Source organism: Coturnix japonica, chromosome 27, assembly GCF_001577835.2.
Source record: "Coturnix japonica isolate 7356 chromosome 27, Coturnix japonica 2.1, whole genome shotgun sequence".
NCBI lineage: Eukaryota > Metazoa > Chordata > Aves > Galliformes > Phasianidae > Coturnix > Coturnix japonica.
The window spans coordinates 2,991,025-3,128,328 of record NC_029542.1 but is presented as its reverse complement, the minus strand read 5'-3'; the positions used below and the strand labels follow the sequence as shown (position 1 = coordinate 3,128,328).

At 47.4% G+C, this 137,304-nt stretch overlaps 10 protein-coding genes and 1 non-coding gene across 16 annotated transcripts; 5 read left to right on the top strand and 6 right to left on the bottom strand.

The window, feature by feature from the left end:
* Positions 1-22,135: 22,135 nt before the first annotated feature.
* HOXB13 (homeobox B13) lies at positions 22,136-24,644 on the bottom strand. Its single transcript, XM_015885566.2, has 2 exons — positions 24,062-24,644; positions 22,136-23,342 (listed from the first exon to the last, which is right to left on the bottom strand). Exons 1-2 carry the CDS (start codon positions 24,642-24,644, stop codon positions 23,083-23,085), a joined length of 843 nt encoding a protein of 280 aa, XP_015741052.1. The 3' UTR covers positions 22,136-23,082.
* Positions 24,645-46,033: 21,389 nt separating this feature from the next.
* On the bottom strand, positions 46,034-54,695 carry CALCOCO2 (calcium binding and coiled-coil domain 2). The gene is made up of 13 exons (XM_015885582.1): positions 54,562-54,695; positions 53,323-53,511; positions 52,720-52,822; positions 52,215-52,348; positions 51,892-52,017; positions 51,291-51,418; positions 51,087-51,177; positions 50,808-50,930; positions 50,481-50,567; positions 49,894-49,989; positions 49,380-49,515; positions 48,939-48,976; positions 46,034-48,478 (listed from the first exon to the last, which is right to left on the bottom strand). The coding sequence occupies exons 2-13, from the start codon at positions 53,500-53,502 to the stop codon at positions 48,296-48,298; spliced, it is 1,425 nt and encodes a 474-aa protein (XP_015741068.1). The 5' UTR covers positions 53,503-53,511; positions 54,562-54,695; the 3' UTR covers positions 46,034-48,295.
* A 467-nt stretch (positions 54,696-55,162) lies between these two features.
* ATP5MC1 (ATP synthase membrane subunit c locus 1) lies at positions 55,163-57,431 on the top strand. Of its 3 annotated transcripts, none has more exons than XM_015885624.2 (5): positions 55,163-55,297; positions 55,528-55,585; positions 56,086-56,163; positions 56,430-56,605; positions 57,193-57,431. In XM_015885624.2, exons 2-5 carry the CDS (start codon positions 55,544-55,546, stop codon positions 57,305-57,307), a joined length of 411 nt encoding a protein of 136 aa, XP_015741110.1. In that variant the 5' UTR covers positions 55,163-55,297; positions 55,528-55,543; the 3' UTR covers positions 57,308-57,431. The 3 variants fall into 3 exon arrangements, with proteins under 3 accessions (XP_015741110.1, XP_015741112.1, XP_015741111.1); XM_015885626.2 differs by having other exon boundaries at positions 55,177-55,297; positions 55,534-55,585; XM_015885625.2 differs by having other exon boundaries at positions 55,181-55,227.
* A 1,674-nt stretch (positions 57,432-59,105) lies between these two features.
* UBE2Z (ubiquitin conjugating enzyme E2 Z) lies at positions 59,106-68,721 on the top strand. Its single transcript, XM_015885592.2, has 7 exons — positions 59,106-59,479; positions 61,363-61,435; positions 63,416-63,603; positions 65,408-65,519; positions 66,096-66,208; positions 66,737-66,827; positions 68,213-68,721. The coding sequence occupies exons 1-7, from the start codon at positions 59,148-59,150 to the stop codon at positions 68,381-68,383; spliced, it is 1,080 nt and encodes a 359-aa protein (XP_015741078.1). The 5' UTR covers positions 59,106-59,147; the 3' UTR covers positions 68,384-68,721.
* Positions 68,722-70,648: 1,927 nt separating this feature from the next.
* Positions 70,649-74,017, bottom strand: SNF8 (SNF8 subunit of ESCRT-II). The gene is made up of 8 exons (XM_015885606.2): positions 73,905-74,017; positions 73,448-73,498; positions 73,025-73,163; positions 72,638-72,742; positions 72,339-72,411; positions 71,729-71,870; positions 71,435-71,509; positions 70,649-71,265 (listed from the first exon to the last, which is right to left on the bottom strand). Exons 1-8 carry the CDS (start codon positions 73,956-73,958, stop codon positions 71,128-71,130), a joined length of 777 nt encoding a protein of 258 aa, XP_015741092.1. The 5' UTR covers positions 73,959-74,017; the 3' UTR covers positions 70,649-71,127.
* A 237-nt stretch (positions 74,018-74,254) lies between these two features.
* GIP (gastric inhibitory polypeptide) lies at positions 74,255-79,958 on the bottom strand. Its single transcript, XM_015885621.2, has 6 exons — positions 79,883-79,958; positions 77,874-77,999; positions 76,734-76,880; positions 76,261-76,392; positions 74,503-74,595; positions 74,255-74,380 (listed from the first exon to the last, which is right to left on the bottom strand). Exons 2-6 carry the CDS (start codon positions 77,945-77,947, stop codon positions 74,371-74,373), a joined length of 456 nt encoding a protein of 151 aa, XP_015741107.1. The 5' UTR covers positions 77,948-77,999; positions 79,883-79,958; the 3' UTR covers positions 74,255-74,370.
* Positions 79,959-88,406: 8,448 nt separating this feature from the next.
* Positions 88,407-114,720, top strand: IGF2BP1 (insulin like growth factor 2 mRNA binding protein 1). Its single transcript, XM_015885580.2, has 15 exons — positions 88,407-89,068; positions 90,065-90,125; positions 105,054-105,102; positions 105,609-105,660; positions 105,935-105,998; positions 106,657-106,938; positions 107,028-107,162; positions 107,389-107,511; positions 107,850-107,985; positions 108,112-108,234; positions 108,433-108,549; positions 108,688-108,762; positions 109,036-109,167; positions 109,264-109,377; positions 109,962-114,720. The coding sequence occupies exons 1-15, from the start codon at positions 88,894-88,896 to the stop codon at positions 110,052-110,054; spliced, it is 1,731 nt and encodes a 576-aa protein (XP_015741066.1). The 5' UTR covers positions 88,407-88,893; the 3' UTR covers positions 110,055-114,720.
* A 3,068-nt stretch (positions 114,721-117,788) lies between these two features.
* Positions 117,789-117,860, top strand: TRNAQ-CUG. The gene has a single exon. It is a non-coding gene; the product is annotated as a tRNA-Gln (tRNA).
* Positions 117,861-119,161: 1,301 nt separating this feature from the next.
* Positions 119,162-120,791, bottom strand: GNGT2 (G protein subunit gamma transducin 2). 2 transcript variants are annotated; one of them, XM_015885627.2, is made up of 3 exons: positions 120,374-120,791; positions 119,712-119,801; positions 119,162-119,509 (listed from the first exon to the last, which is right to left on the bottom strand). In XM_015885627.2, exons 2-3 carry the CDS (start codon positions 119,793-119,795, stop codon positions 119,384-119,386), a joined length of 210 nt encoding a protein of 69 aa, XP_015741113.1. In that variant the 5' UTR covers positions 119,796-119,801; positions 120,374-120,791; the 3' UTR covers positions 119,162-119,383. The 2 variants fall into 2 exon arrangements, with proteins under 2 accessions (XP_015741113.1, XP_015741114.1); XM_015885628.2 differs by lacking the exon at positions 120,374-120,791 and adding an exon at positions 119,964-120,334.
* Positions 120,792-121,519: 728 nt separating this feature from the next.
* ABI3 (ABI family member 3) lies at positions 121,520-126,896 on the top strand. The gene is made up of 8 exons (XM_015885591.2): positions 121,520-121,779; positions 122,691-122,858; positions 123,273-123,449; positions 124,026-124,108; positions 124,250-124,345; positions 124,715-124,899; positions 124,998-125,126; positions 125,308-126,896. Exons 1-8 carry the CDS (start codon positions 121,669-121,671, stop codon positions 125,466-125,468), a joined length of 1,110 nt encoding a protein of 369 aa, XP_015741077.1. The 5' UTR covers positions 121,520-121,668; the 3' UTR covers positions 125,469-126,896.
* PHOSPHO1 (phosphoethanolamine/phosphocholine phosphatase 1) lies at positions 126,178-134,297 on the bottom strand. Of its 3 annotated transcripts, none has more exons than XM_015885597.1 (4): positions 134,216-134,297; positions 133,735-133,849; positions 130,318-130,435; positions 126,178-128,220 (listed from the first exon to the last, which is right to left on the bottom strand). In XM_015885597.1, the coding sequence occupies exons 1-4, from the start codon at positions 134,280-134,282 to the stop codon at positions 127,459-127,461; spliced, it is 1,062 nt and encodes a 353-aa protein (XP_015741083.1). In that variant the 5' UTR covers positions 134,283-134,297; the 3' UTR covers positions 126,178-127,458. The 3 variants fall into 3 exon arrangements, with proteins under 3 accessions (XP_015741083.1, XP_015741084.1, XP_015741085.1); XM_015885598.1 differs by lacking the exons at positions 133,735-133,849; positions 134,216-134,297 and adding exons at positions 128,966-129,082; positions 131,688-131,821; XM_015885599.2 differs by lacking the exons at positions 133,735-133,849; positions 134,216-134,297 and adding exons at positions 128,966-129,082; positions 131,544-131,670.
* Positions 134,298-137,304: the final 3,007 nt, after the last annotated feature.

Genomic DNA, 137,304 nt, shown 5'->3' with positions numbered 1-137,304 from the left:
CGTTTAAGCCGCTCTCAGAAGTCTTCTTTTCTTTCTTTCCCCCCAATTAATCTCTTAATTATTTTTAGCTTCTACATTTCGGGTTATTTGGGATTCGGTTTAAATCTCTTAGGTATCGGTTAAGAATAAATAAATTGATGAGTAATATTGATAATAATTCTATGGAAAGACTCAACAGAAATACATCTTTTTCTGGGTGTCCCCTTAAAAGAAATACCGCATTTCTTCCTATCCTACCAATTTGCTGGAAAACTTAATTAAGCTCGGCTACCTTCCATTATTTATGTAAACCCTCCGTCCGGGAGACTTGAAGAGGTTTCTTCTCCGGTTTCCAACATAGTTATTAGGAATCCATGAAGCAGAGGAGGGACAGGAAATTAAATTTAAAGGGTACCTCATTACGGCACAACTGCTTTCCTATGGCAGCGGACGGAGACAACACATGGCGGCATAAAAGGCTGAGTCCCCCCCAGCATGTAGACTTGGCAATCCTTTCGAAATGACCTTTTAATTCCAAGCCTAGCAAGCTTCCGTCCACACAGCGGGCTCTAAGAGTCGGTGGAGAGAGGAGAAAATGAACTAAGATAGAAGAGAAGACACCGATGCGAATGGAAGAGCCACGAGGATGGAAAGCGTGGGGCGGATGGTTGTTAATAGTGGGTTTGGCTGGGTGGGCATCAAGAAAGGTAACCGCTATTTGGGGGGATTTGTTCCAGAAGTTCCCAGCTTTGCTCCAAGCGGGATTTCCCTGATATGTGTCTGCATTCTCCTGATCGTTTCCCGCTGGATGATGCAGATTAAGTGGGTTTCAGCCCAAAGCAGAAACAAAGAAACGATGCTAACCATGAAGAGTCGGAACCGAGAATAGACAGAACTCCCAACAGACGGTACGGAGAAGTGGAGGTGCGAACAAAGACATTTTGAGCCCGATCTTTGCTTTAAAAGAGAGCTTGAACTTTGAGAAGACAGAGGAAGAAATGATCATAGAAGCTAAAGAAGGGGGAAGAGGAACAGCTCTGCTCGCCCGTCGGCAGAAGCAGCCAACAGCTGAAATATCGGAATGGCTGCAGCTGATGAGAAGCATTAAGTATTCTCGGTGAACTACGAAAAGACCAACCCGATACGAACACCACCTCCCTCCCCAGCACCCGGCGAGGCCGAATTCAGCACCGACTTACCCATCCTCGCCTTCATTCCGCTCCATCTCTTTTGAATTAATATTACTTTTTAAGCAAACTCTCCCACTCGGAAGAAAGAAAATAAATTGTAAAAATAATAAGAAGGAATAATAGTAAAAATAATAGGAAGAAAAGCCAAGGAAATGTATAAAAAAGAGGATGCTCCGCTCGTTGGCAGAGCATCCTCCCACCACTTGTTAGAGCGAACCTTCCCCAGCTCCGGCCGATTTGGCGTTATTTCATTTTTCTCACTCCTTTCCTAGACTGGCGAGAGAGCAAAGGTGCCGTAAATTAATTTTTAACTAAAAGCCCTTTGTGTTAACGAAGGGGGAAAAAAAAAAACAAACCCAACAAACCAACAACCCACCTTCCCTCCTCCCCCTGTTTAGCAGTCTAGACAAAACCACTCTATTTTGACGGCGGATTGCGAGCTTTTCCTGCCCGCCGCCCATTCCTGATTGTTTGCATTCGACCCCTGTAAAGCCTGGGGAGGGGACTTCGGTTTTTGTTTGTTTGCTTTACCCACCTTCCATTTCTGGTGCCGTTTTAGCATCTTTAGACCCTTCTTTAAAGACGGCATTTCGTGCCGAGAAAAAATAAAAAAGGCTTATCTTCTCTTTTTTTTTTATTTCCCCCTGGTCCATAAGGAGCCTCCAGCAGAACGGACACCTCGAAATCCCCAATTGCGGTGGGTGCGAAGCCGCATCATCCCGGAGCCGGTTGAGGACAGAGATTATGAGGCACCGCGGAGCTGCGGGTCCGGAGGGTCGGGTCGGGTGCGGGACCCCCGGTGCCGGCTGCTGCCGATCCTTTTGCACCCCCAAAGGAGGTGCAAAGGGGGGATATATCCCCTCACCCCCCTCTTTTAGCGTTGAAGAGCCGAGGGTGGGTGGTGAATAGGGGAGTGCTGGGAGCTGCCGGGTGTCTGGTGGGCTCCGGCTTTGCGAAAACGGTATTTTGGGATAAGGTTGGGGGGGGGGAAAGGGGGGCAAGTCTCTGCCGATTGACTTATCTGTTAGAAAATGCGTTTGCAGGCGGCTTCCGGCGGGGCTCACCAATCCGGGGCGGACGAGGCTGCTAAGACCATCCCCTGGTGTCAATTTTAATGGGAAACTTCACCACTTTGCGAGAGGGGGGGGGTGCGCGGCTGAGTATTTTTTAATACGAGGACGCGCCGCTGCGGCTCACGTCGACTTTCCCGTCGTCCCTCCCCGCTCCCTCCACTCCGACGCGTTTATTCACACCGTTATTTTCAGCCTCCCCATTTTTGGTATGGGGGCTATTTTGAGAAAACCCTTTCGGAGGTGAAACAAAACCCCGCGGTTATATCGAGGCACGAAAACCCATCCCAAAATATAACTCCCAATCCCCAGCCCAACTGCATGAGCTCAACCCGAAGCTTTTGCCGTTGTGGAGGGCTCAGTTCTGTCCCCGCAACCCCATGGGACAAATCCTCACGTCCCCGCAGTCCATTTGCCCTCGGGCTGTACAAATCTACGTGCAGGGGAAGGAAATCCTGTATGTTACATGCAATAAGGCTGCGGTGCTTTTGGGAACGGAAAAACCACTTGTCGCGTCGGGACACACGAGGAGACGGGAGGTGACACGCAGGACCCCATTGTGGGGATTGTTCTGAGGCTTGCCCAGCTCAGGAAGCGGCATCCAGCCTGCTCCGAATAGGATTTATACACTGGAATAGCTGCCTGGCCTCGAGCTGTAATTTAACAATTACCAGGGATTCATTTCGTGTGTGTCTTTAAGATAAAAGTGAGCTTTGTGGCTCAATGCTGTATAATTGCCAAAGGAAAACAACAAACAAACAACGCAACAGCAACACAACCAAACATAAAAACCCCAAATCCCAACAGAACTCAGAGGTTTCTCCAACCGGGGGTTGGAAACACCGTTTCCAAGATGGCTCGAGCTGAGAGCGAAAAGAAAAAGGGGAAAATTGGTTCTTCTTTAGATCCTCTTTAATCCAATCTCTTCGTTTGTAACCCACATCTCCTTCTGGAATTAAGCCTGAGGGAAAGGAGTGCTGGAAACCTGTTAAAGCTCATGATGGGAGGAGATGGTTTATAGCCGCAACTCGTTCTGCATTCGCGACACATACTCAAAAAATAAAACGGAGCGGATTTTAATAGCTCCTAATGAGCAATTATTTTAGAAAGGGTAAAAGAAGGGATTTAAAAGATGTTGGAAATTAGAGCTATAAACCGAAAGTTCATACATATGGAGAGGGGAGACTTTTTTCGAAGCCCTCAGAGACCCGGAGGGGTCTTTGCCCCCTTTTCTGTGGTCTCCTTCCTCGATGCTCCCAGGACTGAGCGCAGCACCCGGACTGCAGCAGCTGGGAGCTACAAAGTCGTTTCCCACCTTCCCCCACCCATCCCATTTCAGCGCCTTTCTGCCTCCCTTCTCCTCTTCCAACCTCTTTCCCATTTGCTCTTTCAGCAGCCTTTTGTACAGCAATGGGAAACGTAGCCAAAAATCCTTCTCTAATAAAGAATATCAGTTCTCCTTCAGGATCTGATCCTGAACTGCGGTCCCACGGGGAGGCAGGGGGCTTTTCCATGTAGACTCGTCCCTGTCCTTTCCCCGATGGACCAAAGTCCAGGCTCGCTTTGCACTGCGGCAGCTCGCTGTGCCTTCAGCCCAGCCAAAGGCAGACAGCGGCCCCGGCCCTTCTCCTTGCACTTGTCTTCCAGAACCGAGAGCCGTCGGGGAACGTGGAAAGAAGAAAATGATGGAGAAATAGGCATAGAAGCTTAAAGGGGAAAATCGAGGATTAAGGCGCAGGAAATCTCGGCTAGAAAGAGCGAAGATTTGCTCCCAAGGTGTTGTTTTATTTTTTAACAAAATAAAATCGGTGGTTGGTCGGAAAAGAGTAACCAAAAAGACCCCGACAAACAACAGCCCTTTGCAACCACACACGAAACAGCCTCAAACCACTGAGGTTCATTGCCAGCACGAACTACCGAGCTGTGCCGTCGGGGTACCCCGCTCCAGTCCGACCCTCTGCCGCGTCCCCCACGGCCCTCATGCCTTCAAACAGAACCCTTCCTTGTAAAAGTCACTTTATAGCTCCTGAGCCTTAAAAACTACCATTTTTTTTTACAGCCCGACTCCCAGGATACGGTTTCATTTCTTTCCTTAACCCTCTTTCCATCTCTCTCTCTGGGTTTCATTTCCCAACGAGAGATCCCTTCGGAATTAGAGAGAATTAAAACATTCAAACCTTGCAATGGGAGCTGGTTCACGACCCGCCCTTAAGCTGAAGGATTTTCAGACTGTCTGGAGTTGAATTCTGATTCCACCCAGAGGCATTTTCGGCAACTGAAATATCCATGAAGGTGAGGAGAGCCCCTTATCCGGCAGCAGAGAGAGAGAGAAACTCCATAGATACGTCGGTTTGCTGTTCTTGCTGCTTTTCCTTCTGATTAATGACTGTTATTTTGGAGCTTGGTAGGGGAAAAAAAAAGGTGAAATTAATTGGAAAGAATTATCAGAAATCCAGGCTGGGAAAAAAAGCACGAGAGCAAATTCTGCTTCACTTCCATTGGAAGAGGATGGCTGTAAGCACTCCTCTCCCTCTGCCCCTGGCCCTTGTCCGGGGACCTTTGCCTTTGGTTTATGGCTCTCTTTTGAGCAGTGTCTGTGTCTCGCGCCCTTGACAACAGCCTCCTCCATTTGCTCTGAAGGTTTGGAACTCATATAGAGAAAATAAAAATAAAAACAAAAATAAAAGAAATTACTTGTCCATCTCTCCGATTGTCCCCGGTGCTTGGACATTGTTCTGCCTCTTCATTTGCCAGCTTTTCTTTTGAAGAAGTGTCTTAAAAGGCCCCAGAATCACGAGATAAGTCACAAGAGCAAAGTGAGACTTTGGGTCCCAGCAGCGGAGCTCAGTGTCTTTTCCCTCCGACAGAGCAAAGGAAAGTTGCAGCCCCATCCTGAAACTATTTAGCTCTCATCCATGGGAGATGGGGGCCTTTAAAGGTCTCTTCTCCACCCCCAGAGCCACTACCCCTCATATATTATTTTTACCAATGTGATGGGATTTTTTTTCTTTCTCCCTTTCTTGGAGGAGGAGGGATTTGTGCAGCCAGATTCTAGGAATTTGGGGAGGGGGGGAATGGGGAGGGTGGGAGAGAGACATCCCCCTGTTGACTTGAGAGATGTTGTTCTTGGGATTAGAGATGTCTGACCTTGAAGGTCACAGGTCACCATCCTCGAATAAGGAGCAGGAGCGCAAGGTTAGGATTGAAACTTGAGGTGTGTCTGTTGGAGATCACAGGGAAAAACCTTCCAAACAAAGAGGAATGCCTCGGTCAGGGTGAGAAAGGACAAATTCCCTAAGAATTATGAGCTCCTTCCGGATGATCGCATACCTGCAGACCCCCCAAAGGATGCGCTGTGGCTGAGAGAGGGGAGAAAGGAGGGGGGAAAGAGGAGAGGGGGGATGGTTGGAGCCAGCAGACCATGTTATTTATTGTTATTTGCATTCTGGGCAGGCCCAGAGGCCCTGATGCTGGCAGTTTTATGGAGATAGCAACAGAAAGAACATCCCATCATCACAGCAGCTTGGAGGTGGAGCACTGGAAGAAAGGAGGCTGCTCAGAAGTATCTTTGCAGGAAGGGAAGAAAGGAAGAGATTCCCCCAAAGGTGAGGAAGTAACAGAGGCTGCAGGAGGAAATTGCACTTCTAATCTGTGTCTAACATAACTATGACAGCTTCCCACTGTGAGATCTTGAAGAGCTCTGGGGAGTAGGTCCCAGCTGTGTGCCTCAGTTTCCTTGCAGAAATAGCTATGAAGGAGGCAAAGAGCATCTCAAGCCTTGTTTCAGGGTTTCAAGGACTGAACCGAGTAAAGAAACCTCATTTCTCTAATGTGATTCTCATCTAAATGAGGAAAGAAACACATTCACTAGCTCAGGGCTGCCTGGCTCATGCCTATGTATCCTGCAGAAGGAGTCTGTGCTTTCTGCCCCTGGGTACCTATGCATGAGCAGTGCCTCCACTCTCCATAGAATAAGGTTGCATTGATGGTGTGAGCATGATCATGGCATGGCCCTGTGACAGATCCCCTCAGCTCTTACACTCAGAGTTCAAGTCTAGGCTCTAAGGTATCCTCGTGAAATTCTCTGGGGCTGAGAGGATTTAAGGATACAGGAAGGTGTTTGAGCATCTGGAAACCTCAACCCACTGTGCTGAAGCCCCACAATTTAACCTGACTCCACTCCAGACCCTTCTCTGATGTCAATATAGTCTAAAGGACCTCATGATCTGAACGACCTCACTGTATTTTGGTACATTTTGAAGATGGCAGCCAAGACCTCTTTGTGTCATTCATGCAAACAATGCACACAGAGATGTGCAGGAAAACTGCAGGGGACAAGGCTGGCTGTGATGCTTAAACACGAGGGTATTTTCCCTCTTGGGAAGGGAAGGATGGGGCCGGGAGCAGTCCCCCACCCATAGAACAGCCCCGAGCAACGCTAGAGGGAGCCCGGGGCTCAACTAATTAACGGGATAAAATTAGTCGAGGGGGAGAAACATTGGAGCCGGGAGGGAAAGTGAGAATGGGGTTAGTTGCATTTTCAAAGGGTTTTCAAGCTGCATTTCTGTCAAGTTACACCAAAAAGCGACACTCATGGCAGTGTAAAATGCAGCAGGGAAATGGCTCTGTGCTCTGAGTGCAATGGGAAGAGGTCACAGCCACATGACTGTGGGAGAGGGTCCCAGAGAATGAGATCAGCTCTTGGGTGCTGGATGTATGGCTGCAGAGGGGTCCTCTATTTTAGGGATGCTTGCAGGGAGCTGCCTTCATGAAGAAGGGTCTGCAGGTTCATCCAGGATTGTCACAGCCTTAGTTTCCCCTTCTGTGTCCTTTCCCACAAGGCACAGAGCTTTGCTGGATGTCCAAAGCCATCCTGAAGGCAAATGGGGGTTTTTCTATATGTTTCCTTTGGTGCAGACCTTACTAGAGCTTCTGTGGATAGGGGAAGGGGAGGTTGGCCCCCAACAGGACCCCATGACATGGTGGATGGGATGGAACCATGTGGGTGATCAGCTCAGGACTCAGTATTAGCAAAACTGAACCAAAAAGGGAGCTCAGCAGAAGCCAGCCCTTAAAAGCTGTCGCTGGGCTCATTTATTATCATTTTAATCTTATTAACATCCCAACCGGTGGCTCTTTGGAGAATAAAACATTGATATTATGAATTTCTCTTGGCAGAAACCAACCAACCTTAGAAAAAAAATGAAGCACTCAGTAAAGGAAAAAAATAAAAGGGAATCAAGTTTTATATTGTCTTTTTAATTAACCAATCCAATATTGCCTGAGTATGCAGGAGCAGAGAAATGAGGAAGTAGCAGAGATTATGTTAAGGGTTTGCTGTATCCCATGTCCTAAGTGTAAATAATGTTCCTGTTAATTTAAAACCAAGGCTGACTGTCTTTACGACTTCATTGCACTCACATTAGCTCTACCTTTAGGCAGTGTCATGGGTGCAAATAGATTGGGTTGAAAACTTCCCTAGAGCCACTTTAAAGTGACATCTAATCTTTCCCTTTAGTGGTGTTAATTCAACTTCACAAGAGCGTTTGAAGCACCATTAGGCAGAGAAATGGACCTTCTCTCCTGCTGGTGCCCTTATCCAAATCACAGCATTTCTCCCCCAAAATCTGTTTCATATCAGGCCAATTCTCAGTGGCTCCAGAGAGCAGCTGAAGGAGACGTGGGCTTCCTCTTTACGGGAGTTAAATACATAAAGGATTTATGTTTTGCATTTCTTACTGCCTGGTGGAAGTCTTTAAGCATCTTGGGAACCTCCTGGCTCACACAGTGCAGTGGGAATGGGGACAGAGAAAGACTTGGGGATGGAATCATGGAAGAGTTGGTGATGGAACCATGGAAGAATTGGGGATAGAGCCATGGAGACAGAGGATTTCCCATAAAGCAGAAGGCCTGCCAGGGCACGGTGGCAGGCTGTTGGGATGAATTTTAACTGAGGAAGAGTAGGAAATGAAGTGCTGGGAAGGAAGCCCCATGAGATTTGTGGTAAGCCACAGGCATGTCCTTAAGTCTGTCCGGCATCCCACAAATGGGCAGAGAGGTTGAATGAAGGCCACAGAGTTACTGGTCACCAGTGGGGATGGAGTTGGACATTAGCTAGAAATGTGTTACAAAAGCTGTGCAGCCATCCTTCCAGGATGGGACGGGCCTCTGTCACCTTCTACCTTGGCCATCTCTTGGTTCTGTCCAGTTTAGTCCCAAGAGGATGGGATGATCACATGTATTTTTGGTGGAGAAGGGATTATATTAGAGGACAGGCTGCCCAAGGAGAGGCAAAGCATCCCCAAGGTCTGGCAGGTGCAGGAGTTAAGAGCATGGAGGGAAGGACTGCAAGGCTGTGGGATGCGACTTTCCCCTCTCATCCAGGAGGGGGCAATCCGTGGCAGGAACTGAAGTGAAAGGAGCACCGGATAAAGAGTTTTTTCTTCTTTCACTGCTCCTTCCAAGGAAAAGCTCAAATTACTGTGATGGAGGAAGGCTGTAAAATAGAAACACAGATGGAGGAGTTTAAAGGGACTTTGGGTTTGGGGTAGCCCGTTTTTCTTTACATGGTGGCATTAATTCTTACAGACTATCCCAATTAAAAAGAAAAAAGAGAGTTAAACTGGATTTTCTTTTGAATCACTTGGAGCTTTATGCTGGCTGATACAATCATCAGCATATCCCACTATTCATTTTCATTAGGCTTGAGTTTAATTCATTTTCTTTGGCTTTCCTTCCTCCCAAAACCCCAGGCAGAAGATGCAGCTGTATGTTGGGTACAACAAGCAGACCCAGACATGCAGCCATTCCCTCAGCCTAAAGCGTCTTTGATTTCTGCCTCACACACTTTTATTTATACAATGCATTCTCATACAGCAAACACACTCTTGACTCCTCGACCTTTGGAGATGGGCTGGTGAGCAGCACATGGGCAAAGGTTTGTTCCAAGGTATATCCTGTATCATTGGGTGAGATAGGCCAAATAGCTCAGCCTCCTCTCTGCCTTAGTTTCTCCATCTGAAGATAAAAGTGAGAAGAAATGAAACTGCAAGGTCTGGCAAAACTGCACGTTCACAAACCATGAATTAAAAAGGATGGGGAAAGGGTTTCAGGGTGCTTCTGAGTAAAAGAAGTCACCCAGTAGAGGACTGTTGGACATTTGAGGGGCTTCTCAGCTGTGTTATGGGGGAAGGTTTGGAAAACCTAATGTACAGTATTGGAACAGGAGAGGGCATCCCACTGGGCTACTTCATCCTGGTGAGGGAATACAGCCAGGAAAGCAGTGAGAGCTCAGGGAAAGAATATCTGGAAAATAAATGAGCACAACCGTGTTCTGTCTCTTGCTAACTGTTAACTATACAAAGAAAGAAGGAATGGGGGGGAGGAGGGGTGACGGAAAGCAACATGAACCACTCAAGTCTGGGAGAAATGGAATGCGGAGCTTTTTTGGCACAAACCAGGCAGGAGAAGTTTCCAGAAGAAACAACATGAGTGAGAGGATTATTGCAAAAGGCCAGAGTGTCAAATCTGTGCTGGGAGTTAAAAGGAGCCCATAAAATCCACTCAGCAGAAATGGAGCCAGAGCAAGGTCTGGAGTTAACTCCTTAAAGTCTACAAAGCAGTGATAACCATCAGGAGTGACTTCCTTTCTATGAGGTGCAGAGTCTGGGCAAAGTCCCCTCTCAGCCACCACTCAGAGAGCTATAAAGAGGGAAAAGGCAAATCAAACAGGTTGAGGATCATTTTATGCAATGCAATAAATCCAATGTCCAGATCAGCTCTTTAATTTCAACTCCCTTTTTCAAAGCCACTTGTCACAATTCTTTCAAAACCAATCATAGAAGTAGAATAAAGTTATAACAATATAATCCATACACATCCAGTTTTGCCATCATTGTTACTGAAAATTACTGCACTAAATGATCTGTGTGAAGGCAAACTCCATCATGGACTTTCAATCAGAAAACAAGGAGTGTTAATAATCCAGTAGCTTCATGACTTTTTTTCCTCCTCTCGTTGTATGGCCCAGTAGCAGAAGATCCATAGGCTGCAGTTCAACCTTGTCCTGCCCTCACTGCCCCTCCTGTTTCTGCCCCTTGAATCCCAGCTCTGCTCTCCAAATGTATGAGATGTGAACTGTTTGAAGGCAATGGGAGGCAAGACCCCATTGCACAAGTCCTGCCCCCCGTGCAGTCTTTGTTCACCTGTACAGATAGATCATGGAAGCTGACCTCGGTGATAGTGAAATGTTGATGTGAAGCTTATGATAATTCTGTTCTGTTTGGATCACTGGTGCTTATAGAACTTGGGGGGGGGGGTAAGATAGAAGGATATAGCAAAATTCTACAATGATTTTGTGCGCTCCCCCCAAATGGCAGGTGCTCAGAAGATCCTGAAAAGCAATTTACTTTATGTCAACGTCTAAACCAGAAAGTAAAGTTAAATGAAGCCAACTACTATTACTTTCTGCTAGTAGTAACAGAAATGACTGCTATTTAACACACACCAAAGCAAATATCACATCATCATCTCAGGCTGAGCTTAAAGGGGCAATGATGAGATGCACTGGAAAGGAAGAAAGAAGTGTAACACAGAAGTAAAAGCAAACAAATGAAAGTCAGAATGAATTTATGAGGCGCCTTAACGAAACACGTGGATGTGCTAAAGATGAATCCATGGCGTTTACACTTTTAAGTCTGTGTTTAGTATGGAACTCATACAATTGGAAAGGCAATAAATTTCATGGCAAATGGACGCGATTGTGTTTGCACAGGCAAAGCCTTTGCCCAAGGAAAGCATGTGTGGTTTGTGATTCAATTAGGCTGCACAACAGTTACAGTTGCACAACTGCTTTGTTCAAAGGCTTGTACTATGTTCTGTCAAAGGTTGCACCCCTTAAATGGGAACATATCTGGATTCAAGTCGAGCAGCTTTGCTCTGCCCAGCAGATGGGTCTTATCCCTTTGATGAGGGAGATCACAGAGACAATTATAAGCAAATCATGTCCGATTCCATACGCGCAGTGACAGAACATACAGAACAAATGTTACTTTTGACTTAATCACCCAGAAAATGCTCCGACAATACACAGCCTCAAAACACGACATGGAACCGCTGAGCAATGTTCAGAGGTTGTTAGCATTTATTAGCCGTCCTACAGGAACACCCGTGCCCAGATGCTGCTCAGAAACCCCACCTCACTGTTAGGCAGACACGAAACTCAACTCCACCCCGGTGTCAGCAGGAATTTACAGCCCTGGCATCGAGGGGAGCCTTCCAAAGGAGCAGCGAGGCTCATGCAGAGCCCAACGCAGCTCTTGAACCCGAGGCTGCAGCACCGCGGAGAGCTCCGCATCCCAACTCAATGCTTCCAACCAAGGAAGGAGGGGAACCCACAAAGAGTTTGACCCTCATTATCCTTGGCAGGAGATGAACAGATGACAACAGCAATAAAAACCCGTTCCACCCAACCTAAGGGTTATTTTGAGGTGCAGAATGTAGGGATTTTCAAATTCTTCCTCTACAATATAAGGTGGTAAAAGGTGAAGCAATGCTGCTGGATTTGTGCTTTCTAGATGCTGGCCACATTCATCTGCAAATAGACAGAACGGGGGAGCTCTTGCATAGGAAGACTGTGCAGGAGGGTTGTAAGCAGCTCTGCTGCCCCATACTGTGTTTAAAGTAGTTTCTTGCAGCCAAGGGCTGAATGATTGCAGTGTCTTGGTTTGCAAGCCAAACACATGCACGAGGGAAATTACAAAAGAAACTGGTTTTACATGGAAAAGAAATGATTTCATTTGTTTTATGTTGTTTTCCAGAGAATCACAGAATCACAGAATGACCCGGGTTGGAAGGGACCTCAAGGATCATGTCTCATGAGTGTCTCATGCTCACACAGCAACTTCTCAGTCTTTATATAAAAGCTGTTGGCAGCCAAGGCTGGAAGACCTCCCAGGTTTGCCAGAATTCGCATTGATTCTGACCTGCTGCTATCAGAGACACCAGGCAGAATGAGGAGGATCTCTTTGCAGCTATAAATGACACTGGCCCCTATACAGCCAAGTTCCATGGAGATCTCTGAGCATTTAATGGCTGTAAGAAGGGGAAATAGATGTAGAGCTGATGGCAAAGCCACAAGTACAGCTGAAACCTCTCCAGTACCCAGGGCAGTACCCCAGCTAATGGGACTTCTGAAATACATTAATTCCTTTACAGCAAAAGCCGTAAACCAAAATGCAAAACAAATCTTGGGATGTATGTTTTGAGATCACTCAGCTTTGGGGTTTGAATTCATGCTGAGAACAGAGAAAACCAACATTTTTTTTGCTGTCTTTGAGGCATCCCGGTCTCTTTCCATTTAAAACTTAAGGGGAGAAGGGGAACAAACAGACTTGATTTGGGGAAATATTTTTACAAGGAGTTATAGAGCCCCATAGAGCCCCATAGACACCCCATAGAGACCCATAGACACCTCATAGAGCCCCATAGAGCCCCATAGACACCCCATAGAGCCCCATAGACACCCCATAGAACCCCATAGACACCCATAGAGACCCATAGGCCACCATTAAACCCCATTGCACCCCATAGGGACCCATAGACACAGCATACTGCTCCATAGAGCCCCATAGACACCCCATAGTTCCCCATAGTGCCTGTAGACACCCCATAGACATCCCATCATTTCATGCATTAGTGTAACTCTTAGTCTTAATGGAATGTGTCTGAATGATGGCTGAGCACAGATGTAGGAATAGACTGCCAAAAACACTCCAAGAAAGGACATGGGGCTGGCAATGAATAGAGCCACATCAGCAGGAACAGAGCCACGAGCCCTGCAATCTCACTCCAGATTTCATCTCCTCTATGGACTGATAGTGGGGAGTTTGGGAGAGGGACAGGAAATGGGGCAGCCAATTCCCAATCCCAACAACAGCATCTCAGCATTAGATTTGGCAGCAAAAAACAGACCAAATGGGAAAACAGACGTGAGGCAATGGAGGATGAGTCAATAACCATCTCCACTCATTTACATCACTGAGGGCTTCGCTAGTGCCATACAGATGCTTTAGGATCTCTGTGCTCCCCTCATGCCAGTTGCTTGAAGCACCGCTGAATTCAGAAGGGGTTTAAAACAGAACAAACATAAGAATGGGGTGAAGCGCTCTCACATTTTACCCACTTCCAGACTGACAGGGTGTGGAGAAGGGTTTATTAAGCACAGTTCTCCCTCTAAACCAGGACTGTGCAATGGCTGTAGGAATGAGCTTTGTCCTTTTTTCATTTGCACTGAGCTGAGTCATTGCGGGGGAAAAGCTCAGAACAAGACGATAAAGCTGAGATTAGAATCTTTTTGATTGCCATCGAAGCAAAGCACTCATTTCCATCAGGTTCTTCTACAAACCCCAACCAGGATTCCCAGCCCTGGGGTGTCTCCTCAAACCCCCCCTCACCTGCTAATCACAGAATGACCCGGGTTGGAAGGGACCTCAAGGATCATGTAGTTCCAACCCCCCTGCCTAGCAGGGCCACCAAACATACACATTTACTAGATCAGGTTGCCCAGGAGACCCCATAGATCTCCATAGAAACCCCATAGATCCCCATAGAGACCCCATAGAGACCCCATAGACCCCATAGATCCCCATAGAGACCCCATAGACCCCATAGATCCCCATAGAGACCCCATAGATCAGGTTGCCCATGGCCCCGTCCAACCTGGCCTTGAACACCTCCAAGGATGGGGCATCCACAAACTCCCTGGGCAGCCTGTTCCAGGGCCTAACCACTCTCCTAGTGAAGAACTTCCCCCTAACATCCAACCTAAATCTCCCCTCTTTTAACTTAAAACCGTTTCCCCGTGTCCTGCTACTGTCGGTCCTTTCCAAAAGTTTACTCCCCTCCTGAGAGTAAGTTCCCTTCAGGTATTGAAAGGCTGCAATGAGGTCACCCCGCAACCTTCTCTTCTCCAGGCTGAACAAACCCAACTCCCTCAGCCTGTCCACATAGGGGAGGTGCTCCAGCCCCCTGATCATCTTCCTGTCCCTCCTCTGGACCCTTAACAAAACCTCCATGTCTTTCTTGTACTGATGGCTCCACAACTGGACACGGTACAACAGATGGGGCCTCACAAGAGCTGAGTAGAGAGGGACAATCACCTCCCTAAAGGTGCTAATGGAACAGAGGGAAGTGCTGTGCTCAGATCCAGCCCTGCTGAATAGACAGACATACAGACAGACAGACAAAGACCTCTCTGCTCAGGGGCTGGGCTCTTGCTCCCCCTGGAAGTGCAATGGGTTGTGCATGAGTGCAGGGTACACACAAACACCACTGGCCTTGGATCACCTGGGCAGACTGTAGACAGAGCCATAAGGTGCCATAAAGCCTAAGGTGTGTGATTTTTGTGTCAACATTTATTTTGATCCTGGTTCTGAAGTCTGCTCAGGAGATTCCATACCTGGGGCATCTTGGTGCTGTGTACAAACCTTCCTTGAGAACCATCCTAAGATATGGGGCACTCGGGACTAAGGAGAGAGGGAGTTCATGCAAATAGGAACAGAAAAATAAGAGGTTTTATCAGAGATAGCAATGTACATTAACTAAGGATGCCCATAAAAATACCACTGGGCTTCCTTTGCTTGCAAAAACCTGATGTCTGAGAGCTGCAGCACCATTGTTTGTTTCCCTGTCGACATGAAGGCACTTTCTCTTTTAAGTGTCTATAGGGAGGAAGGGGACGAGGTTGGCAAACACTGCTGTGAAATGCAGGAGATTGGAGATTTCCTCCTGCTGGATGTGGAAAATTATGCTGAGGCCACCTCAGTACTGAATTCTGGTGCTTGATTTCTTCGAGAGAGAAATAACTTTTCTGAGCCGTCTACATAAGAAACACATCTTCAAGTTGAGGTATGGGGTAAGATGGTAAATTCAAGAAGAGAAATGGTAGCATTTGGAATTATGTTTAAGATACGGAGATGTTAAACAGTGTTTTAAATTCCACTGTTTTAAAGTGGAGATGGATGAATCCTCCAAAGGACGGGAACTCACCCCAACCTGCCATGCACTGCAAAGGAATTTTAACAAGAAGCACCTGCCTGGCTCTTCTAACTCAGCTCTGGCCTTTATGGCTTTACACACGCTGTTAAATCTCATCAAGCACATCAGTTTACATATTATTTCTAATGATTAAACTCTCTGTGGTTGTTGTGCTGTTTGTTGTTGCTTTGTTTTAATTTATAGGTGAATGTACTGCTATTGAATTTGGGAAATATCCATCAGCCAAAACTCTGTAGGCTGTTTGCATGTCACAGTCTGAACCAATCCCTTGTTTACTCTCAGCATGAACAACTGAGGTTTCATTCGGACTCTTGACAAAGTCTATAGGACAGATATAATGTGAGTGTAAATGATTTTGACTAAATGACTGGTCTGCACATTGGGTTTAATTGACAATAGTGGAAGCAATAGCCGCTAAATGGACCCAAAGGTGAAACCTGCTTGACTGTGTGTGCCATGGGGGATCAGTACCCAATGGATTGCCATTGTTTTGCCACAGTGCCCTTCAAGTTCAGAGATTAGGAAATATTTTGCACTAGCAAACATCTTCCTAAGTTAAAAAATGGGCACAAAGAAGGGAGGGGAGGGAAGGAGGAAGGGAAGGACAAGGAAAGGAAAGGACAGGAAGCAAGGACAGGAAAGGAAGAAGGAAGAAGGAGGAAAGAGAAGGAAAGGAAGGAAGGAAGGAATTTGACGGAAGAAGGAAGGAAGGAAGGAAGGAAGCGGAAGGAAGGAAGGAGGCAAGATGGAAGGAAGGAAGGAAGGAAGGAAGGAGAAGGAAGGAAGGAAGGGAAGGAAGGAAGGAGGAAGGAAGGAAGGAAGGAAGAAGGAAGGAAGGAAGGAAAGGAAGGAAGGAAGGAAGGACAGGAAGGAAAGACAGGAAGGAAGGAAAGGAAGGAAGGAAGGAAGGAAGGAAGGCAAGAAGAAAGGAGGAAGGACGGCAAGAAGGAAGGAAGCGAAGGAAGGAAGGAAGGAAGAAGGAAAGAAGGCAAGTGAAGGAAGGAAGGAAGGAAGGAAGGAAGAAGGGAAGAAGGAAGGAAGAAGGAAGGAAGGAAGGAGGAAGGAGGAAGGAAGGAAGGAAGGAAGGAAGGAAGGAAGAGCAGGAAGGAAGGAAGGAAAGTGAAGGAAGGAAGGAAGGAAGGAAGGAAGGAAGGAAGGAAGGAAGGTCCCAGCTGTGTCAGACTCACAGAGCTCCATGGAGTTAATCTCATTCCTTTGTTCTGTATTTCTGACCATCCCAAAGCCATCGTCTTCTATCAAGAGAAAGTGGCATGTTGGATAAAGAAAACAAGTTTTGAAGCCATGAATTCCCACTTCTTTCACAACTGCCTGGCTCAGCCTCGTCTTTACAGGCTCACAGGGACCGTTTCTGGGTGCACATATGGAAGAACACACAGAAACATGCTCCTTTAGCTACTGCAGGTCGCTAATCTCTTGTCCATCTGAAAGCCATTGCTTTATGGGGCCGCTGCCTGCACAGGACAGAGGAAAAGAGGATACATGGAAATCAGCTGTGGGGGAAAATCTCTGTTGTCACTGGAATAAGCACTAAATCCATCCCCAGAGGAGCTGAAGCATTGGGTCAGCACCTCATCAACACTGATCAGAGGATATTATGGACTGACAAATAGGAGAAGCCATCACGGGGTTCATTCTGCAGAAAGGCTTCGATTCTTTGCTTGCAAATGTGCACGAAATGATGCTCCCACATTAAATCTAGGGAGGCTGCTCTGAAGTGAAACCAATGGAAGGGACAGCACAATTTTCCTGATGAACTCAAGCAAAGTATTGTTTCATATCAATGTAAGCCCAGGAGCTTAAAGAGAGACCTGTGGGGAGGTGCTGAACTCAGAGCCACTCAGAAAGAAAGATTCAGCCTTGTCCCCTCCAAAGCTGAATGAGGTGGACCTATTACAGCTCCTGGCTTTTTGGGTGCAAGTATTTTTTAGTACAGGAAAAATAGTATTGAACATAATTTAATTACGTTCCACATCCCATCTCTTCTGTTTCATGTCATGAAATGCTGGGGGGCGAGGGGGAGGGAAGAAAAATCATCCGTAATTATATATATGCTTATTGCTAGGAAATAAATGCAGTGCTTATATTTACAGCCTGCCAGGCTCTGTGTGTGGATATGAATGTGTATGCAGGCACACGACCCAGAGGCTGCTAAAATGAAAGGAGATTTATATCACTTCACCATCCTTTGGTTGGGGGGTGGGGAAGGGGCAAGCTGAAAGCTACGCTAAGAAATTAAATACAACATTTCTCACTAATAGATTTCCTCTGTGTAGCCTTTTCCTACTGGAATTTTTCAAGCCAGAAGCGCTTTCCTTCTCTGTCTTATCTGCCAACAGGTGAGTGCTGACTGTCTCAGCAAACCCGTCTATTTACCACTCTGCTCTTATGGTAGCGGCTGAATGATGTCTTATAATTCAGCTGTTTAGTGTTGCTGAAATGTATTAGTGGAAACGCAGCCCTGCCTCTGCTTCCATCCCGTTCTCTCCCTCCGCACATCGGTGCCTTTCGGTGGGAAGCAGATCTAAAGTCTCCGTGCTCCCATAAGCTCTGTATCCGACCCCTGTGTCCGTGCTCGTGTCCGTCTGTCCCTGCCGTTTCCTCACCTCATTCCCTTTCACTTTTGATATTCTCACCCGGTTTTGAGACCGCAGCCCCCGGGTGGGACCCAGCGATGGTTCAAGGGCTGCGTGAAAGCAAACTGAGGTTGGAGATGAATTTTAGTAAAACAAATGGACCCCATTGGAGCCTCCGATAAAAAGTCCCTTCAAGTGGTCCAGGTGGGATCTGGGTTTCTTCTGGCCACAGCAGCACCCCAAATCCCCTCACTGCCACCGTATTAATGGGCTGACAATGCAGTAGATCCTTTCGTTTGGATGCTTTTGTTTCTTTAGGAGACTGAAGGGAGACACCACCGAGATTTTCTTCCCCTTCCCTGCCAAAAAACATCCGAACCAAAATGAAACAAAACACCGCAGTCTCAGCATTGCAGCAGCACCGATTGCCACCTATTTTTCTCCAACAAGAGGTGCCTTTCCTTATAGAACAAAGCAGTCGGGCATATCGTCAATGAAAGGAAATGGAAAAATGAAGTGAAAGGGAATGGGATGGGATGGGATGGGATGAGATGAAGAAATGAAATAGAATGAAATGAAATGGAATGAAACGAAATCAAACGAAAAGAAATCAAATTAAAATAATAAAACAAAATGAAATAATCGGATAAAATAAAATCTCCCCCAGCCTTGGAAATGAATAATGAAAAAATAAAAACTGAAACCCAGAGAGAGCCCTACAGGTGCTGCAAATCGTTCGGAGGGTCGGGAGACGCTGACAAGGTGGGCTCAGACTCAGCCAGGGCTCTGCCCACATCAGATTGAGCTTCGGAAGGATTTTTGCCATCCTCTTCCCGTAGCCATAGCCAGGTTCGGTGGCCGGTATTCTGTCTGGATGTGGGCTTCTCCCCCCCGGTTCCGTTCCCAACCCGGTTTTGTCTCTGCTTCTGCCGACCCTCGGAACGCATCCGGAGCCGAACCGCAGGACGGAGCAGAGCTCTAGGAACGGCGGCGGCCCCGGCGGAAAGCAGCCAGGCGATCCCGAGCTCCGTTTCTCCGTTGTTTTACAGCAACGACAAAAAAGAATACGCTGAAATAAAGGCGGTGCTGCGAAGAGGCTGAAAAGATCCCCCCCCGTTCTCCGCCGTTTTGTTACACAGAATCGGACGTTGGTCCTTAACTCGTCGGTGTCCCAGCTCGAAGAGCGCATTAACATGCAGCACACGGAGCGCTTCGGTGGGATTGAGGTGGTTCGGAGCGTTGTTTGAACAACAACAAAAAAGCCATTCGAAAGCGATGGCTCTGTTACATTTCAGCTCGGGAAATTGCGATCTTCCCCTTTGAAGCCGCTCCCTTACGTCGAAGAAAAGTCATCATGAGAAGGGCATATTAGTGACAGCTTAGGGACGCGTGTTATCCCTGTGGCTCCTTCACACTCCGTGAGATGCATCAATAGGAGCCCGTGTGTAAAGAATAAACCTGTTCCATCATCTTTTCTTCCATTTATTTGTTAATCAGAAGGCGGTTAAGCCATCTAAAGGGGAAAGAATAAAGCTGATTCCAGTAGAAAATTGATTCTATCTTGCTTTTCGGTGGAGTGCAGCACTGTAACACCGCACAAAAGGCTTTTTTTGTGACACTGCCTCAGGGTAACGAAATGTATCTGATTTTTATTGGGTATAACTAGGATGAAAATGGTTCCTGCTTTGTGAACGGGTCTAAAGCTGCGTACAGCAACGCACACACACCCTCATGGTGTTTGAAAGAATAACAGGAGAAAAAAAAAAGAAGGTGGTTTAAAATAAAAGAAAGAGAGAGGAAGAAAAAGCCTCAGAGGTCTCTTTGATATCGTGTTTTATTTTTGGATTCGGATTAGGAAATCAATAGAGTCGGGGCGTAGAAAAGGCACCTTTGATTCAGCTGCTCGGATTTGGATGGGATTCTGCTCTGAGCTGCATAAAGGAGAGAATCAGAGCAGTCTGAGGTCCCCGTTAATGACATCCCGTCACGATGCTGTAAGACCCAAGAATGTTTACAACGTGGGCTCAAGTTCAATGACAAAATGCTTTGAAGAAAAAGGGCGGGGGTGGAAAAGCCCAGACACTTTGTGCAGTGGGAATGAACTTGAACAAAAGAAAGGAGTCAAAGGCGGGGGGAAAGGGAAGGAGACTGGAGGGAAGGACTTGGGAGTGTTTTTCCCCACAATTTCTGCCTTTTGGTCGTTCATAGGTGTATCTGTGGTGCATCTTAATGTAAGTGAGGGGAAACAAATAAGAAAAGAGGAAAAGAAAGAGGAGAGGAGAGGAGAGGAGAGGAGAGGAGAGGAGAGGGAGGAGAGGAGAGGAGAGGAGAGGAGAGAAGAGAGGAGAGAGAGAGAAGAGGAGAGGAGAGGAGAGGAGAGGAGAGGAGAGGAGAGGAGAGGAGAGGAGAGGGGAGAGGAGAGAGAGGAGAGGAGAGGAGAGGAGAGGAGAGGAGAGGAGAGGAGAGGAGAGGAGAGGAGAGAGAGAGAGAGAGGGAGAGAAGAGAAGAGAGAAGAGAAGAGAAGAGAAGAGAAAGAGAAGAGAAGAGAAGAGAAGAGAAGAGAAGAGAGAGGAAGAAGAGAAGAAGAAGAGAAGAGAAGAGAAGAGAAGAGAAGAGAAGAGAAGAGAAGAGAAGAGAAGAGAAGAGAAGAGAAGAGAAGAGAAGAGAAGAGAAGAGAAGAGGGCAGCTCACCTCTGTGTGGGAGCTGTTGGATGAAGGCACATTTTCAGTACCCCTGGTTTAAACCCAATCTGAAACCATACTGGAGCCCCAATCCCCCCACCTCCCTCTTCAGCCCACCCAGAACCTCCCAGGGCTGCTCTGCCCGGGATGTGGGTCTATTCTGCCCCAGGTTTGCTGAGTTTCAAGTTCAATGGCAAAAGGAGGGGGCCGGGATCCTTCACCTGGCCCTGTGCCCCCCGGCAGCGACTCCTTCCCGGCGTTTTACGAGGATGTCGGAGCTTTCTCGCCTTTTGCTGAGGCCGCCGTGTAAAGGTTTTACAGCTCTACCCGAGACTTCCCTCCTCCCCTTCCCATCCTCATTTTCCACCTCGGATTCGGGGCCGGAACTGAGGACAGGCACTGGGGGGGCACGAATCCCCCAGTCTCTCCCAGTTTCCCTCTTGGGAGGGGGGGGGGGGGTCAAGCAGTCCTGACCAGTGTAGGGGGGGGGGGGGGGGATCTGGTTGTCACCCACTCCACATCGGTGAAAGAGCCCAGCTGTGGGGAGAGGATGGGAAAAAGGAAGATGTCACTAAAAGGATTAACCCTTAACGTGTCATAGAAGAGAGCATCCATTTCCAAACCTATAAACCGACCTGGTTTCCTCTTAGGCAAAGCTGCCTCTGCTCTACGGCCTCTGTAGGCATAGAGATGAGGGCTGGTGGATTCATTATAGGTAATGTAGGGATAAAGGATTTTGAGAGAATTTGAGACACTTTGAGATTCTCGTTCCCCATCATGTTTAGGAAAGCAGCAAAACATTTCCAGGCATTTTCCTGCACAGAAGGGATGGAGGCTGTAGATGTGAGGCAGAAATGGGACCTTTTGAGCCACCCTTAAAGCCAGAAACTGCAAAACACGAGCAAGTAAGCAAGCAAACAAAATGGTTCAATATAGTGAGTAATTCATATCGGGATACAGATGGGGAAGAGCAAAGTTTAACGGATCCCTGCAGCTGCCAGAAGGCAGAGGAACGTTTCTGCCCTTCCACCACCCATATTGCCCATTTTCCCTCTTTTATATCAATTTATTTTGGCTTTCCGTAGCCCCAGCATCCACCCAAAGGGATTCACTGAGCTCTTCCCCCCCTCATTGCGTCATCACTCGCAAAGCTCAGCTCGGAGCCATTGGTCACACCAGGCTAGGAAATACGTGTGGGAAAACGAGCAGAAAAATGAAGGCAGCCTATGCCTGAAATACTTAAGAAATGACTTAAAAAAAGAAGCAAAATCGCTGCTTGAAAGGATCACGAGTCAGGGCACGCTGCGGTTCAACGCATTGCATTTACAATAGAAAAGGCAGTAAGAAAAAGGAAACCAAGGCGGGTGGTGGTAGTGGTAGCTGTCCTGGAGTTTATTCGCCCTCCAGAAGCTGTTTAGGGTTTATAGGAGCTTTCTGTCCCTAAAAAGCAAGCAGTGAATGTGAACGTGGTCGGGTTCATGCACCGAATGCTTCCCTTACACCATAAAATACACCTAAAGGAGCAGAGGAGAGCAGGTTCCGGTACTCACACCCTATTTATTCTGATGTAAAGGATCACAGCGTTTCTTAATATTCACCAGTTTCATTTTGTATGACGAAGGGTTTATCTGAGCTCATGCTATGAAACATATCGCTATAATTCAGTATTATTAGGAGGAGGTGGGTACAATATTAGTACAAACGAAATCGTGTATGGAATTATACAAATTGCATTTACTCGTATCAAAATATAGTCACGAACATACATGGATTGTATGTATGCATACAAACACGTGCATATATATTTATATCCACACAGCTGGTACCATACTGCATGTGTACATGCATACATCTACACATCAGGGTATATATATCGACACACAAACACAAAGATAGCAGGTGAGGAAAGGGAAAATAAGGCGCAATCCTAACTGTGCACACCTATGTGCATCTCTGATATATCGCAGCAATGCAGCGGGTGCCTGCAGCAATGTGTGTGCATATGCATCCACACAAGCAAGAAATGGGCACGAGATTCCATACAGCACACATGGACTGCACGAATTTCCCCCTTAAATGAGCATTTTTGGTGCTCATGTCTGTAATGAAGGCGATGCCGTTTGCTGTTTTTGCTGTGCAGACCAAATCCGTGTGCAGTTCCCCCCCCCCTCCCCCCGCACGCAGACTAGACAGGAGTTGCGTTCGGGGTTAATTAATGCAATTAGGCTTTTTTTTTCTTCTTCTTCTTTTTCTTTAAAGCGCTCTGCTGATGCAGTTCGAACAAAAGCAAAGGGAGACGGGGAGAAAACGACGAGGTAAGGCAGGAAGAGCAAACTGTACATAGTCCAAGGTGGGAACGTTGCCCTTTCCAACTCGCGATGCCCCCCATTTGCTGATGGGTTTTGCCCCTCGGGACCAGGATGCCCTTCACTGCTCGATGGGGACGGTGTTTCACCCCAATCCCGGTGCCTTTGGGATCCTTTGGGGCTGCGATGTGGGGTGGCCGCGTCCTCACTGAGCGCTGCTGCTGTTGCTTTTGATTTTGGCGACGACTTTTTTCTCTTTCACCCTCCTGTTCTGGAACCAAATGGTGACCTGTCTCTCCGTAAGGTTGGTGGCGGCCGAGATCTTCCTCCTCTTGTCTCGGGTGATGAATTTGCTGCTGGCGTATTCCTTCTCCAGCTCCTTCAGTTGCCCTTTGCTGTATGGGACCCTCTTCTTACGACCCCGGCGGAAGGCGCAGCCGTCGGGGGGCAGCGGAGCGGCGGCGTCTGAGAGAGATGGGGCTGAACGGGGCCGGGTTGGGGAGGCACAAAGCACCCGAGACCCCCAACTCCTACAGCAGCACCTTCCCCTCTGCCACCCCAATCCTTCCCTTCAGTCTCCCTATCTACTTCCACTGTATTCCTTAGCGTAATATAAAAGTTATTTTTCCTCTCTGTATTTATCCATATACGGTTTTCCTCTTTATATACATTCAAATCTTGCTTCTCCCCCCCCCCCAATTTTATTCAAAGATTATTCTTTCTTCTCTGCATTTATTCATATCGTCTTTCCCTTTTAAAGTTATTTATTTATATATATATATATATCTAAACTTATTTATATATAGTTTTTTTCTTCTCTGAACCTATTTATACATTTATTTTCGTCTCAAGGTTATCTATCATTATTTTTTGGGGAAGGGGTCCAGGTAACGACCACCAACGTGAGGCAGCCCGGCAGTAACACGTTCTCTTTCCCATTCCCATTCCTGCTCCAGGGTTGTGCCACCGACCGCCTCAACGACTGAGCTGCAAAGGGCATCGTTCATCTTAATTCTTATCTTTGCAGCCTGGCCACCTACTCGCTCACAGGGAAGAGCTCCTGGTCGACAGAAGTATTTTTTGCCAGTAGGTTATTATAAGCTTGATTCAAGCAGACTATGTTAAGCCTTCCTCCCAACCACCCCTCTCACATCCCCTCCTCAGCTCCAGCCCAGGGACTTTACCTGCAAAAGCTGATTTCAGGAGGTAGCCGGCCTGGCCCTGCTCCTTAGGACAGCACATCTGGCCGCTCCAGCTGCCGCCCAGAGCCCAGGGTTGGTGGTAACCATCCACGGGCAGCAACGCTTCGTGTCTCGGCTCCCCAGGACCACCCAGCCCCGGCACCACCGACACATCCAGGTACCCGGCCATCGGTTGGTACGGGGCCCCATAACCGGGATAGAAAGCCAACTCTGCAGGACGGCTCTGGAAGTCCTCGCTGCCCGTGGGGGGGTCCAGATACTTCTCAGGGGGAAAGGGCCCCTGTGCCGGGCCGGCTTTGAGGGCGCTGCGGGCGACACGGCACGAGTAATAACCCCCGCCCAGGTACCCGTAGGGCAGCGGAGCGGAGGCGGTGGGGCCCGGTGGGGCGGCGGGGCCCGGTGGGGCCGTAAGGCACGGCTTGGCCGCTTCCTCCGTCGGGTAACCGGGGTTCATCCCGGGGGGAGGCGAAGAGCAGCCGAGGGCCGAGGGGGGCGGCAGGACCCTGCCTTGGCCGCCTGCGAAGCCGCCGGCAGCCAGGAGCCCCTCGAGGCCAGGGGGCTGCATGCGGGGCGGCTCGGGGGCCGGGGCATGGGGAGAAGCTGCTCGACTTCACCCGGGTACTGCCCGAGGGGGGGTCCCCGGATCTTTTTAAAAGGCTGAGAGCTGCCGAGAGCTGCCTTGCCCCGCCGGGCTGCCCTGACGCAATGGATAGGGCCGGCCTCATTGGTTGCTGGGAGGGGGAAAAAAAAAGGGACGGAGAAGGAGGGGAAAAAAAAAACCAACACCACACAAACCCACAGAAAGAAAAAAAAACACATATCTCCAGCCCAGCCCTAATAAAGTATGGCTGCAGAAATTGCGAAAATACTTTTATTGCAGTCTCAGGAGGAGGGAGGAAACCTTCCCAGCACGTGACAGGAGGGTACAAAGCTGTGAATGATACAAAAATAATAAATAAAAGAAGAAGAGGGGGGAGAAGGGATAGAGGGAGGGACGGGGGATGATGGAGGGAGAAGGGGAGGGAGGATGGAGAGCAGCGTGGAGGAGTAATTCGTGGTGGAAAAACACAGGCTCAGATTCAAACCATCACATCGTGATGTGTCCACATCTTCCTCACAGTCTAAGAGCAGAAAAACTTCTCCTCCTTTCACCCTGGCCTTGCTTATAGGTTGTGGCCCATGCGCCTTCCTACAGCCACCCACCACAGTGTACACCAGCGTGGCACAAAGATAAAACCTATATTCTATATAACCTCTAACCTCTGTATTAGGTACAGCTCTGTACATAAAGCCATCTATAATCTACACACAGGGTGCAGGGAAGGCCAAGGCATGGCCCTGACATGCAAGGAATGAGAAGAGAAGAAAAATAACTGCAAAGGGTGGGGAAAAAAATGTCACTTTGCACTCAGCTTTGCCTCCTCACACAGTGCTGATGGGGCTTCGGGATGGGGGTCCAAGTCAGCAGCTCCAAGGGGAAGTGTGGAAACGGAGGGGGATCATAGAGAGAGACTTTGGGTGCAGGAGGAGTGGGCATACAGAAGGGTATGGATGTGGAAACGGTGGGTTACTTCAGTGTGGAGATATTTGGAGTTAATACACAGAGACCCGTGTGTGTGTACGTGTTCAGAAATGACTGGGGTATGCACATTATTAGTTGCCTGTACCCGTGGTGCAAACACACAACTGCCTTTCTCCCTCCTGTTCCTCTTCACTTTCCCCCCAAGATCCTTTGTCTGGTGGAAACCTTTCCCACCGTCACCCAAAGGGCACAGGAGTTCAGGCTTTTTCCTTCTTGCAAAGAGATCAGCTTAAGAAATCCCCAAGAAAACGAGAGTTCCTCTTTTCTCGTTGCTAAAAGTCAGCACCGCTGCTGCTCCTTCTGCCGCGTCTTCGGTCACCAAAGCTCTGAGACCCCCAACCCCAAACTGACGGGGGTGGGGGAGGCAAAGACCATGTAGGGGAAACATCGCAAAGCGGCCCGGGGGGTGGGGGGGTGGGATTGGTTTGGAGCCTCATCCCCACCTGTGGATGCATCTGTGGCTGGGTGGGCTGCGGCCATGGTGGGGAGTGGGACAGAGCTGCCTCGGCAGCTTCAATTCCTAAGGAAAAGCCCTTAGAGACTTTCCCCCCACCCCGCAGACATCGCTCCTTTCAGTTCAGGAGATCTGTGGGGTCTCTATGGGATCCTGCCCCGTTGTGTCCCACAGCAAAAAGGGGTAAAAATCAACGAGAAGAAGGAGGTCAAGCCTCGGCTTTTCTCGTTCGCTGCTGCTGAAAATCTTGGGGTGAACGAGGTGGTTTTTATTTCTGTTTTTTGTCTTTTTTTGTTCGGAAGAAAAGCGTGAGAAAAAGGGGGAAAAAGAGTCTGAAAAAGCAGAAAGAAAAAAAATATATATTTCCTTTATATATATATATATATAAAGGAAAAAGAGAATGATTAAAAGGAAATAAGGAAGAAAGAAATGAGAAAAAAATATGGAAAGGGAGAAAAAGTGAAAAATAAGAAAAATAGCGAAAGGAAAGGAAAAAAAGGAAAAACAGAGAAAAAGAAAAAGAAATGAGGTAAAAGATAAAGAAGGAGAAGAAAAGGAAAAGAAAAGGAAAAACAAAGAAAGAAAAGGGAGAGAAGAAGAGAGAAAGAAAAAAAGAGGAAAAGGGGAGAAAGGAAGGAGAAAAATGAAAGGAGAAAAAAGAAAGGAGAAAAAAGAAAAGAGAAAAAGGAAAAGAAACTAGAAAGAAAAGGGAGAATTCCAAAATAGGGGGAAAAAGACAAAAAAGGAAGAAAAAACTAATTAAAAATCAAAGTCCCGTATTTTTAGCCTCCACCTTTCCTATTTCAGAGCCCTTTTTTTTCCCTTTCCACAGTTTAACGACCGCTCTCCTTTGATGCCCTCCGTGTCCCCCCCCCTGTCCCTGCCCACCCCCGTCCCGGCTCCCATTTGCTCCGCTCCCGGCTCTGCTCTCGGCTCCGCGTTTGCCGCAGCTCCGGGCCGAGCTGGGCTCCGTCCGGGGTCAAGGCCAAGGTGAACGCCGAGAGAGGCTCTGAGCGGCCGCCGTCGGGTCCAGGAGATGCGGGGGGTCGGAACGGGGCATCTCGGAGCGAGAAAACCCGAAAGGATCCGGGCTGGAGAGGAGCTGTGGACTCAGAGGAGCGACTGCCCGCGGGTTGGGTTGGTGGCTGGTGCCATTTTTTGGCCTTTTTTTCCTTTATATCCCATTCAAGGAAGAAGTGGGATCCGGCAGCAGAGAGCCCAGCGCGCATGGAAGGAAGGAAAAGCGTTGCTGGGTGGAAATCGGATTTTAGCCCTTTTCAAGGAACCCTCGGGCAGGCACAGCCCTGCTGCGAGCTCCAGGAGCAGCGCCGGCTCAGCTTCAGCTTTCTGCCCGTTTTCACCCCAAACTTCCCATTCGGGTTCGCTTATTTCGAGGTCGGAAGGGACTTTTTCACCTGGTTTCTCCCAAATATTTGCACGTGGAAGGATTTATTGGAGGCATCGGCGATCTTTTGAGGTCTCTTTCCCCTTTGGTTTCTCTTTACAGCACGGTGGGAACGTTTCGAGCACAATTTGCAGTGGAAATGGTCATAATTGAGGCTTCCGAAGTGATACTAAGATTTCTATTCTTTGTCAATGTTAGGCATAAAATTCGGTGTGATATTTTATATTACAAGAAAGCAAGGGGAACGGTGTTATTTTAAAGGAAAAGATCGATTTATTTACCAGCTCCTCTCTGCTCTCAGAGTATTTTAAATTATTAAATACAATTATTAGTTTGCAGCTATTCTGATATTATATTCTTGATGGGATCCATTTAATATTTGTGCCATCTGGAATATGAAAAAGCTTTGGAATAGATCTTAAACGTCTGTAATGTTTTTAAAGAGATTGAATTTGAGGTCATCCTCACAAAATAGAGGGGGAAAAAAAGAAAGGCAACCTCAAAACCAACGCAAACCCCAAAGCAGTTTGAAGGGGAAAAATTGGAACTACTTAAAGACGTAACATTTGGAAATAATCAATTGTTGAAAAATTGAGTTCTGGCTCTGGAAGGGAGCCCAGCCCTTTGGTGTCTGATTTTGGTAATATTTCTGGGAAGAAAAATCAAATAAAGGTGATTATTTCGACCTTTTCTTTCTCCCTTCACCGATGGATGCTCCTTTCCTACCCCACAGGCAGTCCCAGAAACTCGGGGGGACATAAGGGAGAATATTTCTCTCCTTGGTGCTTGGAGGGCCAGAATCTGGACTTCATAGCACGTTGCTCTTGGATCCTTTGAACAAATCAGCTGGCATGGGAACAGACAGCACGGCCTGGCTCCTCTTCACTCCTTTTATCCTTGTCTATTGCTCCTGGCTGAGCCCCCGTGCCGCAATCACTGCAGCATATTTTTGACCCCCCTCTCCAGGCTGCAATGTGAAGCAACCTCAAACTTGAAGCACTTTATTGGACCCGGTTCTCTTTATCCCTGCACTTCACGTCTCCCCTCTTTGGGTTTGTTTGGCCAGAGGCTTCTTCCTTACCTTTCAATTTCCCTTTGAGGACCTAGGAAGGCTGAGCACCCTGGACAGACAAACCCAAAACCTCCACTTCGTGGCTCTCATTGAAACTCCACGAGGTTCCCCAAAGGCTGCAGCTCCTTTGGAATATGCCCCTCTTTAAGCCCCTTCTCTGCTCATTGGGCAGAGGAGGTCTGAAACTCCAGAAGGGGCCCATTCTGCCCACACTTCTCCCTCCAGGAAAGGAAGAAGTGTGGTTGGAGTCCGTATGGCTTTGCCTGCAGAGCAGAAGCCCGAGGAAATTGGAGGTAATGTGGCCTGGGTGCAGCTTATGAAGCAAACGATCGTGTCCTGGAGCAGAGAGAGAAAATATAAGCGTTCATCTGCTACTGCAAATAGAGACATTTGCACATCCTCAACCTGGAAACAGCCCCATAAATACTGCTGGGCGTCCATGTTTGTGTTGTCTCTGTGTACGGCCCAGCTCTTTGAGTGCTCTTCCTTTAAATATGGCACAATGTGCATCTCTGCATGTCCCCATATGTGTGTATCCATCCTGCACTGAGTCCCACCCTCCTGGAGCAGCACTTTTACCTGAGCACATAATCCTTTTTAGCAGCAAGCGCCCATCACTGCACACCCCAAGGATTAATTCAGTGTCACCCAGGTTCCTGCTCACCTAAAGCGAATCATTTCAGCTGATGTGGGATAAGAGAGAATAAAAATTGCTCTGTGCGCAGCTTGCTGTAGTTCTGATGTTTCATTCGTTAAGAACCGTTCTGTTCCTCTGAACTTTCCCACTTGGACCTGGCTGTGGGTCCTGCAGGCAGCATGAAAAGGGCACAGTCACATGGAGGGTGGGGATAAGCCAGATTTTAGGTGGAATCAGGAATATCCTGATATATTTTTTGTGTAGGGGTGTCCTCAAAAACGTGCCTGGGAATTGGATCCCCCTGAGGAAGGTGAATCCAGGTGGGAACTCAGCAAGACCGGGAGCAGCTCTCCCATACCATGCAGCTGCCAGGGCACTTGGGCACAGGGCAGCCTATAGGTGGGAACCTCACACCATAAACCTACAGATGAGGCTGTTCAGATGCTGAGGATCCCTATGAGGCAGCACTAAGGCTCTGGCCATCCTCACTGCAGCTGGAGAAGCCCTTCCTGCCTCTTCTCCACTGAACACAATATCAATATCGATTATCATCAATATGATCATCTCTGCAGTGTTGGGTGTTATTCATACCTTACATACAGAAAAGTTTCCCTTGAGCTCAATAGGATGGAGCATAAATCACAGTGAGGTGAGTGGTGGCTCCTCTAGGACCAAGCTGGGCACAGAGGTGTGTAAAGAAGCAGGATGGTGGCTGAGACCCTCAGCCCCTGCAGTGCCAATTGCAGTGGGAATTATGTTTCCTAATATTCGTGGCATCTTGGTGCTCCAGGGGGGTTTTCAAAGGTCACCTCTCCCCTCACTCCATCCCATTCCTCATTCCCAACCCCTGCCTTTAAGCCGAGAAGATGCTGAGGGTGTGGACACGGACTCTGCCTCGCCGAGGGACCTGAGCAGTTTTAGGGCTTAATGGATGCCCAAGCCCCGATCCAGGTAGAACTCAGCCCTTCTAGAGACCAATTCACGGCTTCACACGGTTTGATTTAAACACTGCTGGGACTGTCCAGCTGAGGTCGAGTTCATTTGAGCTGGGAAATAAATGCGAGGCTGTGAATCAAATAAAAACCCAAATAGCGTTTGTCAGAATGGGGAAAGATAAAAAGCCGACTATCAACCGATGGGTCGGGGAACCGTTTGCTTACAGGAAGTGCCAGACTGCATTAAATTCCGTGCATGAATACAATGGAGGGATTGTCGGTTTACGAGCTGCACACGGTCGGATGCTGATATTCTGCACTGCAAAATTCTAACTCCATCCTTTTCCAAAGGGCGAAAACATTGGGAGACGGCATTACTCGAATCCTTCATTCGAAATCGCTTTTCTTCCCCCCGTTTCTATCTCAGTGGAGAAGACCAGGGTCCCCCCCGCTTCTCCCCCTGCTCCTTCCCCTTTCCCGGTGGAGGATCCCTATTTAGAGCCCTACAGGTGTCGGCACACGGGGAGGAAAGCCGGGTCCGGACGGCAGAAGTAATTCTCATCAATTAGGAAATAATTGCTTTGGGATTGGAGATACCGCGGCTGGAAAGATCCCTTCAGCAACAGTTAAAACAAAAGTTAATTGCTTCTTTCAAAGCTTCTTTTCTAAAGAAATGCGGTCACTGAATTAGAGCTCAGTATCGGCAGAGAAGCGCATTTCTCCGTTAGTTTTGATATTCGCTGCTCTTTCAAGCCCTCCCCATAAATGTGAGAGGTGGCAAAACAGCGCAGAGCCGACCCAGCTCACATCTGTACCACAAGCAGAAATGCCCCCAAATCTCTTTGCTTCGTTTTTCCCAATAAGCGAAGAAATCTCTCACATTTCCCCTCGGCCGTTTCAATGCACAATCAAACCCACGGCGGAAGGTTTCTGCTGCAAAATATGCAGAGCAAGGATCACCACGATCGACTTTTTCATCGGATTCCACTTTCTCAGTGCTGCAGAACGATGGGACGCCGACCCCGAGAACCGTGAGCCCATTCCCTCTTGATTTCCCCCCCTCCCAGCTCGCTGCCTTTGCCGACGTCGCTAAGAAAGCGAATTATCCAACCCACAAAAAACGTATTATCGGATAGGAAAGGTTTCTTTCCCCTTACCCCTTCTTTAATTAAATAGTACAGAAAAAACCCCAACCCAAACGACACCACAAAAATCAAACAAACCGTGAGAAGAACTGACAACACAATTCCGGCATAACACGGCAAAGTGGAGAAATAATTCCAGTATTGTTTAATAATTTTATTAATTTTTTTAATTACTCATTTCTAATCTTCATTCCCCCCCCGCTTGCTCCCCGTGCTGCCCGAATTACACCGCTGCCCCCGAATGGGAGGGAAGCTTCCCTTCATTCTCTTTCTATGTAACCTCTCAACGTTACCTGTTTGCAAGTTATCCGAGGAAAACGGATGGTTTTTCTTCCCCTTTTTTTGTGGCATCTCCGGCTCTGGGGATCCCTAAGCTCCTGGAATCCCCTCTGCCCCTTCTGACCTCCCCCCTTGGATCCAGGAGATGCTCGTAGCACACATCGCCCCGCCGCTATTACAACCCCTCCTGATCAGGGGACGGATTTCCCCTCCTCAAAGGCAGCTGCTTCGATTTACCTCCCTTAACCGGATTATGAAAAGTGAGCCCAAAGTGAAGACGCCCCTTTATGGTGGGGAGGGGTCCCGCTGCAGTGCGAGCTTACCTGTTTTGCTATTGCTGCTCAAGGAGATCCGATAAACAGACTTGATGCCAACGCTCAGTAACCTCTTCCCTCCCCCCCTCCCGAAGAAATCGCGGCTTTCCTCTGAGATCGCTGACGGAACAGGACCTGAGAAGGATTTTGGTGTCTTTAGGGTGGATTTGGAGCGTGGACTTCACCAGGAGAAGCAGAACAGGTAAAGCTGCCCCTCATCTCCGGGCACCTCTGAGGCTCGGGAGTTCCCACAAAGTGCCATTAATTCAAGGAGAGGTTTGTTTGCAAACGACTCAGACGAGGGTACTTCAGTGTCTCACCTTATTTTGCTTTCACTTCCTCTCCCATAGCCGGTAATGTTAGCCTGGAGAAACCTATGGGGTTCAGATCCTCGAGACCCTGGAGGTGAAAGGAGGGGAGAGACCTGGTGGGAGAAACCCCAAACTTTCCCCATTGAATCGTTCACACTCTCAAGAAACCTTACAAGAAATGAAATAACGCATTTCCCAGCAACATTTCCCAACCTGACATATACCCTTTTACCTTTTAATTTAGAGGAAATCTCTCCAGCTTCTTGTCTCCCAGCAAAGAGAATCCATTTTCTTTCCCTAATAACCAAGCAGCCAGGATGTAAAAAGAAAGAAAAAAAGAAAGAAAGAAAGAAAAAAAAGCAAATTACAACATTATCAACAATTAAAATAATAATAAATGACAACAGCTGCATGATTAAAATTAAAATGATCTTTCCTTGCTCTCAAAGTCCAGCTCACCCAGAAGCACTTCTCAGTGCCTCCCTGCTTGGTGTCAGTGCAGCGTTTGGAGCTATCAATACACCATGATTCCCACTCAAACATTCCTCGTTTTCACATATCTGATTATTTTTGGTATTCTTGAAAGCCTGGACATTGAAATACTCAGACCCCAAGTCCCCCAAGGTGCTGCAGTTTTGCTTTGCTGGGCTCTAAGCACAGAGCTATACCCATCTCAGCTCCCCACCTCTCCTTGAGGAACATCTCCTGGGGCATTTTGGTGCTCTCCAGCTGTGCTCTTCCTTCATTAGTTTTAGTTAATCCCCACCAGCTCTCGTTGATGCTTAGCAAAGCAGCCAGGGTTAGCTTTGACTTCTGAAGCAGAGCATAGGAAAAACAGAGTCACAAATCCAGACTTATTCACTGCCGCAGAAGAGAGTTCATCAAAAAACATTTTCATTCATTCCCTTTAACAAATTTCCTCCCAACGTTTCCTAGACCCATTTCTATACAGCAAAAGAGGCAGAGAATGTGCACTTGCATTTACTACCTCAGACTTGACTTAGCCATTCATTTTCTTCTCATTTCCAGGATATCACCAATACCTGTGCCCAAATCATTTTGTGTTCACCATCTGGACAGGCAGACCTGGCTTCTCCCTCCTTGTGTAGTGGATATACTACACCAGGCGGAGCACACTCATCTGGCAGATGGCTGCCAATTAATTGTGCTTTCCCACCATCATTACGTACAACTTCTGCTGACAAATCATGTACGGCGATGCACCAGGCAGTGCAGGCTCATTGCATGGATGCCAGAGCCTATAAATGCTTCTTGGTACTCAGTGGTTGTCAGCAATGTCACCACTTGTGTGACTTAATGTAATAACATATTGCTGCATCCAGTTCCCAGCAATTACTGTGCCAGTGGTGGCTTCATAGTTTCCATTCATTATCAGATGGGTCAGAAGCACTACGGATTGTTCCTTAAGAAATGAAGAAGCAAACACTGTATCCTCCTGTGTCCCATCTTCTGGGGTTTTATTTTGCTGTTTGTAGGTGACACCTTTTCCTCGTGCAGTAACATTTGGTATCCAGATAAAGGATTTTAACCCTGAACTGGGTCTCTCTATCCCCTATTCTTCTTAGGTGTAAAATCGTGGGCATTTTGGACCAAGGATGCTATTGTGCCTCTCCGTGCTGTGCTGTAGGGAAGGAAATCTACAACAGTATCAGCAGAAAGGAGTCAGAGCATGGGCCACATCCCTCCCTGTCTCTACTAGGACATAAATCTTCAGTTATGCACCGTAATGAAAGAATCCGTGCCATATGTGCTGGAACTAATTAAATCTGAATCTTGTTCCCAACACAGGGGATGTGCCCTGGGAGAAGTGCAGCTCCTCCATGCACACAAGAGGAGGGGAACATCTTCCTTCGGGCTGCCAGCTGGAGTGACACAGGCCTGAAAAACGCTGAGCAAATGTTCTGGCTTCTGGGCTGTGTTCAGCCTCGTATTTTGCTTTTGTTCCCACCGCTGCTTGTTTAAGGAGATCTCCAAACTAAATGTGAAAGAGCCCAAATGCCCCCCACTGTACCACTGCCTTCAGGGAAGCAGGAAAAATGGATGTTAGGGCTTGTTATGCAGATAGCTCCTGAATCAAGGCTACCAGAGGACAAATATTATCTGAAAAGCAATATCTGTGGAAACTGATGCAATTTTCACATGCCGATAATCACTTCAATCTCATTTTGTGTGATTATATTATTGCAGAGGGATTATGTGCTATTGAAACTCAAGATATCCTCCAGCCTAGATCATTTCTCAGAGCCTTCAGCTGACAGTATTGCTGTCCATAATAATTATAGCTCATGAGCGTCTTGCTTTGCCCAGCTGTTATTGATATAACTCATCAGCCAGGCGACGTTCTAAGATCGCACCGATAAACTGAAAGCTGCGTGCATACAAAATATGATGGAGTGAAAAATAATAAACCCACTACAGTGAATGATCATAACAAAGCAATAGTGCCATGCAGTGAGACATGAAAGCTTTCAAGGAAAGGAAATTTATTAGAATTGTTTCCAAAATACACAGTACAAACACACAGGGCAGAAGAGCAGAAGCTGGGATTGTCTCAGCGAGGAGCCAATAAAGGCTAGAGAAATGGAAGAGATGCTATTTGAGGTTCTTCCATGATGGCATATCCCAACCATATTAACCATTCACATCTCACCTCCTGAGGATCCCTTTGTGCTTTATAGCTCATGGATGGAGCTGTGTTCTGTGTGCTCACAGAAGGACTTTCCTGCAGAAAAACCCCTTTTCCTAGATTTCCTCTAGCTCCTATTTCTCAACAATTAGATCACAAAATGGCATTCGCTTCCTTCCTCTGCCCATTTGACTTCCAAGTGGGAAGCACTCCCAAGACAGCCCCATCCTCCCCCCTTCAAATAGCAGCACGTGCATCAGTGCAGGAGCTGTAAAGCACTTCACAGGCAGACCACGCAGTGAAGGCAGCTGAACCTGTGCTTGCCCTTAGCTGAAGGGCAGCGTTGAAACTTCATTTTCTTTTTGATTAACCTTCGGATTAAGTAATTTAAAAGGAAGGAAAGTGGTTCTGCTGAGTGACACTAATTTCAGTCTGATTCATTTTACAATGTTGTAAAAACAATTATGTGCCTGGCACCCTCCAGAACATTGAACACTGCTCAGTAACCATCAGATCTACTGAGATGAAACTCATGCAGCTTGTTAGAGCAGAAACTTATTGAAAATGTGCTTTGAAGGCAGAGCAAGCGGACAGTGGCTTATGTTTGGTAGTACGACCTCAGCTGGTTTTCCTCCACTGAATTAAAGAGGTTCAGTTCCCAAGGATCTGTTATCCTGGTTAAACTCACTGATCAGCACCTTGATGGACTCCTGAAATTCCAGTTCTGGATTGAATTGCTTTGATTTGATGCTTTCTGACTATGATTACAATCCTGGCCATATAAATCCCTACTGATTGGTCTGATTGGTCTGAACAAGGCTGTAGAGATGAATGTTATGGGATCTCTCACTGTCTAAGAGTCAGTAGGAGTTGACATTGCTGGAGAGGCATCTTTGCTGTCTGATCCAGCCCTGTGCCATTGATTGTTGGAGCAGGAACCAAGACCAGGCTGAAGCTATCAAAATTGTCTACACCTCAGTGGAGAGAATAAACAATTTGGTTCTGTTCCTCACTCTGTGGGTCACAGAAGAAGTTAGTGAGAGGTCTAGTCACAGAGGTGGTCTTCTCCCAACTAACACCACATTCTGTGCCTCAGTTTCCCTACCCACCATACTGATGGATTCTCCCAATCCATCAATGGTGCTTTGTACATATGGTGTTTCTAATATTCATTGCTCTAGTTCTGCCTGGACATTCAGTTCCAGAACCTAAGGGCAAAAGGAAGAGATACTAATTACCTTGATAACTGAACCCCAAGTTTTCTTTACACAGCTGTTAATGAGCATGCATTTAGTTATTATGCTGAAATGATTCTTCTCCATTTTCCTTCACACTCAAATGTTCTTTCAGTCTTTTGCACTGTATTTCTATATAGGAAACAGAGCATCATTGATGTGAGTAGCCTCATTTGTAACCAAGCTTCTATTAAAATATATTAAAAGATTAATATTTTATGGATACCTTGCATTGAATGGCCTTCTGTGAAACACACTCATTTATCTCCCAGGGTGAAACAGCTTGTATCACTATCTGCTTCAGAATGGGATTGATGGTATAGACTCAATCCATTCTTGATTAAATGAAGATCATCCACTCAGTCTAAGTTACAGAGCTAAGCAGTGCTAAACATTAAGTAAAAAATAAAGTGAGGATGATTATTGTTTCATGTTGCTGCTCTGCAGAGCTAATACAAAGCAGTAAGCTCTGGACAATAAATGAAGATCAAGCTGAATGGGACACTGAGTGAGATGCTGAATGAGGTAGCATTGGTTCACGTGCTGGTAGAAGAAACTTGAAGCCATAGCCTTAAACCCATCTTTTTATTATGGCAGGTGTTGTAAGCCCTTTGGACAAGGACAGTACCTTCTTATCTGTCTGCAAAGCTTGCATAAATAAAATTATTAATGAGTAAAACAGATTTCCTTGTTCTTGACAGGTTACAGACATTCGAAACTTTTCAATGACAGATCTAGGCATAACTCCAACAGACCCATGTGTTATATCTCTTATCTTTGAGCCCTGCTCCATCACTCACCCATTCATCTTAGGAAAGTTCTCAGGATAACCAGAGGAGCTATAGTGAGTATTAATAAGAATAATGAACACTTTTGTTAATACACAGTAAATAAATGTCAGCATACTGAAATCACTCTATAAGAAGAGATCACCCTATGAAATGAAGCAATTTGTCAGACACAAGAGGTCTTTTTGCCTCTAATCAGATGAAAACTAGGCCAAGGAAGGGCATGTGTTTGGAGCTGAGTGCTCTCTTAACAGAGTTAAGTGCAAAATGAATGACCCTCAATGGAGCAATATAAACAACCAGCCTTGCCAAGCCCCCCAGACTTCCAGGATCACAGTTGAGATTCCTCATTTTGGCCTCTTCCATCATTTCATCTCCGTGAGCCTGAAAAGTGAAACCCTGGCATATTGCATTAATGTATTTGTATTCATATCAATCACAGTATCAATGAAGACTAATAGATGTGGTGCTGGAGATGTCTGATTTTGGCACTCCTGCAGCTCAGCAGAGTGGAGGTTTGCTGGGAAGGAAATACTGTGATAGTATTAATAGTGTACCTACACTACAGAACAAAGCTTTAAACAACCCAGCTTCAGTTCTAGAAGTATGGTCATGTCCAAGCATGTGCACCATCAGTTCTCAATGAAATAAAGTGAAGATAGCTCAGCAATCACTACACAAGGGTGTCATTGAATTAAACTGCTGCTCCATGTTATAAAGCTGCATGGAGAGAGTGCACCATTGCTCATAAAGGTGTTACAGTTTGAGAATGACTACTGCATTTTACAACTGTAGGACTGCAGAATGGATGCATGCCTTCAAAGTGGACTGATTTCAATTTACTGCCATAGTCAAAGTTGGATATTCCATAGTTCTGCTGGTGCATAGTTCACCAAGGATTTCTTAACAGCCACATCAGCTGAAAAAGATGCCTTCATATCCTATCTTATCCTTTTCCTATCCTCATGAACTTCATCCTTGGTGAAACCAACAGCAACAAAAAGCAGCAACACCAGCTGTTTTTCCTTTTTTAATGTGGCAAAGAGAAAACTAATCATTGACATGCTCAGTCTGAAGCCTGAGATTGAATGTAGAATTGATGCCAATTTAGTACCCACTAGAAGGGGAAGAACTGCCATTAACTTGCTGTCCTCTGAGGGCCACAGGCTGCACTCTCCATTACCAAGTACATTCCACAGAGGGCAATGAGTCTGAAATAGTTCTGCATGCAAAGAACTTGAAAGAAGCCGTCCACAAAGATGGGGACTCCTGGAGGCAGGGGATGCTCCCTGCATGCTCCTAGAGCTGTTTTCCCATCGATTCAGTGTAGTCTATCCCCCTCTGCCGGCCACCCAGGAGCCATCCATTATCTGGGAGCTGCAGGAAATCCGAAGCCACAACAATTAGAAATCGATGTTTAAAAAAGAGACGGGTGGCAGCAAGCAACAGGCTGAAGAAGTTAATAAGATAAGTTAATACAGAGTCACGTTTCAGGATCAAGTAGACATCTTCATATGGCTGAAGAGGTAAATACAACCCTCTCTGAGAGTAGTTCTGAAGTGTTGACTTCTTTTTACTTCTTACCACCAGCGACTTCTTCTCTGCAGAATTAACACTGTTCTGGTTAATGGAATAATTTGTCAGATGCATGCATACATTATCTGTAAATGAATGAACAAGATGCAGGGTTAGAAAGGTATTAGCAGCCTTTCTTCTTCTCTACATGATCCTGGTCACACTGCATAATGTACAGAGCATCTTAATTAAGCACAGAAGATTTAATGGCACTGAATATGATCAGCTCTATACTGATCCCATTACTCTAAAGAACCCAATAAATGAGGCTCAACAGCTTCAATTTCACTTCACCGCAATCTCATCAGCATTCCAATTCCATCACTTCTGAGAAATCAGCAGTTTCAATTGAATATAGCCCTCTTTCTCAGTCAGGTCCCATTCTACAACTACTTATTAGCAGAGCTAATTCCGTGTTTGAATGATCCAGAACTACACAGCAGAACCTTTTCCAGCCATCAGCTAAGCCAGGATTTCTTTTCATTTAGAAGCAGAAAAAAATATATATCTTATATAAGGTTCCAGTGTTTCTTTTTCTTATAACTACCTTAAATAGTACCAGAATTATGCTGAAAATCAATTAGATACATATTTATGGCAATATTATCACACCTACAACTTGTTTTCAGCTTACATACAAAAAATATAACTACCTACTACAAAAAGAGCTAAAGGTACTCGTTACAAAGGTAACTCATTAAACTATAGAGCAAAGGTTATAAGCCCAGTTAATGTCTCGACTGAACCCTACAGTAGATATTTATCCAGATTAGTCTAGCCTAGCTAATACAGTGCTAGGAAAGATACAGTAAATGTCTATTGCTGAGGTGCATGACCCAAACACTGATTATATGGAGCCTATAGCATGGGAGGTGGTGTAAGGTGATGTTTAGGGTCCCTTCTGACCTATACCATTCTCTTATCTTATGATTCTATGACTCCCTACCTACTTTTCCAACAAGACAGAGTCTGCATGTGCCCTCCCCTCCATCTCTTACTGCTTTGACTTTCATTCTATCCTTTATTTATCCCTAAGAAATAACGATGAGGTCAATGCAAAGTCAAATTTATTCCCCCCAAATTAAACATATCCAAATGTCCACAACAAAAGCAGAGTAAATTATGGTTCAAAGATTATCAGAAATTCACAAAACTAGACCTTTATTGGGGTTTGTATATTAGACTTCATGAGGAAGATGTCTCCAAATGTCAATCAGAAACACCTGGATAAGAGACTTGCAAGAAGCTGAACAACAGGGTTTCACTGGACTCATGAAAAATGAGTGTTGTTTAAGGCCTCATTCACTCATGAGAGAGAAAGTTTTCCTTGTCCAATGAGTCCGAACGGCCTGAATTCTTATCAAGGTGATTCCATCTCAAAATGTTAGAAGTTATTCCTGCAGGAGAGTTTACGTGGCGACATGTAAAGTAGATATTTTTTCTTTTGACAGCAATGAATTCTTTTGATAGTGATGAATCTGAAGAAAATGACCAGTGAATGCTATTTATGGCTGACTGACCACATCAAAGCAAGGCTAAACCTGATATTAAAACAGTAGCTCAGTGACAGAACAGCAATCTTGAAACATGGAATGGAGGGGTTACCCTTGAGATGTATTACTGGCTGATTCTACCCTGTCCAGGTTTTATGTCCTCAGATTTGGAGATGAAGATGCCTCTTCCCTGACAGTCACAGTCCACTTTACAGATATAAGTCCTGTGTTTCCTTGATATGATATCAGGCTGCAAATCATCACCACTACAGGGAAGGAAACAGAATAGTGGGACTCTTTAGAAGTTATCAAATGCTTGCACTAAAGCTGCTTTCTAAGGTAGACTTTCTAGATGTAATCTATCAATCTTTAGCAATAATTCTGCAATAAAAACAAGATAACTAATTGTAATAAGTAATTGTAACATCTGGCTAATTTTCCAGGTCTTTAAGAAAAAATAAAGAAGTGATATTTTGATCTTCATCTCTTTAATTGCAAAAAAGAATGAGACCATCATATACATACAGGTTAAGCAGCTCATGCTTCTAAGGGCTTGATCATCACTTCCATTCATCAACCTGTTGTTGGTGTCCTATACGCTGTCCTCTCCTCATCATCTCTCACTGCCCAAAAGGAGAACATAGAGTTGTAACATCAAACTTGATATTGCATCTCCTTTCAGTCAGCCCTCAGCAATAAAGCAAGGTGGGTTGTTTCTGCTTGCTGCAGATGCATCATCTACAAACTGCCTGTTTCAGGTCTTTCAATCTGGGCAATCAGTCATAAAGGACCACCAAACAGGCCAACAATTTCTTGCTCCTTCAGAAGCCACCAACAACTGCCCGAACAAACAGACCCATTGATATTTCCGATGAGTGGTGAAAAACAGATTCCTGGAACACAAGCCTGAATAATGCTTTGTTTCAATTGGGAACAGAGCCATTTGTAGTGCTTCTTCGTGTTCTGCACTCGAGGCACAGATCCAGAAAGTACTGGCAAAGAGCTTGCTGACATATTAAGTTTTGACTTCTTGCCTAACTTCAGTCATTAAGAGAGAAATATGTATCGTGATCACAAGCAAGTCCTTTACAGAGATTAAACATTAGGGATAGTGAACGCTTGCAAAGAGCAAAGTGTTAGAACAACAGGAGACACTCCGGGGCAATAAACAAATACTTTTGCCTAATGACTGGTAGCATATGTCTGAACAAACTACATCAATGGGAGAATTCCAGCACGGCCTGCCAAGCTCTGCACAACCACACACGGCTTTGAAATGATATTTTGAGATCGTGTCGTGACCTTGGTGCAAATGTTAATAGACTCAGCCTTTAGGGATGGGTTACACCATAGTTATTTGGGCTCCTCTGAGCGGGGCGTCGGGATGTTGGAGGCTGTGGTGATTCCTTAGGGCTCTGTTATTATGAAGGGGAACTAAAGTGCTTCAGTTGGGTAGGCTGAGGGAAGCCAGAGGGGAATGAAAGGCTTTGAGGCCTAGAGCATCATGTTGGCCTGGATGGGATTTAAGGGCTGGGCTTTAAATAGCCTTAAGTTTGAAGATGGATCTGCACAGTGCTGGGTAATGGCATTGAGTGGGCCTGAGAGCTGCTGTATCTCAGCTATTAATATCAAAAAGCACCCAAATCGTCCTCGATAAGTAATAATAACCAAAGCAAATGAGCAGCCTTAGGGAGATGAAATGAGGTGCTGAGGTCGGCTGGTGCTGCTGACACAATGGGCCGGCACCATTTACATCCAGCATTCGAAGTTAGTGTATTAATTCAGCTCCTTCTGCCATAGAAACAGATGGAGCTGGTAGAAAACAAGAGCAGGTTGTGCTGAGCTAATTGAAACACACACACACATAAACCTGGATACCCTCTTCTTTTTGTGATATTCTTTAAACTAACTTGCTCCATTTCCACATCAAAGTTCATTTTCAGTTTGACAATCCTGATACGTTTCACAAGGTTAAGAGTTTCCCAACACTTAAAGATCCAGGGAGCATCTTAGATTCATTTCAACAATCTGTGATGCACTCAATAAGGTGCACCCAAGTGATACATGGGTCTATTGCTGCTCCATTAAATCAGTGTGGTTTTTTTGTTGCTTTTAAACACAGATGTGGGAGCCTGGGACCAGAGAAAAGATGATTCAGGATCTTACAGTGATGCAGCAGGTCTGTATGCTGTCTCTTATTGGGATTATTTAGGATAAAAGGCAAGAATCTCATGTTTCTAAGTTAATCTTCCCCCCCCCCCTCCCCCAGTATATCTTAGGGTTATAACTATATGTATTTCTATAAGAATTATTGCTTTGAGAACAGAGAGGTGCTCTCGTAGGTAGCTAGCATGATAATTTGAGTGCCCCCATTTTAATTGGTTCATTGAGAACAACAAAACAGGTCATTAAAGTTATAATAACAGAGAAGGTATCTGTGGAAGGTGTGAAAAACCTAAAAGATACTGATGTTCTGATAGTCTCTGGATCATCTAGTGAAGAGCCCTTCCTTTCTAACATTCTGGATCAGCTCTATGCTCAGTTCTATGCTGGCAATCACCCTCTTTAAGGAAGAACTGTCAAGTTCAGCGCCTCCACTAAGACAAGTGTGGGTTCATAAACTGCTACCATCAGGTAATAACTCGTAGAGATTAGAATTCCATATGGCTCTCTCAGCTGCACTACATAACATGCAGGACCTGCTCTCAAAAATATAACTGCTAATAAAAAGGAATTAACCACGCTGTGTGGCTGAGGAAACTGCAACATACCATTAAACACAAACAGCTGTAGTGTAAAAAATATTCGGGATCTTAAGATTCCCCATCTTTTTTTGTCTTTTTTTGTTGTCGTTATTTGTTCCTGGTTGCATTTAGATGCTATAATCATGACCGAGGCCCCACAGGAATACACATTATGAAAGCACATGTAATATTCTAGTCTCATCCTGTTACTGGAGAAGGGAGGCAGGCAGGGTATGAGACATACAGATGTAAGTGCCTCAGGGCTTGAGTTATCAACTCACTCTCAAAGCAGCTGCTCCCACTGGCAAATCTCTTATGGATCAGCAGAGGAGCAGTACAGGCTGATGAACCCCACCAGGTTTTTCAGGCTGGCAAAACCATTGGGAAGGGTTAAAAACTCCCTGGAGTCTGAAGGACATCAATCCCTTTTGGCAGCCATCCGTTTTTTTCCTCCATCCTGGCTCACTTCTGGTGCTGTGCAGCCTTTCTCAAAATGAATGTTAAATCTGGTGAGGGAGAGGAGGATTATGCCACATTTTCTGAGAGACTTTGGCTAAATTCCTTCATGTCTGCGTGTCTGCTTTCGTCTCTATAGCATAGAGGTAATATTTAATTACATAATATAGAGCATAAGTCTCTTAAGACCTGCTCCTTCAGTCCTTGTGAGGCTGTAATATGGAAGGAGCTATATTTTAAAGTAATTAATTTAGCATCTGTGTTGCTGATGGCTTTATTGTATTTTAGGCTTTCAGTGCCAGACTAGTAATTATGTAAGACTATAAGCCCTGGGCACTCTGAAGCTAGCAGAAGCTTTGTCACCAATGTCATTTTTTATTTCTATTACATGGTAAGCAAGGGTGCAAGGCTACCTTTAAACCTAAAGTGGCCTTGCATGCAAATTTTAATGAGCTGTGGAGCTCTTGGACTCTTAAATAGGGCACCACGTAGTCCCATCTGCTTTGCAAGAGGAGTGGGCACAAGTATGACTGGGTCTTGATCCAAGCCAATCGTAATACATCCCATAATACAGCCAACAGAGAATGGATGAGTGAGCTCAAGTTCTTTCCTAGAAGGCTTCAGTGTTGTATGCAGCAGGATGTTATGATCTCTGCAGACAGCCAAGCTAATGATATTTTGGGGGGTGAGTAAGGAACAATATAGTAACCCTGTTTCTGGCCAGATCCAGTTAACCACAAAAACACTGTTATTTGGATCAGGGTACAGTGTTAATTTTTCCCTGAAGGTAGTTTGGACTGACTAGGAAGGTAACAAAAAAAAAATCATCTTGAAAAGTCTTGTTTTTACTAACAGCAAGAGACAGTCTATATAGCATCACTTCAGTAGCTCTACTACTTAGATGGTGATCAAAAACTAATGCAACCCTCTATTTGCTGAGATTTACTACTTCACAGCCCAATGGAGCGAAATGTAAACTGCAGCACATCCATCTTTATTCCACAAGCATCCCTGGTTCTGTTCTCCCCCTTCCCAGTCCCCCTGGATGAATAGCCCTCCCATCCTTGCCATGCTGAATAGGCCAGGTGACTCCAAAACCGGCCACCCAGCAGATGCTTCAGCACTACCAACTGTTCTGAATCCCCCATCTCTTCTCCAGCTTTTTTTCCTCCTATCTTCCCCTGTGTCCTACCAATCTAGGCTGCCTGGCACATGCTGCAAGCTGCAGTCCCACTGGAGTGATATTGTGATGGAAATGAGGGAGGGGATCCAGGCAGAACTGCACAGATTTACAGCACTCTAAGGGTTTCCATTAAAATCCTTGACAACTTGTTATTTATGAGTAGACCAACAGCTCTTCTAATATCCAGGGCCTAGACCCCATTCACTTCAATAATGCTGGTTTGGAATAAATGAGCCAGAGGATGGAAACCAGTTCTGTTAGTATAATGGAGGTGGCTAATAGCTGTTTAGAGAAAACAACTGATCTAATTCTGGGACCCAACCGTCTCACCAACAGAACTGTAAAGATCTGCTTCTTCAGTGCATTTCAGATAGGGATTTAATTCAGAACAAAGCGGGTGATGAACAGCAGTGTTCTGATTTCATGCCTTTATATACCCACTTTGACTGTCTGTTTGTGCAACTAGAGATAAGGGGACTCACTGACTCCTGGATAAGGAAGAGTAGGTCAGTTTAGATCTTTATAACACAACAAAGATAAAGATAAAAAATAGTCCTTATAAAATAATGTAAGCAACAACAACAAAAAAAGCTGAACGTAAGTATATCTTAATCTCTCATTCTAACAGGGTCATGCGAGCATTTCCTTCCCCAGCTTTTTCAGAGCTGTCCCATCTCAAACAACCTGGCAGTTCATTTCAGTGTCGTTTTAGAACCATTTTTTAACCATGATTGCATTCCTTAGTCTCTTCCTCTTCCCATAATTGACATGCCAGATACAGAAGCACTGTCACTTATTAAGAAAGTACAGACCTGATCCCTGAAATAAGGACTTTGATGTTCAAAACACTTTAACTCCTAGGATGTGCATTATACTGCTGTAAAGGATTATCGATCTCTTCTGCTGTGTCTTAAAATCAATCTGACAAGTTGATTATCAAGCAAAACCACTCAGTTGCTGGCTTGGACACTGCTTTCCTTCTCCTCTATTGTTCACCTGCGCCTTGTCTATTTACATTCCTTTTGTTAGGAACCTTTTAATTTTCTTTCTGCTTCCCCTGCTCTCTGCAGGAGCCTCATTAAGGTGAAGAGAAGCAGCAGCAGTACTCCCAGCCTGCATTCTGCCAGCGCTGCCAGATGGAGCCCACTCTATGCCTCAGCCTCTAACTCTAAAACATCAGCACTGTGATTTCAGAGGAGAAAGACAACACTGGAGGTGGCACCTTGTTCAGTAAGAAAGAAGGAGGCATAGATAGGTGAAGAGAAACCAGGAGAAGAAAGAGTGGAGGAAGGAGGTTGCTAAAGTGAGTAAAGGGGGCTGAGAATGGGATTCTTTTATGAAAGGAGCAGAACCACCCATCAGCCTTTCAGAGACCCTAACTTTCAAAACTGAAAGACTTTGAGAATCTGGATACTGTAACTGTCTACCTCATGGCCTGTCTTATTTTTCTGCACTAAAAAAACCCCACTTTTTGCAGGCAAAATGATGGACTTTCTGATGGAAAGAACTGTCAGTAATCTGGTGCCCTGTGCCATGGACAGCATGCCTTTGCAGTTGGGAGTTGTCATCTGGTTTGTATTTTATAACCGCAGACATTTGGCCTGCAACATTTTTATACCCCTTTAAATATTTATATATAATAAATGCCCATTCAGTCGGATTCCATGTGATTGGAACACAGAACGTGCCAAACATCCACTGCCACTTTTGACAATTTATTTCAAGGTCCTTATGCAATACATATCAATGTAAATGGGATCTCATCCAAAGTATAATTAGATCTAATTAACAACCATTTCAGCTATTTCTGTTTTAAACCATACAATTGAGATACGGTTGAAACATACTGCAATTCCAAATGTTAAATTCATCAGTAACATAAATACAGCTGTAAATTACATGTAAAATGAAAATTTGCTTAGAAAATACAGCATAGCTTGTACTTGGAGGTAAATTGGTCCCCGGCTGCTCAGGATGCATCAGGCAGAAGTATTTATGTGTCTTGGAAGTCTGGAATCTGGATCATTATTACAGAAAACAAATGGCATACCTTAAAATGCTTTCAAATGCAGCATCCTCATGAGATTTACTGCAGTCTGACCCCCTCTGCCGGCCACCTGCTTGCTGTCTGTGTCCTAGGGCTCAAAACAGGCTGTGAGGCTTTGTGGAGATGGTAGGAGCTGGCAAGCAGAAAATGGTAGGCACCAGATTACAAGGGATGGAAGCAATATCAACACTGGTAGCTCAGGGATATAGCTAGTAATGTAACATAACTAACCACAAACGACAGGGTTTAGGCTTTAGGATTTGAGCTGCTAAAGAAAGCATGAACAACAGTGTAGAAAATGAGCAGGTCTGTTAAGTGTTAATTGAGTGAACTAGTGGAGTTTTAATAACTGCGTTTGATCTGCTTCTGTCGAGGTGTAAAACAAGAAAAGAATGAAAAATGTAATTTCAAATGAGGCTGCGTGGAAAAGCTTTGGGGTGGGAGCATTCTTGAAAAGCAATGGGATATTTCCTAAGAAAACAGGTACTAAGTTAAAAATTAGCCTCAGGATGACAGAATATTTGACTGCCAAAATTGGGGTAAAGATATGCCAGGCACATTGATATGCATTATAGTAACAAATAACATCCTGTCCTTTGGCTTTCTTGATATATTCCCATGCTGAGAGAAGCCAGTGAAGGTCAGCCAGTTAAATATATGCCATTAGACAGCAATATTCCTGCTAACCCTTGAGATATTATGTTGTATACTAAAAGTTATTCAGAAATGTGCTTAAGTACTTTGTTAGAGAAAAGCTTCAGAAAGTAATTGAAGGCTTGCAAATAGCTCCATTAAGACACCAACAATTCCTCCAATTTATTTAAAGAAGTTGACATCTTTTTCACTTTCTCAGTGCAGCTTTTATTTTGTCTGCTCTTATTTTCTGTTACAGATCTTTTAAATAATGCTTACCAGTATAGTACATCTTAAAGGCAGAAACACTCCATTTAAACCCAGATTAAAAAAAAAATAAATGTGTATAATCAAAATATTTTAAAGTCTTTGTTACTCTTTAACAGTCTCAAATCTCTGTGTAAACTTCTTATGATTTTCTCTTGCTTCAGATATTCAGCAGGCAACATCTAATACAGCTGGACAATAAAACTTCACCCATTTGTATGTGCATAGACAAAAGAACTGTTAATCATAACTTGAAAATCCCAAAGCAGAAATAAAAGTAGTAACTGGATAATCCATCCACAGAGCACTGTAATGTCCCAAGGCACTTAACAGTTTTCAATCACAATGTTTTGGTTTGAGAACAGGCTCTTCATTTTAAATCATGAAGGTTTTCATCGCTTACTTTAAATGAGGATACCCAGTTTCAAGACTGAGAGGCCATTTATCCTCAGCACTGCTATGACAACTCAGCTACATGCTTTCCTATGCACCTCGTTCCACACTAAACTATACTGCCTACTCTGCTGTAAGAACCCTAGACCTTCAGATCTGCAAATAAGTAGTTCCTTTATAAATATATATTTCACTTTTTTATGACTAAAGGCAAAAGAAGAAAGGAAAATCTATTCTTATTTAGACTTTTGTATTTATTAGTATTTAATGCTGTATTCCAGAAGCTGAACCAGACTGAAGGTGTGGTCCTAAAAGACTATGCAATGCTTCTGCTCTTTGGTTAGCAATCACAGTGCTCTACTGAATGTTAAAACCATTATAATAGAGCTGTGTCAGCCAAGTACAGAAAACCACTGTACTACATCTATTATTTGGCCCTACCTGGATTAATAGTTATTAATTACAGGATTTGTAACTCATTTAGCAAGCACAGTCAATTGATCCAAGACAGAGGACTTAAAGGGATGACAATTTCTTACTGGCATAGATCAAGTCTCTATAGAAGAATAACTTTGGTCTATTCTAAGCTGCAGCCTCTGCCACCCAATCTACAGAACAGATTCAGAATCGTTCCAGGCTATGACACAACATATGGTCATCAAACACCTGCTGATTGGACTTTTCAAAGGCTTCATTGCAGACTGGGCACTCCAGAAGATGGCTCTGCACATGGGCCTCGTAGTCTCTTGCTTCAATATCATCAGGAAAAACGTCATTGCATATGGGGCATTTCCTGATAGAATCCTGAAGTACAAAGGAAAAGTAAATAAAGACAATTTTAAATATGTATTTGTATTTAAAAAGAAGAAAAAAGTTTGCTAGTCAGACATTATCAGCTTTGGATAAGCCTTTCTGACTTTCAATACACTGAAGCTTTCAAATGTCTCCAAGCTTCTCTAAATAACACTTAAAACTCCTAAATGGCACATGTCCATGTGTGCAATACAGAATAAGGCATTTAGCTGCTGCATTCTGCTCATTTTGACATTTGATGCTGCCAAAAGTTGTTCTTTAAAGATTAAGGTGAACAGAACTCCCCTTCCCCAACACGTGTTACTAATTCAACAGGTTAAGTGTTGTCCACTATATTACCAGGACTAAATAAGTGGACAACCAGATATAGAACTGAATTGGTGCTTCTCATATTGAACTGCTAATTTCTGTCTGTATACCACTCATGTCCATTCATATCTCCTTTACTTACTATTCCTCTGGCTCTTGCCTTCCAGTTTGCTCCTGCATCTGGGGAAAAAAAAAGGTTCATTCAGCCACCTAAATGATTAACAGTGTAATGTGTAGATAACTAATAATTCTTGAAACATAAGGATGTGGCTCTGGATCTAAACCTCTACATGCAGGACTACAGAAACTGGACATAAGACACAGAATTTGCTGTCCCACTGACAAGTGAGCTGGATAACGGTTGTCTCTTTCTGTAGAAAATTACAGACTGCTGATGACTTAAATCAGCTCTTAACATCTGGCAGCATTTTGCAGCTGCAAAGTCATCTGCACACATGCAAAGCTATAGATGTGCTGCTAAGAATGTATTTCCTACAGCAGCCGATTTGAAAGGGAGGACAGTTTGCTGAGACCCTTACTGCCATGTATTTGTGGTATCAGACACAACGCCACGTATTCTCACCATGATATGGATTTCCAAATACAAAGTTTTCAGGAGCTGGAGCAAAAGCTTGGGCTTGTGAAACAACAGAGGAGGGTGAAACATCTCTAGGCTGAGAGAGACACCTCAGGAGGGAATCATTCTCTTTCCTTAGTTTCTGCAAAGGGACAGAAGAGTAAAATTAATTTCCAGAAACTCAGGAGACCATTTCAGTGATAAGTTGCACACTGAACTAACATAGATCCTCTTAAAACAGAATAAAAATTGCTCTTAAGTTTTTAGATAGCTCAGTCTTAGTCCAGCTTGACAGAAAGTAAAGAAAGGAAGTGCAAGATCTGTTATGTGGCTTGCTCAGGAAGGCAGACAGGATGACTGCAACAGAGTAACACATTTTAAAAGACAGACGAGAATCTTGCAGTTGTACAGGCACTAGTAGCAATCTGGTGGAATGGTCAGTGGAATTGAACACTAGATGGACAGATTTATGTTATATTCAATATGTGAGAAAGGTGAGGGACGTGTGGCAAGTTCTCACCTGATTTTCCTCATCAGATTTTTTCTTTTTTGCTTGCAAAGTCTGAAACAAACACCTCTGCTCCTCAAGCTCTTTCATTAAGTCATTGTTTTGTTTCTACAAAGGAAGAGGGTTATTAGCTAAATTATGGGACACTGGCAAACAAAAAGATGACAACTCCAAGCACTGTTCACATATACAGGCAGCTTCTAGCCACATTTCTTACCAATAAACCCTCTCTTGAAACAAGAGTTTTACCATTCTGCAGTTTCTGACCTAGGATAACAGCGTCACCAATCACTTAAGCTCTGTATTTTCATTACAGCATGAGAGGATGATGTGACCTCCAGAGGGGACACACAACACATCAAAGTGAGAGGTTAAAATGACAACAATTCCACCCTGGCAGGTAAGAACCCTTCAAGTCTGACACATTTTCTGGTACTCTGACATCTGCATTGACTGTGGATAGCTAGTACATCCTTAAGAACTAATATTATGTTAAATCTTGTATTAAATCAGTACATTAGATACACTACAGTCTGTAGGGATTCTGCAGTCATTCTCAGTGTCCCACTCCCAGCTGTGCCCCTAGAAATGCTGAGCACCTGTTCGTTCTGCAGACGAAGTGTCAGGTCGGCCTCTGTTCCCTTCAAGTGCTCCAGGCAATGTTGAAGTTCTTTCTTTTGCTCTTCCTGATCAGAATTCCCAGATTTTCACAGGTAGAGTTGCAAAGGGAACATCAAAGAAAGAAGGTGTCAGGTAAGGATGTGAGGCAGAGCATCAAACTATAGAGTAGAAACTTTATATTGTAAAGCGTGTTTCAGGGCATTCTGACCATATTGCATCTTTTCCCACCTACCTGCTTCATCAAAAAAGATGAAGACAGAGACTGCAATTTCTTGCTACAGAGAATCAGAATTAAAAGGTTTTACCTTTTGAGTTATAGTCATGCATAACTGGTTATTCTCTTCCTTTAAACTTTCACATTGCTTAGTCTTGTCTTGGTCCGAACGAACCAGGTCTTCAATTTCCTTCTCATAACTCAGAAGCTGAGACTAGGGAGAAAGAAGAGTAGGCAGTAAGTGAATACAAACAGTTATGACAGAGAAGCACAGGCTCCTTTTGCTGCATGCAGCAAATATCCAGAACCTGTGGCTGACCAATCTGAGACAGTCCTTAAAAGTAAAGAAGGGAATCTATGTGTTTTGTACCTGCAGCTGATCAACATGATCCAGGGCCGTTTTCAGTCTGGTTTCCAGATGTTCCTTTTCAGATGTTACATTCTGAATTTGCTCTTTGAATCTATTCAAAGGAAGACAAAACACAACACTTTCACAAACAGAAATTTAATCCACAACAGCAAGACGTTTGCTTACATGGAATCTAGTTTTAATTGATCCTGTAGATACACTTACTGGTGCAGTTCTGCCTCTCTGCACTCATTCAGCTCCTTCAGGTGTTTATTTTCCTCTTTCAGGGAATTCAGCTCCAGCTCCATTTTTTCCGTGCTGCTCCTAAGAAACTCCAAAACATTTTGTAGCTCCTGAAAATCAAAATGAAGTCAGTAGGAAGAAAAATGGGACTCAGGCAATAGTCCTTCTCTGCACTGGAACTGCAAAACACAATGCTTACAGCCCACCTGAAGGAGGAAAATCTCTCCTTTGTATTTTTCAGACTCTGTTTTTTTTTTTTTACATTAAGCCCTCAGCAAAACTGAAAGAGAAACAGGAATGTTTAGAGCAGGGCTGGGCTTGCAATATCAGGAAGTCCTACTAAACCTTTTTGAGAACTCTCCTTCCCATGTGTTCCTGAACCCCATGTCTAATGATGCCTCTTGTTCATCATTGTTATCATTATAGTAGTAGAGATGTTGTACTCCTTGTTAACAGATAATATGGGAAGAAAGCATTCTAATTTTCTCCCAGAAGCATACAGCAGAGCATGACCTGACTCAGTCTTTTTACCTTATCTTTCAGAATTAAAGTTTCTGACTTCATATATGAACTTTTGTTGTACCTGTGTCTTCTTGAGGTCCTCCTGCAGATCTGTGTTTTGTTTCTGGAGACTTGCACAGTTGGCTTGCAGCTCCTCGTTTTCTTTAAGCAAATTTTTGTTTTGCTGTTCAATCTCTTCCACTTCTCCCTTGCAAGCAAAGTTGTTTAGTTGTAATGGAAGCATAAAAAAACCCTATGCTCCAAACATCTCTATGGAGGATACTGTAAAGTAAATGTGGTTGGCTTCACAACACCCCAGTGTCCATGTGCACACTCTTACTCCCATCTAATGGAAGGCAAATAAAAGCAAAGGCAGGAAGAAGCAGAGGAAGAGAGGATACATACCTGTGTGGTAACCACCAGAATATCATCCTCAGTCTCTGCTCTGAACTGGAATGGCACACTGGCTCCACGGATCATACCATCCTGGTCAATGTAGCAGAACTGGTAGTATTCATCATCTTTGGGCAGGTAGTAAGCTTCAGACAAACACAACAACACTGTCATATGCAGCTTCTAATCATTTGAGTCTTTTAACTATATAGCACAGAAAGTCAGAAGCTAAGAAAACAGACATCTTACTTTAATATTGATCCTCCACCATTACTAGTTCTTTGTGATTGCAATACAAACAAAATCATTCTGACAGGACTGCAGAACCCAGTAGATCTGAAATACTTTTTTATATGTTAGGCTGATGGGATTTGAAGTTTACCAAAGCACATTACTAAGTTATCCTGTAATTCTAAATATAATAGTTATTAGCGGCAGTAGTGTGGGAGTTTATGTGTGCATGCTTGTGTGTACACCTGCACATATATACTGTGAGTGACCCAACCTCCCAGCTCACCTTTGAACTGGATCTGTTGCTGCACAGCAGTATTGCCATGGACATCACTGGGCTGAGGAGCCCACATGAACGTGTAATATTCTCGGGTGGTTTTCCATCCCACCTGCAATAGCAAAATTCTTGTAAGGGATTACATACTTCATATTTATCCTATGGCAAATAGTTTGTGTTTCTACATAGATCAGCTATAGGGAGGACTTTAGTATTGATGTAACGGCTTCTTAGAGTTGTAGGCTATGCATCCATCAAAGATCCTCACCAGTTTATGCCTGATTCTATGGAATGTGTTAGGTAGGTGAGGGAGCACTAGGGGACGTGTTAAAAGAGATGGTGCCAGTATGGTCTTTAATTGTCCTTCACAGATTCTATGAATTATAGTCTGTTTGATTGGCCTTGAAGCTGTTCAAGTAACAACATTTCTGGCATTCTGTCCCTGGGCACAAGAAAAATGTTGCATGACACAAGGTTATTGCTGAAAATAAATTCTTTACCCTGTTCTACCAAAGCCTTAACACCTTTCTTAAGGCTGAAATATCAAATAAATGCCAAATAATTTCTTTTTATAGCTGTATCATCATACTTGGTTGCATAGTATTTGCTTACCCGGAAGATGCCCACCCAGTCCTTCCCACGAGGAACAATGTTGTGAGTGAGAGTATAGTGACAGGTTACATCCCCTCCAGGAGCATAACATTTCTCCACGTTGTTAAAGATGACTTGGGAGAAGCAGCCGCTGTCTAAAATGACAGCAGAAGTGGGAGGTTCATCTGAAGTCTCATCCATTGTGAAAGTCTGCAAGAGGAGAAAGCAGAATGTGATTATCTCACCTTCGCTTGCTGCCAATATAATCGTGTTCAGGAAGGATATGTTTGTGAGTGATAGAGCTGTAAGATCCAAAGTCCTTTACACATGGAGCGGTATTTATCAGCAAGGCACATGGGAACACTGGAGTCCCTGCTGCTGTGATGAGATGGTCCAACCCAATCTCCCTTCTTAAGTGAGACTGATTTCCAGCTGCAAGCAGACACCTGATGTGTCCAGTCCTATGCCACGAGGGATGCCCTGATTGCAGCCCATATTAGCATCACAGAATCACAGAATGACCCGGGTTGGAAGGGACCTCAAGGATCATGTAGTTCCAACCCCCCTGCCTAGCAGGGCCACCAAACATACACATTTACTAGATCAGGTTGCCCAGGAGACCCCATAGATCCCCACAGAGACCCCATAGATCTCCTTAGAGACCCCATAGAGCCCCTTAGAGACCCCATAGATCAGGTTGCCCATGGCCCTGTCCAACCTGGCCTTGAACACCTCCAAGGACGGGGCATCCACAACCTCCCTGGGCAGCCTGTTCCATGGCCTAACCACTCTCCTAGGGAAGAACTTCCCCCTAACATCCAACCTAAATCTTCCCTCTTTTAACTTAAAACCATTTCCCCGTGTCCTGCTATTGTCGGCCCTTTCCAAGAGTTTAAGGGACGGGTAAGTTCCCTTCAGGTATTGAAAGGCTGCAGTGAGGTCACCCCACAACCTTCTCTTCTCTAGGCTGAACAAGCCCAACTCCTTCAGACTGTCCTCATAGGGGAGGTGCTCCAGCCCTTTGTGGCCCTCCTCTGGACCCAGCATCCCCACAGAAGCCATGGGATGAAACGAGGTGCCGCTCCCAGCTCCACCGGCCCAGAACCTTCACTCACAGCCAGGAATCGAATGTGAAAGTATCTCAACATCAAGCGAGCCTCGTCCCCACCGGACATTCGACACTGCCATGGAAAATATGGGGGCAATGGGGGACTTCAGGACGTCCCCAAGACCCCCATAACCCTACACGGGTTCACTCACCGAGAGGAACGGCCGGAGAGCTCCGGGTTGAGAGGAGGAAGCGGAGCAGCAGGAAAAGCCGGACTCTCCTCCTCAGTCTCCTCTAACCCCGCCCAGGGAACCTCCCCACAGCCAGCCCCGCCTGCTGGGAGCTGTAGTTCGCTTTGAGGCCTATAGGGATCGATCGGTACCGATGTTGATAGCGCTAGGCCGCAGCCTCCGTTGTGCAAAGCCGGGTAGGCCGCGCTTCAAGATACCCACAAAACCACGTTTTAATGTTTGAAGCGAGTTCTTTTAGGAGGGAATGGGAAGCGGGAGAAGCCGATAAAGCGGCTGTAATAGCCTCCATTGAAGCGGAAAGAACCGTGAGAGGACAACCGAGCAGGCGCCATATTGCTGCCACAGCCACCACCTCTGTAGTAACCTCTATGGTTAGAGAGGCCCTTCGCGCCTTATGGTCCTCCAAAGAGACCTCCAGCCCGCCAGCCAATCACAAAACGCGTAGCGAAAATAACTAACCAATAGAAACTCACATCTTGACGTACTTCTCCCGCCCCTCCCGGCGCTGCTATCCCGGATGTTAGTAGGAGGAGCTTGATGGATTGTAACCAATGAGAAGAGCGGATGTTGTCCCAGAGTACCGACGGTAGCCAATCAGCGCGGAGGACGCTGGGGGGACACGGCAAGGTGAGCGGGCCGGAGGAGCGCTCTGTCGTCTAAGCCGTCACCGTCGCAGCACCGAGAGGACACCGGGCAGGTGGGCTCCGTTTGCGGCCTAGGCCTAGGCCTGGGCTTGGGTCTAGGCCTAGGCCTGGGCCGGGTCTTACCTTTCAATGGGGACACTGCTGTCCCCTGATCCGACCGGGACTCGGTTGTTCTGAGGTGGTTTTGGGGTTGTTTAAAGGGATTAATGCTGCTCTTTAAGGGTAGGCCTTGAGGCGGATTGTAGCAGTATTAGGGTTTTTAATTGCTGCTTCTTGTTATTAGTAACAGGTAAAGCAAGATGCAGACGGCTTCTTTGGCTCTCCTCAGCTCCCCGGCTCTGGTAAGAACTCAGTCTGCAGAGGGGTGAAGTGGTGCTTAATGGGGCTGGGTGGCTATGGGGGCTTTCACAGTGGGGCTGGGATCAGAACATGGGCAGCCCTGGATGATAGAGTGTCCTACGAGGCTGTTTTACACATAGGTAATAAGGGGTGGGGGGGAACAAGGTGACCTCTGATGACTGCAGAGTGATGCCCACTGTCCCTTGTTAAGCTGTGAGCAGTTAAGATAAGCAGTTATCACATTGGTGTCATCATTTGGTCACAAAGCTGTGAGCTAGGAATGAAATCTCTTGGGTTGTGATAATGGCTGAGCTGTAAAGTAGCAGCTCTGATCCTGTGGTCTGTGACAGCCTTCCTTGTGGGCTGCATCCAACCTATTAAACTAGGAATGCTCTGTATTTATATATGATTTTTTCAGTCTTGAAGCATCTAATGTTATTCTTTTCTGAGAATTGCTGAGGCTGCATCTAACTGTAGGAATTAATGGTCTGTTTTGTTTCAGTTCCGGTGCTGCTCCAGGGCTCTGGTCAGGCCCGTTTCAGTGTCTGTGTTCAGCAGGCCTGAGGCTCAGGCTGTACAGGTAAGGTTCTTTGATGTGGTAAATTAAATTGGCTCCTGTATTTCTATGCTTGTTGTCTTGATGACTCTTCCAGAGGTGGAGTAGTAAGATATTTACATCATCAGAATTGCTGGTAATGGATATGGCTTCTAGCCCAGACCAGTAGTAGCCAAGCATTCTTTTTCTGCTCTGTCTTTAGTAGATTGTAAAGTGACAACATGTTTTATTAAGATGACTTTCACATTGACAACTAAGTGCCATTAACCTGTTTTTTGTGTATCCCACAGCCTGCTGGTGTGTCCTACCCACAGCTGACCCACCGTGGGTTCCAAACTAGTGCAGTTTCCCGGGATATCGACACTGCTGCTAAGTTCATCGGTGCTGGTGCTGCCACAGTTGGGGTGGCTGGTTCAGGAGCAGGTATTGGGACGGTGTTTGGCAGCTTGATCATTGGCTATGCCAGGTAAGTAAGGTGCCAGGCTGGCTTGAATTTATTCCTCTCTAGCACTAAACTTGGTAGAAGTGCAGAGCTTTTTTTGGAGCTTATGTTCTACCCTAGGCAGGTAGCATGTAGAATCACATACTTTAACTGAAGCATTCCTCTCTGGAATGGAAGGAATGTTAGATTCCATCATTCTATTGAAACAAATAAGAAAGAGCCTGAACTGTTTGAATCCACCCTATACCTACTATTGGATGATGCAGAAGTTCTGTGGAGCTCTGCCTCCTCCTAGAAGGAATGAAGCACTAGTCATCAGTGGCAATTATTGCTTGGTACCACCAGGGCAGGTGAAATGAGCCTTTGGGGTTTTATGTAGTGCCTGGCAATCACTAAACCCAGGGGGAAAAATTGGCTCTTTCATTCCAAGTGCCATAAATCTGGTTCATCCTCCAAAACCTGTTGACTGTATGGCATAATCCTGCCTTTCTGTGATGTGACATGGGGTCTGGTTTGTTTAGTTGTGTTTTGTTTTTCCCTCTTGCTGTGAGTCCTTTTTTCTCCCCTCTCTTCACTTTATTATTTTATTTTATTTCCCTGTATACATGCAGGAATCCATCTCTCAAGCAGCAGCTTTTCTCCTACGCCATCCTGGGCTTCGCCCTGTCTGAGGCTATGGGTCTCTTCTGTCTGATGGTGGCATTCCTTATCCTCTTTGCCATGTGACAACTTTTGGCCTGGCTGCAGCTTCCATCACTTTGTCCTCAGCGGTTTGAGTCTGCTTCCATCAGAGTGACTGACAATTAAAGAAAAGATTTCTCTAAATAAAGTGGTGGCTTTATTATTTCTTTATTTTTTTTTTTTCCTTATTGTTCTAGTCCATGATTGGGAAAGCCATTGGGGTATATTGACGTATTTGTTGAAGAGGGTATTACTCTAGATATAGGAACATCTACTGATAAAACAGAGTGGGAATGTGCAATGGTGGTAACAAGAGAGAAAAATGAAGTCAGCCTAATAAAAGGGGGTGTCCTTGTGCAGCTCAAACACTGTGTCAGATCTATCTGACAGTCCCAGCAAGCATTGCTCTAATAATAAAGCAAATTCTTATATTTGAGCTGACAGAGCATTGTTTTCTCCATATAATATTGCTGAATGTTATGGTATTGAAATAAGATGGGTACAGGTGAGTGTGCATAGAGTGTATTAAAGGTGTTTGGGTTGTGAAATGACACATTGTGCAAGTACACAAGGATATACGTTCCCATCTGAGATGAACAAAGGAAAAATGGTTTCAAGGTCACGCTGTTCATAGGCCTCTTCAAAGCATTGGTTTAAGCACAGGAGCACAGACTGTGTTATTTCTTTCTCAACAGTTGCATGCCTCAGCTATTTCAGAGCTTGGAGCACACTGAGCAAGGAGGAGTTCTAAGGTCTAAGCTGAATCTTGGACCCAGTGTAAGACAGCTGTGCCTTTAAGGAAGGTAACCATGTGGGAAGCTTGTCCGGTTATCAGCTTTAGGTAATTGAATTAATGCAGTGTCTGTGTATGCTAAAGCTGCTGATGTGTGGTTGTGACCTTCCTGGGGACACGGATATCAGTAACTTCTCTGTTCCTTTGTAATGTCAATGTGAATTGGAGAAGGGTTTTGATTTCTGCCCCAAAACAACAAGCAAATAAATCCATTATTAGGAGAACAGGATGGTCAGGAAAAGCCCATGAGCTGAACAAGAGGAAGGTTTGTACATTCAGAGGGTGCTGAGTGGGAACAAGTACGTAATGGCTCAGAGAGGACCCTGTTCTATGCCTGGGTTTCTATTCCAGCTGAGGTTGAGCTGTTAACCATGCAAAACCCCCTGCTGACAGACAGCATGATACACAAGTTAACTTGTTCTTTTACATTTCCTTTAGTGAGAGGCTATAGTGCATCACAGCAGTGAGTCAGAGGGAGGCAGACTGACCATGGGGGGAGCTCCCAGTGCTCCCACTGAAGCGTGGAGGCAAATCTATCACTGAAGGTCTCTGGGAACATTCGGTCTTGATGTTAACGTGGTGTTTGAGCTGTATTCACATCACATTGCTGCATAACCTGACCTGGGTTAACAGGGTAATCTGGGTTGCATCGCGTTTCTTCTTGATGCCGGGTGTGAAATGGATTCAAGCAAATTATTTGGTGTATCCCTGAGGATGGCAGGGAGTCAAATGGCTTCACTGATGGCTGAGCATCATCTCTCAGCATCTCAGTAGCAGATAATTCAATATAAAGCTTCTAAAATCTCCAATTTCCATGAGCTATGCTACTGTCTCTGCAGTCCGCCATCACAGCAGGGGGCGCTGTAGCGCGGCGGTGCAGAACCAGGGGGCGGTCACAGCGGAAGAGCCGCTCTGGTACCGCAATGTGACTCTATGGCAGTTGGGGGGGGTTGGTAGTGGGAGGGCAGAGCGGGGGGGGGAGTTGGGGGTGACGCTCTGGGAAGGAGGTGCGAGGCGGTGGCCGCTCTAGCCGAGCGACTCGTTGGTTCGGAGTCCCGGAAGTAAGCGGCGTTCTCCGAGGCCGGCCGCGGAATGGCGGAGAGTCCGGCCGCCGAAGATGCGGCTCCGGCCTCGGTGCTGGCAACGACGGGCAGCGGTAGCGGGGGCACCTCGACCGGTTCGGGAAGCGGAACGGGAAACCCCGGCGTCTTCATCCCAGCCGAACTATGGGCTGCCGCAGGGTTCGGCTCTTCACCGCCGGCCGCCACCGTGGCCCCGGTTAGCGGCGGAGCTCCCATCGCTGCGGCTGCGGCGGCGGCTGCGGGGGCCGCACTCCTCACTCATTCCGCCTTTTGGGACCCTACGGTCAGCGGGGACTGGGACAGCGAGAGGCCCAGCTCGGCCTGTCTGCTGCGGATCAAACGGTGAGAGGGCCGACCTGCCTCGGGGCCGCCTACCCGGCTTCTCCCGGTCCATAGAGATCTATGGGAAACCCGGTTGTTGTGTGGGGCCTCCTGCCTTCCTCAAGGGCGATGGGAACTGGTCTGCGGGGGTTCGGTTGGGTTCGGGGTTGTGGACTGGTCTATGGGTTCCCCTGGTGGAAGAGGAGGCTTGAGGGAGACTTTATTGCTTTACAGTGGCCTTAAAGGACATAGTGGGGATGTGGGGGTTGCCCTCTGTGCCAGGTAGAAGCTGTAAGACGAGGGGTGGTTTCCTTATGTTGTGCTTGAAGAGGTTCGGGTTGGGTATTAGGAGAAATTCCTCCTAAAGTGGAATTGTCTCCTAATGAGGCGCTGGCAAAGGATGCACAGGGAGATGGTGGAGTCACCATCCCCGGAGGGATTCAAGAACCATGAAGATGTGACACTGAGGGATGTGGTTTGGGGGTGGGCTGGACTTGGACTTGTGGATCTAAGTGGTCTTTTCCAACCATAATGATTCTATAATTCATTACCATGCCCAAGGGCTCTTTTAGGTGCAGCCCCAGGGCTCTGTGCTGAGGGGTTTGGATGAAGGCCACAGCCCCTCTGGGATATCCTCATCCTCCTCCTGCTCTTGCTGTGGCCTTTGGCAACCACACTGTGACACATTGCCCTCATCCTGCCCTCAGGATTGCAGCGTGCTCCTTGAAGGTGCTGTTAAATGGGAGCAGAATGAGCTCCTCTGTCCCCATCAGCAGTTGAGCTTTGCAAGATGTTATCCTAAACCTGCCGGTAACAATCCTTTCCTGGTTGGTGCCCACCCATTTGGCTGCTCTGACTTTTGAAGGATCATCTGGTTAAACCTGGTGTGTCAATAGCCTTTGATACCATGAGCAATACTGTCTTTTATTGTTAGAGATATTGGCACTGTGTCAGCAAGTTCTTCCTCTTCCTTCAGAACAGAATTGCTGCCTGCCAGGCTCTTGCTCATCCTTGTTCTGTTGCTTGTTCTAGAGCTAGTCTAACGTCTTCCAAAGATGGCACCAGATATTCTGGCAGTTTTCCATCCAAGCACCGAAAGCAATAACTTCATCATGTGAAGTAGGAAGGCAAAACTCTCCTGTTGTTCTCAAACTTTGTTATTGCCCTGAAACCTCTCTTAACTCTGGTTGCTTCTTGAACAGGTCTAGTGGTAGCTTGTCCCAGAGTACTGTGAAGCTCTGATTATGATAGGGAGCTTTTTGGCAATAAAAGTTGATGGGTGCTGTTTGGTAATCTCCTTCTTTTTCAGTTCATTTAGTCCAGGAAATAAAACTGTTGTGATTTAAGCTGTGTGTGTGTCCATGTCTCCTAATAGCAGTTGAACCCACTGTCAGACTAAAATCAAACTTGACAGAGCAGTAATGTTTTCAGACACGGTCCAGGTACTGTAATGATGGGGGAAAAAAGTGAATGGGTCTATAGGAGGGACTTTGTAAATAGTCCATGTGTATGGAGAGAAAACAGGGAGGTAAAGTTTTCTATTAGGCAACAATATTCACCAATGAGAGCTTTTTCATGCTGACCTTAGGAGAAATTTATTGTTAATTGTTAGGTTATGGTGTAAAATGCAAGGCAGCGTGTTGCCAAGGTGCTGAGGTCTGATGCCTCACTATTCATTGAATGCTGCTTGTGCTCTTCAGCTACTGTTTAGGATAAGTTAAGAGAGCTCAGCCGAGAAACAGACTCCAAAAAACCCCAACATCCACCACTTTGAGTTGCAGATTCCCATCTTAATTCTGTCCCTTTGCATCTCTACACAGATTTGTCCACTGGAACATTCCACGCCTCAAGGGCTGATCAACACCAAGGGAGATCTTGACTAATTCCTGTTTCCTTTATTCCAGGGATATTATGTCTATTTACAAGGAACCACCCCCGGGAATGTTTGTTGTGCCTGATCCCCATGACATGACCAAGGTAAGAGACACTTTGGAATGAGTTCATGATCCTACTCTTCTATATGTTGCTATTGATGGCTGCTCTGAGGGTTCTCCCAAATGGTGTAATCCCTTCTTGTTTTGAGAGAAGTCAGGGTGAGTCTTGTAAGAGCACAGCGCAGCTCTGGGTTTCTTGGTGACGATCTGGGCTGTATTTAAATAGGAGGAGGCTGTCAAGTTAAAAATGGCTTTGTGGAGAGATACCATCACAGGAACCTGAGGAGTTTCCACTGATAAAGACAGCCCTATTTTGTGTCCCTATGGACTAGCAGAGTGCCAATCCAGCTTGTTCTTTCCCCTACAGATGCTTGAAAAAGAATCACTAGATTAGCTCAGAGAGATCTCTGTGGAAATCTCTTGGCCATGGGGGGGCTTTGTGAGGGGCTGGAAATGAGGAACATATCTCAGTCACTGGAAATTATATGTAAGTCACCTGCAGAAGGCAGAGGTGTTTAACTGTTGTGACCTGATAGTGGGATTAAACCCTGGGCCCAGATCCTGTCCTGCTGTGGAGCTGCCTACCTGGCTCTAACAGGTAACAGCCTCTCTCCCAGAGAGGTTATGGATGCCCCTGTCCCTGGAAGTACCTGAGGTCAGGTTGGACCAGGCTGTGAGCACCTGATTGAGCTGTAGGTGTCCCTGTTCATTGCAGGAGAGTTGGACCAGCTGGCCTTTACAGGTCCCTTCCAACTCAAACAATTCCATGAGCTCATGCAGATCTGACCTGCATAGCTACTCCCATCACATCATCTCCAGCACATCTGTTCCCTGGGGCCAGGTGTGTCTCTTGTCTCTCCTGCTCCAGTTCTTCCCCTCCTGGCTGCTTGGCTCTAGGGATTTTCCAGGATAGGGAATTGCCAATTACACCTGAGAGATTGCAGTGATCTTAGAGGCTGATGTTGCTCAAACAGTGATCTTGATCCAGTGCATTCCTTGGCTGATGCTGCCTTTCTCCAGCCAGTGTCACCTCATCTGGCTGTGTTGGATACTGAGAAAGCTCTATGTGTGTATGTGTGTGTGGATGGGGTTGCTTTGGTTTCTCCTCTGCTGCACACTTCTCTCACCCCCCTTGACAGACTTGGCACTCCCTTGGTTCCCTCAGTGTGAGCACCTGCCTGGCTTAGGGCTCTTGGATTTTTGGAGACAGCACAAAGGGAGTGTCTGTGTGCAGACAACTCAGACCTTGGGCATTTTGCTGGAGCTCTGACCTCCCTCGGTTTGGAGGTTGAAAGTGCCAAAATGCCCTTCAGCAGGAATGCGGGTTTGTAGAACAGCAGCCTTGGGGTTTTTAACTAACATCCTAGGTGGGTGAGAGGATCATTAAAGGAGATTGCTTGGATCGCTTCAGGAGGATGGAAAAGGAGGAAGCTTCCCTAATAGCCCAATGGGAGCAGATTTCCTGGTATGCAACTGAGATTTTTTAGAAGGTAATTAGCGAGGGGAGCATGGGGTCTTAATTTTAGATCCTGGCAGAAGTAATTAAATGATTGGTTTCAATAAAACCAAATCAGCACGAGACCATAAAATTGAGGAATGTTCTGGTTTTGGTGGAAAAATCTGCCTTTTTTCCATGCTAAAATTAGACTTTTTTTTCCCCCCCTCCCCATATTTGAAAGCTTTTTAAAGCAGAGCTTACCAGCTGAACTGTGATTCAGTCTGCTTTGGGCTGTGTCGAGATGTATGGGAGGCAGCTGCTGTGGACCGTGGCCAAACCTCGTGTTGGAAACCTGCTCTGCACATTGAGTGTGGCAGAGGGGAGAGAAGTGTGCAGCAGTGGCTCTGGCTAAAGGAGGGAAGGAAGGGGAGGGGGGTTGTGTATGGCCTGCACGTGGCGTGTGCTTGGGGAAGGTGCTGTGTCCATGCCTGGGTGGAGGTTTCTTGCCTTCGGTTGGCTTTGTTGAGGATTTGATGGTGCTGCACAATTTTGAAGTGGTGCGCAAGATGGGCTTTTGTTTTCCAGATTCATGCATTGATCACAGGCCCATTTGACACGCCTTATGAAGGGGGTTTCTTCTTGTTCCTGTTTCGCTGTCCTCCAGATTATCCCATCCACCCGCCAAGGGTCAAACTGATGACAACGGGAAATAACACAGTGAGGTTTAACCCCAACTTCTACCGCAATGGGAAAGTCTGCCTGAGTATTCTAGGGTAAGAGGAGACTTTGGCTGTTTTGGTGGGAAATCAGGAGGTAGCCACAGGCTGCACTGTGCCTCGCACATCTTTCTCAACACGCTGTGCCCTGATCTTGCCCCAAACATGCTTGGATGCACCTTTATGCTTCTGTGAAGTTATGCACTGGATCAGAGTCGTAAAGCAGCACAAATTCCTCTTCTGAGCTAAGAGTCTGACTTGTCTCTAAAAGCATCTGAGAGCGGAGCGGGGGAAGCATGAAGTTCAGTGGATGCTGCCACTTTTCTGCTTCCCCTTGCAAAGCCCTGGCTTGAGCGCTGCCTTTCTTCTGCTCTTGCTCTTTGCAAGCTGATCCTACATGCTTTCTGAATGCAGGTTTTTGTGGTTTTAATTTCCTCTTTCTCTGTGTGGGTTTAAAAATAAATAAGATTAAAAGCCTCTAAGAACTTCCTTGAAAGCCATTTGAGTGCTCTGGGCCTCCACCTACATGTAGTATGTGGGGCTGAGCAGTAAGTGTAATGATTTACAATCTCTGCTCCCATGCTGCCTGTTCCAACAGGCTCCACTGCTGCAAGTGCTTGTTACTCACCTATTTGGGTTTTTAAACCGAGTCCTGATTGATTCAGTGGCTTCTAGACTCTACCAGAGGAACTCTGGCCATAGTGTGATATTCCCCACCCCAGATGTGATGGTTTCAGTTGTAAGTAAGGAAGGGTTTTTACTGAGGCTCTGGACTGGTGCACATAGAGGCAGCCAAGTGGGGAAGGGGCAGCGATGGCTTGAATTGCTGTAGGGGTTTCATCATATCTGAGCACAGCTGTGGTTATGAGACTGGATGCTTTCAGCAGCATTGTGTGTGTGCCCCTTATGCTAAAGTTCATTCAAGTCACTGATACTCATCTGCTGGTCTGGAGCTGGGAGAGAGATAAAGTGTGCGAGTCTTTCTGATCCAGTGAGCTGGATGCCAGTGCCTGGGATGCACTGAGGTGTGCAGGGCTTGTCTGTAGCTCAGGGGGCTGAGTGCCCAGCAGCTTCCATGCAAGCTGCCTCGTTGCTCATGTAGTGTAGCTTTGGCATGGAAGCTAAATTATTGAAGAGTGAACAAAGAGCCTCAGCCTTACCAGCAACGGGAAGCTGTGAATGAATTTAGGAAGAGCATATGCAGGTCAGTACATCCTTGTTCAGCTCCCAGGGAAGCAGCTCTCTATCTGGAGCTAGGATATAAATGGCAAGTAGCAGAGCAGCTTTTCCTGACCTGTTGTTCTGTGCAGGGGTTTATGCTACATTCCATATATTAAATGGGCATCTTATTCCTACAGCAGTGTATCCATGAGTTCTTTTGGTGGCAGACCTTGTGCTGAGTGTCTGCATCGCTAACTGCCCAAGTAATGGTCTTGTTTGAGTCTGCAAAGTTAGATTTAACTTCATAAAGAGCTGCAGTTCTTGACTTACTATAGAGCTGGCAGCATGTGTTGCTTCAGGATGCTGTGCAAGATGATATCCATAGCTCTGAAGTGCCCTGAGAGGTGTTTGAAGATGGCACTCTTCCTCAGCTTTTCCCTCTGTGTGTTAGCTGTGAAGCTCCCCAGCCTCTTGCATGGCTCAGATTAATGTTCTCATTTGGCTGAGAGAATAAACTGCCTTGAGACTTTCTCAGTGTGCAGTGCTTTGTCTTTCTGAAGCAGCTGTTACTTCTCCTGTCACATTTCTGAATGGTTTAGATGTGTTTTCTGAGCTTTCTGATCTTCAGTAGTTGGAGGGATGGTGGTCTCTGGGCTGATCCTGTGTCGTTAATTGATGCTTTTCTATCTTGATGCTTCAGCACTTGGACCGGGCCTGCATGGAGCCCAGCACAGAGTATCTCCTCAGTCCTCATCTCCATCCAGTCTCTGATGACTGAGAACCCGTATCACAATGAACCCGGCTTTGAGCAGGTGAGAGTTGGAGATGTTTCATCTTTGGTTCTGCAGCAATTTCTCCCTTCACTCCACACCTTGACCTGGTAACAAAATACATTCTAGAAATGGGGACAAAGCAAGGCTGTGTCACTTGGCTTTTTTTAAAGCTTGCTTTGCCTCTGATCAGAGCTTGAAGGGGGGACTTGTGAAGCTCTGAACTGCAGGCTGCTTAGCTCTCATGTGTGTGAAGTAATAGAAGAAGAAGAGACATTTCTCTGCTACATGACTCTTGATACAGCTTCCTCAATACACACGTCATGCAGAAACCAAACTGCTCAGGTTTTCATGGTTCTGGCATCCCAAAGAGAGGCAGTTTTCTGTGCCAACTATCAGCTGACTCGTCTCCCCAGCTGTGCGAGTCCAAGGCTCTGTAGATGGAGAAAATGGTGCCAGCTTTTCTTTTTCCCCTCCAGTATAAATTAGCTTAGCATACACTAAACAGGCATAGCTGTAGTGGGTTCACACACCAGTGAAATTCATCAGTCTCCAGAGTGTGAGAGACGAAGAGCCTTTCCAGTAACATGGACTCACTGGCCCAAATTCTATTTCCAGGAGAGGCACCCTGGGGACAGCAAGAACTATAACGAGTGTATTCGGCATGAGACCATCCGAGTAGCAGTGTGTGACATGCTGGAAGGAAAGTGTCCCTGTCCTGAGCCACTACGGTATGGAAAGGGGGCAGGGAGGGAGCATGAGAAAATGGGTGTGGGGAAACAGGTTAAGATTCTCAGGTTGCCTTTCCTGAGATCCTGAGATGTGCTCCAGAGAAGAGCAAGTCTTTAAATCATCCTGCTCCAGTGCAAAGTGGTTTTGTTTCTTCTCAAATGGACGACTGTATCTATGTCGTGCCTAGGAGCTGTGCATTGACCAATTACTGTTATTGTGCACAGAGGCTGCATCCTCTGATTTGTGTTCGAGGATAAATGTGCCTTCTCTCAGAGGGGAAAAAAACCAACATCTCAGAGAGAGAGAAAAACACAGCTGTTGTAGAAACACGTGCAGGATCTGTTCAGCTGCAGCAGTGCTGCAGTTAGTTTTGTTCTGTGTCCTGCCTGGCTGTACCCAGTTAGTTGTCTGGCTTGAGCTGTGCTGATTACATGGCTGTGGTTCAGTGAGATGCTGTGACCCTGGATGATGCCACCATTGTAATACTGTCATTCTCTGTTGACTCTTTGCTCTCTGATTATATTCAGGGGTGTAATGGAGAAATCCTTCATGGAATACTACGACTTCTATGAAGGGGTGTGCAAAGAGAGACTTTATCTCCAAGGACAGACGATGCAGGTGAGTGGCAGATGATTTTCTTGTTGATTCAGAGCTTTGATTCCAAATAACACTCAGTGTGACAAACAGTTGCACTGTGTGATGTGCAACATGGGGCAGATCTGCACCTTTTCTATCAACTCTGTTTCAACTCTGAGTTAACCACGAAACTCCTGTGGATAAAACACTGATGTTCCTGAGTTCAGAGTATGCACACAGTGTTTTCAGAGCTGTTAGATTTCTCTCAGTGCTGGACCTGGTAGCAACTGAGCTCTATTGCATCATTTGCTTGTTGAGATGCTGGTAAGATTTATTTTTCTTCGATTTCTTTGCTTGTACAGATATAAACTTTTCTCTGACACTGAGTTGTTCTGTCAGATGAAAGTGGCTGATGGAGGCAAAAGTATCTGGAGGAGGATGGAATAGAGGAACAGCAACAATATGGCAAATACAGCCAGACAGGTTGAATAGAGGAGCTCATTTCTGTAGGAAAATAGACTTTACAGAATAGACTGGCAAGCTATTTGCATCTGAACACGGCTTCCTCACTCATCAAGCACCTCTTGTCTGACTCATTGAGAAATTTCACTGTTAAGAAGAGCTGGAGGTGTTTGATTTAATGATCTGGTGTCTCTGATCTGAGCCCTTCTTTCCTATCAGTGCCATCACTGTGTAATTCATAAAATGAAAGCACTCCTGAAGTAGGAGAGTTCATGTTTGAAGCAAGAAATTCCTGCACGTGAGAAATGAAAATGAGAGCACTGCCCTGAAGGCTGTATTTGGTGAGATCAGAGGATTGTCAGGTGTGATCAACTCTTGTTTCTTCTACAAGGAGCCAGAGCTAAGTTAATTCTGAAGAACACAATGGCTTGGGATTGCTCTGCTCAGTCTCCAGAGTTAGTGACTACCACAGTCTGTTTTCTGCTCATGTGTCAATAGTAAGGCAGGAAGTCTGAACACAATTTGCTAGAGATGCCACTGTTATCTCCACTGCTCTGTATTTAAAACATAGTCACTCTAGATACAGTATTGGTTTAGGGCTTGGCAGATGTGCTTTCTTGTTAACTCTGGAGCCACACAGGACAAGTGAAACATCACCACTCCTTTATATAGCCCTGGCAATTGCCTTTAACGTGGAATAGGGATAAAAGCAGTAAGTATTAAAACAGCTGGGCACCTTGATTTAAAATGATAATGTGGTTTCACAAAGGATGAGTTGTGCCTGATGACTCTGGTGGCCTTGTAAGGGAAAAGCAATTGGTATCAGTTTTGAGATTTGTGAGGCCATTGACCTGGTCCCATTGATCTTAAAGCAGAATGTAACAGTTATTATACAGCTGTCTTTAAACCTTTATCCTTCTGGTAAGAGGTCTATATTAATGAGTTCATCTCTGGTTTCCTTCCAGGATCCTTTTGGAGAAAAACGTGGCCACTTTGACTATCAGTCCCTATTAATCCGTTTGCAAGGAATTCGGCAGAAGGTGCAAGAGAAACATCAGCAGGAGAATACAGAAATAGACTCTGAGAGCAGCTCCTCTGAGACAGAGACAGATACTCAGGGCTGCTCCAAAGCTTAGAGCTGCGTTACCAACAGAGAGGCCAAGCCGTGGGGATGTTCTGTCTTCACACTAGAGTACCCCTGACAGACTCAACAACCAAACCAATGCCAGAGTGGAGAAAACTGTGGGATATCTTCTGTCTCCTTTTACTGCTCTGGTGGATAACGCTGAACGAGAAGACTTCATGCTAGACAAAGCCAAGCTTGTGACAGGCTACTCTTACAAGGTACTTACTCTACTAGAAATCCGGAGCATGTGGCATCAGGTTATTTTTTGAACAACATCTACACTGGTTATAATTATTATTATTATTATTTTTGTCTCCATTTGATTAAAGAATGAGATGTAGACTGCGACTCCTCTTTACAGCTTTTCTGTTCCTAGACAGTGAGCCCTTCCCTGGGGCCATGCTGAATATGGAGCTGTAGCTGTGGGAGTGCTTTGATGAGTCTGGGGTATGACATGGCCCAGGCACTGTGTGCCTGGATGAAACCTTTTTGTGCAGACTGGGAGAGATGGAGCCTGTCTGCCCTGTAGAGCCCATCTACCCAATGTCTTTCTTCTAGACGCTGTTCTAGACAGACCAAAGATAAAGAGCAGTGGTGGAATCTGGGCTCCGTTCTGAAAGCTTTACACAAGCCATGGGTGACTTCATCCACTGAGATTTCAGGCACAAAAGGGGAGGATGAAAAGGCAAGAATCCGTACATTGGAGTGCAGGTCTGTTCATCGTGGTGTTTTGGGGAAGGGAAGGTGAGAAAACCATTGGTTCAGAGATAGGGGAGCACTAAAAAAATAACTAAGTCTTGTTTGTGTAACTCTTTTAAGGTTTTGATTTGAATTTAGTATTCTAGAAATGTTTTATTCCAGCTGCTCTGAACAGAGAGCTGTTTTGTTTCCTTTACTGAAGTACTTTTTGCTTTCCATCTCTCCAGTCAGTGTAAGATTTCATTTTCCTCCTGCCACCTCCCTCCCCACAGCAACCTTCATTGCTCAGACTGAAACGCTAGGATAAGGGGCAATTCTAGCTCAGGAAGCCACTGTTTCTGGGTGGAGCTTTCCAGAGGTGTACACTTAGTTACTGACTGAAATTCCTTTGCCAAACTTGGCCGAGTGTGAGCTGGATGAGTGTTGTAAAGTTAACGCTTCAGTACTTTGAATGTTTTAAAACGGCACCTTTTTTTTACTGTGAGCAAAAGCAAAGCTGGAGGAGAGGCGTGTGCTGGCTGCAAGTGCAATTATGTCAAAGATGTATTCAGTGCAACTTGGGTGGAGGTGAATAAAAGCTTCTCCAGGTGGAAGACACCGGTGATGATTGATTGAACCAGGAAAATGTTTTGTTGGTAAATAGTTTGACTTTATGAGGACTCAGATAGAAAACTGAGCATAAAGTTGCATGTTGTCCCAGTCCCTCTCCCCCAGCACCTCCCTGCTACATAATGGTGGTGGGAGAACGTTCAGTGCAGTCATTTTCATTCTAAAAGCAAGCAAAAAACCAACACGGGAGGAATGGCCAAAAGACCCCTGCCATGCACTGTACAGAAAGGCATTGTCCTGTAAGTCACTGAATTATTTTCAGTCTCTGATTTATATTGGCTCTTGCAGAACTTAGAAGCCTGCACACTGCTCTCTAAGCAGCTCTGGAAGGTGGAAACGTTTCTGAACTGTAGATGTGCCATTTAACAAGTAGGGGAACCTTTTCTCCCTTCTAGCAAGCAGCCTCCCCTGGGTCTGTCGTTGGTATGAATTAGACTTTAACCTTGTCTTCCCTCAAGGGAAAGCTAAACTTACATAGGACTCACTCAACACATACACCAAATGAGAGTAAATAAAGCTGTGTTCACCTTCAAATAAGGTCTCAGGGAGGCAAGCAGGGTCTCCTGAGAAATCATGAGCTGAGCAGTACGCTACTTTTCTGCCTCTGTAATCCTGTTGTAAATGTCACGTTGTTTGTCACCATTCAGTAGCATTGTGGATAGAGCTGTGACTCTGCTGCCTTCTCAAGGCAGAGCTGGTTCTGAAATCTGTTTGCGATGCATGTGGCATTACCATCCACCCATACAATGAAACAAGAAAATGCCTTATTGTGGACACTATTCACCTAACTAGCATGTGGCTGTAAAAGAGAAGTATTAGTTTTCTAGCTCTAATGTTGTCTGTCCTACCATTTCTGAATGTTTCCATTTCAAAGTGACAATCCTCAAATGACTGCTCTAGGCAGAGATGTTTTAGCAACAGATTTTTAGACCTAATTGAGTCAAAAAAATATATATATGCACAAGAGTCACTCTAAGATACCTTGTTTATATACTATTGTACATAAGATTTCTTTTTTTTTTTTTTTTGGTGCAATAAAGTTTGTTTTGGCAGAATCCAGACTGTGGTTCTCCTTAGTGGAACGACGCCTCATTCACAGAGCAGAGGATTACAGCTCAGTTTCTGAGTGGCTTTAGAAGCAGCACTGCTGGCAGCGAGAATCTTTAGACAGCCATATCTGCATCCTCCATGACTGCAGTTGCAAATAGCAATACTTTTCCTCTTGCTGTGACAAGGTAACTACTGTTGGCACTAATAAGTGCTATTTCCACTCACGGTAGAGGAGAAAATTCCAAGGTAACCAAGCATGAATGAGTCCTATTAAACTTGTCAAGCTAGACACTTCTTTTTACAAAGTTTTATTTCAAGTCCACTGTCCCTGTGTTTCAGGTGATATTCAAGTACCCTCACAAGAAGGCTTGGATACAGGCACAGAACACTTAGCAGTCAAGGTATTGCTTCCTTGGCTTCCTCTGGAGTGATTTCCTGAGAGTACAACTCTGTAAAGAGAGCAGGCAGCCAGTACTGAGGTTCTCCTTCTGCCTGGGTATCCAGCCAGGCCATTCCTTCCTTCAGCAAGTGTTCCTATTCAAACAGAGCAGAAAGTGTTGAGTGAAGCTTAACTGAATAGCTGACAAGACATTCACAGGGGAAGGCCTCACCCTGCATTTATTGTACAGTAATTTAATGTGTAGAACTCAGGACCTTTACCCGTCACTGACCTCCACCATGCACAAGAGGCCCTCATACATACCAGGATTTGCTTTGCACGTTCCACCTCCCACTTCAGACTGGACTTGATCTCACCAACTGTTACATAGCCCTTTTTCTGCAAAGAGAGAATAAAAAATAGCATGTTTGTAGTCAAGACTGAAGCCCGCAGTTTAGAAGAGCGTGGACAGTTTTGCCTACAGGCCTGATGTAACCATAGCACAAGCTCTAGATTCACATTCACACTGGGATGTTGTTATTTGCCACACCACATGTTCCATCACTGAAACAGGGAGGTTCTTTTCAGGTGGTATTTTAAAGTCTCCTGGCTCTGTACCTCTGCAAGCTGCAAGACGACCGTGTGATCCATGTTCAGTTCAGCTGGTACAGACTGAATCAGATACGTTCCACCAACAGGGATAATCCCAAAACCACTCCCCAAGACTTTCAGTTTCTTGATTGCACGAAGGAGATCATCTCTGAAAGCAGAAGTTAATGCAGGGCTTTGAGCTAAAAGCCTCTCCCAAACTGCCCTAAGTTTAGTAAAGAAGACTTCATGTGAAGAAGGCATAAGATACAGCTACTGGAGTGAACTGTGATACCAGATAATCAACAGCTGATATTATTTCTTATTTTTAGAATGAATTTATCTGTGCCCCCCTACAGAAATAAGTGCAGGTATCAGTCCCTTCCTTACAGCTTGGACCAAAGCAGCTTCAGCAGACTGTGCCAGTAGGAGCACAGCATTTGGCCTAAGCCAACAGCTCTTTATGCTTATGGCTCACTCCTGAAATAGTCATTAACTACAGAGCACATGTACAGGACTAATTGCTTGGATCTAGAGTCCAATTACCATCAACACCTTTGAGCCCAGCTGAGATCAATCACTCAGTTCTCTCTCTTTCATGTTACTGATTTCCCTTTTCCTACAATATACAGACACTCACTGGCTGACTTCCTGAGCAAACTTCCCTCTTCCCTTCAGCACTTGCTGATGAAGTTCTTCCAGTGTTATCAGACCTAGGAGTCAACAAAAGGAGACAAAAAAAAAGCATAACTACACAGCAAGAAAATGACTCCAGCCATAGTAATGAAGGCTTCTTTGTGTGTTAACCACTGGCTCGCTCTTGCCTCACATTATACTCCCACAACATATCAGATTCCAGCTCCTATTGGCTTTGCTGTTGCCCACTGTTAGCCTCAGATTGCCCTTCTGGAGTGAAGACAGACACAGGGAGATCCTCACCTCCATTCCTGTGTTTCAGAGCCAGGCAAACTTCAATGATCTGCACACCCAGTTCATAGTAGAAGTCTCCAACTCCCAGCATTTCTGACCAGAATCCTTTACCAGCTGTGAAGCAAGAAAGAAGATAGTAATCAGACCATTGGCAACAGCACCTTCTTTAACAGCTACTGGTGCTCACAAACCTCACTGTGAGGACTCAGTGGAGGTAACCAAAGAGGCTCTTCTCCTTTTTCCTTTCCCCCTTTTAAACTTATATATCACCTAAAAGCATATTACAGCAATTCACAAACCCTAAAAATCAATACAATATCAGACTTTCCCATGGACAATTTCTAACAGCTTCACTGAGAATCCTTTCCAGGAGGATCTTTAATCCCTGCTCCTCACATGCTAAAGGATCCACTCCAATTGTTGCACACATATCCTGGAACTGGACTCGGAACTCGGGGTTTTTACGGATCTCTTGCTTGTGTTTGCTGGCAAACTCCTCCAGGTTGGTCTTAAACATGTCCAGCTGCTTAGACATCTGGAAAACAGATAGAGAAAAGAATTCCTGCTTAATCCTGCAAACACAACCCCCAATATACACCTATATACCCTCAGTGGACTCAAAGGAAGGAAAGAGCTCTACATAAATGTGATATTGCTAAGATGGAGAGGAGGGAAGCAGAGCAACAGCACAGTTCTAGGAGGAAAAAGCAGCTCAGAGGGTGCCATCATTCCCCACTCTGCTTATGGATAATGCTCAGACCCTGAAATAGTGTGAGATGAAGCCTGGATTCACAGCCACAGCAGGGGTGAATCTCCCACCTGAGCCAACTGGTCTTCAGCCAGGACTGTCCCTCGCTCCTTGTACTTGGCCTGTAGGAGGAAAACAGAACAGTAGAGAACAGAGCTGAAGAACAGAACTAAACCCCAAAGTGGCTGATGGAAAATGCTCCTTCAATGAACCAAACCCCAAAGTGGCTGATGGAAAACGCTCCTTCAATGATGTATGAGCCCATAGGCTGCAGGCAAGCGAGGGAGCCCTGAGGTAAGGATCACCCTATAGGATGACACAGCTATGGAGATGCTGAGGACCCCCACCCTGAGCCAGAAACCCCCTCCCACAAACCAGAACAAGCCTGGATCCCTCACATTGAAACACCAGAGTCTGGAAACTCAAGTGTCGGGACACCAGCGGTGCTTGACCCCCCTATAAACACACTTAGGAGCTCCCATTGGGGTCTGGACCCCCCTCCCCAACACAGACCCGACCCCTCCTCACCTCCGCCAGCTTCTTCTTGGCTATAGCGCCCGCTCCGACCCCTCTCCGGTGCATCCCGGCTGCACCGTGAGCGTCGCGGACCTACTGACATCATCAAACCACGACACAGCGAGTAAATCCCCCTTTCCACGCCTCCACTTTAAGGGGCGGCTCTTAGGATAACCAATGGTTTCCAGATCCTGATCCCTTCCCACCGCCCTATTAATGGTCGTCATCCAACCTCAGCACATGAGCTGTTAACTCGCATCCCGTCCCTTCGTGCTGTTGGGTTCGGGCAGCTGTGCCCTTTTAAATTGCTGGGTTAAACCCCCACCCCCACCCCCCCGACCCCAAATGAAAACTGATCGCAGTTTAGGGCTAAAAGTCTTTTATTTCCTTCCATTGGCAAAGTGGGTGATACCCAACGCAGAACCTCCTCAGTGCGGCTGTAGATGGGGCTATGGGAGCTCTTCAAGCTGTGCTGTGGTTACGCAGCTCTATATGGGAAGGGAAAAAAAAGAGCCATAAATTCTTAATGGTGCCACATTTACCCTGTTTGAATTTGTACGGTGCCACGGTGGAAGGGATGGTTTTTATTACAGGCAGAACAGCGGCTCACCTTGGTCTGCAGAGATCACTTGACATTAACCATGTCAGAAACTCCTGGTTCACAACATCCTTCAAATCTTCTGAACCTTCCAGAGAAGCAGAACTGCAAGAAATATCACATGCCATAAATAAAGAGAGGAAACAATCCGAATGCAGCACACAACCATCTTCTCCCAATCACATCGAATTCACACAGATATCTTATTTTCCTTTGATTTCATGCATTACTTGCCAGCTTGTCAACCCTGAATCCTGGCAACATCTCCTTTTGATTCTCAATACTCTGTTATTCGGAACCAATTGTTATCACTTCATCCTTAGAATAAAAAACCCTTTAGAAGAGCCCTTCCTTTCTCCCTCCAGCCACGTACAAATCTCTGCCTCATAACCTAGATCAAGTTAATGCCACGTGGATTCAGCTCTTCTAGGTTTTCTCCATCATCTTTCCCTCCTGGTGCCACTTAGATTGTTGGCCAGGTTGGTTGTTTGCTCCTTGATCCTTCTGCTGCCTCCTGGGCATTGCAGTAGTGCAGTCTGAGGGATCACTGTGCTCTTATAGCAACTGTTTTGCTGTTCTTTGAATTGGAAATGCTGGTGAAGAAGAGAGAGGAAAAGGGGACATCTTGATGGCTGGGGGTGTTCCCTGAAGTGTAGCAAAAAGAAAACAACAACAACAACCAAAACCCACCGAGAAGCTTGAACCTATTTGTGACATGGTGAGATGCTGCCACAGAACAGAGCTTTGATCTTGGGAAGTTCGGGATGCTGAGCACTAAACACGTCCATCAGGCTTAGAGGATGAGAAGGAAGAGCCCCCAACCCCCTCTTTTCCCCATGTCTTCCCTCAGCCCCAGCAGGCACCAAAACAAAGGCAGAATGTGGGTGAAGCAGCATCTGTGCTCCAGGATGACAAAGGAAAGGCTTTGTTCCCAGGCAGGACTTTCCCCCACAAGTTGTGCTTTTTAGTTGCAATTAAGGAGATTAAGGCAGACACTGAAATTTATTATGATGATTTTCAATGCATCTATTCAAGCTGATGAATCTCCAGTATCAAAGCTTTTCTTTTTTTACCACCCCACAACCAGAACAGGTTAGACAAATATCTGTCAGGAATGGTTTCAGGCAAGTCGATCCTGCCTTGTAACAAAGGTCAGACTGAATGACCTTTTGAGAGCCCTCAAAGCCCTCATTTCTTTGATTCTGCATTTCAGCATGACTAGCAACTCTCAGTGTCCCATTTGCTGTGTGCTTCACCTCTGTGAACCATAGCAGAGCTTGCTTCCCTCACCCCAGCTCATCCTTGCACCCTTGTTTCTAAAGCAGCTTTCATACAAAGGCTGAGTAGACCAGACTGGAATGGTTTGATTAACTCAAAGTGCTTCGTTTTAGGCTGTGATATGAAGGATGCTGTAGGACCAGCCATGTGTCAGTGTTCAGACTTCAGCAGAGCGCTGGGTTTGATGAGGCTGTTCTGACACTTCCCAAGACAGAGCAACCAAAGCAACCAAACAACCAACAGCCTGAACACCTCAATCCTCTGTATTCCTTCAACTTGTGCTTTGTAAGAAATTTCAGAGGGATGGAAGCCTCCCTTGCACATGAGACAATTGCAAAGCAAGGCATTACTTTCTGAAGCAGAAAACCTTTTGCTTGCTGATGCTTATCACCAACTCCTGCCCTATAGCATCCCTCCAAAGGTTGAGCACTTGGCGACCTCCTCACACCCCGTTTGGGACCGGACTCTGTTTTCAGTTCTCTCCACTCTCACCTCTGATTCTCCTTGGCTTTTAGGAGCCAGGCAAAGAAATCTTTGGCTTCGTGGCTGCGCAGGTCCAAGCTTTGGTCACTGGCTGCGGATAGCTGGGGCTCGGCTTCTCTCTTGTACGGCTCAATGACGTTGCTGGGAAGGCAAAAAATAGGCAGAAATCTCAACTTGAAGCACCACAAGAGGGTGCTGGAATGCTGCTTTTCCTCCAACCCATCTCCCTCCCCGCTCCAACCAACAGCAGCAATGGGAGTAGGCGGACTCGAGCACGGAGGAGCTCTGCCGACAGAGCAGAAAAACTTCTAGGATTTAGAAGGGGGGGGAAAAAAAAGAAATACAAGAAAAACAACCCCCTCATCCCCCAGGGAATCACTGCTGCAGTCCAAGAAAAATATCCTCAGCTCTACATCCTAATGCAGCCATCACTTGGCTGATGACAGCTATGAGTTTGGAGCGCTGGATGTGTGCACACTCACTCGCTTTTCTTCTCTCTCCGGGCCAGCAGCCACTCCACGAAGTTCTTCTTCAGCATGTTATCCATCGTGCGGCTGTAGTCGCTCGCCAGAGTGGCCTCCGAGTAGCGTCTGTGCATCGGTCTGGCGCCGGGAGTCCTTATGCTGAGGCTGCAGGGAGAGCAGTGTGGAATACAGTAAAGGAGAGAGTGCTGCCCAGCTCTGTATAGAGCTGACCCAACAAGGAGTTCTCCTCATCCTGGTAACCATTACTACACATTTGCAGCTCACATCTGATAGCTTGCGAGGTGAACTTAAGATATTTGGAGCCAGCATGAGTCTTCATAGCATCATTGAATCACGGCATCATTAAGGTTGGAGAACATCTCCAAGATCACACAGTCCAACCACCATCCCATCACCAATATTGCCCACTAACCCTCATCCCTCAGAGCCACATCCTGCCATATTCTGTTGGATCTGAACTCTGACTCAGTCCCAAAGGATGCTCAGACACCTTCTCCAGTGAGCTACAGAGCAAGGAAACCTCTCCCTACATCCTCAAAGAGCCTGAATGGCAGGTGACAATTTGAGACCTTCAGACCAATCTGACAACACAGGCATGGTTGGGGACTACCTGAATTAGCCAAGGATGTCAGGGCTGATCTTTCTTTGGTACTATAAGCTGGAATTTCATCAACTCCTACTTCTCTACTAGGGATTCATTTGGACCTTCTTGGGTAGCAGCTGGAGGTTCGGTGTCAGGAATTGAACAGAGGGAAAGTATTATGTCCCCATTTTATGTAACTGGTCACATTTTCAGGAGCTTAGAAAAAAAGAAATGCCCCCTAGCCTATTTAATGTGAGATGATTACATCTTGTTCTAGTTCCCAGCCAACCTTCTCTCCCTGGTTGACTTCCAGCTTGCTACTCCCAACCCGAAGCTATAAAGTTGCTAGGGAAAACTTGGGAGTTCTTGGCTTTGGCATAAAGGCTTTAGTTTGAGATCTCTCTTATCATTTGTTCATCTCTTTATATCCAAGAGCCACCTCAGGACTCATGTTCTCACCTTTTTACCAGGATGCCAATGGAAAGAATCCATTTGCTTTCAGCGGGAAGTTGGAAAAGACTCAAAATACATCGTGTGCTTTCCAGATCACTTACCCTGAGACGTTCTCTTCCATCAAAACAAAGCTCAGAGAAGCAAAAAGAAGCGAGAGAACTCTCAGGGACATCATTTTCGTGGCTGATTTCTCTGTTCAGAAGCGAAGGGTGATCTGGATATTTGGCCTTTGGGACAGAAGGGACAGGACAGTGAGCACAGAGGGATGTATCATGGTTGGGCACAAGTCTATGCTTGTTAACATGGCTCTTCAACCCTTGTGCTTGGAACAGCCCTCCTTTGCCATCCCCAGATAAATTACTATTTCAATACCAACGCTCATCCGCCACCGTGCTGCCTTTTGATGTTTGTTCCCCATACTTTTATTGTAACCACCAAATTCGCTGTGGTTTGCATGTATCTTTAGGCAGGGAAGTCGTCCTGCCTCATATTTTCAAGCTGACCCTGAGGGTTCCTCTTTGTGCTTTAAGGATCAGTTCAATATGTGAATGGGAACATACATAGGATCAGGCAGTCCCAATGGCAAAGAGGAGAAACATGTCACCCTGCCTTCCCCTCCCTACAGCTCTGCAGGATTCAGGAGCCCAATCTATTTACTGATGAGCTTTCTGTTGGTATGGATAATGCCTTATATATAGGGAATAGAGCCAGAGCCACTAGGTATCAGGTGGGAAAAGTATCCCAGGACAGTGACAGGATTGAATTCCATGGTTTATTGGTTTCAGGCTGTGCTTAGTCCTGAAGTAGTATCACGTCCACAGTTGGGCTCAGACATCTGAGCACTTAATTACTATTCCAGCTCCACAAACTCCATACAAAAATGGTTTTGATCGTGGCTCACGGACGTGGTTTATTGTCTCCCACCTCACTCTTTGTTACAGATGTTGCTGGAATCTGAATTGCCCTGCAGAGCTACTGTTGACATGAATCAAACAATAAGAAGTAGAGGTGTAGATCAGGACTTCAGCATCCCATCCTTCCAAACTGTACTCCTATATTAAAGCAACTTTGCTCTCAGAGTTGCTCACTCTCCTCACATCATTGCACAAACGTTCTCAGCCTTTCTGGTTGAATGAGAGGAATATCAGATGTGTTCTGCTATCTCAGACACAGCAAATTCAGAGGAATACCTCCAAAAGTGAGCTGTTCTGAGCACTCAAAACCCCCCTAAATTGTTTACAGCTAAAGCCAGAAGTTACAGAATGCATTGAGAGAAGTGGGTTTCACAATGCAATGAGAAGAACAGAAGAATGGCTGTGATTAAACAATGGGTTTCCCCTCTTATTTGCCCTTCATTTTATATATTGCTGTAGGTGTGACAGTGAATCTGAAGCCAGTTACGTTGTAAGAGAGTGTTGCTCTCTTACATAGAGAGGTAATTATGTACAGAGGTAGGAGAAGAAATGCACTGCAGCCTTAATTTTAAGGAGGGGTCATGCTCATTGTCTGCAAATTTTGCCAAAATAGGGAGGAAAAGCAGTCTGCATTTCCAGAGCTGGTTGGAACAAACAGTCCTGAGTTCACATAAGACCCCTTTGACTCAGTGATGCTCAACTCAAGCTCTTCCCCACCCATCTCGTATGGATTTTGCTGCAGTCCCTGCATTGCTTTACCTCACCCTGGGACTCCTTCAGACAAGGAGAGAATGTTATCTCCCAGTAGATCTCAGCTATGTGAAGGTCTTAAACCCCTTGCCTAAATCTGTCTGCTTTGGAAGAAGCAATCTTGTTTTATCCATAGCCAGGAGGATGCAGAAAGCCACCGAGAACCATTTTAGCACATTTCCCTCTGTTACATGCATTTAAAAGGGCAGATGCCAACCTGAAATGTGCTGCATACCAAACCCTCCTCTGAAATCATGGTCTTCACTGCTGAATAGCTCCATCCTTCAGACCCTACCAGGAAAGCTGCTCCTCACCACTGCTTGGGGAACAACTCAGCCCAACAGCTCACCCTGCTCTGCTGCCTTCAAGCAACTCTCACACTCGTATAAGGAAAAAGAATAATATAAAGATAAAATAAAAAGAGAGTTCAATAGAGAGCTTCTTACCTTCCTGCTCCCTTGAGGCTGCCCAGAAGCTTTCAGCCAATTCTGGTGCCCAGAAGAGACCCTCCAGAGCCTTTATATACATTCCCAGCATGGGACCAAACCCACTTCCATGAGGCAAACAGGAAACTAAGCACCAATCAGAGCAACTCAAACCTGCTTAGATCTGCTCCATTAGGTCCATTGACCCTCAGAGCGGGGAAATAACCTTTTAAATGATGTTTGCATTAATGGTAATTAAACACGAGTATATCGCGAAATCAAGAACTGTGGGCAGAATACAAACGGTATCGGGCTGAACCTTATTTCCACACAGCACCTGGCAAAACCTGGATGTATTCCCATCTCTTCTGTTGTCAGGTGTGAGTGTCACCTTAAGGAGACCCGCATCTAAGGGGTTCTATCTGTTTGGGATGGACAGAAGCAAGCAGGAAATTGTTAGGGATGAGCAAGGCAGTATCAGTTGAAGGGATGGAGGGTGGGATTGAGGTGGTTAGGCTGGAGCAGAGAACTATTCTGATGTTTCTGAGGGTGTTCCTGTTGTAGTGTGCCTTACACAGTGTTCTCCATGGTGTCCAACCTGCCCTGGGTCTACCTGGAAGTTTCAGCATGGATAAGGGCATCACTGCACCCCGATGTATCTCATCCTTAAGCAACACAGAAATCCTGTGTGATGAGAGACAGATCTGTGTATAAATGCTTGCTGAAAAGTGCTTCTCTGCTACCACATGCTGCCAAACGAAGGGCTGCTTCGGTCACCACCACCTGTATTCCTATACCAGGAGAGCACAGGGTGATATGAACACAGCATCCCACAGCCCTGCCTGGCACAGGGCTCTCTGCCCTACAGTTACACAACTGCCTGGCACGGCCAGCCTCTGTTGCATCTATATTACATTAAGATAAAGGATCAGAAAGACATTTTTTGCAGGTAGATTAAGAGCTCAGCGCTATTAGGGAGTAATTATTACTTTCACAGGAACTACTTAACATTCGGCTTAATCCTTTAACCAGCAGCACGCAAGTGTGGCCAAAAGCTTTTCACTCATGCAAAAGCATCGTGCCTGCAGTAATAAATATTGCGCTGTAATAATTACAAGTAAGCAGTTCACACTCTTATCGTTGTTGCTAATCAATAAAATGGAGTAGTTTATCCTGGTGTCTTTATTATATGTATTCTGGGCACTTTGCTCCCAGCCAACTCGGATATCTTGTTTCTCCAAAGTATAAGCTGTTTGTTTTCCTCTCATTTAGTGCCTCTGTATGGTAGGAAGTTAATAGAGTGAAATAAATATCCAGCATTAAATGATGGGCTGTTCACAGTTACGGTTATTTCAGGGCATCTGTTTGTGATCCGCTTTGGGCATCAGCATCGCTCTGAAGTTTCTCAAAGTCTTTCAGACTAAAAAGAACTAGTATAAAACCAAGCTGAAACCAACCCAAGCAGATACACGGATACCAGACACGAGGGCAGAGACAAGGAGCAAAGCACTGACAGAAAAGAGCCACGTGCTGCTTTTTTCATAACAGAGAGTCTATTAAAGATGTTGACCTTGCTCTTCTACAGCCTTTGCCCATCAGAGCTCCCCTTATAGCACTGCCTGTGCTCTGCTGAGTTCCCTAATAACAACTTGCTTCATGAGCTTCAGCTGGGTCTTCGCTTGGGACAAAGGACACTTCTGCTTAGGTTTCACCCAGCTGCAGCATTTCCCTCCCTGCAAATAAAGCAGGAGAGCTGAAGCTGCCCCACGTCATCGGCTCAGCACCCAGTGCCAGTGCTCCCCCCTCTGCAGCAGACCTGGCTGAGCAGTCGGGGCTCTGGGAATCTGAGAACGTGTTGGGAAGATCACAGCTGTGTTACTGACACAGCCCCACTCTGCTCTGAGACACTGAAGCACCACGAGGGCAACTTAGATTATAAAGTGTTTCAAGCATTAGACATCCCTGTAATCATGGAATGCAGGGCTTGACGTGAGCTGAAGAGATTGATCATTCACCCTCTTCTTCCAGATATTGTTCCCAATGGATGAGAGCCTGATCTGTTCCCAAAGGTTTTCAGACAAATCCCATTCTCAGTGGATGTGGAGAGCAGGATTTTCCCCTTCCCTCTGGAGCAGTGATGTTCAGGTGCTGTTCTGTGTGGCAGCAGTGAGGGAATCTCTTCTACTACAGGGGAAGGATTTCAGGTGTTGCATATACTGCATGAAAACACTGCTCCTTTTTGCATCAAACATTGGGCTGATCTGAGATTGCTGCTTATATCCAGCTGCAATTGATCAGCATCTGCTCTACTCCCCACAGGGGCAGATGGAGGATTTTTGGTCCTTTTTTTTTTCCCCCTAAGCCCCCTCCCTAAAATCATAAGCATTGAAATTGTTTTCAAACTCTGCTCCTGAGATGGGACTGATTCTGTTCCTATCTCACCCTTCCTGCTGTCAAACGCAGAGAGACTCAGAGCTTTTGTTGGTGGCTCCTTTCTCCCCTAAAACACCAGCAACAATGTTTGCAGGGGATGTAACTCTTACATGCTTTATTGTTCCTCCTCCAACTTTATCTCGGCAATCCTAAATATCAGTTTCAACCTCCAACCCCACTGCCCAGGTTTGGTTTCTATCTCTCCTCCAGGACTCTCTAGTGCTGTTCCTGGACAGAACTCTGCCATTCTGTGAGCAGTGAGGCTTTCCCTGGCTCCTCATCCATCCCTGGTGCTTAAACCCACACAGTGTTCCCATATACCTGCATATGGGATACAACTGATCCTAACAGAGGATCTTCTGAATGATGAGCATCGCTTCATCCTCTCTCCTTGGTTCCAGCCTTCTCTGGGCTTGCAGGAGTGGAACAGGTTTGTTCACCGTAGCAAAATGCCAGATATGTTTTTAAATGCCAGTACACACATTTAACTGCAAAAAAACCACCCCAGACCCTGGGGCCTTTTCAAGCTCTTTGTGATCTTGATTAACACAGCTCAGCAGTGTGGCTGTCTCTGCTGCTTTGTGACTGCCATTTCTTTATGGGAAAATCAAAAGCTTAAACTAAAAGAAAACCCCAAAACAACACCCAAATAAATGGGAACCATGAGACGTGGGGCAAACTCTCTTTTCCATTCCCACTTCTGTGTTTCTTTTATCTCAGGTGCTTATTCTGCACCCCAGGAGAAGGGAGCTGTGGGATAGTACTGAGGGTATCAGTACTATCAGTGCATGAAAGGTTTGTTTGGAGTACAGAGCTCTCTGGATAGAAATCCCTCAACTTCACCTCTTGCCTCTGTGTAACTGTTTCAAATGGATGGATCTGAAATTGGCACAGCATTAAAGCTACCTGTGCTCATTCTCATTGAGCTGTGCCTTGTGGCAGCTCCATGAAACCCACCCTTAACCCATCCCTAAGCAAAGACAGAGCCGGAACCGAACAGCTGGAGAGATTAGAGTGGTGGAAACACAGGAAAGGAGAGGAAATAATCAGTCCCGATAAATCCCAGCTATAGAGCAGCAGGACGAGAAACGAGACGGCACAGTCCCGGCACGGCGCCTGCCCAAGTGGCCGGTTCAGTAGCGTGAAATTATTTCCATCTTGTGCCCTTTCTGCTCCCTACCAGCACCTTTCCAGCAGCCCAGCAGTACTGGTGCCCCAGCACAGGCGGTGGGGAGCAGTTCAAGGTTTGGATTGTGAAATGACCTCTAGTTTTGAAAGTGACCCACAATAGAAACGGTCGCTGCGCGGTTCCCCACCTCCAGGGCTAAACTTGTTTTGGGTCTGAAGAATGAAGGGAAAATGGGATGGTGGTAGTGCTGAGATTTTCATTGCCTCCTGCTTCAGCGAGCTGAGAAAGCAGAAGGGAGAAGAGCAGCAGCACTGGAGAGCAGCACTGAAGAGCTCTCCTTTATTAGGGGATTTAAATGGTGCATCAAAACACACAAGACCCCTGAATTTGTGCTCGCGTAGCACAAAACTGATATAAATGTATTTAGTTCAGATAGGAGGAAATCTGATACAAATACCTACCAGGAAAAACTTTTGATCCGTGCTTTATATGTGCTGCAAACACTTGGAGGGGGGTTAAAAAGATCAGCTCCTGCTTGGAATAAGGTCAGGGGGAGTTCAGCAACGGCAGGATCCATCTCCCACCATGCCTTCTGGGCTACGTTTATCATTGCACCAACAGCAAAACTTCCCACCACCTTCACAACCGTGGATCTTTGCAGCCATCCGGAGGGGGGAATGGCTGCTCCAGATATCAGTCCCACAGCTTGCAACGATTTTGAGGAGGAAAAATAACAATTTGGCAAGTTAGGGAGGTCTGCTGGAAAGAAGTGGGGGTGTATCTGAAAGCTGCATTGAAGAGGGGGGGAAATGAGAAATTAAAGGGACTCTTTGAACAGCACAATTTCAGGGCTCCTTCCAATCAGCATTTCCCACTCCTTGCATTTTGGGATTTACCTCTTAGCTAAAGCAAAAGGTTTGAAGCACCCAAACGAAACCAAATCGTTTCCATCGTGGGAGAGGGAAAAGATAATAAAAAATGATTAAAAAGAATTACAAAGAAAGAAATCGATGCAAAGCAGCTTTGTTTTGCTGAAGTCTGAACAGCTTTCGGAACGTTTGCAAAGTCCCAATGGAGAATTCAGGTTGCTGCTGCAGAAATGTAAGAGCAGAGCACCCTGCCCTGCAATGAGAGCAAAATCAGCTCCTAGGCAGATGGAGGGGGAAGAAAATAAGAGTTTGGTTGTGGTTTGCTGTTGTTTGGAAGGAGCCCCATCTTTCAGCAGCAGAACAAAAGGATTTTTCACAATGAGAGCTGATGCTGCAGCCTGAGTTGATCGCTGTGCTGTGCTTTGCTTTTTGTCGGCAGTGGCCAGCACTGGGAGCCATCCCCACCCTCAATGCTGCCCCCTGGGACCCCCCACACCCGCGCAGGCCCCCCCCCCCCCCCCCCCCCCCCCCACTCGGTGGCAAAGGGGCATTTTCCCCCCGGGGCAGGATGCTGATCTGTTCCCTCAGCTTCAGCAAGAAACCCTCGGGGATCAGAGCTGTGTCCAGAACACACAGAAAATCAGGATATTATTAATAATCGATGCCAAGCTGGAATTTTGTTTTAAATCCAATTAGTGATTCTGCAGCAACTTTGATTCTCGACTGATTTGTTCACTCCAGTTTTAATCAATGGGATCAGCTCACGGAGAGGAGATTCCTTTTCCATTCACAAATGTTTTCCTCCTAAGAGAAAATGAATAAAAGATGGTTTGAATTGAGATCCCATGGAAGAGAGAGGAAATATTCCCCAACTACACCCTCATGGTTCTCATTCAGTTCAGTTCTCACCTGTGTTTCAGGGACAGCCTTGCTCTGGGTTGGGCTTATTTCTTATGGCTGAGGTTTGTTTGTAACAGATTCTGCATGAATTAGATTGTGATTTTTTCCCCCCCTTTCTATGACAGTGCTTCAATAAAATCCTTCAGCCCTTATTTATTTGATTGGAACTTAACCCATACATGAAGACTCAGGGAAATGAGTGTTATTCAGAGCTTCAGGTGTTACCCTGTGTTAACCAATTGGAAATGGAGCTCCATCACCGGGCATTTAAAAACAAAAGCAACCAAACGGAATCAAAATAGGATCTAAACAAATTAAACCCAAATCAAATGGCAACTGCTAGAAAAGATAGCAGGATGTGAACGGCTCCATTTCACCACTTCTCTGCCACAGAGATCAGTTCTGCTTTAATTTTCCTCCTCCTCAGAAGAACAACAGGACTTCATCACTGGGCAGGAATTGCACCTTTCCATATTGAAGCCTTGCACCCATGGGTGCATCATCCACCGTTCAGCTCCCACCTTTTGGGTTTTGTTTTGGTTTTTTTAACCTTAATAAAGTTCCCCCTAAACTCCTGTGTGACAACAGGGATTGTTTGGTGTTGTAAAGTGAGAATAAAAACACATGAAGGATCAATCTGCCTTATTCCAAGGTGGAAATCTTCTATCAAAACAACAACAAATCAACCATGCAACCCCAAAAAAAACCAAACACTGAACAACCCCAACAGCTTTTAGCCCGGGTCACATTTAGGGTATAAAATCACACACAGCCTCACGTGGCTGCAGAGCATGGAGGGACCCATTGGAACGTGGTGTAAACTGCACAAAGAAATCCGCTCTTCAGAGGGAGCTCAAAACAGCAGGGAAGTGCTGGGGGAGGAACGAGGCCACGCTGCTGTTGGAAGTGACAGCGCTCAGCTCCACGTATCCCACCGGATTATCGCTGCCGTTCCTGGTGAGGTTGAGCCCTTTTCCCCCCTTCTGGGGGGGTTTTATAGAGCTTTGCCCTCAATGGGGCAGCTGGAACTGCAGGGCAGCTGCCCCTCCTCCTACCCAGGGCTGAGCTCAGCCCTATCACCCCGCAGCAGATCAATGATTTGGGCTCTGCTGTTTGCATTCCCTAAATACCTTACAACTGGAATGCTCCACCGAGGGAAGGAGGTTGACTGATAGCCTTCCTCGTTGTGGGTCTAAACGGAAGCCTTCCCTCTTCGTTAGGGCTTTTGTTGTTGTCTTTGTTATTATGGGGTCGGTTTCTTTCATTTCATTATTTAAGGGTTGTGTTACCCGGAGAAGGTGCTCTGTAAACCAGCAACAACTATTTGGGTCCAGATTAGAACCTGGATATGAAGCAGGCAGCAGTTGTGCCTACTGTGTCTGTGGGTGAACACTCCATTTCCCAGCCACTTTGGGAGCTGCAGGAGATTTATTCCCAAATTTCATTGCTTTCCTCTTCCCACCTGTGAATGTGGAGCTGAGGTTACACCCAAAAACCCCTTTGGTGGATTCAGTTTGTTGCTTTGAGGAGAGGACACCAAACTGTGAACAACATCTCTGTGTTTGGAAAGCCAATACCCCAGGACAGCAGAATGCATCGGACAGAGGAGGAAGAGCTGAAGGCTCTTCACTTTAAATTTCCCTGATCTTTATACGAGTTTCCTACGTGGCCGAAGCACTTGAAAGCACTGCAACACCCCTGGGTAGCAGCGCCTATTTCTAAAGCTTTACACTCGAATTCTACCACCAAATTTATTTACTAACAAATTCTCCACGTGGCTCTTCCTCCCAGCTTTGCCATAGAGGAGAGATGGACGATGAGAACCCGAAGAACAGCTCAGCACTGCGGGAAAGGAGGGGGGGGTTCGTCCCGACCGCACTATAGCGCTGTGCCATCCCGGGTGGGGTATGGGGAAGGGGGGGGGGGCACAATGCTTGTATATTGCTCGGTTTAAACGATCCCGGAACGCTTCTTTCTATGGAGGAAAAATTATTATTTAAATCGGGAAATTCATTCGTTTTTAAAATATATTTTTTAAATTTTTTTTTCTAATTTATTTTATTTTATTTTTTTTGATCGGGGGGACGGGGGAAAGCGGAACCTCCGGCCCGGCGGGCAAGGCAGGCAGGAGCGCGTTACATTTAATTGCAGGCACGGAGGGGCCGGCCCGTGCCTCTACATGCACGGGAGGGAGTCACGGCCGCCCCCGCCCCTCCGCACCCGGCAGCCGCCCGCACCGAGCCCCCGGAGCACCGGGGTCCCCCCGCCCGCCCCGTCGGGGGAGGCAGCAGGAAGGCGGCCGGGTGGGTGGTGCCGGTTGGGGGGTGGTGGTGGTGATGGGGGGGGGGGGGGTCGCTGCTATTTTCAATCCATCTCGAACCTAAAAATAAAAAGCCTCCAGAAAAGGCGAAGAGGGAAAGAGGAGGGAGGGTTTCTAGGGACGGGGGGGATGGGGGGCTGCTTCTCTCTGCCGACGGGACGCGTCGTCTCCCCCCCCCCCCCCCCCCCTGTGTCTCGGGGGGAGCGATCCCGCTGCACCGTGGGGCCCTTTTGTGCCAGGAGGAGCCTTCCCCCTTCCCCGAAGGCTTCCGCAGGGCTGCACATGAAGGGCTTAAAACAATACCGGGGACAATAGCCCTCCCCGGGGGCTCCTCCGCTCACCCCGCCGGGTCGGGCCGTTCCCCTGCAGCCCCGCTCCCCTGGCGCCAGGGGACCTCCCGGCCCCTTTGATGCTGAAGTTGGATTTTTTTTTTCTTCTTCTTCTTTTTTTCTTTCTTTTTTTATTTTCTTTTTTTTTCTTTTTTTTTTTTTACACCCAGAAAAATCCCATTCAGGCACCGGGGGGAAGGGGGGGTGGGGGATGGGAGAGATGTAGGGGGAGGGGCGCGATGGGGGCTGGAGGCTGCACAGATGGGAAAGTGCCTCCGACGGGACGGGACGGGCGGGGCCCGAAGGGTGGAGTGGGGGGGTGATGAGAAGGGGGGGATGGTGGTGGTGGTAGTGAAGAGAACACGGAGTGGGTGCGCTCCCCGATCCGAAGAGGGGTGTGTGTGTGTGTATGTGTGGAGGTAAATAACGTAGTATTTAAATTAAAATAAATAATTAAGTGGAAGCTGCCCCCTCCCCCCCCCCTCCCCTTCCCTCCCACCCCCATCGTCCGGCCCCTCCCCCCCGGGGGCTGGGCCCTCCTGCATCACCACGTGGCTTCCTCCCGCAAACATTTTCACTCATTTTCCAGGTCGGTTTTATTTAGAGGCGGTGCCCGGCTGCCCAAAGGCGTCCGGTGACACTCCGGTGCCGCTCCGCCGCTTTGGGGGCCCCCGCAGCCGGCGCCGCCACCGCCTCCTTCCCCGCAGCCGTCGCCTATTGCAGCCACCCCCCTCTTCTTTAGGACCCCCCACCTCTAACAGCAGCAGCCGCCGCCGCGCCCCTCTACGAGGAAAACTCCACCAAACGACCAAAAAAAAAAAAAAAAAAAAAAAAAACAAAAAAAACCCCACCCCGAAACAAAAAAAAAAGCAAAGGAGGGGGGAGGGAGTGTGCAAAGAAAAGGACCACCGAGCTTCAAACCCGGCTGTGGGGTGGCAGACGGCGGCTGCTGTCCGACGGTGCGGGCGTACGGTGGGAGCCCCCCCGGCAGCCGCGCTCCGAGCCCCGGCGCGCCGCCACCGCCCGCCCGCCGCCCCCCGCCGGCAGCCACCATGAACAAGCTGTATATTGGGAACCTAAATGAGAGCGTGACTCCGGCCGACTTGGAAAAAGTCTTCAACGACCATAAGATTTCTTTCAGCGGGCAGTTTTTGGTTAAGTCCGGTTATGCCTTTGTGGACTGCCCCGACGAGCAATGGGCCATGAAAGCCATCGAAACTTTTTCGGGTAAGCGGTGTCCTTCGGTTCTTTCGATCGGAGAGTTGCGGGATCCGGTCGGGATTCGGGTGGGGAATAGGGGGGGGTTCGGGCCGTTACGCTCCGTCGGGGTTTGTATCAGCGAGCGGGGCAGACCCCGCTTCTACCCCATTAACAGCGAGCACTTGGAGGGGGGAGAGAAGGAGAGGGGTCCCCACTGTTCCCAATGGCTTCGTGGGGGTTACACGGTGCCCGTCCCGGTGGTGTTCGATGCGGGGGTCCCGTCGCGACAGTGGGGTGGGACTTTGGCCATTTTGATTTCAAACTGGGTTTCCTGGGGCATGTGATGCGCAGAGGAGCGCGAAGGTCGCCATGCTGCTCGCAAGACGGAGGGGGGGGAGAGTGGGAAGGGAAGGAAGGGGGGGGGTGGAAAGAAAAGCTCCCCGGGAAACAGTGAATTTTTGAAAACGTTGGAATATTTTCCCCTCGCCTAAAGCTGCTCCCTCCGGGCTCTCCCCATTGCTGCTCCCCTCTTCTTTTCCCTTCCCTCCCCCCCCCAATTAATATATAAACCGGCGGTGTGGAAATCCGCCCCCATTTTCCAAGAGAAATCCATTCGTAGCGTGGAGTTAAACAATTTTTGAGCCCCTTTTTAATGGGGATGAGGAATGATCTGGCCGGAGTTGTTGTGAACGGCTCAAACGCGTGGAATTCGAGGGGGGAAAAAAAAATTGATCTCAATATATTCTGCCTCGTTTTCTTTCGCTCGGAGCAGAGCTGAATGAAGGACGGGATTAAATATTCCTAAGGAACATTGTTCAGACGGCGAACTCATTGCTCCGCATTAGAAGTCAGCCTTATATTTAATATAGCACACTTATGATCACACGCACACACGAAAAAGCCTTTTTTAATGCAGCTTGTAGTGATTGGAATGAAATGGGAAGTTTTACATGATAGAATGTTACCCAAAGCTTTCTGACCACCCCACCCAGATCATACAAAACAGCCACATTTTGTTTTTAGGGAAAGTGGAGCTGCATGGAAAACAGCTAGAGATTGAACACTCAGTACCTAAAAAGCAAAGGTAATACGGTGTTTTAATTACTTTTTCTTTATGTTTTATTTTTTGGAGGGGGGGAGGAGGGGGAAATAATAACGTAAGAGGAAGGAGGCAAAAAAATTATATCCAAATATGTGCATGTGGAAGGAGATATGGTGGTGGTTTGGCTTTGGGTATGGCCCAGCGAGGTGAGGAACGGCTCTGAGGATCAGCGTTCCCTTTCGTATCTTTAGTGTATTTTTAAAGGAAACTTTTCTTTGGGATTAAGTTTTGCTTCAGTTTGTTTGTTAGGAAAAAATAAGACCAACAACCCCAAAAAACAACCCTGGGTCCCGACGATTCGCCTTCCATTCACCCAAGTGATGAATGGCGTTTGGGGTTGGAATTTTCAAACTTGTGGCACTGGAAGAATTTCCCAGTGTTGCTCCATGAGAAGGACCCCAAAACCTTTTGTTATTTCCAAGTTTTTAAACACCCTCTTTGCTTATTTTGTCATTTACGGGTGAAATTTGCCTGGGATGGAGGGCGAGGGTTTAAAAACGAACATCAGTAATTAAATAAAAATGGGGCTGGTTGCGTGTTGGTGTGAGGTTTTCAGCCCGGCTGTGTGGGGTGCTGGTTTAGCTCCTTGTTGCCCCTCAACTTGTTGTTTTTTAGGGCTGGAACCCCATTTCTTCATGCTTTCCCCAGGCGTTGCGGCCCAGCTCGGCCTACCCAGCCCTCCCCATCTTCTTGGCCCTTTGTTGCTGAGGGCGCGCGGGACGCTGGGCCTGGAGGGCCCTGAGGGTTCAGGCAGTGAACTGCTGGGCCCAGGGGGGATTCACTGTTGTGTGTGGGGGTCTTTGGGTTGATCTTGATCCCTTCCCTAGAGCTGGGTGAGCTCTCCTCAGGGCCTGGTGCCCGCGCTGGGCCATGCAGCCGCTCCGCCACGTGATGGGGCGGCCGCCCCGGCGCTCAACATGGTGTAGAAGGAAACTCTTCCTTCCCCAAACTCTTGTTTTTTTTCTGCTGGCTGAGGACCCCTTTGGGGAGCCTGTGTAGACCTGGCCCCACTGGGAGGCTGTGGGGTTTGGCAGCAATCCTTTCCTTGCAGGGGGCCATGCCCCGCGGTGGAGCCGACCCTAAAGGCAGAACTCCATTTAATAATGTCCCCTGTAGGGTTTTCCAGACCCTCCTTGTGAAATGGGGATCGATATCAGTCATTACAACGCTCAGAATCTCCCTTTGGCTCCAGTATCAATGAATCTAAGTGTGTTATTGGAAAGGCAATTACCCTACGAAGGGTAACGTAATAATGCTCAAAAATAAATCAGAAAAAATAAAAAGGGGAGGGGGATGCATCACGATTTCTTAATTATTTGTAGTCCTTTTGGTGATCAATGGGTTGGGGGAGCAGAGAAGATCTCAGAGTATTTCCTTGCTCCCCTCTTTTCCCTCCTCTGACTTTTGCTAAGAGCACTCCGGGAGAAATTCAATGGAAATGTAAATATTTCTTTGGCGTCTGTAATTCAAAGAAATGCTGGGTGAAACTTTACAATGGGTGGAAGCAAAGGGAAGGTTCGTTAGCGTGGTTTAATAACCAGGAGAAGTGCAGTTCATTACGTCTGGTTGCTAAATCCTGAGGCTGGGGGCGAGAGGGGGCTTTAGTTTGAGCCCCATAGCCCCATCCGCTGCCTTTAAAGCTGCAGGAGCCATTTTTGCTGTTGACTTTCTTCATGTGCTTTGCTGGAAATCGTTTCATCAGCCGTGATGGGGTGGCTGGATGCTTGGTGGGGCGGTTGCTACAGTTTCTTTGCCTCGGTTTTGGGATGTGAGTTTGTGTTTCTGGATCAGCAAAGGCAACTGTGGCACAGCTGTAAACTCTGCAGGTTGTTGGTGGACTTTTCTGCCTGCTTTGCTTTCCTCTCCTCTCCCTGGATAAAGGCTGAAATGATGGCACCGTGTCGGTTTTGAAGTTGCCTTTTTTTCTTCTTACTGCTTGTTTTTAAGACTGGATTTTCCAGTTTAAAGGCACACAGAGCAGGATATGGTTAATTAAGTGTGAGCAGAGAGGACAAAATCAGATGGGTTTTGGTGCGATCTAAAACAACCCACCTCCCCCCATACCCCCCCCCACCTCGTGTTTAGGTTTACTTATTTTAGTGTAGGAACGTGGGAAAGAAAGCGATGGTCAATGATGCGCTTTGCAGATAACTAATAAAATAAAACTCAGTTTTTTGGTTGTGTTTCTTCTCTCGATGAAATTGCAAATGCTGAAGTTTAGGAGAACTGAACCGGGTTGAAATGTATATGATGAAACAACATGTTGTAAATAAATCTCCCTTGCTGGTGTATTTTCTTCATTAAGACCCCTCTTGTCTTTAAATCCTGCGGCAGAAATGGGTTAAAAAAACAGAGGATTTGTTAATGTGGTGTGAGGGAGTGATTGGTGCGTGCACCAAAATGCACAAGAAGGATAAACTGATTTAGAGCTGTTTAATTACAGATTTTTTTTTGTCCCTTAAATAACACTCAAAGCAGCAACTTATCTTAGTAATCATTGGGAGCTATATTGGGGAAAAAAACAACAAAGCTTTAAAATATCGCTGTTAAAAAGAGGATCATTGCTGTTAAATATGTTGTTTCATTACCATCTCTGAGTTTAAATAAGTTTAATCATTATTTGTTGCTGTTTTGGAGTTGTTGTTTTTTTCCCTGTGATTTTGCTGATGAAAAAACGTGAGGAAAGCTTAAAAAGGTGTTTTCCACGGTGTGAAAAATGGTTATTTCTTCTTTAGGAGGTTAAAAAGAATGAAAATACGTGGTTTTTAAGACAAAAAAGTTCGGTTTTTCTAAGTTGAGATTAAAAGAAAAGTCAGTCTGGGGGTAGAGGTGGGAGCTTCAAACCTGAAAAGAGCTCAGTAGAGAGCATTAGAAAGAATGAATGAAGGAAGGAAGGAGGAGGGGCGAGGGGGGGAAAAAAAAGTGAATCCATCAAGCAGACATTCCAAATATGAGGAATGTGGAAGTGAGTCGACCAGAGAGAATGAAACCGAGTAATTGGGGGGAAGAGGGAGTTGGGTTGATAAGAGGCAGTAGGCTTAAAGCTGGGCGGGTTTTGCTCGGGGTGTTCTGAATTAGGGGTTGTTTCTGTGTTCAGAAGGGTCAGTGAGTGGAGGTGGGAGTTATGAAATGGTGTTAAGGTGCTTGGAGTTGGATGGAGAAACCCTAAAGCTGCGTTTTCTTTTAGTCCTCGTTTGAAATCTGTTTTGCTTGTTGGAGATACGCAGCGTGCAATTAATTGTGATGGAAAAATGTGAGAGTTTTGATAGAGAGCTTGCATGCTCTCTTTGTTTGTAAATAGCAAGATGTGCTCAGATTTGCCTTTCTCCCCTGTTTTACTTTAATAGTGTGGAAATTAAACGGGATTGGGGGGGTGTAAAAAAGTTTGGTTGATCTTCATGACAAACAAAGGCGTTCTCTGGAACATCGAGACAAAACACATTCTTAATCCATTCCTAAGATAATTCCCTTTAAAACAGGTCTGTTTTACAAGTTACAGCCTTATTAAAAAATAATTAGGAACACCCTTCTGCACAGCAATGTTTGGAAATGGCGAGGCAAGAGGAGTGCTCCTTTCCAAGGGTGTTTAACGTGGTTCAGTTTGTTTCTATTTCTCTTGGTTTCCCCAAAAGGATGGTGGTAATATTGAGTTCTTTAATTCGAGTGACCATTTTTGAGCCGGGAGCTCCACTGTACTGAATTTGGATTGCTGAGATCTCTTGGAAATTAATGCCTTTTAACGATTTCCAGGTAGAAAAACTAGAAATAATTTGTAATTCAATTAGGGATTAATAATTTGTCAGCAAGTTTTGTCAATTAGGTTCAGAGCTGGGGTAATTGAACCAATTTTAACATACTGGGGGAAGAGGAATGTATTTAACAGTTAGCAGCATGAAGTTAAAGAAATCCTCCTTATTTCCCCCTCTCCAAGCAGGAGCAAGGACAAGGGATTGCAATTTAGCCATAAGTTCTGTAGCCTCAAGTTTAGAACCCATTGAAGATGGAGTTTATCCTGCCCAGATGCCCTTTAAGTGGTTGAGTTTTTTGGAATTCAAAAGAAAATAATACATTTGGTGGCAGTGAAACAGAGCTGCCACATCAGTGGTGATTCTAAGGTCTGAGTTCCCTTCTCCAGTTTAACCTGTGTTTCTGTCTTTGCCTTTTAGGTTAAAAAACAAGCAAACAAAGCTCAGAGATACGGATAAGGGAAGTGGGGTTAAAGTACTTGCTTTGAAAATTGAGACCTTTCAGAATTAAACAGAAATAAATAAATAAAGGGGAGGATTTTTGCCCCCTCCTCTCTCAGCCCCCAGAAATGTTAACGTGTTCCAGAGTCAGCAGTGGGTTTGGGGGGGAGGTTTAGGAGGATGGGGTTGGCCTGGGGCTCTAGTTTGGGGGGAGGGGAGAAGGGGGGAGCAGGAGGAACCGCCTGCAGCCCCTTCCCCTCCACAGCACGTGCCTTGTTTCCAAATGTGCTGAATTTAGAAGTTGGGGATGTCTGCTTGCTGCTTCAAGGCAGCTAGGGAGGATTTCTTTTTCTCCTCCTTTCCTAACGATGCTGCTGGTTTTATCAACCAGCTGATTTGGATGAGCTCTGTGGAGATTGTGCTGTACCTGTATGGCATGGGGAGAAATGGGAGCCTGAAGTGTAGCAAAGCATTGGGGGATACCAGATCTTCCCTCAGAAGTGAGGAAGGGACAAGAGATGAGCAGGAGAAAAGAGCTGTAGACCTGAGTTTGTAGTTTTCTTTTGAGGAAATGCATTTTGGAGGAGTTCAGGAGCCTTTTATAGGGTGTGTGTGGGGGTTTGATTCAGTAGAGAAAGAAAAATGATCGAATGTTGTAGGTGAAAACTGTCATTTTCAGCATACCTGGAAGCGCTGAGAGCTTAAAGTGAAGGTGTGAGCTTCTAAGTCACCCTCCTGAACTGTATGAATCTTCCTGTTTGTGGGGGAGGGTTTCCCATCCAGACCTGCACTGAAAGAAGGGATATTTGGGGGGTGGGGAGGGGAGAGGAACAGCAGAAATGCAGTTGTGCAAGATTCATCCCTCCTCCTCCCTGCCAGGACCTGTGGGGCTGAGCCTTTTCTATCTTTAAATCTTTATTCTGCCCAGTTTGATGTGTTTGGAGAAGCTGGAGGAATCATGTGCAACTACATCGTCTGGGCATTCCCAGTGTATGTGTAATGTTGTGAATTGCTCCAGACTAAAGCAGGAGGGTTTGTACCACTCAGACATTGGTTCAGCCCCCAGGAAAAGCAATGTGTTCTTCCCTTGTGAAGTCTCAGGTGTTGTTTAAAGCTGGTGGTCTTAATGCCTAGGGTGCATCGTCTTTCTGATTTTAATCACCTACTGAATGGGAGAGGAAACTGCTTTGCCATCTGTTTGCGTTCAGCATCCCTTGCGCTCTCCTGAAGATGCTGGAGGGATCTTAGCAATTTTAGATAGAAAGATTAAAGTGAAAAAATTGTGCTTTAATTGAAGCCCACTCGTTTCTTCTCCCCTGGGCAGAGCCACCAACAAATGGGGCATTGTAGAAAGGGTCTCACAGGGGCACCAGCTCCCTCCTGAGCCCTCTTGTAGCTTGATGCCTCTGTGCTGCCTCCTGCCAACCCTACCCATAGGTGACACTGCACAGCTCTGTCCCATCCCCTGCTGTTTGACTTCATTCGGAGAGCATCGGGTTTGGTGCTGGCACGCAGAGAGGAGACTTTGTGGGCTCTGCAGGTGGGTTCTTCCTCTCATGAGCTGCAAGAAGAGGCAGAGGGGGGGTTTTTCTGGAGCTTCTTGCTGGAGGAGATGTGCCAAGAGTTGGCGGGGCTCAAGGGGACGGGTGTTGCTGGGGACAGCAGCCAGGAGGGCGCTGCCAGGGCAGCGGTACAGGAGCGAGAGCATCCCAAGCTGCTGCAGCCATCGGTGCCAAAGAGCAGAGGAGAGCAGCCTTTCTGCCAGAAAAAAAAGAGAAAATAAACAAGCGGAGAAATCTGTCCGTCCGCTCGTCTCAGAGGAGCCCTCGCAATCCATCAGGAAATGGGTCATTTATTTTATTGTAACTGACACTTGGGAGCTCTGACATGGTCAGAGCTGAAATTTCACACTTTTCTGCCTGCCTTAATTGCCCGGTCTGTGTAGAGGGAAAGCAATAGAAGGGAACAAAACTGAATCCATGAGCAGCCCCGGAAGAATCAGGTTTGCAGTTTGATCCGCCAGGTTGAGCTCCCCGTGCTGCAATGCAACCATAATAAAAGCAGCAGCAAAGCAGTGCAGCAGGAGCGTGTGCAGCTGGCAGGGCTCCATGCACGGAGCAGATCCTGCACCATCCAGTGGCTGGAGATTACAGTGAATTTGATTTGCACTATAAGGAGCAAGTTTGACTCGGATGAAGGTCCTGCGTGGCAGCTTGCTGTTGTAAGTTGGAAGTGTAGCTCCTTGGGGAGCAAACTCCTTGTTGGAGTATAGGGCAGGCAGGGGAATGGAAATCCAGAGCCAAATGAAAGGGGCAGGGTGGGGGGGAACGCACTCAGGGCTGGATTTGTATTTGCATGTAGAGTCAGTTGTTCCAAGCTGTGTTTAAGCATCTCGGGACAAGCTGAGTTTTCAGAAGTGATTGGCACCTGATGCAGTGAGCGCTCCTGAAAAACCTACCAGTTGTGGTTTCTATTTCTGAATTGTGATGACCAGAAGGTTCAAGCAGCGTTATCTCTCTGGTGCTGGTGCTCCAGAGGGTGCAGCTGCATTAGAGCCTCCGAGGTGTGTGATGAATGCCGTGGGTGCAGGCTTTTGGATCCAGAAAAGTTGCTTGTTCCACTGCTTTTGTGCTTTTAGCTGCTCTGAGAGCCATTGCACATAGTGCTTGGGCTGTAAGGCTTGTCAGATGAGGCATTTGGGAAGCATAGATCCTCCTGGTGAGCATGCATTGAGAAGAGATCAGCATTCAGGGATTAAATGCGATCTAGTGGGCACCGAGTTGTGCAGAGTTGGAGATGGAGTAGTACAGGAATTCTCCGTTCTCACTTCTGTCTCTGTTTTCTCTGCTACGTGTCACCTGCAAAGCCTTTACTTACACTTGTGAGATTCAGGGCTGTGGGATCAGACCTTCTGGGTAGGTTGTGTGCAGAGAAACACCTGTAAGTAACTGATATCTGTATTAAGATACCCCCCAAAATACCTGTAAACTGTTGGGAAATTCTGTATCTTTAACAGGGAACCTCATGGGATGGGATGAGCTCTGGTGCTCTGCCTTATATCCAGAGCTGTCAATATTATGCAGTTTATTTCTTGTTTAATACTGGTTGTGTCTAAGCAGACTTGGGCACCAAAGTGAGTAGTGTCTGTATATACACACGTATATAAACATTTGTGAGTGTGTGTTTTCTTGTCTCTGGTTCAAGCCTCAGGCATAAAAGTATTTACAAACAAATCGATCAAATGATTAAAGAATAAAAGAAAGTTGTAAAGTCTTCTGTAGGGAAGAAGCTGTGGCTGCTGCATGTGCTCCTATGGAGCTGTTTGCTGGGGAGTAATTGCAGAAGAAGCCAAAGCCCTCAAATAAGTTTTGTGCTTTTAGATTCAGCTTCTCAAGTCTCCAAAGGATGCACTTTGAAATGGGGAAGTCACCCTTTCAAAGTTGTTGCTTCTGTTTCAGTGGCTTTCAGGTGGGCTTTCAGTGGCTTTGCTGAGGTGCCTCTGTAATGGGATGGGTGGCAGTGAAGTAGAAGAGCCCCAATCCTTGCAGTTTCCCAGTTGCTCTGTCTTATCCGAGCTTCAGCCTTTTCTCCTCTTAATCCCAACCCTCTTGTTATAAATGCATGTAAAACAAAATGCAAAATGAAATGGATAAGTGTGAGATAGATTTCCCCATCTGGAACATTTCTTCAGCTGCTCATCCAGCTTTGGTGTGAAAATGAGGAGACCAGGGAGGTCTGAGCACCCCTTGTGTCACCTTGTACCAAACATTGGGGACTGAAGGAATTTGTGCTGGAAATGGATGAGAAAAAGCCCCACTTTTTAATCTCATTTTTTGGTTCTCCTTGCCTTCCCTTAGGAAGATGCACAGAAGCAAGTGTAGCACTTTTAACCTGGTTTGGGCTCAACCACAGACTTGGTCATGACACCAAACCCACCCTGTGGGATATGATGAGAAATGTGATAGGATGAAATGAGGGATGTGATGAGGGATGCAATGGACAATGCTGTGTATGGTGGGCAATGCAATGGGTGATGCCATGCTGGATGTGATGAGGGATGTAATGGGAGATGCCATGTGGGGTGCTTGCAGCTGTCTCACCCTCTGCAGGTTGTTGGAGGGCTGAGGGTTGTTGGCTGCCTTTGGACCCAGTTTATCTGACAGATCTATACCTACCAGGGATGAGGGTTGATGTCACACCTGAAATTGGTGGAGACCTGAATCTGTGCAGCTCCCCTAAGCTTTAGCAGAATCCTTCCCATCTCCCCTGCTCAAACTTCTGAGCTTGTGTTGTTTGTAGCGTCTCTGAACCAATGCCCCGCTAGAAATACAGAAGAAAAAGATGGCCCTGACCACAGCTATGTGCAATATGGTGTCACCTGTCAATCACCTGGTAGAGATACTTGAATATTAACAAATTAAAGTGGCTTAAGACCCATCATAGAGCATGTGTTGGTGGGTTTTGGGGTCCCCACTGGTATCAGCTACTTTGCAGTGCCTGAACTTGCTTTGAAGCAGCCCCAGTCCCACAGCAGCATCAGAGCCACTGGAAACCAGTTAGAAAGGCGTTCTGGGAACTGGAAGAGGGCAGAAGTGCCCTCTGGTGGCAAAGAGGAGTGGGTGCCACCAGCTGAAACCAGCTCCAGCATCCTAAAAGGGGATGGTGACAAAGGGATGGGGGGTTGGGATGAGCATGCTGTGGGTTTCATGCTATCCGAGCTTTTATTTAATGCATTGTTGGGTTTAAAGGGAGGACAGCAGGAAACCTGGAGGGCTGGTATCTATTGTGCTGGTGGTTCCTGGAGGTGTGTGTGGGTGGGAGGGAATCTATGAATGCACCTTTAGGGTCTTTTCTGCTCAAAATCAGTCATGGTGGGTGAAGGGCAGCACTCTGAATGTGGTCACAGTAAATCAGAAATCAACAATAAATCAGAAATCAACAAAGAATGACACAAACCTAAATGCAGTGGAGATGGAAGTGCTGGCTTTGATGCTTGGAGGATGAGCAGATGCTGCTGCATGTTCCCTCATCCCATTGCTTTAATAGTGGTTATACTGTGCTATGGTTTCAGATGTGCTTTGAGATATGCAGATGAAAGGTGAGATGAGAAACAAGTCATTGTTCTTCTTTTCCACTCTCTATGTGGAAAACTGCCTTGAAGCATTTTGTATGTCCCCGTATTTGTTATCCAGTCCATGCTTGGCTGCAGCCAGCACCAGCTCAAGGGTCAGATTGGATGAAGGTCAATTTAAGATTTGCAGTTTTAGGGTTGAAAGTCTCTTAACTTGTGTTACTGGCACCTCTGTAGAAGTGGGTGTGAGCTGTAGTGGTTGGAGTTTGCCAGGAAGGAACTGGTGCATCCCAGTTGGATTTGGAACTGGTTTGTGGGATCCCACCAAGTGTAATTGGGTTTGGATGTGGGACATGTCCTGAGCACCAGAAAGTCTCTTTCAATAAATGGCAACCTGCCAGCAAATTAAAATGGAAAGATAATGGGCGCATTGTATAAAACCCATCAGTCTTTCCTCTCTATTACTTACTATTCAATTTGTCCTGTCTGCAGATACTTGATGTATTGATTTGGCAAGGACTAACAGCAGAGGTCTGGGGGATCATTAGGCTTCCTCTGGGTTTGCTGAAGACCAAGATTTTGTGATGCTTGTTTGAGCTTTCTTATGTCTTCAGAGGTGTGAGGTGTTGGCCTTCAGCTGGGTTGACATGAGCTCTGTGGCAGCACCATCTACCTGGGGTCAGTGGGGGGATGGAATGAGGTGGCACATCAGGTTCATAAAGGAGGGAATATGGGACAGCATTTCTTATAGCTCTGGGCACTGACCAGTCCTTCCCTTTGGGCATCAACCACTCCTTCCCTCTATGCCTGAGCTATAGCACTTCAAAAACGAGTTCTCCAGGCCTTTCAAGGGATGTTCATGGACCAACTTCTCATTCTTGGCATCTCCGTGAAAAATCTCATCAGTCATGAAGTGTGATTCCAAAAAAGAGCTAATGGGGAGAGACCAATTAGACAGATTTATTAGTCCAAGATCAAATTCTGGTTGCTGGAATGATTGATGGGAAGGATTAATCATGTTGTGCATGCTTGCCAGAGATAACTGGCAGCCAGGGCAAGTGGGACCGTGTGAGGCTGTTGCATGGAGGATGCATTCCTTTAAAACCCCAGGGCTGATTTACTTCTGTGCTTCTCCAGCTACGAGAAGCTGAGTGTCTTTGTTAACTTCCTAAGGGTATGATCTCAAGAGGGGTCTTTTGGATCATTTCTGGATCAAATCTGCAAGGGATGAGCTTGAAAGAACACAAGACGGTTCTAGAATGAGGGGTATTATAAGAGCCATGTGTATCACAATGGAGGATATTGCATTAAGTTGCTTTGCTGCTCCAATTGCATTAAATTGAGGTATCTCAAACCTTAGTGATGCTGCTTCTAAAGAAGAAGTAACTCTGGGCTTGCTTGAGCATCACCTGGTGAATTTGGGATGTGGTTTTGTTGTTGGGTTTGATTTCTTTTTGTGCCATATGTGTCAGTGAGTTTAATGCCACGTGGGGAAGCTGAGAGCTGTGTCAGCTTGGAAGGGACAGTGAAAATCAAAGGTAAAGTGGCTGAAGTCTGAGACAGATCCTACCTGGGACAGCCCTGCTGGTGCTGGGCTGTGCTCAAAGGTGTGATGGGGAGCAGGTGCTTCCCTCTCTGTGCTCTTATCTCACTGTCAATAAGGTGAGTACAGGGATGATATTTCCACCTCACAGAGATGCTGGAAAATGGAAAGTATATCAATATATAAGGGGAAAAACTCATGATTTCAGCTGCAACTTTCCTCCGAGTCCCCCAGCAATGTTTGTGTCTTAGCAACCACATTTTCCTATTTAGAAGTGTTTAAAACATTAAGAACCACTACCAACAACACATTAAGCACGGGATTAAGTGCTTTCCTGAATCAAAGCTTAACTAGATAAATGAAATGCTGTTAATTGAATCAGAGATGTGCTGTTTTTTTTTTCACCCCCTACATTTGCATAACATTTGCATTTGATTGAATATCTATCGTGGATGTTATTCAGTTCTAGTGGGTCTCCCCGTATCTCTCCAGCTTTAGCCGTTCTCTTGTTGTCCCTGGGAGCTCCAGAAATGATTTTGGGAGGAGAGGGATGTGGTTGGTGCCTGGCTGTGCTTTGCTGGAAGTGCTTGGTGCCCTGGTGATCTCAATCACCTTTGCTTTGAGGAAGCTGTGGTAGGGGGTGGAGAAAGGTCTGGGAGGGATTGGATGTAAGGGAGCATCCTACAGAAGCCTTGTGTTGTGTATACGTGGCTCTGGTGCATCTGTGCAGCTTGACCCACAATTGCTGGTTCTGTAACACAGGATGGGCTATGGCTGCATGTGGTGCTTTGGTCTGGAGCTTTCTCCAGCAGGAATTCAATAAACAGGCTTTGTGTTTTGTGACTAAAGAGAAATCAAATTGTCTGGATAAAATCTGGATCATTGGTCCCTTCTAATTCAAATCAGTTTGTAATCTTTGGGGTCCCCTCCATCCCAAACCATTCTATGACTCCATGACTGCATCCTCACTGGTGTGATGCCACCTCCAAGCACTTTCCTTAAGGAAGCACATCTGTAGGGTGAGGTGGAATGGGGACACGCCTGAGTTTCATCCCAGCTGCTGCTACTTTGCCATAGGTGTGATGATGTTCTTCCTCTGGCAATGCAGCAAGGAGCATCTCTACCTTTTAGAGCATGACCTTGAAAGCATCACTTGGGGCTTTTGCAAAAGGGAAGAGAAACCTTGAGCAGGAAGAGGCTGCCCTAATGGTGCTCTGCCATTGCTCGTGGCAGCCAGCCCCCGTCCTGCTGGCTCTCAGCCTGGCTTGGAGCAGGTCAGTGCCCCCTGCATGGGTCCCTGTCGTTGCTGCTGTGCCAGTCCTGGGGGGAATGCCAGCAGTTTCTTAATGAAGGGTTCTGGCAACTCTCCTCGATGTGAATGGAGATCCCAACAGCTGAATCTATTGTTGGGGTATTTCCCAATGAGATTTAAAAATTGAAAACAAACAAACAAACAAAACCAGACCTAATTTGGGGTTGTTGCTGAGGGTTCTGCCTGTCTGTGTGACACACAGCACTGTGTGCCCAGTGAGCTGGGCAGCTCTGAGCTTGCAGCTGCTGCTGTGACACTGACAGCGATGCTGGGAGGGCTTTGGCTGCACTGGGATGGAATGAGAGTGATCCTCCCTTAGGTTCAGGGCTGCTGGGGAGCAGCAGAGGGCATTTTGTCAATGGATGGGGTTGGTTCTTCAAATAAGCAGCTTTGCTTTGGTTTGTGTGCTCTGGAAAAGAGGGTTGTATGCTTTTCTCATGAGCCATGTGCTCTGATGGGCACAGAAAGAGAGGGCACGAAGTCTCCTTTGGGTTGGCACTGGATAGATGAGGATACCTCCTCCATCTCCTGGATACTCCAGATTGCTCTATAGCACTTTGCTCCATCCCTTTGCATCAGTTTGAGTGTTTTATCTTTCCAGCATGCCCTGTCCAGAGCTGAGCAGGGTTTGCTGAGAGCATCAGGCTGCTCAGTTCCTGATTTCCAAGGTGTCAGCTCCTAAGAAGAGCCAGGATGTCCGCATGGGGCTGCTGGGCAGCTCTGCAGGTCTGTGAGCACTGTAAGGCTGCTAATATCCTGTGGTCACAAAGAGCAGTGTGGGCATGAAACAGGAGGGAGGTGACACAGGGATGCATTCCTAGAACCTGCAGTTCTCTGCTCACAACCATTCCAGCTGCTCCCCCCTTTTCCCCCTGTGTGCAGACCCCCATCCATTCACTCCCAGCTCACATCTGAGGTCGTGTGCTGGGTTTGCGAGTGATGAGAGGAGCTCCAGCTCTGGCACATGGTGAATAAAAAGCTGGGAATCAGTGATGAGCGGAGTTATTTATTTGGAGTAAAGCCTTGTGCGGGGCAGAGGTCGGAGGCAGCAGAACTGGGCTGCTCCAAAGAGCGGCACTTCACGACAAGGGTTTAAATCCAGTCGGACCTGCTTACAAGCAAAGCAAATAGATGGGTTTATTTATTCATGACTTCCTCTGTAATTCTAACCACAGGGCTCTGAAGGAGCCAAAGCTGAGCAAGGGCTGCACTTCGGGAGGATGATTTCCATGCGCTGCAGGGAGCTGAGCTGGACCTCAGGGTTGAGTGATGCTGGTTCCAGTTGGGATCCTGCCCCATAGGGTGGCACGCAGCCCTTTTGCAGGACACTGATGGAGATGGGCAGTGAGTGCTCAGGGTGCTGGCTCCTCGGAGGGGCTTTTTTCTTTTTCCTATTTAAGGGGGGGGAGAAAATGAGATGCCACCAGCAGAATGACGGTGCGGGGACATAAATGGCTCTTTTCTCTCCGTGGTGCATTTCATTCTGGTCACGTATGTGAAGAACACATGCTCTGCCTGTGCGGATGCTTGGAGCTATCTGGAGAAGTTTCTGGGGCAGGGGGTGGGTGGTTGGAGACGTGGTTTCTTCCATCAGTTCAGATCTTTGTGACCCTCCCTGGACTGTGGCATTCTTTGCATTCTGAATTTCTTAATCTCTCTCTCCCATTCATTTTGGGATGTGGATTAGCATGTAAACAAGGGATCTGGTTTCATAGTGTGCTCCCCTCCCCCCTTTCTCCCTTCATCCCTCCTGAAGCGATGCAGTTTTAAGGGTTCAGGACTTTTTTTCCCCTTCTACCCAGTTTGCCTCCATAGCAGCAACTAAATTTAGTCTTTTGGAGACTCCCCAATGGCTGAGCTGGTGGGAGTGCCATAAATCTTTTTGCTTCCTTTTGTTTTTCCAATGGCAGAGCAACCCCAAACCTTTTTGGCCATTCCACCCCTCCATTCTGAACCTGAACTAGTTTAGGAAACATCGCTTCTGGTTCTGTTGGAAACCTGCAGGCAGACACCATCTCCCACTGTGCTTAGATGCTCATTTCAGGTTGGGCCTTAAATCAGATGCTGAGATTTAGAGGGCTGGAATTAGGGGCAGCAATCACGGAGGGTGTTTTGCAGTGACATTAGCTGGAGGGCAGAGGTTTAACCAAAGGGAATTGTGCTGATGTTTGTCCACACAAAGCTGCTATCCTCTAAGGGTGTCCCTGGGTGTTTTTGCTGCAGGGTAAGTTGCTTATGGGTGGAAGCAATGTGGCTGTGTGTGGTTGCTGGAGCTGCCCCAGGGACCCACAGCAATACATGGCAGCACCTCCTGGGTCAATTTGGCATCAAGAAATCCACTCCAGAAATTCTATTTTAGGAAAAAATAGGTTTGAAAAAGCTAAAAATGTGAGTTAAGTAGTGACTGGAGACCATATGGGATGCTGGAGCCAAGTTTCCAGGTGCCATGGGCATCCTCATGGTCTCCCTTTTGTGCTCCAGATTTGCTTTCAGGTTAAATGACTGCATGGCGCCTTTCTTTTGCTTCCTAATCCTTGTAATCAATCTGGCAGAACTCAGCATTAGTAGCTGTGCCCATTGCAGGAAGGTTGGTGGATTTGGGTATCTTGCTCACAGTGAAGCTTGAAGTATAAATGTAGCGCCTAGCAGGGTGTAATTAACGTAGAGCCATCAGAAACCCTGGGAGCATGTGGGAATGTAAAGCTTGATTAGGTACATCAATGAGGAGCAGTTCAGTGTGAGATGGACCCATTGCTGACACCAAATCTGCCTTTTAATTGCTTTTCATTTCTTTCAGGAGCCGGAAAATTCAAATCAGAAATATCCCACCCCAGCTGCGATGGGAGGTAAGGGGGTGAGGGAGCAGGGCATGAGCCTGGGATACAGGGACTTACACTGGGAAGTGTGGGGCACATTAAAGGACTGACTCCCCTGTGGGTTTCTGCACTTGGGTTTACAGTTGTTTCATCCTTTTCTTTGTTTTTAACTGGATCTAATGGTGCTGTACCCTTGCATCCACGTAGCTATTCCTCTTCTATGCAGGATTCAGCTGGTAGAAGCAATGCAAGATCCGCCAACAAAATCCCCACTAATAACAGCATTATATGATTTATCTATTGTAGGAACAATGCTGATCCTTCCTTCCAGCTGTTGGGACTTCTCCCTTTTCTTGCTGCCCTCCCAGCTCTGGCTCTGGGGCCTGTTGACCCAACATCCTGGGGCACACAGCAGCTTTGCTCATCTAATTGCTTATGAAATCTGAATGACCAGAAAGCTGCCTTTATTGACTGACTGTGTTTCCTGGGTCTGTCCCGATTGTTGCAGTATAATGGGCTTTTTCTCTGTTTCCTAGGTTCTGGATGGCTTGCTAGCACAATATGGCACTGTAGAAAACTGTGAGCAAGGTAAGACTGAAAGAAGGAGCCAACTTGGTGTTGTTTAAATGTTTTCTATCCTAGCAATTTGGAGCTGGAGGAAGAAGAGGACAGACACATTGTTCTATGGCAGAGATATCCATGGCTAAAGACTGAGTCCTCTTGTTGCTTGGCCAAAACAAGGACATCCCTGTGATAAAGCAGCATGGGCTGTACAGACATAGGCACTGTCCAATGGCCAAAGATCATGCATGATGGCCCAGGCTGTTCACGCTGGCTCTAATTTCTGCCTCTTTTATTGCAGTGAACACAGACAGTGAGACTGCTGTGGTCAATGTCACCTATACAAACAGGGAGCAGACCAGGCAGTAAGTACCCCATAGCCACCCCATGGGTCACCTGTGGGTCCACTGCCCCTTCTCTGGGAGCATAAATTGTGGGTGTTTTTGCTCTCAAGGTATGCAGCCTTTCTGTCCACCTTTTTCTGCTTTACAGAGCATCTTTGGACCCTTTGCATCCTGCAGGGATGGGATTATTTGTCTCTGTTCCATTGTGGGGCACTGCAGCCCAAAACAGAGTCACTGAGCCCTATCTGGAGACCTGCAGTTTGACTTCTCTCAGTAGAAGTCAGGAGAGCTGTGGCCAGGGCTGTTGCTTTTCTCTTGCTGCCAGCCCCATCTATCGACAGCTTTCAGCTCTTGCAGCTGAAATACCAACCAAGGCAGAGGAGAGATGGGGATCATTCCCTGTTTGCAGCCACTGTTCCCATCCCCTTCCCAGGGCTGGTTGCTTGGAGATTCCCCCCTTAAAGCAGTTTGCTCCATCTGGACTGGGTGGGAAGTCCTGCCAGGTCCCCGTGGCATTGATGAAGTCTCTGTGCCCCATTCCCAGTGCTTTCCCAATGGATGCTATGTCAAGACTTGACCCATTTTGGGTAGATTTTGTCCCATTTTGGATGGGCTCGTGCTGATATGAAGTATAAAGGTAGGAATCCCCTCACCCCAACCCTTTCTCTCCTTGCTCCAGAGCCATCATGAAGCTGAATGGGCACCAGCTGGAGAACCATGTGCTGAAAGTCTCCTACATCCCTGACGAGCAGTCTGTGCAGGGCCCAGAAAATGGGCGACGGGGTGGCTTTGGGGCCCGGGGTGCCCCCCGGCAGGGCTCCCCTGTCACTGCAGGAGCTCCAGTCAAGCAGCAGCCCGTAGACATCCCACTCCGTCTGCTGGTGCCCACACAGTACGTGGGTGCCATCATTGGCAAGGAAGGGGCCACCATCAGGAACATTACCAAGCAGACACAGTCCAAGTGAGTCTGTTCCCCTGCAGTGTGCAGGGCTGTGAAGTTGCAGAGCCTCTGCCCTGTGCCCCACTCTAATATCGATGCTGTGCTTGCAGGATTGATGTGCACCGTAAGGAGAATGCAGGAGCTGCAGAAAAAGCCATCAGCATCCACTCCACCCCTGAGGGCTGCTCCGCTGCCTGCAAAATGATCTTGGAGATCATGCAGAAGGAGGCAAAGGACACGAAGACGTAAGGTTTTTCCCCTGCCCTTCTGTGCATGCAGGTTGTATCCACAGCTCCTTGCTGGGCTGTTGCCATCCCAGCACTCAGAGCTCCAGTTTACATGTGGGAGCCTTGCCTTGGGTGAAGGCTCTGAGTAAAGGGACGTGGTCTTCCCCTGTCACTCTGCACCCAATCCCTCTTTTTCTGGCTGCTGTATCCTTTAATTTTGTTGTTTTCCCTTTCTTCCCTCCAGAGCTGATGAAGTGCCTCTGAAAATCTTGGCCCATAACAACTTTGTGGGGCGCCTGATTGGCAAAGAAGGGCGAAACTTGAAGAAAGTGGAGCAGGATACGGAGACAAAAATCACCATTTCATCGTAAGGCTCTTTGCTGTCTTTGGGAAAAGCAGGGGCGGATCTTTCCCAACCTGGGGCTGATGGAACTGGGGAGGCAGATATGGGGGATGTGAGGAAAGCAAAGAGATTCCTGTCTACCAGCTGGGAAGCCAGGCTATGAGTGCTTTGATCCCCAAAGCTGTCTTGATATACCTTAGCATTATGTTTATTGAATTCTCCTCCTCTTCCCTTTGGAGCTGTGCTGTGGTGCAGGTAGAACTGGGTTTCTATTCTTTAAGCATGTTTTTGGGGAGGGCAGCAAACCATGATGCTGCTCCCCTGCTCTGGCCAGCACTGGTGTAACTCTGGCTTCCCATCAGCTTGCAGGACCTGACCCTGTACAACCCTGAAAGAACAATCACAGTGAAGGGCTCCATCGAGAACTGCTGCAAAGCAGAGCAGGAGATCATGAAGAAAGTGAGAGAAGCCTACGAGAACGATGTCGCAGCCATGAGCGTGAGTGCGGCTCAGCTTCGGGACGGCAGCTCTGCCAGGCAGGGTTCCTGCCCTACCTCCCCTCCAGTGTGCTCTAAGAGGATGCCCTGGTACAAGCAATGAGCGTTTCTCTCCTCTCTCCCTCAGCTGCAATCTCATCTCATCCCTGGCCTCAACCTGGCTGCTGTTGGCCTCTTCCCTGCCTCCTCCAACGCAGTACCTCCTCCTCCCAGCAGCGTCTCTGGGGCTGCTCCATACAGCTCTTTCATGGTAGGTGCACAGCTGAGGATCCTTGTGGTGCTTTCAGCATGGTCACATCCATGTGTGTGTAGGATCTGTGCTCTTTACCTGTTGCAAATGCAGTTGAGGGGGTGCTTGGCCAGTACCTATGGTATGGGTGATGCTGCTGGGGGGATTTGGGACACTGATCCTCGTGGTGAGCTCTGAGCAGTGGTTCTGTGCCCTCAGCCTCCAGAGCAGGAGACCGTACACGTCTTCATCCCTGCCCAAGCAGTTGGTGCCATCATTGGCAAGAAGGGCCAGCACATCAAGCAGCTCTCCCGGTTCGCAAGTGCCTCTATTAAGGTAGTGTCACCTCGTTAAGGAGCAGCATCCTGCCAGCACCCCTTGCTGAGCTGGGTGCTTTTATGTTGCTGAAATCACCCTACAAATCTGGGTGATATGTCTGGGTGATGCAGTGACTGTTTCTCTCCCCCCTTTCAGATCGCACCCCCAGAGACGCCGGACTCCAAAGTGCGCATGGTGGTCATCACAGGCCCTCCAGAAGCTCAGTTTAAGGTTCCCCCCACTTTCTTGCCATCATTGTGGGGTGTCAGGGTCACCCAATGCTCCCTCCACCATCTCCATCCCTCCAGAGCAGGGTGGGGAGAAGCAGCACAGTCAGCCCTCCCCAGTGTGACACTGAGACCTGTCTTAACTCAGCACCAGCCCTCGTGGGGCTGAGATGGTTTAAAGCTCTAAGGAGCCAGGATTTGGGGAGGGAATCTGTTGTCCCTGGGTTGGAGGTATGTGGGAACAGAGTGCCTTGATGCTGCTCCTCCCCCTCTACAGGCACAAGGCAGGATTTATGGGAAGCTGAAGGAGGAGAACTTCTTTGGGCCGAAGGAAGAAGTGAAGCTGGAGACGCACATCCGTGTCCCTGCCTCGGCTGCAGGGAGGGTTATCGGCAAAGGGGGCAAAACTGTAAGCAAAGCCTTTCTTGGAAGGGGGTGGGAGCATTGGGGATGGGGGTCTTTCCCACACTGTGTGGTGATGTTGGTCTCTGTCCCTTCCCTGCAGGTCAATGAGCTGCAGAACCTGACGGCTGCAGAAGTGGTGGTTCCACGGGATCAGACCCCCGATGAGAATGAGCAGGTGATTGTGAAGATCATCGGGCACTTCTATGCCAGCCAGGTATGATCCCAGCAGCTTGGTGCTGGTGGAGTCTCTGATGGCTCATATGGGGTTGTGTTCAGTGCTGCTTCCTCCTATGGAAGTGTTTTATGTGCTTTGCTGCTGCTGTTTGCTGTCCTCTCTGTGTACTGATGTGGATTGGTGGGGGCAAGAGGGAGAGCTGGGGCTCAGGGTACCCTCACAGTACATGCACATGTATTTAGCGTCTTCATCAGTGACCCCAAGGAAGGGATAGAATGCCACCCTCAACTAGTGTGATGATGGTGCAAAGCTGGGAGGAGTGGCTGACACAGAAGGCTGCAATGCTGTTTAGTGAGACCTGGGCAGGCTGAGAGTTGGGCAGAGAGGAACGTGTTGGGATTTAACAAGGGCATGTGCAGGGTCTATGCCTGGGGAGGAATAACTGCAGCATTAATACAGGTTGGGGGCTGAGATGCTGGAAAGGAGCTCTGGTAGGAAGGACATGGGGGTCCTGATGGCCAGCAGGATGACCCTGGCTGACCAATGGTTTCCCATCCAGCCATATCCCTCACGGCACTCAGTATCATTTCCCTGCATTTCCCTTTTGCTCCTTTCATCCACAGATGGCACAGCGTAAAATCCGGGACATCCTGGCCCAGGTGAAGCAGCAGCACCAGAAGGGACAGAGCGGCCAGCTGCAAGCGAGGAGGAAATGAGAGCAGCACTGACACCAATGTGAAAAGTGGAACAAGCCAATGCCAGGCTTAAGAGTGGCTGGGAATCAGTTACCATAGACAGATGCAATTATTTTCATTAACTGGTCGACACTAAAAGGCAGTTTGATTGGCTTTCAAGGCAAGAGGGATGGGGCTAAGAACCAGACCGTACCGTCTGACCCCTTTTTAGCTCCATGTGCTGACACTGTACTGAACTGAAGTGGGAGGTGCTGCAGGGCTGGGGGATGGAGCCCAACACCAGGCACTGCACTCAGCCCCTGCAGGCACTGCCTGCCCCTCATCTCAGGGCCTTTGGGGCTCCCCCCCAGCTCTATCTCCCCATCCTTCCCTCAGTCCCTTCCCTGTGGCTGATGGATGTTCCCAGAGTGATGTTAAACCTTTGGGATCTGTTTTTTTTTAAATTCTTTTTGGGGTTTTATTTTTCTCCCTTTATTTTTTTTTTTTTTTCTTTTTTTTTCCTTTTTTTTCCCTTTTAATTTTTAAGATATTCCAGTGGACCATCACCAACCCCCCCCCATCCCTCCACCAGTAACAAGATCCATTGTGAGGGACTGAAGGAAGGGGGGAGGAAAACCCCATAGCACCAATTGAATTTGGATCCCCTGGGAGCTCTGCAACCCTCCATACCAGCAGCACCCAAGGGTGGGCAGAAGGTTTCCTCTCCCCTGCGCTGTGTGTGCAGTTCAATGCCTTCTGAAGCCTTAAGAACCAAGACACGACCTCAGTTTTTTTTCAGGACAACTCTTTAGTTTTTCATTTGGTTGAATGTTTCTTTATGTAACATTGATTTACTTGAAAGGAGTTGGTTTTTTTGGGGGGGAATTTTGGGCTCATTTTCCCTTTTTTTTTTTGTCTTTGTGGGTTTTTTTTTGCTTGTTTTGTTTTTGGCCTATGAACTAATGGCAGAATGGGGATGCAGAGCTTTAACTGCAGAGGTGCTGACCTGGGAATGGGCAAGGGAAGTGCTTTGCTTTTTTTTTCACCCCCTTCCCTCTGAGCAACAGCAATAAAACATAGGAACAAAGCACAACCCGTTTGGTAGGAAGCATGAATGAACATCCATCCTTCAGTAATCCATTTATGGGAAATGGGAGCTAAAACAGATCTGGGGTTCAGAACCAAAGGGATTTGGGGCTTTGCTGGGACCGGGGCTCAGCCTCAGCTTCCCCTCCCAGTACAGATTTGAGCCCTGAAATCCCATTGGTATCTCCTGTGTGTGGCTGAGCCCACTAAGTGAATCTTTCCTGGGAGGGGGGAAAAGCACTCAGGGGAATGGAATATTTTCATTAGCAAAGCTGGGGGATGCAGGTTGGTGTTAACCCTCATGGGGCTGTTTGTGGTGTATCCCAACCTCCCCCCGCTGCCCCAAATCTCTCCAGATTGGGGCGAAAAAAAACCCAAAAACCCTATTCTTTAAAATTTGGCATATCTGAAGATATATTTTTTTTTCTTCTTTTTAAAACAAAGCCCACAGTCACCACCACCCTCTTCTTTCTGCAGCAGGAACAGCCCCTCTCACACGACCATACCAAATAGATCCGTCAAACGAATGTAAGGTGGTTCCTGATTCCCGTCACTCTTAGGAGGATTTTATATTTTAGATATATTTTAATGGTTTGTTTTTAATATTTTGAGTATTGGGAAGGGACAGTAACTGCTGCGACCGCCCCATGCAGGGCCGGGTCTCGTCTCTATGGGGCTGTGTGTGCACCGTGCTGCCCCTATACCCGGCCCTATTGGGGGCTCAGTGCTGGTGCTGTCCCACAAACTGGGGGAGCAGGGGGAGAAAGCAAAAAGCTCTGATCACATTGGGGACAGCGGGGCGAGCCCCGAAGGAGGTGATAAGGAGGGAGGTGGGGGGTGGGAGGGGAGGGGGGTGAACCTCGCACTGATTTCTGTACTATTTCTTCTTAAAGCCAGACTGATCCCATTGAGCTGAGATGGGACACAGCAGCGGTTACTGTCCCTGAGGGGGCACTGCAGCAGCAGCAGTGGGGTGAGGCCAGGAGTTGGGGTGAGGTATAGCCGTGTGTTTGAGCAACAAGAGAGGGGAAAAAGACATAACAAAGAGGGAAAAAAAAAGAGAGAAAAGGATAAAAAAAAAGCTACCTCAAGGTATGACGTTACCTCAGCAGTTGAATTTTTTTTTGTTGTTTCTTTTTTTTTTTTTTTTTTTTTTTGTGGGGGGCTTGCTGGTATTTTATATAAAAAAAAAGAAAAAGCTGATAGTCTTGAATATTTTATTTTTTTAATGAAAAAGAGAAGTTAAGTTGTTCGTGATTTCTTGTGAGCCAGGAGAGCTGCGCCCGGGGTCCCCAGGTGTGATTGATGATGATGATGATGATGATGATGATGAGCTCTCTATGGAGAACGACAGAGATCTCAGCCATAGTGGAAATGATGGCAGCACGGATGGTGTTGGCCTTTCCCAAAGCCAGGCAGAAATGCCAACGCAACACGTGAGCTGTTGGATGTCGCAGCTCTTTGAGACCTTGGACAAATGGGAACCCGCTGATGGTTTTTCAATTGGAAAGACTTTCATTCTTTCTTCTTTTCTTTTCTCCACGTGCGAAAACAAAGGAAGAGGAAACAAAACCAACAGCAAAACCACTGGATGACAAAAGTCCATCCATCTCCATTGGGAAACCAAACAGCTGAAGAGCTTGGGATTGGGAATCTTCCACTGTGGGCAATGAGGATGGAGTTGCCTTCACAAAGCGCTCTTGGAATGGAGCTCAGCACCGTATGAGGCACACTGAGCCACCCCAACCACCCAAGGTGGTGTCCTACAGCCATATGGACCACCAGAAACCAAACCCATATGGAGCTCCATAAACCAAACCCATATGGACCGCCCTAGCGGTGCTGCCATGGAGGCAACGGCCGCCCGTCTTCTCCATTATGATGCTGGTAAACTCATTGCAGAGATTTGCCTCAGTTTTACCGAGGATAAAGCAAGTTAAAAAAAATAAGAAAAGGCAAAAAAAAAAGGAAAGAGGGTGGGGGGGGGAAGGGCAGATAAATGGAAAGCAACTTTTCTTCTACAAACGCACACGGAGGAGAGAGAAAGATAGAACGACCCTCACGAATAACAGGCACGGACCTCACACCTCACCCTACATGCTTGAAAAGGTTCTTCTCTTTACGTGCCATCTTGCTGTTATTGTCACCGTCCCTGCAGGAAAACGACCCATTTTTGCATTGGATGAGAACGTGGAAATTGAGGTGCATGGGGACGTGGGTGATCCCTTGCAGTGGGCGGTGGGCTGCCTTTGGTCCCAGCTGGGGCTGCCGTTGTGTCCTATAGGGAAATGGTTTCTCACTTGTGTTAATCTCTGGCTCTCTACTTCTTACAGCTTTGGACAGCTCAGTGTTATTCAGACATCGGTGATGATAAGAACTGTATTTTTTTCCCCACAGCAAGCTTTTTTTTTTTTATTTTTATTTTATTTTGATTTTGATAACTGGTGCAAAGTGTATCATTGAGGAGAAAAAAAGACCCATTTCCCCCTCCCTCCCCCCAGTCCTGTTCCTCTGGTTGTTGCATGGATAAGATCCAGATCCAGACACGTACCTAAACCTGATGGTGACTCAGGGAAACCTGTGATGCTTTCCCCCCATTGCTGTGCTGCCATCCCAGTGCTACCCCACGCTGCTCCCATTGCCATCCCCTTGTGGGAGCTGTGCTCTATGGTGCTGTCCCAAGGGCTGGGAGGTTCTTTAGGGGCTGCTTTGTTTTTTCTAAGGGTGGCTGCTAAGAAGGGGCAGGGCTGCCTTTGGTGGTATCCCTTCAATCCCTGCTTAAATTCCTGCTGATGTCCCATGGAGTTCAGTAGGACTTGTGCCTTTCTCCTGCCTGGATCCCTGCCCCAGGGAAGGAGATGTGAGCTTTGAATCAGGGATGCCCATCAGCAGGAAGGGAGAAGGAACCCTGCTGCCTGTTAGCTGCTTACTTTGCACTGGGGAAGGGGGGGGAAGCAGCTTAGGGGAAAACACCCCACTTTGAAAGCAAGAAAATCATCCCCCCACCTACTGAATGATAAGAACCCGATAGCAGCAGGGATCGGGCAGGTGCTCACTCATAGCACAGCTTTGCTAAGGACCAGAAGGGCAGCAGCATCCTCAGCTTTCTGCCTCCTGAACTGCCCTTTGCTTTCCCTACAGAAATCCTTTTGGGTTTATATATTTAATTTCTTCTACATTGAGAAAGCAGCGAGCCCAACCCTGCCCTACTGTGGACTGTGAGTTTGGGGTCTTCCTCCTCTGGGGGCTGAGCTTTGACCTGAGGATGTGGGGAACATCTAGGATAGGAGAAGGGGGAATGGGAGCACGCAGGTGTTCTGCTCCCCAGGGCTGAGGAATTCCTATTGGTGCTGAGGGTGGAAAGGAAGCAAAAATAATGAGGAGAATTCCTCTGTGCCTCGGTTTCTCCTCGCTGGGGCTCATGCTGCTCACCTACCTCACAGGGTACTGCCCACAGCCCCGTGCCCCCCAAAGCACTTTGTGGTCCTCAGTGCCATGCACCGGGCAAAGTGATGCTGCGTGGGTGATGGGGTTTGTATTAATGCTGTCAGGATGTTGTGTTGTCTTTCAGCTGGAGGCAAATTAAAAACAAAACCAAATAAACCCCACCAAAAAAAATCAATCCATCAGATTTTGTTTGGTCCTTCCAAGCTCTGCCTGCTTTCTCAGTCCTCAATGTGTGTCTGAGGCAATGGGGCTTCAGCAGCACTGGGTTTTATGGAGTCTTTTCTTTCTCTTTCCCTATTTTTTTTTCTTTTATTTTACTCTGCTGTATCTCCTGTTTCATTTGGATGAAGCCAGTGTGAGCCTGTAAAGAGTGCAGGTTCCTATAAGCATCCCTTGAGCCATCCTTTCAGCATCCTAATTGCTAATCCTCTTGCTGTTAATGTTCCATCCTGACCATGGGCCGTACAGATGAGAAGTGAAGGATTTGGGCTGCAGGTTTGCTTTGGGAGCAGAGGTTGGCAGTGATTTTGTTCGAGAGGCTTCCATTCCATCTTGTTGGAAAGGGGGAGGATGATACCTGCTGCCCATTGAGTGCTGGCAGGTGGAAGGGTCCAAATGGGGGGTAGAGCTGGGGTTCAACATTGAGCTGAGTGAGGTTTCAGGTCCTTATCAGAGGTGTGAGCTGTGGTGGTGCTGAGTAGGAAGGGGAAAGAAAAACATATCCTGACTCAGTGGACTCGGCCTTCCTTCATCATTTTGGTGGTTTTCTATTATTTTTCCCCCTTTTTCTTGGCAATATATGGGATTCTGGATAAACCCCGAAGGGAAACCAGAAGGCAGAAGCTCTTGGACGGTGAATTTTGGAGAACATTCACATGCTGTGGACGCACACATGCAAAAACTACCTCAGGGCTGAGCATTGGGCATAGGGGGGCTTTGGGCACAGCTTCCCCCACCCCAGACTGCAGGGCCATCCCAGGGGAGAACTGCAGAGGAGAGTTGATGGGGAAGGCTGCTGGTTTGGGATGGTCACTGGGCAGTACACTGGGCCCATTGGAAATAAACCCATTGCTGCATTATGGAGCTTTTGATGCAGGGATGCTCCTAGCAGGGATGATGTGTTGGGCCTTGGTGGCACAAAGCAGTGGGTTACGAACTGGAAAGCATCAATGTGAACTAATGATGAGAAGGGATTTTTTTGCTTGGGGAAGGAAATAACCAGGACCAAATTTAAGGCCTGTGAGACAGCTGTAGTGCAGAACCAAAGCCATTTTATTCTGACCCATTTGGGAAATGGTCTTTGTAAAGCAGCACAGGCTGTTGTCCATAGGGATGCAGTGCTTGGGGCAGGGCATCCTGCAGGGCCCCATCCTTCCCATGCCACCCCTCACTGCCATTGTGGTCACCCCAGAAACCAAATAGGATTGTTTGGAATCAGATTGGAAGCTGTGAGAATCACTGGAATGGGTCAAAGTGTTTGTTACCCAGCAGATTCATTTGACACACGTCTGGATTCAGTGCTGACATCAAACTTTGGTTGACTTCAGGAGGCAAAATCCAGTCCTCAGACCCAACATGTGCCTTCCCCTGTCGCTGCCTTGGACCCAGCTCTGGGTGGCTGAATCGGAACCCAATTTGGGGTCACCCTACATAAGGCAAAGCCCCAGAGGAAGCCCTGGAGCTGGGGGTCTGCCTACTCCACCATGTAACCTCCTATATAACCAAGTCATTTTTGTTTATCTACCTCTTAGTGACAATAGAATAAAACTAGGTAGTGGCAACTCCATATGCTGTAGTTTAGGGGGGGAGAAACTTACTCTTTTTCCAAAGAAAAGATGTTCTTTAAACATAGAATTTATGGGCTTTCTTTTCACTTTAAAGCAGTTGTTAGTTGTAAATGCTCCAGACCTCAGCAGTCCAAACTCTTTGGTTGTGACTGATTTTTAACTGTATTTTGTTTTTAATGCTTCAACTTCCATTACGTTTGTTTTGGTGTTTTCTTTTTCCCTTCCCCTTTTTGAACTTTGATATTTACTTCTCTCAGCCATAGAACTCCATCAGCTCCCCAGCCTTATGGGGCTGAACCCCATAATGAATGGGTGGGAGATGCTGGGGCCATCAATCAATAGGGGTGGGTGGCATCAGATTGATACGATCAGGTTGGTGGCACCAAGTTGGCTTTGAATTAGTTCCACCAACCCAGTTCCACCCAAGTTGGTGGCATCAGACTGATGGCTCCATGGTGGTACCAGGTTGGTGGCACCAAGTTGGTGGAACCAGGTTAATGGGTGGCACAAAGTTGGCTCCGAATTGGTGCCACCAACATGGATCAGCACAAGTTGGTGGCATCAGACTGGTGGCTCCATGGTGGTACCAGTTTGGCCATATCAGGTTGGTGGCACCAAGGTGATGGCATTGGGTTGGTGCCACTGGGCTGTTCACATCATTGATCACTGCCCTGAGCAGTTGGTTCTCCAGCCATACAATCTAATCCAACAGAACCAGCTCTGGGCTCCCATTCACCCCACCTCCAAGAGCCATGGGACAAGCTACACCCAAGGATGCTCATCACACCAATGGCCAAAGCAACATCTCCCAGTGGTCCCCCCAATGCTATTTCAGGCTGTTCCTCCACACCATTGTACTGTATGGAGCCGATGCTGGTATTCCTCCTCTTGGTTGTTTCTTTCTACCTTTCCCCTCCTCTTTGCCTGTTCCACCCCCCATCCTTCCCACGTGTGAGGCCATTGGAGTAATAAGGGATGGTGGATAGACCTCAGGCTTCATTTCTCTCCTAGTGAGGTTTTGCCACGAACTGCTTTATTCCACTGCTTCATTAAGAAATAATAATATAGAAACAACATTGAATAAAAAAAAGGGGGGAAAAAATACACAAAAACCCCAAACCCTCTAATGCTGTTTTTTATCTATTTGGGGAGGGGGGAGATGAAGGAATAGAGGTTATGGGGGGGTGGATATGGGGCGGTGGTGGAGCCCAACCCCGTGTCACGATTCAATGGCGTTTAGAGGACAGTGAAATGCCATTTTCTCGCCGCTGGGTGGAGGGGGACGGCGGCCCGGTTTAAAGGGGGAAAAACAACTGGGGGGGGAGGCTAAAGGGGGGTGGATATAGGGCTAATCGAAGCGGATTCTATTCGGACCCCCGTTATGATTAGGGTCGGCTCGGACGCCCCGCGGCAGCGAGTAGAGCCTGAAGGCTCCGCGGCGCAACGCGTACACCGTGGTTCCATGGTGTAATGGTTAGCACTCTGGACTCTGAATCCAGCGATCCGAGTTCAAATCTCGGTGGAACCTCCCTGTATCTTTTTTGGCTCCGGAGTGGAGCTGGATTAACGGTGGTCGTGCGGTGTCAAAGGGAGCGTTGCGGGATCGCACCGCATCACCCCCCCCCCCCCACCCCATAAACCCGCACCGGGGCCACGCACCTCCCGGGCTCCATTTTGTGCGGGGGAACCGGCACTGAGATGCGCATGCGGGGGGGCGGTGCTACGTGGGAGGGGTTTGGGGTTGGGAAGGGGTTGGGGTTGGGAAGGGGTTGGGGTTGGGGGTGGGAAGGGGTTGGGGTTGGGGGTGGGACTTAATCCAGGAGCTGGCTCCGATTGGGTCGGTGGGAGCTATAGCTGGGCTCATAGACTGAGATGGGATTGCGGATCGGGGTGGTTGTAATGCGGGATGTCCCGCATCCGAAGCCCTTTGCGGGGCTTCAGCCGGGATGAAGCTGTTTAGACAAAGCTCAAGGAACGCGGAGCTCTATGGGATCTGCGCCTGTATTAGCGGCGGGGATGGGAGATGTTGAACCCGAGATGATGTTTGTGGGGGCACGAGAGAAACAGAGAAACCGTGTTTGGAACCGAGTGGATTTATTCAGTATTTCCGCCAGAGGATGAAGAAAACCTTTATTTCCCCCTTTGCTTTATGGGCTGCCCCCCCTCCCCATTATCCCATCGGCCCCATCCATCGCTGTCCTGCCCCAATCCGCCCCTATTTCTGTGCCATCCTTAAGTAGTACCGTCCCGTTTCCGAGTCGATCCCTATTGATGGTGTCACATTGCGGGATGAGGCTTTAACAGCATCTCGAATTCACGGAGCGGATGGTGAAGCCGAAGCAGAACCGGACAGCAAAAAGCACCGGGCTTTGATTTCTTTGTGGTTCCCCGAGGTGGATCCGGAAGAGCTTTTTGATGGAGGTTTTGCTCCTTTCAGTGCCTCCTTTGGGTTGTTTGGACCCCCCCCCCCCCCTACCCCCAGTGGCTGTAGGCATCAGATCCCTGGGAGCTTCAGGGCAGCAGAGTGTGTTTGTCTGCCTGTGCCAGATGGGGAATTGAGGCACTGATAGGAGATAACGGGAGCGAGATCCCATCGGGATGCTTCTCTGCTCAGCTCAAGGCTTCGGAGCCCATTCTGCTGCTGGGCTGCCAGGAGTTGGAGTCCAGTTACAGCCCTATGTGTTTCAATACAGCCCTACACTCCCCACCTTGTACCAATAGGTAACAGCTGTACCCATTCCTAGCCCTACCTGTGCCATTAAAGCCCATTTTGCTGCTGCAAACCAACCACGAATCAGTGATGGGAGCACACAAACACTCTCTGCTCCATCTGCTTCACCTCATCTCTGGGATCAGAGGGGTAATATTTCTTCCTTTTTTTTTTCCTCTATATTTTTTTTCTGCTGCTACTTCAGATGCAACTACATTTTGTTTCGGTTCCTCCCCGGTGCTGAGGTCAGACTATAGGGAAAGCAGGTTTCTGACAGTCTTGGCTTGAGTATGGGAAAGGCTCTGTGCTCAAAGCAGGGCGGTGCAGGAGGAGGAAGGATGTCAGCTTATCGTACAGCCGCCCTTCTCCTTAAAGGGGTTCTTGTCCTCAGGGACACCTTTTAAAAGCGGGTCCTCTCCTGCCATGGATTCTATGTATTCCTTGAGCTCTTTGCCAGTCTTGGAGACCTGCAAGGAAGGAAGGAAGGAGACGCCCAATGTGGGTTATGGGAACAAGCAGTCGCTGCAGAGCTGCTCATCGTCTGCCTATAAATCCATGTGAGCCTCTGGGAGAGGGACCCACAGAGCTGCCCTTGGCTGTGGTGTGCCCCATCAGCATCCTCAGGGTGCCAAGGTTACTCTCTGTTTTGCGTTTTGGGGCAATACTCACCATTTGCCTCTCGTTCTTCACTTCCTTCTTCAGCTGATCCAATTCCATTTTCAACAGTTCCTTCTCTGTCATATCCTGAGCCATTCTGCCCTGTAACCAACAGAGATGGCACGTGCTTGAAGCTTGTCAAGGGCACTTTAGGACTGTTGCTTTTGCCCTAATGCTACTGCAAATAACAGCTGATAACAGCCCTCCATTCCTTGTGCCAGCCCTGCAAGTAAGAGGTTAATTGTGTCCCTTCACTGCTGTTACCTCTGTGTGCACAGAGACCTTCAATGCTGTGAGCTGGAAAAGCCCATCTATTTTTTACGAAGGGGCATCCAAGGGTTATAAGAGAGACTTGGAGAGTTGGCTTGTGCTGCTCCCATATTAAAACTTGGGCTCGAAAGCCTGGCCACAACCACTTAAATCATAAAGAGGAATGTGATTAAGCAGCAATGCTTCTTGTCTCTGCTTTGGAAGTCATCAAACTTCTGTTCCCCAAACCCTGCTGATTTTGTGTGGCTGTTTTCATGGCATACATACCCAGTGCTCCTCTCCCCATCAATGTTTATGATGGGTCCCAAGGAGATGAAAGATGCAGCTCAGCTGTGCTATCAGCTCATGGGGGTGATGGTAACACCTGCAATTCCTTTGTGCCTGGAGGAAGCAAAGCCACTTACCTGTATGGATGAGGGGCTGCCCCTCTCACTGCTGGAGATGTTCAGAAACCCATCGAGCTGCCGTCCTCTGTGTCTGCACTGTTCTGTTTGAAGACTCCTTTGGATCTCCCAGCCTGTAGCAAGGAGCAGATGTCTTTGGTCCCTAAGCTGATAATAGACTCAGAAGAATAAGCTGGTCAGGTGTTGGGCATTAGCCTCAAAGCTTGGGGTAATCAGTGGTGGGGCCATAGGGGAGGGTGAGGGAGGAAGGGCAAGGGTGGAGATGAGCTTTGTGGGGCACTCAGCAGCCCCTGAGCTCACACTGTGTGTTTTTGAGCCTATGTAGGCCTGGGGCCTGGCTGGGGGAGCAAAGGGAGCATCCCTTTCTCCTATGGGATGGAATGGGGGGGGCAGGAGGCAGCTGGGGTGGCTCTTGGCCATTAAGGGGGTGAGAAGCAGAGCTGGTTCATCATTTCCCTCATCCTCACCTTAATTGCTGTGGGCAATTATGGACATTTGGCTCTTGCTTTGCCCATGTGAAGCCCTAAAGCTGAGGACAGAACTCAGGAGGCCCCAAGGAAGCATAAGGAGGAGGAGGTAGAGGGGGATTCCCAGCATGAGGGACCCTCCCAGTGCTGGGAAGTGAGAGTTTCCTGCCCTTGGCTGTGGCCTCTTGCACTGTCCTGTGCGGATGGGAAAAACCATTAGCAAAGCACAAGGAGGGACGTGTTGTCCCAGCAAACAGAGCTAAGCAGAAACTGATGGCTGCACCCAGCCTGAGCTGGGTGAGGTGCAGGCACGGGGCTGTCTGGAGAAGATGAGCTGGCAATGGAAGCATCACTCTGGAGCTAGATCTCCTCCTGCCAGTCCCATAAAGGCAAGGGGAAGGGAATTGCCCTTGCTGGGTGCAACAGAGCCAGGCCTGGCCCCCTGCCCCCCAGGCTCCATCAGAGGATGGAGGTGCAAGCTCCAAATTACCAAATTTGGGCTGTCAGGAGCCAAACTGCAGCACTGACCTGGAAATGGTGCCCTACCCATGGCCATGCTGCCTTCAGCCTCATGAAGAAGCCATACTCCCTTGATGGGGCTGGTTGAATTAGAGGGGGTGAGTATGGATGTGTAGAGCAGTTGTAGGCGGCCTTGCAGCACTCCAACAGCTTTCAGGTTCTACCTGCAGCCTCCAAACCTCCACCAAGGGAAGCTGGGAGAGGTGACAACCCACGGAGCATCAGCAAAGCAATACGTCAGCATCACCGCGAGCTTCAAAACTCGGCGCCTTAAAGACTGGGGAGGAAGTGGGCTCCGGTCCCAGCGCTATGGCGGAGCCGCTGCAGCCCTGCGATGTCCCCGCAGCACGGCAGGGACTGCGTGATAACCACAACAACCTGCAGCGTGTGGCTGAGTATTGCGAGAGCAACTACCTGCAGGTGGGGTGTAGGGATGTGTGTGGGGCTGGGATGGGTTGGGGGGTCTGTGGTGGTGATGGGGAGGATGGTGTGGGGGTGAAGGCTTTGCTGTTCCCATTCATTTCCTGCCCAGCATTGAGAGCTTCTCTCGTGCCTCAGTTTCCCCTCTGCTCAGCCATCAGGGTTATGTGTGGGACATTGTGGGGGGGGTCTTCTGGGGTTTTTTGGTGCTGGAGGGGAGCAGGGATGGCAGCTCAGGGTCTGGGAGGTGCTGACAGTGCTCACTCCTTCCCAGCATAGGGTGGGCAATGGGCTCTGTGCTGTCCTACTCCCCCCTGTCCCTGTGACCTGCTGAGGGGATGGCAAAGGGTTGGTTTGGCCCCATTGGCTGGGAACAGTGCCCTGACCGGGGGTCTCTTGGGTGCTTTAAGGATCCCACCTTGGTAGCCTCATTCCCCCATGGCAGACCCAAGGGAGTGGTGATGGTTGTTCCCTCACCCCATCTGGGGCTGTGAATCTGCACTCTGTCCCATGGCCGGGCATTGCTGCTGCCTCAGTTAAGCATCATCCAGGGCTGGGTTGTTTTCTCATGCTGAAGCTTCTGGTCGGTTCACAGCCCCCCAGCTGCATCTCTGAAGGGGAAGCATGCAAAACAGCTCAGAGAACTGAGACTGCTTCCCCAGCTGCTGGCAGCGGGACTGGAACAGTCCCAACAGCACAGACCCTCCTGATCCCCTCTGTGCTTCTCCCACTGCACCCTGATGGTGCTGAGCATCGCTGAGTCCCACTGCCTGAGCTGGAGGAACTGTGATGCATTTGGAAAGCAGAAGGAAGCCCCTTTGCTCCCTTGTGACCCTGGTTTGGGTATGACGGCGGCGGCACTTTGTGCTCTCAGCCATCCCAGCTCATCACAGCTGTGTTTCACCCTCCAGGCAAGCGACAAGAGGAAGGCTCTGGAGGAGACGATGGCTTTCAGCACACAGTCCTTGGCCAGTGTGGCTTATCAGGTCAGCAGCCTGGCCACCACCTTCCTGCAGCTGCTGGACCTGCAGGCAGCCGAGCTGCAAAAGCTGGAGGCCAATGTCAGCTGTGTAGCCCAGGTGGGTCTGACCTCAGCCACTGCCATGGGTCTGTACTGCTGTGGGGTTTCAGCCCTGAGAAAGGAGCAGCTTACAGGGACTGGAGACCAACTTTTCTTGTGGTTTTAATGGCCTGTCAGCCCCTGCAGCACCTTGGTCACCCAAGAAGCTAAAGGACAAGACTACCGAGGGGTGGGAAACTGTTCTTAAGGGCTTGTCTTAGTCTGGGTGTTTGGGGACCATGGCAGCCTCTGGGGAAGCCCCCAAGGAGCTACCCTGCAGCAGTCACATAGGCTCAGATGCTGTTATCTCCCCTCGGTGGACACTGGCCTCGTCCCCTTGGAGAACTAGGGACAATGACTCAGAGCCCTGCAGCCACTCACTTTCTTCCTGATATTTGAGGGCTCCTTAGAGCCTTTCCTGCTGCCTCCACAGAGCGTTGACATGCACAAGGAGAAAGTATCTCGTCGGGAGATCGGCGCTTTGACCGTCAGTAAGAGGTTCCCATCCCACCAGAAGATCACATCCCCCCCCAACCCACCCTCCCTAGAGCCCTACTACAGGAAACCCCTCAACTTCAGCATCCTGGATGACATCGGTCACGGCATAAAGGTCAGCCTGGAGGGTGTCCCGTGGGTAGATGGGGGTTTAGATGGGCTTTATGTGATCTGGTGGGGGTACAAACCCCTCCTGGATGGAGAAAGGGGGTCTGTCTATGCTTCCTCCAGGACTTGTCCCAGTGGGGCTCATCTTGGTGCAGGAGGGGAATGGGACACTGACAATGCCATAAAGGCACACAGTCCCAGAGTTGCTTGGCTAAGGCTGAGTTGCATTACACCCACAGTGCTGTTCCAGCACTGAAACTGCCCCTGTAAGCTGCCCCCTCACCGGAAGGCGTCTGTGGGTTTTCAGCAGCATCAGAGCCACGTGCACAGTGTGAAACCGCTGTGGAGTCGAAGGGGAAGTGACAGTGCTGGGGCTGCAGTTCCCACGGTGGCAATGCCAGACAGCAGCACCAATATCTGCTTCTATCAGCACCAATATCTACTTCTATTAGCTGGGGCAGCCCCTCACCACCCCCCATCCTTTTGAGAAGGGTTCAGCAAAGGCCTTTGGGGCACTATAAGGGCATGGTAGGCATGGAGTGCAATGAACTTGTCATGTGTATGTGTTTTCTTCTGCCTGCAGGATCACAGCACTCAGCTGTCCAGGACAGGCACACTGTCTCGGAAAGGGATGAAGATAACCACACAGTCTGCAGGCACCATGGGGTGAGGCTTCTGGGATGGTGTAGAGTAGGGAATCTTTAGCTTGGGTGTCACTGAGCAGGGACAGAGCCATGGGGTGCACTGCCCAATGCAGCTGCCCTCTGTGTCCTGTCAGCATGGGCTCAGTGCCTGCTCTGTTGGCAGGAGGAGCACTCGTGTCCCTGAGCCCATCCAGCCCCCCGTGGTTCCCGAGGGAAAGCTCTCTGCAGCTTCATCTGCTTCCTCACTGACATCAATCAGGTACCAGCCTGGGCCAGGGGGGTGTCTGGAATAACCAGGGAGAGGGGGATCAGTGGGAATAGGGCAGCTGTGGTTACCCCACTGCATCTATTTGCAGAGAGGTTTTGATAAGCAATATTGTATTGGAGAGCAGGAAATTCACTGTGTGTATCTAGAGCAAAATAACAGAGATGGTTCCCAAGGGGGAAACTAAGGCACAGGATGGGGAAATGGCTTTGCACACAGATGCTGGGGTGCCTGCCCGTGGTGACAGCACTGGGTGTCACCCTGTTCTAGCATAGAGCAGACACCCATGTTCAAAGATGGGAGGGCTGAGACATGCCTCCCCACACACACATACACCCCTTTTACCTGACTCTGAATCCCCAGCTCAAGTGGAGGAGCCCCTGGGGAAGGCATCCCAGCACCACCCCCACTCCCACCCCTCCCGGGACCACCACCCACCCCAGCTGCAGCCACCATCCCACCCCCTCCACCTCTCCCTGGGGATCTGCTCCCACCACCACCACCACCAGGGGACCTGGATGTGCCCCCACCAGACTTCAGCCTTCCAGGTGAGTGCTGCGGTGTCTGGGGGGTGCTCATTTCAAACACAAATGCTGTGCTCTGCTCTGTATGGAGCCGCTTGACTCTCACTGAATTTGTTCTACAGTCTCCAATGACCCAGAGTCACCGCTGCCACCACCACCACCACTGCCCAACTTTGAGGATTTCACCCCACCACCACCACCACCAGCTGCAGAGGAACCCTCATGTGTCCCTGAGAGCTACTTGGATAAAGGTACAGCAGCTCCAGGGTCAGATCTGCTGAGATCCACCAGATTCTTTGGCCCTGGATGTGGTCACAGCACTGAGGATGTGACTGCCCCACTACAGGGCAGTGCAGAGGCTCAGCCCTTCCCTCCTGCCCATCTCAGCTGTCCCCACTCTTCTCCATGGCGTCTCTCCCCTTCTTTGCACAGTGCTGACCATCTACCCGTACACACGACAGAAGGACAATGAGCTCTCCTTCGAGCCTGGTGCCCTCATCTATGTCACACGGAGGTACTCTGATGGATGGTGTGAAGGCATCATGGGCGAGGAAGCAGGTTTCTTCCCTGGCAATTATGTAGAGCCCTTCTGAGCACCAGCAGCTCCCCGACCCCTCATCGCCCACCCAGCTCAGCTGTGTCCAGGAGGTGAGGGCTCCACTTTGCCTTTGACTTCTGGCTTTGCACAGCTCAGCCCCTTTTTGCTGCAGCCATGACATGACCCCATGCCACATGCTGCTGCCTGCACCCCACACATCCCCCTGCCTGCTCCCTGCACCTCATCCCACCCTTTGTCATTTTTTTTAATGACACCAGCAATTGATGATGATGATGATGATGCTGTGAAGGTTTAGCACTGAGGCAACTCCCTGGCCCTCAAGCTGTTGGAAATGGGGGGGTGGGAAGCAAGCTCTGAAATCCCTTGGGCTGGCCCTGGTGCTGCTCTTAGACCCCTAGGATTGACAGCAGAGTAGGACCAAAGCTCAGAAATCATAAGCACGAAGAGGAGAGCAGCTCTGGGGCAAGGAACTGCTCCCAGCTGCTTGAGAGGAGGGTGAGCCAGGTCTAAGTCCTGTACCAAAGGGGCTCCTGTAGGTCAGGCCCAACCTGCAGAGCACTGCTCATAACCCAATCCCACTCTGCTGCTCCCCTGGTCAGCTCCCAAGGCTGCCTTCCTCCTCCTGCAGCCTGAGGAAAAGAAACACCACGTGTGTGCACTTCAGAGCCATCTCACTTTCAGGTTTATGTTCTGGATACAAATAACTTGTGTATCTGTAATATATATATATCTATATACATATATATGTATATATATATATTTAATTCCATGGCTTTAAGTTCCACACAGTTAAACAGTGTCCAGAAGAGGAAGAACGAAGGAAAAAAATGAAATAAAGGAGGATCATCTCAGGGCTACTTTGGTTATTTCCTTACTGCTCTGATTTGTTACCAGGGTTCCTATGCTTTGGAGTAGTTACAAGCCACTCTCAGGGGTCATTTAAGGCTGTGGATAAATCCAGGAAGAGCCAACACCAGAGAGCAAAATACTGCAAGCCCCCCTCTATAGAGTGCAATTAGAATGGGCAGTTAACACTGTGGTGGGGTGAGAGGGTTTGGCCTCTGGGGAGCTGATACCAGAAGTGCTATAGTACCTCTATCTGCAGCTGGGGGGGGGGGTGGAATTTCAGCACCTCTGAACCAGGGCAGGCAGTCACAGGGCAGTCAATGCAACCCAGCAAAGATATGAACAGTCTGCACTGGGGATGAATTGGGGGGCTGCTGCCCCAAGAGGGGAAGCAATGGGGGAGGAAAAGGAAGGTGAAATCAGGTCTTCTTCCTCAAGCAGGATGTGGCCATTCAGCCTCCCCCCCAAAATAAAATGGGGTGAGGGCAATGGGAGCTAAAGGATGTTGCTTTGTATTACTTCAAGGTGTACCAACCTTCCAAAAGGTTTCCTTGATTTCTCATGACTTTTTTGTTGTTGTTTTTGTTCAGAAAATAAAGTCTGAAGGGATGATAAACTCCTTTGTGAGGCTCATCTGCTGAGCAAGGAATGGGGTGCATGGTGAGCTGGGGAACCTGGGCAACATAAACTGCCCAGATTGAATTTCTTGTGGCTTCCTGGAGAGGCAAGGAGCCCTTGGAGCATTGGGTTGAAGGCAACAGCATGCAGCTCCTGCATGGAGAGTGGAGATGGGCAGGTGAATTGGGTCAAGAGGAAGCACGTGCAGGGCTCAGCCTGCAGGAGAACTGGCTTCTGGATATTAAAGAACTGCTCTTGAGAAGTCATAAAGGAAAAAAACAACCCATACCATTAGTGTTGCCAACCACCAACAGCAGAGAAGCCATCTAAGCTGCATAGAGAGGACTTCATCTCAGTGTGGCAGAGGGAAGAGAAAGGGATGTGGGGGGAGAGAAAGTGCTTCAATCACTGGGGAGAGAGCTTAGAAGGCAGGAAAGCAGTCCAGGAATCAAAGTCCAAGTGAGCAGTGCCAAATAAACATGGGGTGCAGGACGTGACCTCCCAGCCTTCTCCCTTCCCAGCTGCTTATCATAAACAAGCCTCTTTGGAGCCATCCATCCTCAGCACTTCTTCTTGAGGAGCTCCTGCAGATAGCGGGCGACCTCAGTAGCTGACTCCCAGGGAACAACGGTGGCTTGGAAGGTTCCAGGCTGCTTCTTCTCCATCTCCTGGGTCATCTGGTGCATGGGGTAACCCTTCCGGGGGAAAGCAACGTCAGCTGAAGTCAAAGTCACTGAAGGGCAGAAGTCATTGGCACCATCCCCAACATAAAATACCCTCTCGAACTCCACCTCTTCCTGCGCCCTCTCGGCCAGGTACTCCGTTAGGATTTTGCGCTTGCACATATTGGCTGGGCAGTCAAGGCACTTGTGGCTGTGGTAGGGCCCCAAGGTGAAGTAACCCCTCTTGTCAAAGCTGGATGGGTTGCTGAAGATTTTACGGAAGAGGGAGTAAAAACCGGCCGCCCTCAGTTTGCTTTCAATACCAAACATGTTGGCGTCGGAGATGAGGATGATCTCAAAGAGCTCGTGGTTCTTGGAGAGGAACTGGAAGAGGTCAGACATGCCTGGAGACAGGGGAATGTTCTCATAGACGGCCTTGAAGTCCCCCATCTTGACGCCCTGGTCCCCCATGTAGGCCAGGACACGTTGCATGTACTCATTGTAGAAGCCTTCACGGAAGCTCTGTCGGATGTGCTCAGGCAATGCCTGCCCTGGTGCTGCCCGCACGATGGAGTCATCACTGTTCTCATTGATGATGGTCTCATCAAAATCAAAGACCAGGAGGTACTTGGGAGGCCGGGAGCTGGCCATACCAACACCCTGCGGGGGGGAGAAGAGCATCCACAGTGAGCTGAGCACTTGGCTTTGGAGCCAAAGGCAACAAACACAAGAGGCTGCCAGCGTTGCAATGCAGCGTTTCTCTGCCAAATTATCCCTGCCCACGTTTTGCCATGCAGCTCATTAACCCAGCTGGGGGGGCTTGGGGCTAATCCCCTGCTGACATACCTCAGCCCTGACCCTGGAGTGTTTATCCTTCTTATAAAGAGATCACTTTGCCACTGCTAATCCCTGTACTGCAGTCAAGGTGGTCAGTGTGCCAAGGACTGACACACGTCCTCCCAAGGGACATGGGGACAGCGTTGGTGTGTTTCCATGGGTCTTGGGGAAGGGGCATACAGACTTTGCTCCCCATCCCACTCATATCACACCCATGCAAAAGAATTTGTGTCCATGGAAACAAACCCCTCTTGCTGTCATCCTTGCAAGGACAAGAATGACTTTTCCTTGGAAAAGAAAAGACTTTGCAGGTTAATTTTGGTGCTGTCACCTGGATGTGGTTTCCCTTTGGGTTGGGCTCAGAGCTGGGGTCTGCCCTTCTCCCCAAAGTAAAACCACATTGCTGACAACACATAGAGCTGGACAGCTTCAGCCCAAGCCCAGTGCCAAACCCAGCAGCCCCCGCTCACCACCTGCCACCAATCAGACATGCAAGACAGGGACCTCACTTCTGCTCCCTGACCCTGAGAAGAGACAGAGAGATGAAAACATAGAGAATCACACTGACCTTAAACAGGCATGGCAGCCCAACACCCTCACAGCACCTTTTCATTTTAAGACCATCACTCTCCAAGCACCACTTTACTGAAGGTCCTGTTTAGGGTTTTCTGTGTTGGGCTCCTCACTGCAAACCATAAGGGTGATGCTGGTTAATGGCTGCCATATGCAGAGACGTGCAGCATGCTACGTGCCTGTGTCCTGCACTGAACTTCCAAGCTCATGACCTTTTGTACCAGGAGCTGAAGAATTAAATGACTCCGTAGGGAGCAATGTGAGTGGGCAGGGACCACTTAATGCGTCTGATCCCTCTTAGCTCTCCCAAGCACTCAGGCTTTGCCACACATGAAAAGACCCAACCCGGCAAACAACTTCCAGTTCCAAAAATCGTCCTGATTTTCTTGCAGTCTAATTAGTTTGGGCTGCTCCTTTTAAATGGAGCAATTATCTTGGAAGGAAAAGAAGGGCGCAGGCAGCTCTTGGTATAGAGCTGTGCCAACTCGTTGCCTGCAGTGCAGGCACAGCCCCGGATCCACGATTGTGCCGACCCCTTGTGGTGCTTGGGGAGAAAAACAGAGCGATATAAAACCTCAAGATGCCAAAACTCCGAGCTCAGCCTGGTGGGAGACCTGGGCAGGAGGAATAACACACCAGGATGTGGCCAATTTCATGTTTTGCTGGCTGAATCGAGGAGGATTTCAATGGGTTTGGGGTTTTTTTTTGATGTCAGCATCACTTTATGAAGAGTTTTGCTTTGTCTGTAGGGGATTTGTTTGGGAATTTGAGTGGTTTTAAGGCCAGTACCGGGTTAGAAGGGCTTGAGTTGGAAAGGAATTGAGGATTAACCAGTTGCTCTGCCATGGGCTGGTTCTCTCACAACCTCAGGTTGTCCAAACCAGCTTCAGTTTATAAGTACCCACCCAAAAGATGGTACGTATTCACATGCATCATTTAAAACCAAATAAAGCCACAGCCAGCCTAGGGCTGAAAGTCACCACTATGATTTTCAGGCCTGAATCAAAGGGAACAGAATAAACAGCGCGGAAGATTAATTGTGACTTTGCATTTTTTCTTTGTATTCTAAATCGGTGCCAAAATCATTTTGGTCTGAGCTTGAAGGACGCATTACGGCAGCAAAGAAAGAGCCCTGGAACAGCTGCATAAAGCCCCATAGAGACCAGCTTATGGATAGCACTAAAAGCTGAAGTCCCGCAGTTATGCTGTGCATAAAGAGCCAGGATTTCCTAAGGAATGGATGCTCTCTTTTTCCATCTAAAGAGAAGCACTGCACCCCTTTGCTCTGCGAGCAGCAAACTGCAACACTGCTCCCACCAGTGCTATTTATACGTGGAGATGACTCACCGGGCAGCTGCTTCCTGGGAGAGTGTCCTTCCACCTTCTGCAAAAGAAAAGGAGTCCTTCCAAAATGAAATGAGAGCGGCCGTGTTTCCTAACATCATTCAAAGCCTGAAGGTTGGAACTGGAAAACAAATCAGATGTTGGTTCATTAATGATACTGAATGCAAAGAGTTAAAGAAACTCAATTAGGGACAAGGGGTGAAAATGTCCCCAATAAAAGCAGGGAGATGTTGGTGTCACACACAGATGGATCTCTCCAGGTCATTTATACCCCAAATCTCAATGTTTTCTATCCTTCCCATCCCCCTTAAACATCCTCCCACACCCTACAGGAGCCCAGTGACATTTGCTACCCTCGTTATCTCCCCCGGAGCGGTCAACGCTGTGTGTCCCAGGGGAACTCTGCCCGGCCGTGGGATTTACAGCTTAATCCCATGATTTCGGGTTCAAAGCAGGACACGGCACCGGGTGAGAGCAGCGCAATGTTGCACCCACCCACCCAGTGCTGCTGCAGGACCTGCTGGGCAATGGGGGCATCTCCCATCTGCCCAAGCACGTTTCCATCGCCCTATTTACCCCACACCCCCGTTTTTTGGTGGTTTTTAAGCTTAGTTTAACCCCCAAACCCAACTGCTGACCTACACCAAATCTGTTTGCCCACCCCGTAGAGCTGCACTGAAGGAAAAGCAGAAGACAAAGTGCCGCTGCCCTAAAAGCTAAAGGAGGGGAAAACAGCCCCTCGTTTGTATATGGGGAACCGAACATAGGGACGATCCATTTAATACACTTGTTTTTTCCCCCTGTCCGACAGCAGGACGACGCAGTGCAAAGCACCGCGACCAAAGCATTGCAAAGAAACCCCAACAAGTAACAAACCCGAAACAGGCTGTTTTGACCCTAAAATGCTACACCTGGATGGCAGAGCTCCGTGGAGCCCAAAATCAGCTCCCGGAGTGCGGTTCGCTCCCTGGAGAGCCGGGATTGAGCTGCCAGGACCGAACCGCCGGGCACACAGAGCTGGGCCGGTGCTGGATGATGCGTGGTCGGTACCGGTACCGGTGACAGCCGCAATGGGGCTGGCTCACGCATGATCGGTGCCTGAAGGCTTCTGCTCTATACCAGAACCTCCCGGTACCGGTACCAGCCCTACCAGATTGCCATCTCCCTGCACCGACAGCACCAGCCATTGGAAGCTATCTAAGTGGGCACCTCCTGGTACCGGTACCCACCCTGCCGGTTCGGCATCTCCCGGTACCGGCTCCAGCCGCCCCCCGTGTCACCGCTCCTCACAGCCTCCCACCGGAGTCGGCACCTCTCGGTACCGGCAGCAGCCGGTGCCGGTGTCGACTCGTATCTGAGCTGGGCTTCCTTACCGGGTCGGAACCTCCCGGGACCGCTCGGTTCATCCCGCAGAGCGGCGCGGGGCCGGCGCCGCTGCCGGGGTTGCAGCGAGCGCGGCCCCTTTAAGGCGACGCAAACGAAGCCCCGGCTCCGCGCCACGGGACAACCGCAGTGCGTGTACGTCATCGCCCGCTCAGCCAATAGCAAGCCGTTCTGAGCGCAGCCAGGAGGCGGGACTTACAAAAGCCACGCCCCTTTCCCGTCGGGCGGGGGAGCAGGGAGCCGCGTTCCCCCCCCCCCCCCATAGACATCGGGGACGCGCACACAGGGAGCGTGACTTTGCCCCTAAAAAGTTCCATCAAAATCAGCAATAAAGCGACAAAAACCTATTTCACTTCTTATTTAGACTCCGAGAAGCTTCGCCTTTTCGCTCTGCACTGCAAAAAAAAAACCCAACAGGGGAAGCTCGGACCCAAAAATGCGACAATTCACCCCAAAAAGCAGCCGGGTGGGGAGAGGGCTCAGCCCCTTCGGCTCTACCCAAAATGTCCCTTTAGTGCACGGCTGGACCCCAAAAATAGCCCCATTTTCTGGCCGGGTGCCGCCCGCATTAAGGTTAATTTTGGACATCGAATTGCAGAGTGCTGTAAAGCGAACCCACGCCCCGACCCCATAAGGGCGGGGGGAGCCGTATCTGTGGCTATGCAGGACGTGGAATTGGGGCCGGGATCGCCAGTGATTAAAGGGGGTGAAAAAAAAAGCAAAGAGCTGCTTGTTCAAAGTCTGCACCGAGGGCGTGAGCAGGGAGGGGACGCAACAGCGTGGCATTGAAAAACACATAGAAGTGGCTGCCAGAAGATGGGTTTTGTCCTGCTTTCTAATTTACTGTACTAAAGAAAGACGGGAGCCGCACTAAAAGGTGGTTCTATGGTGCCAGTAGCCACAGGTGGAGCCCCGTAAATTCCCCCCCCCATTACTCCCAAAATTCAGCCCCAACCCAGAGCGTTCCTGCAGCCAAAGCATTGCTATTTTGAGATCTCTCCTAGCGGACTTTGCTTCTAATAGTTAAAGCACGCTGACCTCTATGCAGTGAGAGCTGCCTGTGGTCTTCCCCTCTGAAAGAATCCTGGTTATCAAGGAACTGCTTTTATCATCTATTTAGTCTCAGACATTGGGGCTGTTGCAGCCCACTGGGGTCACATCGCCTCCCAAGTGTGATCCTCAGTAGGTCCAAGGCAATGGGAAACCCAACAAGGGCGTGTTGTCCCCTACGTGCTGTCTCCTTCCCACTGAGCAGCACCAGGGTGAAGATCATTCCAGAAACATCACGGGCAGAGGATTTTGGCAAGGGTGATCCTGTGTGCCAGTGATTTTCCACTGTTAAAAATCCAGGAGAGCAAGTGAGGACGGCATGGCTCTAATACTGGGCTGCTCTGGTTCCTGGCAACCCCTGAACGGGGAAGGCAACCCTCTTATGAACACACAATTTCCCCACAATGGGTGTAACAACCCTATGCTGAAGGAAATTCACTGCTGTACGCTTCTCTCCAAGCCTGTAAACCTGTTTTCTAACCAACAAGTGGATTGCATCAGCAAACCAGCAAACCTATAACTACACACAACTGCCAGCTGCCCCATTGCTGCTCATGGCCCTCCAGCAACACACAGCAGCACTCAGGTGAAGCCCAGTGTAGCAGACCCCATGAGATCCATCTGGTTACTTGTCTCAGACTCCTTGGATTACAACTTTTGGGGAATATCAAAGTAAAACAGCAGCTTTTCTCTATTCATTTGGGAACTCAGTTGTCTTTAAGGTACACAGACAAGGAACTGTCAATTGCAGTCACCTTGTGCTACCTCCTTCCCAAAACACTGTCATCTTACACGTTTCTTCCATAGCAATAAACATTTGCTGAGCAAATAATATTTGTTTGGTATCAGAGAGAGTGGAAAAAATAAAAAGCCCAACAAAGCATCACCAAAAAAACAAACCGTCAAGAAGAAAGAGAGCAAAACTCCATTCCTTGCTTTTCACTGCAATGGGATGACCTTGCCATGCATCCAAATCTGCAAACCCACCAGTGCAGCAGCTGGGACACGACACAGAGCTGGCAGCTGTGCTCACAGTTCAGGCTATTCCAGGTCTCCTGAGGTTCCTCCAACACAGGCTTCAATTTTGTACTGGTAATAAGCCCTAAAAAAGACAGAAAGACTCACCAGAGTGGCCAGGTAAACCCACCCAACAGGAGACAGGAATCCCACACCTTTAAATGTTGGTTTTTATGGAAATATGTTATTAAATGGGGCAAATAAAACAGCCGTGCTCTGTACCTCCCCACAGTCACCTTACTTGTACTCATGTGGTCAGGGGATGAGTACGACTCCAATTTCTTTTTAAAGCCAAGTGAATCAAACATCTAACTGGGCAAGCCCTTCACCCACTGGCCTTACAGGTGACTTAAATCTCCCCTTGTCCCCACTATATATGCACATTTCCCCAATAAATATGGACATTTTCCCCTTCTTCACCCAGACAGAACTGTCATGTAGTTCAGACAACCTGAAATACAACAACTCCCACTCAGAACTTCTTCACCAAAAGCTCCTTTCTGTCTCCAGTTAAGCATCTTGAGGAAGAAGTTCTATAAGACTTGTAATTAAGAGAGCATTTACAAGCCTAATCACCATTTATGATTCACATTACAAGCAGCCACAATATAAAGGTACAACAAGGGATTAAAAAGAAACACCAAACTGGAACTGTGCAGCTCCATTTAAAACAGAGCACTCAATGTATTCTGTTCTATATAATACTTAGAAATCAGGAAACATAGGCAGCAAGACAGGGCTTTTTTTATCAGGTGGGATAAGCTTCTGCTGAAGCAGTGTAAGAGAGACACTGATAGTGCTATCTCTGCACACTACAGGTCAGCAGAATCTGCTGCTTTAACTGCTCTCATGCTGCCAGCCTGGTGAGTAAGCAACACATTCCTCTCAGTAACTGCAGTCCTGTCGAATACATTTCACTTATTCAGCTGGAAATCCTCTTCTTTCATGTAGAAGTAATTCCAATCTCTGTGTGTTTCATAAGAAACCAAGCCTAAAAATACTGGAGAGGGGAACTTTCTGGGAGTTGGTACAGCAGATGGAAGGGATGGCATCCAAAGAGACCCCAGCATGTTTGAGAAGTGGGCTGTGGGAACTGTGCTTGTTGAGAAGGTTGCAGAGAGACCTCATTGTGGTCTTCCAATACTTAAAGGGAGCTCATAAAAAACATGGAGAGCATCTTTTTACTCAGTCTGATAGTGATAGAACAAGGGGGAATGGCTTTAAACTAAAAGAGGGGAGATGTGAGGAGGAAATTCTGGTGAGGGGCCATGGCTGCCCAGTGCTGGGGGTGCCCATGGCTGCGGATGGCACAGCCTGAGCTGCTGGAGGGCACCCAGCCCATGGCAGGAGTGGAACTGGATGGGCTTCAAGGCCCTTTCCAACTCAACCATGCTGTGATTCTAGGACTGTGAACCTGCAACTGGAATGGACAGTTAGATTACATGCTTCCTTGACGCTTGTATGCCTGTTCTTTTCCTGTCCACCCTGGGAACAAGGTCATCTTGCAGCCAATATCAAATTCAACCTCAAATTCAACCTCTCTGTTGACATACAATGCATTTTCCTTTATCACTCCCCAGAACCTGTTGTGAAAGAGAGCTGCAGGATGCCTTAACCTATTGAAATCACAGTCACTATGTAAGAACCAGAGCCATTACCACACCAGAGTTCAAACAGGTCCCCGTCATTCATTTTACGTGTCCTGAGACCTTCAGACTATTAATGATATCTACCAGAAAACTGATATCTTCATGCTCATGCTGTCTCGGAAAGTATCAGTTTTCAGTCTGAACTAATTTTGTTTATCATTACTCTGAGACATTGCCCATTGAAATACAGGCTGTGCTCTGTTACACACTTACCTTAAGCAATCAGGAACAGGCTGTGAGTTGGGTCAAATTCCTGAGCTGCTCTTTTTCCTGTTGACGATCTTCTGTCTATACACAGTAGCTACCATACAACCACAAAGGAGCTGACTCTTACCTCCTTTATTGTAATATACTCCATCTACTGCCTGAAAAACCTCGTGGAGGAAATTAGGCAGAAAAGCTAAAAAGAACTGTAAAGGGAAATGGTGATCCTGTGGTTAGGGCAGTAGTCTGGATCAGAAATAACTCAGAGCTCTGTCCCCAGCTGTCATTTGCTTACATAATGTCAGTCTCTCAGTTCCACATCTGCAGAACACGGATATTTACTCATCTGACAGCAATACACTAAATTTAAGCACGCAGGCTGCTCAAGTAAACACCAAAGGAAACCTTTAGATAAATGCTTCTGTTTTACAACAATTCTCTTTTAACACACTTCCTAATTTTAACACAGCTGATGGGAAAAGTTATCTTCCTGGTAAAGGAATTAAGAAATTCTTGCAGTGTGCAAAAGGAAGGCTGAGAGTTTTAAGCACTGAGATGAAAGCACCCAGGTATTTTATATGTAAAGCAAGCAGACAACATTGCAGGCTGGAATCCTGTCTGAGAGCAAAACTGGCAGCAGTTTTGTAACATGCTTTCTCAGTCTTTCATTTTGCAAGCTCTCAGATAAGCCAACACACGGTTGCAGTGTTATTTTGCAGCTCACAAGTCAGATGTGAACGCACCGTCCTTTAATTTTAACTCCCAGATCCCTCTCCAATGTGCAGCAAACAGCAGAAGCACATGTGAAAGATGGAGCACGACACTTACAGAGCTCACTGTCAGCTTCTCCTTGATTGTTCCCCTCAGACAATAGGCAAAACAGAACTAAGGCAATCCAAATATGAAATTGCAAAATTAAGATGGCAAACATAAACAGTATGTAGTCAAAACACACTCAGTTACGTTCGGGCCACATAAGCAAGAAGTGTGGAGTAACCAACAAGTATAGATCCTTACTGTTTGTCAGCTCAAGGTCACTGCAGGGCTGTCAGTCGTTTGGTGGCCATGCTGCAGCATTCTCCTGACTTCTCTTTGTGGACCTCTCTTACTCCTTTTGCTAAGCATCAGCTATCACTTGCAATCTCAATGCAGGAACTGTAATAGGGGTTCAGGAGAAGCAGAGTCAGAACACTTTAGCTTCCTATATGCTCATCTCTCTTTTATTATGTTAAATAACTTTTCATTTGGGGAAAACTCATTACTATGCTTTTTCTACAGCTTTTGAACAGAGCAACAACTCCTTCATCACCTTTCCATCAAGACACTGTATCATTGATGCTTTGAAACAAACACACATCAATTTCTCCAACATCTTCCTACAACTGATCTTGGAATTTAAGGCTGAAGAATAATAGGTGCCACATCACTAAGCCCCTCTTGCCACACGGGCTGCAACCTCAACTGACATTAGCACTTGCTGTACACACTAAGAGCATCAAACATTACCAATGGCAGCTGGAAAAATTAAACCAGACCTTTTGCAAAAATACAGTTACAAATTAAGTTGATTTTTCAAGTTTCAGTTGTGTTAGGGGAGAAAAAAAAACGGAGACAGTTCTGTTTGGACAAGCTCAAATGCCTTTTGGAACACGGCCTGATGTTTGTTCCAGCTGAGCTATGGCAAACC

What these genes read in the sequence shown, in the direction of transcription:
- HOXB13 (XM_015885566.2), bottom strand. Translation starts at nt 24,644, where the DNA reads ATGCAGCCCCCTGGCCTCGAGGGGCTCCTGGCTGCCGGCGGCTTCGCA. An exon ending in CCTGAAATCAGCTTTTGCAG is followed by an intron (nt 23,343 to 24,061) that starts GTAAAGTCCCTG and finishes CATCTCTCTCAG; the next exon opens with ACGCCGCCGCTCCGCTGCCC.
- CALCOCO2 (XM_015885582.1), bottom strand. Translation starts at nt 53,502, where the DNA reads ATGGATGAGACTTCAGATGAACCTCCCACTTCTGCTGTCATTTTAGAC. An exon ending in ACTGGGTGGGCATCTTCCGG is followed by an intron (nt 52,823 to 53,322) that starts GTAAGCAAATAC and finishes TTGCTATTGCAG; the next exon opens with GTGGGATGGAAAACCACCCG. An exon ending in AGGCAAGAGCCAGAGGAATA is followed by an intron (nt 48,479 to 48,938) that starts GTAAGTAAAGGA and finishes TTTGTACTTCAG; the next exon opens with GATTCTATCAGGAAATGCCC.
- ATP5MC1 (XM_015885624.2), top strand. Translation starts at nt 55,544, where the DNA reads ATGCAGACGGCTTCTTTGGCTCTCCTCAGCTCCCCGGCTCTG. An exon ending in TCCTCAGCTCCCCGGCTCTG is followed by an intron (nt 55,586 to 56,085) that starts GTAAGAACTCAG and finishes GTTTTGTTTCAG; the next exon opens with TTCCGGTGCTGCTCCAGGGC. An exon ending in CTGAGGCTCAGGCTGTACAG is followed by an intron (nt 56,164 to 56,429) that starts GTAAGGTTCTTT and finishes TGTATCCCACAG; the next exon opens with CCTGCTGGTGTGTCCTACCC.
- UBE2Z (XM_015885592.2), top strand. Translation starts at nt 59,148, where the DNA reads ATGGCGGAGAGTCCGGCCGCCGAAGATGCGGCTCCGGCCTCGGTGCTG. An exon ending in ATCCCCATGACATGACCAAG is followed by an intron (nt 61,436 to 63,415) that starts GTAAGAGACACT and finishes TTTGTTTTCCAG; the next exon opens with ATTCATGCATTGATCACAGG. An exon ending in TCCAAGGACAGACGATGCAG is followed by an intron (nt 66,828 to 68,212) that starts GTGAGTGGCAGA and finishes GTTTCCTTCCAG; the next exon opens with GATCCTTTTGGAGAAAAACG.
- SNF8 (XM_015885606.2), bottom strand. Translation starts at nt 73,958, where the DNA reads ATGCACCGGAGAGGGGTCGGAGCGGGCGCTATAGCCAAGAAGAAGCTG. An exon ending in TGGAGTGGATCCTTTAGCAT is followed by an intron (nt 72,743 to 73,024) that starts GTGAGGAGCAGG and finishes CTTGCTTCACAG; the next exon opens with CTGGTAAAGGATTCTGGTCA. An exon ending in TCTGAAACACAGGAATGGAG is followed by an intron (nt 72,412 to 72,637) that starts GTGAGGATCTCC and finishes GTTGACTCCTAG; the next exon opens with GTCTGATAACACTGGAAGAA.
- GIP (XM_015885621.2), bottom strand. Translation starts at nt 77,947, where the DNA reads ATGATGTCCCTGAGAGTTCTCTCGCTTCTTTTTGCTTCTCTGAGCTTT. An exon ending in ATGGAAGAGAACGTCTCAGG is followed by an intron (nt 76,881 to 77,873) that starts GTAAGTGATCTG and finishes CTCTCCCTGCAG; the next exon opens with CCTCAGCATAAGGACTCCCG. An exon ending in CGGAGAGAGAAGAAAAGCGA is followed by an intron (nt 76,393 to 76,733) that starts GTGAGTGTGCAC and finishes TTGCCTTCCCAG; the next exon opens with CAACGTCATTGAGCCGTACA.
- IGF2BP1 (XM_015885580.2), top strand. Translation starts at nt 88,894, where the DNA reads ATGAACAAGCTGTATATTGGGAACCTAAATGAGAGCGTGACTCCGGCC. An exon ending in TGTAGAAAACTGTGAGCAAG is followed by an intron (nt 105,661 to 105,934) that starts GTAAGACTGAAA and finishes CTTTTATTGCAG; the next exon opens with TGAACACAGACAGTGAGACT. An exon ending in GAGGCAAAGGACACGAAGAC is followed by an intron (nt 107,163 to 107,388) that starts GTAAGGTTTTTC and finishes TCTTCCCTCCAG; the next exon opens with AGCTGATGAAGTGCCTCTGA.
- GNGT2 (XM_015885627.2), bottom strand. Translation starts at nt 119,795, where the DNA reads ATGGCTCAGGATATGACAGAGAAGGAACTGTTGAAAATGGAATTGGAT. An exon ending in TGAAGAACGAGAGGCAAATG is followed by an intron (nt 119,510 to 119,711) that starts GTGAGTATTGCC and finishes CCTTCCTTGCAG; the next exon opens with GTCTCCAAGACTGGCAAAGA.
- ABI3 (XM_015885591.2), top strand. Translation starts at nt 121,669, where the DNA reads ATGGCGGAGCCGCTGCAGCCCTGCGATGTCCCCGCAGCACGGCAGGGA. An exon ending in TCCTCACTGACATCAATCAG is followed by an intron (nt 124,346 to 124,714) that starts GTACCAGCCTGG and finishes CTGAATCCCCAG; the next exon opens with CTCAAGTGGAGGAGCCCCTG. An exon ending in TGAGAGCTACTTGGATAAAG is followed by an intron (nt 125,127 to 125,307) that starts GTACAGCAGCTC and finishes TTCTTTGCACAG; the next exon opens with TGCTGACCATCTACCCGTAC.
- PHOSPHO1 (XM_015885597.1), bottom strand. Translation starts at nt 134,282, where the DNA reads ATGCTTAACTGGAGACAGAAAGGAGCTTTTGGTGAAGAAGTTCTGAGT. An exon ending in TGGGAGTTGTTGTATTTCAG is followed by an intron (nt 133,850 to 134,215) that starts GTTGTCTGAACT and finishes TGTCTTTTTTAG; the next exon opens with GGCTTATTACCAGTACAAAA. An exon ending in TCCCAGGAAGCAGCTGCCCG is followed by an intron (nt 128,221 to 130,317) that starts GTGAGTCATCTC and finishes TCCCCCCCGCAG; the next exon opens with GGTGTTGGTATGGCCAGCTC.